This window comes from Grampus griseus, assembly GCF_964374135.1.
Source record: "Grampus griseus genome assembly, chromosome: 9".
Classification (NCBI taxonomy): domain Eukaryota; kingdom Metazoa; phylum Chordata; class Mammalia; order Artiodactyla; family Delphinidae; genus Grampus; species Grampus griseus.
In genome coordinates this window covers 17,807,392-17,951,570 of record NC_139003.1, presented here as the reverse complement: position 1 = coordinate 17,951,570, position 144,179 = coordinate 17,807,392, and the positions used below count along the sequence as shown (strand labels likewise).

Genomic DNA, 144,179 nt, shown 5'->3' with positions numbered 1-144,179 from the left:
ATCCTACCTTTCCCCAAGTGTCCTCTAAGAGATGAGCAAAGGCAATTACCCAGAAACAAAGCATAATACTCCAGAGTAAACCTGCTGACACCCAGCCTGGGTGGGAAAGTCGATTGAACATTTTATTTAATAAAAGGTGCTTTACATTATCATTTGGGATTACTCATTTTTTAAGTAAAATGCATTTGATTAAAACTCTAATCAACATAGTTTAATCTTTCTCAGATGATTCCGAGGAACTTCGAGTCCTCTGCTGCTTCTGAATCATCTGGGAACATCAGTTGTCTTTATAGTGTACAATACAGTAGACTGGTTACTGCCAGCATCTGCTGAAGTTTCACAGAAAGAACAAATGGATTGTTATGCTTTTGTTACAACCCAGTGGGTGGTTAGGTATGATTTTTACTAGTCAGCAGCACTTCAAATACATTTAAATCTGGTGTGTGAAAAGTTAGAATGTTAACATTTTGTCTTTAACTGAAGCCTAAAGCAGAGTTGTTGTGCTATCATGTGGACATATTAAGGATGTGGTGTTCTCATCTGTCTTTTTGGATAAATTCTTGTTATGGTGAAATTAGCACTCATACGTTGCTGATGTTACATACCTTTCTGGAGGGCAGTTTGTCCATGTGTAACAAGAGCCTTTAAATGAGCATATCTTAAACTCAGGAATTCTAACTTTTGAGAATTTTTCCTAGATAAGTAATTGAACAAGTGGTAAAAGTATATCTATAGTGATGTCCTTTACAGCCTTGTTTATAAGAACATAAATTTGGAAAAACCTTAACTGCCCATCAGTAGAAGTCTGGTTAAATAGATTATAGTACATCCCTATACATACATCCACTAGGTACATCTAGTCATAGAATACTGTGTTGCTGTTGGAAATTATATTTTGCTACTGTGTTAAAATAGTCATAAATAAGGTAAATTAAAGAAGCTGTTTCTACAGTAGTATATATAACATGATCTCACTTTGTTAAAAATTAAAATATCTATGCATGCAAAGGAAAAGTTCTGGTAGAATACATTGTTAATCATGTTCATATCTGAGTAGTGGATTAGGGAACTGACTTTTGCTTTCTCTTTTGTACATTTTTTAATGTCTGGTTTAAGAAAATAATAAGTGCATGTTACCTTTAGAATCAGAAAAAATTTAACAACTAAGGTTTTTCCATTTTGAAAGAAAAGTAATAAACCTCTGGTAGTAGTATGAAAGGTAGTTGCCGTGGGAGAGGCCTGAAAGCTAAGCAACCGCTGTGTGCTCTGCCCTCTGAGGACTGAAGTAGGGAGGCTCACATCTGAAGAATTTCTACACATATCAAGTCATTTGGCATGGGCACAATTTCACTTACAAAGTCAACTGATATGTTATTGAGCCAGCAGCCGGGCACATTCTGATTCAAAATGCCATGAAAACATTTTGGCTCCTTTTTTGTTTTTAACTATGAAAAACAATTTTAACATGTTTCTTTATTAGTAGCAACAAAAGGTCCTCAAAAATCTAGCTCTGGCAACTGTGTATCCTAGGTAAGAGTCTACTGATGCAAAGTGATGATAAATTTTAAGTAGTATGAAGCAAGAAGAGTTAGCAGAGACAGGGGCAGTGATCTGAATGTGGAAGGCCATGCCTCCAATGAGAAACCAAAGATGAAGGAAGACTGAGCGTGACCTGGCTGAGACAGATGGCATATCTAGGTCGTGTCAGAACTAAAAGCCAACAGCATCCACCATGAAGCACATTGGGTGGGTGGGAGGAGGGAGAGGAACACCTCTGAGAGGTTCAAGTATAGTGGGAAATTAAGGGCTTCAAATGAGATTCCATCTAGGAGCGGGGAGGGTTTTGTTGTTGCCATAGGGTGTCCCATATGGAGCTTTTATGTGTCTTTTGCTTGTCTTGGAAAAGCAAGGCCCCAAGTAATAGCCAAGACCTCACGGCTGATCCAGAGACGTAGAAGGGCAAATTAAGACTTTCTGTTTGATTAGCTTGGGAAGCAGTCATTAAGGACTCATTCTCCCTGCTGTGGTTAAAGCTATCTACTGAGAAATAAGCCAAAGGAATATGAGGCCAAGAATCTGAAGACTGAAGCCAAACCACTGGGAAGGGCTTTCAACTGCAAACTACAATGTGATTGAATTAGAAAGGAACATTCAAAGCATGTCATGCTGTCACCTCAAATTCAACAAGTCTAAAATTGAACTCATCTTTCCTCACAAAGCAGCTCCTCCACTGCACTTTCCTAATAACAACAGAACACTACACTGTAGTATGCCTTACCACAATACACCGATGATTTCATTTGATTGTCACCCACTTACAGACAAGGCAGTTTAATGCAGGTTAATCAAAGGGCTGCAAGCTGGGGAGAGACCAGTTCTAGAAACTCGGTTTTCTGAGTATTAACCTAGTTATCCTTTAACTGTATCACACCGCCCTTCTCTCCGTATTTGTGGAAATAAAACAGTCAGCTTTATAGAATTACTAAGTGACAGTTTATTTATATTGGCATTTGAATATCGCGCACTAGCACATTTTAGCAAGTATGAAGTCAGAGTTTCTTAAGTAGCAAAGAACAAACCAACCAACCTTCAGAACTGTTCATCTTGTTTTTGTAAGGTCAGAAACATTCCTAGCATTTGTATTATTGAAGTCAAAAGACAGGTAAAGTAAAGTACTGGATCTAAAAATACCTGGTTTGTAAATCGAACATGAGCAAACCATCAGTCATATTAGGTTCGTTTTGTTGGTATAAATTATGTGATTCTGCTGTTTTGTTTTCTTTCATTTGTAAATTATTTTAGCTTAGTCATTATTGATAAGTATGAAACGTTTACGTACCTGAATTTCTATTGGTAGATATGTAAGTAACACTGTAAAAAAGCATGTTAACTCTCCAAGGTAAAAAGCAGTCTGCTGCACAATGCAGCTCCATTGCATCCCATGTATCCATCAGGCCAGCTTGTCCCTGGGCCAGCCAGCACTGCCATGCCTTCTCAGCACTCTGTATGTCAGTACACAGTCCTCCTTCCAAAACAGCCAGGTTGACCACGCAGGCTATCTCCTCACGAGTCTGAGCATCTGGAGTTCCCCAGCTCCGATTCTTTACTTGGGAATAAATATTAGGGGAAACGTATCTAACTAGTGATATTGATTGTATAATCTCCCTAAATAGTTCTTTGCTTCTGATAAACTAGGAAAGCTAAATACCATATATGCATGTGAAACCCTCTGCGCCTCTTCTACTGGCCTTAGCCCTTAGGTTTCTATCTAAATACACACCTGTGGGCTCCCAAGATGTGCCCAGCGTGTGGGTAGTGGGACACTAAAGCAGTTTTAGAACAAAACAGGCGGCCTTAGAGGGCACTGCACTGACTGTGAAGCCTCCTATCAGTTGTCAATAACACTTTCCTTCAGTGAAAGTGAACAAAAAGGAAAAAAATTAAATCCAAGCAAAAAGGATATCCTGCTCTGGAGTTTAGTTGGCTATTTGGCTTATTAATGCCAAAGTCCTGGTTTGTTAACATAACTTGATTCTTTTCTGACCTTTGTGACAACATATCCACAAATAATTCATACAACATGCTGAATCTTTTCAATAAGTGTTTTCAGTACTTTCAGTTCAGTTCTTTGGATTTTTGCTTCTAAATCTTAACATGCTAATCATCAGCTGAGTAAAGAAATCTAAACATGCTAACCCACAGTCTCCAAAGGCAGTTGCTTTTGTGTAAACTTTTTAGTTTAAGCTGTTATTTGGTCATTGTAAATTATCCTCTGTAGCTATTGGACTAATGCTTTTCAGATACTTAAAAGTTTAAAAACTAGTCAGATCGGGTCTCTAAACTTAAGGAACAGAACCATCCTTTTAGAACTCTATGGCTCAGTAAGTAGTCAAGCTCAGTGTCGGTCCTTCCAAGAAGTTGGTGAAGATCGTGGGCAGTTGGCAAGCTCAAGAAGTTGTCTTTGTGATGTTACAGAATCGCCTACCAGCGGAACGACGATGATGAGGAAGAGGCCGCCCGGGAACGGCGCCGCCGTGCCCGGCAGGAAAGGCTGCGGCAGAAGCAAGAGGAAGAATCCTTGGGACAGGTGACTGACCAAGTGGAGGTCAATACCCAGAACAGGTACTGTCCTCTTCAGAAGGGAGAATTTTTCCAGGTGCTTCTTAGCCTGTCTGATGAAAGGAATGTGTTGGGCAAAGCATCCCCTTCTCAGCCCAATTCAACTCTTTCCGTTTTTCTAGCTTGTTTAATTCTTCTGTGGACGTTTTAGGCAACTAACCAGATTGGACAGTCGATCTGATTTAGACATTAGGACACCAGTACTCCTTTCTCCCCACCCCCCCGCATCCCATCCCCTAAACACACCCCAGTTGAAGGATTTTATTTTCTTTTGTAATCTAGTAAATTTTTTATTTACTAAAAATCGTGGGTTATATGCTTAAATAAGGAAAACTATTTACCTTCATTCTTTAGGGTATTGTTATCTGTTTTGAACTGAAGATGTATTCGTTTAATAGTCCTCTGTACCTACCAGTAGCAGATAATACTTGAATTTTAGAAGTAGGCATGAATTGCAAATGTCTTACTTTTCCTGATATACACCCTAAACCAGTATCCTTTGATCTCTACAATATTCAACAAGGTGCAGAATCCTGTTTAATTTAATGTAATTATTCAAACAAGCTCATGAGTTTAGTACTACATTTTTTCCTATACCAGTCCTGGTAGAAATCAGGAAAGTCGAGAATACTTAATAAGTTCAACTTTTTCAAAAGGGGCCTTTACAAGTTCACACATACAAGGTCACACAGTGCATTACGCTAATAGTTAGTATATATCATTTATATGCCCCGAAGGTATAGAAAAGATGGGGAGGGGGAATGGAGAAAAAAATAATTTTATTTTTAAATTGTGGACTGGTTAAATATAATGCAGTCACCATGTAAGACCTTTTGTGTGGCTTTGGTTTTAGATTCTTTCATTTTGTGTGTGGTGGGAGGGCACTGTATTTGATAATCCCCTTCATTCAATCTGTGTAGAAAATTCTGAAGGGAAAGAGTTCTGGCCTCTTTAACGTGAATTTGAGTGGGTACACAGAGGGTTTCTGAAGGCAGTAGTGAACATGCTGGCAGGCAGGATGATTCAATCAGGAAGCTTCTTGGTTAGGTGGAAAAACAGACTTTGTCCCTCGGTAAGGAGCTCCTGATTAGGGAGAGAGTATAGCAAAGAGGTTCTCTGGGGTTCACTACCTGGCTTTGAATCCCAGCTTGACCCTTTCTTCACTAACTGTATTTCTTCAGTCCAATGGAAGTAAAAATCATACCTTTCTTTTAGGAATGTTGTTAAATTTAAATGAGATGATAATACCTGTAAAATGCACAGTGCTTGCGCATAGTAATTTTGACCATTATTAGGAAGATGGTAGCAGAGTCTTACAGATCAGGGCTACATAGGCTTCACTGCCTTTTCTATTTCTGAGTTGAAGGGGATGGGAAAGAAAGAGTTTAATAATGACATTTTAAGGCCTTTTGTGAATCTGGTTATTAGTCAGTAATCAACAATGCCTTAAGAAATTACTAGTGCCTATAGTTTTCTAGCTTTTAAAATCTTGCTTCTACTTGTGTTTCTCTTCTTTTTTCACATTGTACTATTATTAGTTATTTCATGCATTGATTGAGTACAAAATTCCTTTTTTTAGCAGCGCGTATTCAGATCTGATAACATATGATTTACCTCTGACATACTAATTAGCCCCAAGAAGAGTAAGTATTCTTGGGGCTAAACAACTGACTGGTACTCAACTTCTCCTGTTGATTGCTGTCCTGATTTATAAATAGCAAAGAAAGGTTCAGTAGAGTCTGTTGTTTCTTAACTCGAGTTCTTTAAGCCAGCTAGCATTGTGGAATTTGGGGTACCTCTTAAAAATTATTTGAATTCAGTTGATCCAAATGCCTTATGTATATAGATTTTCCCCCTTAAATCCTAAACTATTTGCATTTTCAGAGAAATTTAATCCTTATGTGTCTAATTCATGGAGACAGTGTCTTACAACAACAGCTGAGGCCAAGAAAGTTTAGAATCTAGCCTTTAGTCTGCCATTTCTTGTTGTTAAATGTGAAATATGTTTTTCCAAAATTAAGTGAACTTGAACTTCAAAAGGGCCGAGATTGGTATGAACCATGAAATTTGATGGAGTTTCTAAACATTGCAAGACATGTTCTTCCAACTCTGGTCACAGCCCTAGTATCACATGACTGGCTGTTTCCTGCAGTGAAGACCAACACCCCTGGCATGGGCAGTGTCCAGCATCCTGCAATAGTGAGCACAGTGGTGGACGTGCTACAGTTTGGATTTTAGAGATTTTTTCTTTTTTTATAAACATCAAATTTAACTGTCCTTTGGTCTACTGCAGAAAAGAAGGGCAAGAGCCCCTTTATTCATGGAAATCTTGACAAAGAATGGAGATGGTATATTTATTAGTTAGGGCAACATCAGCTGCTTTAACAATGAGTCCCCAAATTTTAGTAGTTTGATGCAGTAACGCATACTAGTCCAGCGTGGGTATTTCTGACTGGTAGAACTGGTTCCCTATCTTCTTTCCTCCTGTGACTCTGTCAGCTTCAGGGCCTTTGGAGTCCTCTGATCTAGCCAGTAGGCAGAGATAGAAAGGGAAGAGAAGGTACCTCTGCTTCTTGCTTGTCCTGGTCTGGACATCGCACTTCTGCTCACATTTCATTGGGATTATTGGTCACGGGGCCCCACCTAGGTGCGAGGAAGAGGGGAGGGTGGGAAATATAATCCTTGACAGGCAATCACTTCCCTGCGACTAAGGAAAGAGGAGCATAAGTTGTGGTGGACAGTTAGATGTCTCCACCAGGGGGGTCACTGGCCTGAGTATAGCATCTCCACACTATAACGTACACTCCCATACTCTCAAAGTGTTTAGTGTTCCAGCAATCCAGATCAGGAATTCCAGATGACTTGGCAACACGTGGGGACACTACTTGATACAAGAGGAATTTGTTTCTTCAGTTTGCTTCTTGACTTAGTTTGAGTTCCCTGAAAGTCAGATTCTGAAACAAAGATTTGAGCACAGTTTACTTGTAACATGATCCCAGGAAAAAATGGTAGCGGTGTGGGGAAGTGAGACAGAGAAGGGAAGGCAACCCAATAAAGGTTTCACTACCCAGCAAGGTAATTACCAAGGTAATTTACCAAGCAAATTACCACTGTGGGTATCAGGAGCTTAATTCCACCAGGGAACTCTAAGATCCACTGTGGTACAGGCACCTCAGCGCTATCTGATACCACAGGTGAGGGGAGCTGAGGTATTTACACATTAATGCTCATCAATTGTTGCTTGAGGCAAAATGCCCAGGTGGCATTAATACTCAGAGCACTTCTAGTATGCAGAATAGATTCCCCATGGCCAGACAGAGACCATGGGCAAAGATTTGCATATGCTGCCTATTGAAAGCCAGGCAGGAATGTACTAATATGGGGTTGTATATGGGGAGATGTATATATCTGCATGTTCCCATGTGGCACAGCACATGAGTCCAGCTGACTGATTAATCAGCAAGCTGCCCTTGCTGTTGTTTCTGTTGTCCAGTGTGCCCGACGAGGAGGTCAAGACGACCACCACAGACACTCAGGTGGAGGCCGACGATGAGGCTGCACTCCTGGAGCGCCTGGCCCGGCGGGAGGAAAGACGCCAGAAACGCCTCCAGGAAGCACTGGAGCGCCAAAAGGATTCTGACCCAACAATAGCAGATGCAAGTTTGTTGCTACCCAGCAGAAGAATGCAAAACAACACAGCAGAAAATGAAATGGCAGAGAAGGAAGAAAAAAGCGAAAGTCGCCGGGAAAGATACGAGATAGAGGAAACAGAAACAGTCACCAAGTCCCACCAGAAGAATGATTGGATGGATGCTGAAGAGAAAAAGGAAGAAGAAAAAGAAAAGGAGGAAGAAGAAGAGGAAGAGGAGAAGCCAAAGCAAGGGAGCATTGAAGAAAATCAGGTAGAGGTGGTGGCAGAAGAGAAAGCAGCAGAAACCCAGGAGGAAACAGTAATGTCATTGAAAAATGGGCAGATCGGTACAGATGAGCCTAAGACAGAAGAGGAGAGGGAAAAAGGCTCACATGAGATTCCCCATAATGAAAAGATGGAACAGGAAGCAAGGGAAAGAGCTGAGGCAGAAAGGGCCAGGTTGGAAGCAGAAGAAAGAGAGAGAATTAAAATCGAGCAAGAACAAAAAATAGCAGAGGAGAAAGCGAGAAAGGAAGCAGAAGAAAAAGCAGCTGCACAAGAGAGAGAAAGACAGGAGGCAAAGGAGAGGGAAAGGATTAAGGAGGAGGAGAGAAGGGCAGCAGAGGAGAGGCAGAGGGCAAAGGAGAGGGAAAGGATTAAGGAGGAGGAGAGAAGGGCAGCAGAGGAGAGGCAGAGGGCAAAGGCAGAGGAAGAAGAGAGAGCTAAGATAGAAGAGCAAAAACGTAAGCAGCAACTAGAAGAGAAAAAAAGGGAAATGCAAGAGAAAAAGATAAAAGGGGAAAAGGTAGAGGAGAAAACAGAAGGGAAGTGGGTCAATGAAAAGAAAGTACAAGAAGATAAACTTCAGACAGCTGTCCAAAAGAAACAGGTACAGTAAACATTTTGCACCAAATGTGTGATGCCTGCAACTTACGAGAAATGGAATGCACATCAAATTTGGGACTGAGCCCACATTCCTACAGCCCCACGTGCTTGATCATTTGGCAAGCTGCTCATTTTTTTAGGTCACAGCAATGTGCAAGCATAAAGCAATCAATTGATAGCTAACTATTCCACCAATCAAATTTACTGGTACAACCAGAGAAAAGTGAATTGCTCTGTGCTTGGTTGCTATGAATACCAGAAAAAATGAATTAACCCAAAGATGACAAATGTGGTGGTGCTGCATTGACTTATGATTCTGCACTGCATCTAAACTTATTCCTTTTTAACAACTTATCTCTATGCACAGGTCTACATGAGGCAGGGGGACCATAACTCCTCACTTTATCTGTGTGTTTGGCATTTAATAAAATATGCTAAAAGTTGGGGTGGGAAACTGACATGATGAATCATGGTCAGAAATATCATCTTAAGGAGGCAAAATAACCCCCTTGGAATTAACTGATAATAAGGGAGGGAAAGGAGGCAGTTTGGACCTTTTATAAGTGTCAAAACCCTGATTTGCCATCATGTAGACCTGAGCTTAATGTAAACTTGCAGAAAGCCATTCATCTGGGGTAGCATCAACTTAAAACTGACTGGCAATTAAGAGCACACATTTTGCGTCTTTTACCATCTGGGTGACACAAATTTATGTAGCACAAGGAAGTGTGGAAATAGGGGGTGGGGGAATATTTGTAAGCTAAGAAATATTTTTTCATCTGTCTGCAAGGCTGCATTAAGAGCACTATACCTAACCACCACCACCGTACCACCACCATCTACCCCGCAAAAAAAAAAGAAAAAGAAAAAAGAAATGCTTGTGTATCCACCTTTCCATAGAGAACTCTCTATCGCTAAGTCTGCCTTGCACTGCAGTTGTCTTTCACTCCTGCTTCTTACAAGGGGCTCATAAACACAGCTTCCATTGAGATGATCAGGAACAAGATGCACCAGACCACACACAAGATTTGTCCACACTTACTAGATGCACCACATCACGCTAGATTTCAGTGAGCACGATGGCAGGCTCATGAGAAAAGATTCTGCGGGGAGGAAACTATCCCACGTTGCTGTTTAGAACCACTGGCACGGGGGGGAATGTGAGCACTGGGACAGCCAAAGAGAAGTCACTTCACACCACATGCAGAGTGACCTGAGCACCCTCTCACTCTTGTAAGCTAGCAAGGGCTTCTTTTAAATGAGTGACCTTACCATTCTTGAAAATAAAAAGGAAGAAGAAAGGGGGGCTAAAATGCAAGCTAAAAGAGGAAAGTCCCAAGAAGACAAGCCTACCTTCAAAAAAGAAGAGGTAAATATCATTGAGAAAGAACCTAGCCATAAAGCAACAGAGAGCAGTGTTCCACGACATTTCAGGTCTGATGAAAATTGTAACCTCTAATCCAGTGTTTTTCAAGCCATGACTCATGATCCATTGAATGGTGAAATCAACCTAAAGCATCCCAAAATTAGCTAAATGTGTCAATCTGCATTTTTAAAATGAAATAGATAGAAAATATCAGACGGCATCATGGCCAGTAAGTATTTCACTGTGATATAAATTGTCCTTATTTACTGTGGGTCACAGTCAGAAAGCTTGAAAAACACTCCTCTGATCAATCTTACCCACTTTCTACTCTCTCAAGTGCTATTTTGTTTTCCTTGAGCCATCCTACTTTTGTTTCAATCATGAAATATTTCCAACTGGCTTTGATTAATGATTTAACTTTTCAAAGGAAAAATACTCCCACACATCTCAGTAAAAAATTTGATGAACTGAAGATGATATTTGGTTTTCAAAAGAAAAGTTTGGCACAATGTTCTGCATTGCATTTCTGAGGCACACACAGGAGCTGGTGCCAGGGTGTTTGACTGTAGGTAAGTAAACAAGTCAGTGGACCAGAGCTGCAGAGAGAATGTCATTATGCCCCCGACATAATTAAAATGCTACATCAGAAAGCCTGACCTTGCTTTAACCATCATGCTTATGTCAGTTCCAAGCAATCCTAAAAACTGTGACAGTATTTAACAAGTTCAAAGTACTTAAACATGGTAAAATTAAAGTATCAAAGGTAAAAAGACTTGAATTACTCTGCCTGTGGGACTGAATTGTAGCTATTGAGCTCCAACTCAAACGGACTCCTGCTGCATTTCTCTGCCCATTATGGCATAGAGTAAGACACAGAAAAATCCATATTTAGCAAATAGATGAGATTAAGCAGGGGGATGGTTATTTTCTTAAACTTTTTTTCCTAACATTCATGTAAAAAGTAAGAACTCCTAGTTCATGTTATGTTTATTTTGTTTACGGTATGTGTTCCTCCCTGTTTCTAATAGAACTTGTGGTGGCTTGGGAGTGAAAACTGAATGTGAACACTGCCCAGTTAAAAGCAGGAGAAAGAGTAAATACTAATAACTAGAAAATTGAATTTGGCTCTAATGAAGCAGCTAAAGAAATTGTTAAACGTGTTGGGAACCATAGTTCTCATTTTGTAACAGAAGAACACCTACAAATTCATCTCCAAAAAATGAAAATTACCTTGGGACTAAACTCAAACAGAAATATCCCACATGGGTTCATCTCTAAAGCTAGTGTTTTGTGGGGAGTATCTTTCAGTCCAGAAGGAAGAGGGCATGAAATCATAATTCAGGGATTAAGTTTATGTGGAGCAGGAGAGGCTGAATAACTGTTTGAATTCATCCTGATTTAACTCAGTTCACCAAGACGTGATTTGTTTTTAATGACCAAGGCATTCTGTGTTCATGTATTATGTCCGTGAGCTAGAAGGGGCTCATCAGCAATCATCCAATCATCCTTTTGCCTCTTTTCAGATAAGGCCCCAGTTCAATAATGGCCATGGTATGATGATTTCAGACCTGCCTCTTTCCCTGTTTGCCCTCCAGCACATTCCAGTGTCCCAAAACTTGGCCTCTTTTTGACGCGAGGACAGATTAGCTCCTCAACCCAAGCTTAAAAAAATCTGCTATTCCTGTTTTAACATTGCATACATAAATTACTAGTTGAAGGACTAGATTTTCCCCCTCTCCAGCTATTTGTGTAGTTGCTTCATGTAGATAACTTTAAATCATATTTTACATGATTTAGCCATTTTAAACGCCCTCCTCCATCCCTGCCCCGCATCCCACCTTTTTGTTCCCCCCCCTCAAAAAAAGTCTTTCTTTTGAATTCAAGGAGCTACGTAGGATAGGTAAACACAAACGTCAGGTGAGCAACATTTCCAGAACTCACTCCAATACCTTACAAAAAACCTTCTTTCTCCCACTGCAGTTTAACTCTTTGTGGTGATGGATCGCTGGTGACCAGCAACCTGGAAACCTAATTTAGCTTTTTCTCTTCCCCAACTATAAAATGCCTCCTTTTAATTTAAAAAAAAAATTTTTATTGAAGTATAGTCGAAGTGCAGTGTTGTGTTAATTTCTGCTGTACAGCAAAGTGATTCAGTTATGCATATATATACATTCTTTTTTTTTGATATTCTTTTCCAGTTTATCATAGGATACTGAATATAGTTCCCTGTGCTATAAAATGCCTCCTTTTAGTTCTTGACCCCAGAGCTCTTTTTTTGTTCTGCCCTCTAATAGGAAAACAGTTCCCAGCAGAGCTATTCATATAACATTGAAACTGATATTAATATCACGTAGGCCAAAGCCTCTGACTAAACATCAGTGTGCATGCTGATCACCTGGGAGCTTGTGAAACACAGACTCTGACTCAGTGGATCTGGGTAGAGCCTCAGCTCCCTGGTGAAATCCATGCTGTCCATGGACCAGTAGCAAGCAGCAAGGATATATATCCATGGGGTAGACGTTGGACTTGGAAAAGGAACTGAGGCTTCTGAATCTAGCAAAAGTATATTCAACTTAGTCTGAAAAACTGTAACTTGCAACAGTTCTTATCACTATTCTGGAATCAAATGATGCAAAGCGATACAGCACAGAGACTGGCGTCTCGGTCCTTTCCGACTTGCTCACAACCTTCTGAGTGTCTCTCTGGCACAAGGGCATGTCACTGGAATTCCAACCCCACACACATACACCCATGTGTTATCCCACTGAATATCCCAGATACCCATAGTGTTATCCCAATGATCACATTTGACCAGAGCCTTTCATATGAGCATGCTGGTGTTATCTGTGTAGGAAGCACTTTAGCTCCTTCAGGATATGTAACCCCGTATTAATCCATCAGCACAGATTCTCTTCACGGTAACATTTTGATCTAGAGGCTCTAATGCTTTTCCGAGTGGGCTCAGAATATCCCATTAGCTTAGATTGAATTTGCTATAGAATCCAACCCACTGTGCTTCTTAAAGTGTTATGGAATTACTTTATTCATTTCCCGGAAAGAAAAAATAATTTGCAGTCAGCATCATTATCATTATTTCATTGGGAATTTTTCTAAGAAAGTCTTCCAAAGAGAATATAAGCATACCATCTACCATAACTTTGCCAATAAAGGCAGAGCTTGAAAAAAAGGGATTTTTCTTCTGTTAGACATGTATTGTTTTACAAATCTATTTTATACACATCTTTGGATGGTAAATTAGGTAGTACATTTTGGGAGGTATCTGGGAAATATCTCAGACTCCAAGATAGGAGAAACCAGTTAAAGGGAATTTCTCTCTGTATAGTGCTCCACAAACTATGAGATTTGACTCACAATTTCTTTCAAGGGTTCCCTGAAATGGGACCCCCTCACCCTTAAACGTGTATCCCCAGATACTTCTTAACCAGGATATAAACTCCAGTCCATAGTTTCTGGAACTATACCCAACAAGGTAGGTCAAAATGAGAAGAGACTTTGCTTGCTCCCGCCTGCCCAATGAATACTGATTTACCATCAGGCAAGGATAGTCACCAAGGAGCCTTATTAAAGCTGTAGGACAGACTAGGAGCTTCCTTCTCTTCTCTGTCGCCTCTCAGGACAAATCTGGAGCCAAGAGGGAAATGACAGGATGAAAGATTAGGAAGGGATCGTCTAGTGCACCCCCCTCTTTTTATGTACATGGAGCCAGCATTCCAGAAAAGCTAGGTGACTTAAAGCAACAGCTAGTTTGTTGACAGCAATAGAACTAAAACTCGCATTACAAAGCTCTCAGAGAGAATGGCAAAATAACAGCCCCCCTCTTCAGCATGTCCAAGGGATGTCCTAGATAAATGCCCCTCGGAGAAAGATTAAAGTCTTAACTGATTAGGGCAACATGGTAGTGAATAGTCCATCGATAGTAATTTAATCAAATAATACTCAACAAAGGCAGTCAGGCAAAGGACTACCGAAGGTTCATCAGTAAATAGCAAAAAAAGGTCCTCTGCTTAGTAAAACATGCACTTTGGCGGGGGTTAGGTATCTGAACTATAACAGCTGCGAAGAGGTGAGTGATGAGGTAAGGGGAGACCATCCTGGGCAGTCCCTGAAGCCCTGAGTTCTTACGCCCAAACCCTCCTCCTTAGGTTTCTTTATAATGTTAGTGCTTTGTCACTGTTTGTCTTGAAATGAGAAATAATGAGCCTCACCTGTTTTCACACTCATTTTTTAAGAATGGGAGAGATGATAAAGTAATTTGAACTCCTTTACCCCCCCCCCAAAGCTATGTAAATTCAGTATACTTTGAAATAATCTGTCTCACTTACTGTGAGGAACTTGTAACACAAAACCCACAAAAAAAAAATTAAAGCTAACACCTGCTCTCCATGTCTCACCTTCCTCTGTCTTCCACAACAATCATAAAGCCACTTCCAGAGACTAAATTATTACCTTCAATGGAAGTCAAAGTCAACCCTGGAATTTTTCCTGTTCCATTCTATCTTTGGTGGTTGAGATGACTACAAACATGGCCCCACAGGTCTCTGAGTCATCCCGCTAAAAGTAGGGTTATTATGTCTTCTATCCTGGGGACCCTAGTTATTCATTTGATTAAAATATTTAATCAAAAATATTTGATTAAAATAAAATCAAATTCATTTGATTAAAATTCATTTGATTAAAATGTCTTCCTCTGACACCTGCCAAAATTGGCTTGACAGATCTGGCTCAGTAGGTTTCTTATTCCCTCCTCAACACATCTGTGTCCTTCTCAAAGAAGTGCCCTTCATCCAAGCAACCTGGCCATTCTCCCATCAAGGCCACACTAATAATTGCTCCTCCCAGTGGGAACTGAACACAACCACTCTTATGTGGAGTTCCCAGAACACAATAGTTTCTAAATGGTAACACCTCCACTACTTTCGAAAATAAAACCTCAGTGCAATAAGGGATGATCCTGACCTCCTAAAATTGTGGTCAAGGTCATTGCTCAGAGGCTAGAGGACCACAGCTTATGCTCTAAGAATTTCCTCTGATTCCAGCTCTACCACATCATTCTCCAGTAGTTTGTTTTACTTCTGAGTTTTCTGGCTTCCTAACGATGTTGGGTCTTATTTGGTGATACCAACCAAAACCTAATTAAGATTATTATCATTATGTTTCTTCCTGATATGTACCGTTGGTTAGATCAAAGATGAGAAGACTAAAAGGGACAAAGAAAGCAAAGAAGTTAAGAGCTTCTTGGATGGAAAGAAGGGATTTACAGAAATGAAGTCGCAGAATGGAGAATTCATGACCCACAAACTTAAACACACTGAGAATACTTTCAGGTAAGAAGTTGTGGCTAGTTAACAGTGACTGTGTTCATATGTGAAAAAATAATAGTAATAATCAGTCTCCCTACCCTGTGCTTCCAGACAGAAATGTGCTAACAGGCAACCTACTTTTGTTGTGAGGTCATTGGCCATTGTCTTACAGATACTCAGTCAGCCGGTCTGGCTATCAGTCACTAACAGGAGACCAGCAGGCATTGCTCAGACAAGGTTTGATCTGCTTTTCCCATTATTTGGCAAGGCAGATCATGCTTGGCAGCCATGTTTTTGTTCACTGATCTAATATGTTCATGTAAGATCAGTTTATTAGAAAACATGACTGGAGTTGTCATTGACTCATTCTCTGTATGGTCCACCCAACTTCCTAAGAGACCCTTCTCAGTACCATTTTAAAGAATGTATTTTCTAAAGATTGTAAATAAATTGCTGCATAAAACTTAGATTTCCCTGTGGCCAAATACTTTGGAAACATTGGGTTAAACTAAATGAGTCAGCTCTCTTTACCACTTTGAGAGCCCTTGCTGTTAATTTGCCTTGGGAATCTCTCAGAGGGAGGAAGAGGGCATGCAACTAATGCTCCAGTTTTGGGAAACCCTCTTGCAGAGCTTCAGCTTCCCCTCCTTATCCCCTCCCCCATTACGGCGATTGATTTTAGGACAGATAGACAAGTATATGCAGGCAAATCCTCACTTCTAGGTACGTTGACTATGGAGGGCCCCCCATCAGCTTTGTAGAAGGACTCAAGTTGCAGAAGCCTGCCGTGGACACCTGGCTACCTAACTCTCTGTGCCCCATTCCTACACACACACTCCCTCCAACCGCTAGTGCCAAATTCCAATCTCTGTTACGTCCCTGGCTGCTGTGCCAGGTGTTCTGGAAAAGTCTTGGGTCCCCGTAACATGGATTCCCATGGGGCTGTTCTTTGGCAGCCGCCTTGCCTGTAGACCCTGTTTTCCGGAACACTTCAAAGAAGAAAGTTCCCAGTAGGTATTGTATGGAAGTCAGACTGTTCCTTACACCAAAGCCTGTGTAACATCCAGAAGCAGACGGAACTACTAAGGATGGACATTTCCAGCCGCTCTAAGATGTTATGTAAATATAGTTGTTCCCAAACAATTTTTCTACACAAAAATTTGAGCAGAAACCTAGTCACAATTATCCAAAAGAGAGCCGAAAGCACATGGAAGAAAAGGTGTGTATTCAAAGACTAAATAAAGTGTGAAGGAGTGAGAAGCGTAGAACCTATAGATGTTTCTTGGGATTGGCAAGAAAGTAGATGTAAAAATGAAGTTTATTAGCAACTCATAGAAAATCTAGAAATCAGGTTTGATTCAGGCTGATAAGCTGAGTGCAGAGCTTGCTGAAGTGCCAGTAGTTTAATGTGTTAAAGCCCTAGAACAGTGTCAGGTTCATAAAAAGCATTCAAAGAATATTACCTAATAATATTAGTGTTTAATTACTTGATAGTTTAAAACATGTGTTGTAGATAAGAGTACAATTTTGTTAAGAGAAATAACATTTAAAAAAATCTGTCAGTAGAAAGAAGTTTGGTTAACAATCGGCAAACTTGTCAACCAGCTTCAGTCAAAGCTCAAATTAATAATTAACATGCCCATCGTTTGAAAATCCAGATAACGGGGTAACTCAAAGAGAGGAGTCACAAGGGATGGCAACAGATTAAGCAGTGAGAACCCGTAAATGGGACTCTTGCTTTAATTTTTCTATGTCTGGGCAGAAAAAAAATGAAACAAGCTGCCACCATATTGTTAGTTTTTGTTTAGCTGCCAACATACCTTAGTTTTAGTTTCAGCTAGAAGTTGACGCTGATAGAAGCAGAGACGCCTCATTTTGCTCCATATAGTAATAAGGTGAGGAGCCAGGAAGGGAGTAAGAGCTTCTGTTTACCTTAGCTTAGTGCCTAATAGTCTAACTGAAAACAAGCTGTGTTCACGGTGAAAGGTCTGATGTTCATCTCAACTTTCACCTAGCGAAGCCAAGGATAGAGGAAAGAACCTTCTGGAAGAAATTTCCATATTGGTGCTACCCTAATGCTGAGGGCATGCCTGCATGTCTGAGCAGAGGTGATGTGGACAGAACTCTTGTTCCTGTTTTGAGCATAGCTCCTTTCGTTGGATTTAATTACTGTTCCCTTTGATAGACCCGTTTTCTTATAGCTAAATTGTTTTCTCTAAAACGTGACATGAAAAATCTCAATTCAAGGAGCAAGTTAAGTACCCATCACCCAAGGAAACCACCAGTAACATTTTTTCCAGATGCTCTCTATGTATATACATTCAAAACACACACACATATACATATAGTATGTATATGTGTATATAATTATAAATCTCTATTTTAAAGTGATTCTTGCTTTGTGCACAGCAATGTATCTTAGCTAGCCTTCTGTACCAGTGAATATAAGCCTACAGTTAATGTTAGAGTGTCCCACTGGGTGGATGGGTCATGATTTATTTAACCAGTCCCTAATGATGGGCATTTGAATGCCCAATATAAAGACTGAGTGACACCTAGTGGAATCCAGAGAAGTTTCTCTAGGCATGTGTTTTTCAGTCCTACCAAACACTAACACGATGAACACAGAGAGTAAACTCATCTCTGAAGATGGAGAGACTTTAACTGAAAGGGGAGAGTTCCTCTCTGGAGTCACAGGCCTATGGGCCTTTAAGACTGAAAAAGCAATACCAAGTTTTAAGGGACGCTCTAACCTTGAATGAGTTAAAAATAAAAGTTCATCTTTAACCATCAAGAACGTAGCACAATATTTTTTTAACTTTTTAACCTCAACTTCTAGTAAGAAATTTTACATCATAACCCATTACACATCTACATATATATTTATAACTGAAACAAGCACATCAAGAAATGATCTTGGGCTTCCCTGGTGGCGCAGTGGTTGAGAGTCCGCCTGCCGATGCAGGGGACACAGGTTCGTGCCCCGGTCCGGGAAAATCCCACATGCCGCGGAGCGGCTGGGCCCGTGAGCCATGGCCGCTGAGCCTGTTCCTCCGGAGCCTGTGCTCCGCAACGGGAGAGGCCACGACAGTGAGAGGCCCGCGTACCGCAAAAAAAAAAGAAAAGAAAAAAAAGAAATGGTCTTTTCCCTTGTTCCATGCAATGCCCTCTGATGTTTTCTAGTTCATTTTTTAAAGGCTAATTACAGTCCACTAAATAGATTTTCCAAGCTGCAGCTTGACAAGCATAGTCCTAAAGGACATAGTTTATTCAGAGCTACCTCATTATTTTAAAAGCATGAGACGTACAGATAAGATCAATATTGGTAACTGTGTAATCTTGAACTCATTTTCTGTTTTATTCTTCTTGCTTCATAGCTAGAAACACTGTGCCATTCTCTACATGGAATAAATGATACTAGACCGTAGTAATTCATCTGTTACAAAAGCATCAGAAATGGGCTATCTATGGTCAGATACAGTTAAGAATGCCCTCACTACTTGTTAATGAGTATTTAAACAAGATTTCTTCTTTTTGTGGCTGAATGATATTCCATTGTATGTATTTTTACCACGTTTTCTTTATACATTCATCCATCAATGGACACTTGGGTTGTTTCCATACCTTGGCTACTGTAAATTACGCTGCACGACCATGGGGGTGCATGTATCTTTTTGAGTCACTGTTTTTATTTTCTTTGAATAAATACCCAGAAGTGGAATTGCTGGGTCATATGGCAGTTCTACTTTTAGTTTTTTGAGGAGCCTCCACAGTGGCGGCATCAATTTACAATCCCACCAACAGTGCCTATTTGCCCCCATCGTACAGTCAAGGAAACCCAGGGTAAGTGGCAGAGCAGGGACTCAAATTCAGACCTGGAGATTCCAGGTGGACCCCAACTTACCCCTCGGACAGGTGGGAGGATCCACTGTCCAGTGAGGGCAGTGGAGATTTCGGTGTGGGATGCAAAGCCTGCAGACCGACATCCCCTCCCTAAGGCGGGAGGAGGGGAGCTGGAAGGCAGACGTGTGTCCAACTCCTTTGCAGCCGCCCTGGAGGGAGGGCCAGCGAGGCCAAGGAGGCTGAAGGTGCTTCCCAAGTGGAAGCCGGCAAGCGGCTGGAGGAGCTGCGCCGCCGCCGCGGGGAAACTGAAAGCGAGGAGTTCGAGAAGCTCAAGCAGAAGCAGCAGGAGGCGGCCTTGGAGCTGGAGGAGCTGAAGAAGAAGAGGGAGGAGCGAAGGAAGGTCCTGGAGGAGGAGGGGCAGAGGAGGAAGCAGGAGGAAGCCGAGCGGAGAGTCAGAGAGGAGGTAAGGCGGGTGCGGCGTGGCCCGTCAGGGGTCTTACGTTACCCGAGCCCCTGAGGATGTGTCTCTGGTGACCCTTCCAGCCCTGGAAATAGTTTCTTCCCAGGTGAACTGCTGCTGCTCTTTTGAACATGAATTCTTACAAATACATTTGAAGATTAATCAGCTTGCTGTGTGCTAGGCATGGTTCTAAAACTTTTATCCACATTAGTTTATGCAATTCTAAGAACTCTCTGATATGGGTCGTCTTCTCATCCCCATTTCACAGATCAGGAAACTGAGGCACAGAGAGGTTTTTGTAATTTTCCCCAGGTCCCACTTGTCTTAATCCATGACCCTGTAATGTCCGTCAATAAAGAACAGTTAGCAGAGAAGGATGAAAAAGTCTGCAGATTGGTTACAAGAACCGAGTCACATGATCATGATAGTTGTTTTTTGATATTTGAAGAGGTTTTATAGAGAAGATTCTCAAAAATAGCTTTTGGGGTGTTTTAAGTGGAAGAGTCAGTAACTAGATTTTCACAGGCAGTGACAGTATTGTTCGTTACTGTATACCCAGGACCCAGCCCAGTGCCAGGCATGTAGCAGCAACCCCGTAATTATGAACAGATGAATTTGTTCCATCTTTTTAAACAGAACTGAAAACAGATAAAGTTACAAGAAGGCAAATTTTGAAAACTGAACAAGTGCTTAACCAACTACTGTAAGCATTGCTACAGTTTACAAGGTGCATTTTTTCCTTTCATCCTGAGGTACATTATTCTCATTTTATAGACAAAGAAGTGGGAATCAAATAGTTTGAGTAACCTGTGTGAAGTTACTTGACTAAAAAGTGATAGAATTGGTACTGAGACCCAGCTTCTCCAACTCAGCCTAGAGCTTTTCCCACAAATCTTTGGAGATAGTGATCTCCCATCATTAAAAAATATGTAAAAAGACTTTAGATGACTTTCCGACGTGGATCCTATACAAACATTCCCTGAACTGTGCAAAGTTTGGATAAATTATTTCAAGGTCTCTTTCAACTCCAGCTCTAAATGAGCCAATGATCTTTGGTTAGGAAGTAATTGGGATGATAGAGCTTTAGAATCAGACACTCTGCCACTGGCAAGCTGGGACCTTAGGAGAGTCACTGGACTACTCTGAGACCTCTTTTCCTTAACTGTGAAATATCTACTTTCAGGATTGTGGCGATGATTAAATCATGGTATTCACGGTGCCTTGTACATAATAGGCACTCAGGAAGTCATAGTTATCATTATTGTTATTATTATTATCTAGAGGAGCAGAATCTCAATGAAAGCAGAAGAGAAACGTGAACTCTGAGAAGTGGATTGGACCTAGGAGATGATTCGGTCTAACCTCCCACCAAGCACAGGTGTCTTAGTTCTGGCTGCTGTAACAGCCATAGACTGGGTGGCTGATAAGCAATAGAAATTTATTTCTCATAGTTGTGAGGCTAGGAATCCAAGATCAAAGTCCAGCACATTCTCTGTCTAGTGAGACCTCGCTTCCCAGTTCCCAGACGGCAGTCTTCTCACTGTGTCCTCACAGAGCAGAAGGGGTAAGAGAGCTCCCTGGGGCCTCTTTCGCAAGGGCACTATCCATTCATAAAGGTCACTCTCATGATCTAATCACCTCCCCAAAGCCCCACCTCCTAATACCATCACTTTGGGGGGCTAGGATTTCAACATATGGATTTTGGGGGGACACAAATATTCAGTCCACAACACACAGGATCTTTCTGCAACATCCTCTGAGAGATGAACATCCGGTCCCTGCTTGAGAACATCCAGTTTGAAAACTACAAAGACTACATAAATCTCTCAAAAAATTGTTCATAGAGTTTATGCAGCTTGATGAGAAGGCAGGGGAGAGTATTTTAGGCCAGGAGTGAAGGCACAGAGGGGTTAATGAGACAGATTGTAAACATCTGTGATTTCACCACTAGGGTGCAATATCTACACCATTTCAGGTTTGTCAAACCATCTAAAATAATCTACTCAGCTGAGGTGTGGACAACCATGAAATCGTCTCTTGTACAATTTAGTAAATATAGTAACATACATTTATATAACTTTGCACATAAATCATCTCATTTGTCTTTGCAACTCTCCTAGGAAGCAGGCGGAAGGGATACTTTACATGCACAAAGTGGAAGGTCAGTCCTAGATGACTTGACAGGATGATGATGACAATGATGATGGTCATTCTGAGCACTAGTCTAAGCATTTTACATGGGCTTTCTCATTTAGTCCTTGTTGAAGCCCTAGTCAGTGGATATTATTATTACCCCATTTTACAGATGAGGAAACCTAGGCACAGAGCAGGTAAGTAACATGGCCAAGGTCACACAGTTGAGAAGGGGCAGCCCAGAGTGCTTGTCGACAGTTAGACTCACAAGCTCAGGCTTAACCTCTGGTGCCACCCTTGAGGAAGGGATAGCATCCTTTCTAGAACCTGGGTCTTTTTCCTCTGGGACTATGCTTTCCCCTACAGCACTCTTTCCTTTTGGCTTGAAGCTGATCTTGACGTCCTTGTTATTTGTTCTTTCTCTCTTAGGAAGAGAAGAGGAGGCTAAAGGAAGAGATTGAAAGGCGAAGGGCAGAAGCTGCTGAGAAACGCCAAAAGATGCCAGAAGATGGCTTATCAGATGACAAGAAGCCCTTCAAGTGTTTCACTCCTAAAGGTTCATCTCTCAAGGTACTTTTTCCCCAGAAAACCTTCTTATAATATGTCTATTAAAATATAATAGAAATGTGATTTTAGCCCCTGGTTTAGTTATTGATTATTCAAAGTTTTGCTTCATTTATCTTTTTGCTTCTTCTTTCAGCAATTTCACAGCTTCTTTTTGTTTTCAAGATATGGAAAGGAGAGAAATAAAGTGGAGAAATTTTTGTCTGTTGTTTATTAGATCTTTGGTATACATTAAAAAGACCTTTGGTGATTATCTCTGGATCTCACTGACCCACGCCCTCCACATGCCTTATTACTTTGAGCAAATAAAAATGGAAACATTTAAACTTTATAAAGTGGGCAAATATATTTTAAAGGTTTAAGCTGCTTTTCATGCTAATGTTCATTTTTTTCCCTTGTCATTATTAAGAGCAGCACAACTGGAAATGGTACATGTCAAATTTTAAAGCTGTTATCATGGGAGGAGATGAAATGTGACTCGGATAGGCTCCTTTGCCAGGATGAGTTTGGTCCGACTACTGCCTTCATAGAGCACAATTCCTAGTGACTTGGAAGTGCTGCTGAAAGAAAAGAGAATGAGCAGGAAGGAGCCGACTCAGGGAGATGATGGGATGGTTGCCATGGAGGAACAAGAACGCACACTCAAATACACGTTTTTGCTTATACAGTTAGCGTGTTTTGAGTACCTGACACAGTGAAAATACTCAACAAGTATTTATTGAATGAATGCATGAATGAATGAATCTTCAGGGATTGGAACTTTGAGCAGTTTTTATTTTATCCTCATTTTCCATCAACCTAGCTAGGTTACAAAGCACTGACAACAGGTAAAGCCAGTATAGAATCATAGCCAGGCTCCAGCTGGTTAATGTGTGCATGTGTGTATCTGTCATTGTGTGTGAGGTCTAATGTCCACACTAACATGATCAAAAGCCAGTTACTTACGTTTTACAGTTATTACCTGTTTCACATGAAAAACAGTACGTTTTATCCCTAGATAACTTCACTTAGTCTTTAGAATGGTCTGGGTCCCAGTCCACCATAGTTCTAACTCCTCCCAAATAAACTCCTTATACTTGAACCCTCGTCTTAAGAGCGGCTTCAGGGGGGATCCAAACTAAACCACAGGGGCATTTTCTTATTTAATGTTTGATATTTATAACAAATCTAATGTGCGCTATGTGCTGTGAAGGCGAGAAGCACAAAGCGAGGTCACTGCCCCTAGGGCACTAATATAATTGACTGCCTCAGGAGAATTCAAGAATTACAAAGGTAATGAAGTGCAGACGACCAGCTCAGTGAGGTCTCTAAGTGGGGCACAAGGAGGAGAGAGAGGCTTTGTTGAGTAGGTGAGCCTCATGTATGGATCTGAAATTTGAATTTCGTAAAATCTTCCTATGTCACAAAATATTCTTTTGACTTTTTTCCAACCATTTAACAATGGAAAATGTTCTTAGCTTTTGGGTGGGTGGAGGACATGGGCCAGTGGACCATAGTTTGCATGCACCTACTGTAGGAGAAAGAGCTGAAAGGCAAACCCTGCTCAGTGCAGACCGTCTCTGTGCAGGCACCAGGTGCCTCCTCAGTCAGGGTCCTTGTATTCCTGGCTCATCAATAATTAAAGAAAACCATGTTCTCTCTCCTTCAACCTTCCGTCAAATGCCACTCAAGCTAAGCTTTCCTTGAACTGTCTTGGGAACATGAGGAAAGTAGTAGTCAGTAGTAGGAGGATGGATGCAACCCATCCTCCTCCAAACATCTCTCTACCTAGTTTCCAACTTAACTTCTCTAGTGTTTCCATCAACCAGACTCCTGGGTTCCCAGAAAGCTTTTGTCTACTCACTCTGGTAGAGAGGCACGTGTGAGCAATCAAAGTTGATATGTAAAAAAGAAAAAACACATTTTTAATTTCTGTGTAACAGAGACATGGTTTCAAGAACAGGCAGTCTAGTGCTTTTCTCCATAGTATGTGCCTTGAAGAACCTGCTGTGGTTCTTGTTTTAGAACTTAATTTCATGTCCTACAATTGAATTCCTGCAACTATTGATACTCTTGGCCCTGCAACTTTTATAAATGGTCACAAGCTAACATTGTCAAGTGCCAGTGGGAGGAGAAACATTTGCTATTTGACCTCAAGATATCATCAACTGATGTATTTTGTTCATTTCTCATGACTTATATTCCTTGTCTCAGAAGCTCAGAACCTGGTTACTCATAGTTAAATTATGCTAGCAGTGAATGATTTTTCTTACATAAGACATGCAAAGAATAAGCTTTAAGTAAATTAAATTTAGAATTTTGTTTTTATTATTATTGTTTTCATATACTGATGGTGGAAGGAGTGTGGAGTAAGGAGAGCGCCAGTTTGCTGAAATGTGTGGGGTTTTCCCTTGAGTTTTACGGGGACAACACTGCCACCTCTTGGTCTTCAGAAGAACCAATTTCCCCCTTTAAACTCCTTACGCAGGAGATTTAATTTACAAATTTAGTACAAATTGTTACATTACCCAGAGTCACTAAGGGCAGGAATTTTCCAACAAGAGTACATCAGCAATGGATGGTAAATCCTGATATAATGTGATAATGAAGTCAAGCTATATTGAATATTGTAGATACAAAAGGAGAAGGTAGGGTCTGAGAGCCTCTGTAGTGTGAATAAATGTGATGGCCAAGGTTAAGAAGATGATCCCCGAGTCAGAACGATGCTAGAGGTGCTACAAAGAGCAAGTCTCATCTCTGCCTCCCCTCTCCACCGGCCTTTCCCCACGCTGAATTGTTCTCCATTATTCAGTCCCACCACTCTACATGCCTCTTGGTTCCCCAAATCTTTGTATATGTGTTTGTTCTGCTAGAAATGTCCTCTCCCCTCTAACTCATGCACTCCCACCCTCACTTTCATGAACTCATTTATAAAGCTGTGTAAACTATAAACTACAAATCTCAGCTCAAATACCAGAACATCTGAAAAGCCTTCTCGAACTCCCCCATTTTCTTATCTTTAATATGGTACCTACCACTGAATTTAAAATTTTTCATTTATGTGTTCTACTAGTCTCCCCTACTGACTCCTTAAATAATTGGAACGCTGTCTCATACATCGTTGGGTGTTCAACTTTATATAATAGTACTCACATATAATTTATTGGTTGGTTGGTTGTTTGACTGACAGGTTGACACGGTTAAATCAGAATGGATAGATGGGTGAATAATATTAAAGGTGCCAGTGCATTGCATGGTTCTAATGTGTTTTACCTCATTCAACTGGGAACTTTTTCTCCAGAAATGCACTTCTAAGTTTATGTTAAAATCAGAAAAATAAGATTTAAGACCCTTTACATCTCATAAACTCAGGGATACCTATAGCATTCTTTTGCATAAAGTTTTATGTTTAATGAGTTTGATTTTATCTTTGTAAGAAATCATTGGAAAGGATGAAGTGCTTAACTAACATCTTTAAAAGTATTATTCGACTGATATTAGGAGTGAAACATGTTTTCCAAAAAGCTTAAGGGTATTTATTAATAATCCATGAGTCCCAGGCCAACAGTCCAGAAAAAGCCATGACATCTTAAAGATTGTAGGGGACGGTCAACCACACCAGCCTAGGGTAACTGTAGCCTAGTAGATTCCTTGGCTGCCCTGAACAGGGCAGAAAATGGACCTGTGTGCTTTGCACATGCAGTCATATGCAAAGAAGCTGTTACTATTTGCTGATGATAGGTGATGCGTGGCAGAGGATATTTCTAGCCTGGAGTTGGGTATCATGAGGAGTCAACAGATGTTTGCTGACTTATAAAGAACATCTGGATTTGAGTGATGCAGTTTCAGTAAAATATAATGTTTGATTTAGCAGCTTTAGTTGTAGCAAAATTTCTGGCTTTTAAAAAAAGAATTTATTAAAAATGACTAAACTGCCCATTGGTGTATATCCATAGCGGTTTCTCTGGGCTTATTTCCTTATTTCCCACTTGGACTAATAGGGCCTTCATGAGAGGCCTCAGCATTCCTGATGAGCTGTGCCCCAGTTTCACTCATCCCCACCCCCATCTCCTATATTCAGGGCAAATTAAGTTCAGCAATCGGTTTGACAGCTGTCAAATTAGAAAATCAGGCTAAGCAGTAAGTGAATAGTTCACAGTTCCTGGTTGTCTTTCTTATATATATAAATATCAAATTGTTACGTTGTATACCTAAAACTAGTGTAATGTAATATGTCATTTATACCTCAATAAAAAATAATGGAAAAAAATTTAAAGTACATCAGAAAGCAAAAAAAAAAATTGTTTTAGTCTTGGAATGTAATTATTTTGCCCTTGACTTATATTATTTCAGAGGCATTTTAATTCCACTTTGTCTCCAGAACTTCACATTTCTCTATTTTCTTCCAGTCCTACCTTCGTCTCCCAAACCTCATTATCAAATACCTTGTACGTAGTTTTCCTCTCTAGCAGAGGTGCTGTGCACAGCACCCTCATACTCTTTGACACTCGTTGGTACTTTTATTCCCCGTGTTCAGGGAAGATAGTAGTATGGGCTGAGAAACACTTTATAAACTGAAAATATTAACTGGTTTTATTTTTTTCCAATTCCTAGATAGAAGAGCGAGCAGAATTTTTGAATAAATCTGTGCAGAAAAGGTAATATCGTTGATTGTTGAATTGAGAACCATCAGCCATTATATGTATGGAAAAATTCTCTCATTTTTATGTATGTATGTGTGTGTTTATTTACTTAGCAGTGGTGTTAAACCAACTCATCAAGCAGCAGTAGTCTCCAAGATTGACAGCAGACTGGAGCAATACACCAGTGCAATTGAGGTGAGAGATGTCCTCAGAGTTATGGTCAAACAAATCAACTCTGATTATATAAATAATCATAGAAACACTTAGGACAATAATCAAGTCCAGTGGTGTTAGAATGTTAATGATGTTTTATAACTAGTTAGAGAGAAAACAATAATAAATACACATTATAGAAGAGTTTTAAATAAATTATTGTTTACTACTTTCCACCTGTATTCTTTAGTGAAGGTGTTACTTTTTTTAATGAATGAGTTTATTGTTATTTAAATATATTATTTATGTGTTCACAAGTATATCTTCAATATTCTTAATTCCTTATAAAAGGCGTTCCCATATATAGTTTTAAACAGGCCCCTTACAACCATGATTAGTCCTCTTTTATCTATAAGAACTTTTATTATCAAATAAATTGGTAGTATAAGTTAATATAAAGATGATAGCCAGCTGGAATTTAATGAATTTCAAATGGATTGTTTTATATATGAAGGATCATAGTTTTATGCTTCTGTCTAATCCAACATTTTTTCCGCCCAGTTGACCTAGGGGTGTTACTCTATTCAGAAATAATGTACTATATTTCCAAGTACCAAAACACTAAGAGGGTAGGGTGCCATTGATCAAGATGTGATCCTGGTTTTTTTCTCCTTTGTGTAGACTTTAGTCAGTGGTTTTAGTTGCCTGCTCTGAAGTAATTGGATCAGTTTCATTTGATTTCTCCTCTCCTTTGTACTGCAGAGTGGAGATACCTATAAAATAGTTCATAACAAATGATAAGAGGGAATAAGAAAGAGAGAGGTCTGGATGATTTATCAAGTGAATAATCAAGTCTTAACATTCAAGAGGAGATTTTCAGAAGATTAAATGGCCGCTAAATTATAAGACAAATTGCAGATAGTTATTTTCTGTGGTTGAATTGATCACAGCTCTAACAGGGTTAATGAAGCCAAAACTGTGGCTCCAGGCTTCACATAGTCCAGCAATGGTGCCACTCACCCTGGCTGCCCACCTTGATGACACATGCCACAGGCCCCAAAGCAGGGCCAGGAGAGAAACTGCATGATTTGGGGTACGCCCATCACTACTGCTGGAAAAGTATCTTGAATGCACACCTTTCTGTTTACACCCGTTCATTCCTCCTTCCAGTCTCCATGCAGTGGTCTCTCAGTCTTTCAGTCTTTTAGCACACCCCCGTCTCTGGTCCTTGGCATGTACTCTTAGCTCTGCGTGGAGCGGTGTTTTCTCCTTCGTTCACCAGCCTCTTTCAAGTCTTCCATCAGATCTGGGTCTGAATGTCACATCCTCAGAGTAGCCTTCTTTGCCCCCCTAAACTAAGTACCACTGTCCTATCGTGTGCTCTCTTGGCATGCTTACGGCACCACACTCATCTTTCATAGCACTTATTACAATGTGAAATAATAGTGTATAACTAATTACTGTCTCTCCTATTAATGTCAGTCCACTGCAGCTTACAGAGTGGACTGTCTTGCGTACCACCACGTCCCCAGAGCCTAGCACAGTGCCCTGCACACAGCAGGCACTCAAGAAGTGTCTGTTGTAGCAATGAAGTAGCATATCACCTTAACAAGAAATGGAGTCCCAATGAAAAGCATATTTCACTTTTGAAAGATCCTCTGAAGTAGATATAATGGTTTATTTGGAGGTAGAGATGTCATCAGAATGTACTTTCACAACAGAAATTATGACTCTCATTTTTGGTGAAGGCATTTACACAGTGAATTTGTTAAGTGATAGTGTTGAAGAAGACAAGCTTACTATAGTTTTACGAGCGCAAACTTACCAGCACCAATCCTAAAAATAATTCACATACTTCAGGGAACAAAAACTGCAAAACCTACGAAGCCAGCAGCCTCGGACCTTCCTGTTCCTGCCGAAGGTGTCCGCAACATCAAGAGCATGTGGGAGAAAGGCAATGTGTTCTCATCACCCACTGCATCAGGCACGCCAAATAAGGTGAGCAGAGGATTGCCGTCGTTTAATTTTGGAGGTTGGGTTTTTCTTTTTTCTTTTTCTTTTTCTTTTTTTTTTTTTTTAGGAATCACATAGTTAATTACAAAAGCAGTGAAAAAGGTATAATTCTTACTTACTTTTGCAATGACCAAAAAGCAAGCTCAGGAAGAGGCTAATAGACTATGCACTGTGTTCTGGCCACAGGCCTCTAAATGCAGTACCCAGAGTTAATCACTGACCTTGGGGTTGGGGGTAGGAGAAGTGCAGGGGGAAGAACACCAGATAACATACTCTTTAAATATCAGGTTTAAGGTTTATTTTTGTCAAAATATTCAATATAATGATCAATAATTGATCAGTGTTATGTGAAATAATACTGGATATTATTTTGAGGTTGCTTTGAAATTTTCTTTCCAGGTAGGTTTTTTTTTTCTTTAATATGAGATGCTTGGCCTTTTGTAGGAAACAGCTGGCTTAAAGGTGGGGGTCTCCAGCCGCATCAATGAATGGCTTACCAAAACCCCAGATGGAAACAAGTCACCTGCTCCCAAACCTTCTGTAAGTAGCTCCAGGTTCTTCTGAATTTGTCTCATAGCTCAGCTTCCAGCAACAGAAGAAAACAGGCTGTTGGTCTATTTGCGTGGGAAAAACAAGGCCGTGACTGCTGAATAACAAACAAGGAGGGCTTCAGATTGAGGGAGAACAGTCCCGAGCACTATAATTACCCAGAAGGTAAAATGGGACCATCACCTCTCCACCCAGAGCGTTGAGGCAGTTCAAATTTACACTCTTAACTGGTCTGCATGTTTAGCTTCTATTCTATAAATTACAGATAGGAATTTGAAAATGAAAATGTCAAATTATCTTGGCCATTTCTCTGTCAAGAGCACCCCTAGACTTATTCCCAAAAGAATGTGTATGTTGGCTATTTGAACCCATGTTTTCTAATTTGCCTAATTTCTGTAACTTAACACAAAAATACAGTTACTGGGTATTTGTTGAAATAATTGCTGTAATTTTCTTGTCAACACCTCCAAAGAAAAGCCATTTTTAAAAAAAAACAACCGTAAAAGTAGAAACTATAAAAACTGGTTATGAATGTTATTTTTGGAAAGTTAAAATTTTCTTATTAAGTGCGGCTATCTTACTATAAAAATATACTTTTAACCTTTTCATTGAATGTATTTGGTCATTGCCTTGCATTTATCGTTATAATCAAAAACCTTATTAAGCTCCCTACTGTATACTGGTGAACTTTCTCTGTTAAGTTGGCTTTTATACCTTTGTTGGTGCCCAAGGCAGCAAAGGCTCAACTGTCACAACCCCCCCATTCCAGAGGTAGAAGAAGAGCTTTCCAAATCCTAGGCCTCTGCACTGTTGAGCATTTAGTTGCATCCCTTTGCTCTATATTTAATCTCCAAATTCACTAAAGTTTTATCACTTTTCCAATTTAAAAAGAAAAGAATGGAAATATGTCCATACTTTTCTTGGGTACAGTTCCTTGTAGTCAATTAATATTCAGCTTGAGCTTCTCTGCATATGGGCCTCACAAGAGGTATAAAACTAATGTAAACCCAATTTACAATTGGACAGTCTTAATATATTGAAAAGAAAATCTTTTTCCTCTCCCAGTAGATATGGGAAAGGGGCCCTATAAAAGGAGACAGTCGAGGTGAGGGGTCATACCCACAAGGTATGTGATCTTTAGTGCCTCGAGTTTCCCCAACACCCCAGGTGACATAAAGAGTGGAAATTATTTTTTAAATGGCAGTTTATATAAAGTTTTGTGGTTCCAGATCAGTGATTATTAACCTTTTTGAATTATGGACACCTTTGAAAACCTAATGAAATGTAAAGACCCTCTCCCCCAAAACACTGCATATAATACAAGTTCAGCAAGTTCGTGGACACACTGAAGGTTTCTCATTACAGCAAAGATAAAGAGAAAAGGGTATATGTTTTTCTTCTTTGATGAGTATGGTACATTGCTAAAGGAGATGGTCACTTTTACACATGTATTTGCAACCTGTTTCATTTCTATCCCAGATTATACTCATGTATTTGGTTCAGGACTTGACCCATACTCTTCTATCAACACTTTAACCGATAAGCCTATCATCTATGTCACCCTAATGGGAGGGTTAAAAAGATTCAATACAGTTATTATTACAACAGGTATAAATGAGTCAAGGTTTCCACAGAAAGCCCCATTTTCTGGAGTTATTGACGGCCTCCTAAAAATGGCAGGACAAAAAGGCATTACAGGGAAATTACAAAATCATTGCCTGCTTTATCTAGTATTTAGTAAGTAATTTGCTAGACTGTCTACTAGAGGATAGAGGAGAAAAGGCAGGAAGAATGTGGCAAGTAGTATACATCATAATGATCTCTTCTTCCCCAGGTCCCATTGGATTTGGTACGTTAGTGTGGCTTCCTGAATAAAGGCCAGGTGGAAACAAAGCAAGGTGTAATTGATGTTGCAAATAAAAGAGCAGTTTGAGTAGATCGTACTTAATATATAACTTTGAGCTTTGTGCACATCCCAAGAGTAGTAGGCCCAGCAATGTGCCACGTCATGAATAGCAGTATGGCAGTCTCTTTGGGGAAAGATATAACTTGGAATTTAGTAAGGCAGGAGGGTAACTCACAGACACTACGGATCCAGCAGAAAAGAAATGAAAATGTCCAAACTGCTGGAAAGGGCTGGACGGATCCTGCAGATACATAAAACTTGTCAGGCAAAAGGTTAAGTCCCGGAAGGCAGCTTAGAAAGACAGGTCAAGCAAAGAAATTTGTCTAGGTCTTTCCCGGGGGTGTGTGACACTGGCGGCCTGCAGCTAAGATCTGTGTAGTCAGGGCCATTTTGCTTTATATTCCTTCTTTTTTTTTTTTTTTTTTTTTGCAGTACGCGGGCCCCTCACCGCCGCGGCCCCTCCCGCCGCGGAGCACAGGCTCCGGACGCGCAGGCCCAGAGGCCATGGCCCACGGGCCCAGCCGCTCCGCGGCTGCGGAGTCCTGCCGGACCGGGGCACGAACCCGCGTCCCCTGCATCGGCAGGCAGACTCCCAACCACTGCGCCACCAGGGAAGCCCTATATTCCTTCTTTTAAATTATAATTTGAACATGTTTTTAAGGTGTGGAGGCATGCATTCTTTAACTTGATTCCTTCTTTTTTAAAATTTTCTTACACCAGCCTCTTCAGGCATGTGTTTCCAGCCTGGCCCTTCATGTCAGGCCTGTGAGTTTGACACCCTTGGGATTCTGGTCAGACTGACCCTGAACCCAGGATGTCAGAGGATTACCTAAAGACAGCAGCAAATAGGAGGCTCCCAAAGGCTCCCTTCTAATTTGCGACCAGAGGTGATTTATTCTCAACCCCTTGTTTATATTCCTTGGCGTGTATGGGTGAAAGGGAAGCCTGGGTTTGCGTTTGCAGACATATGGCATGTGGCCATTAAGGAAAAATCAGAGAGAAATTCTTTTACCAAAAGAGTGCTCACCCAGTGAAACCTCAAGAACCAGGAAAAGAGTAATCCATGGGATTAGTGTCCGGTTCTAAAGTTCACTGAAGAGAAAAAGCATCCTCTGCTACTAGTTATGCATTAATTTTCATATAATTAAAAGTGCTCAAAAGCTTGTCAAATCAATATTATTTGGGTCTCTGAAAACTAGTAACTTATTTAAACATTGATCTACACCTGATTCTTTACTGAGACGTCTATTGCTATTTGTGGGTAGAATTTATAGGACTTCAGTGTAACTTTGTAACTGGAATTCAGTTCTAAGTGTGTCTGTTGTATCTGGTTAGTCTGTTCTTTGTGTCTAAACTACATGTTATATGCAGCAATTAAAATGCTAATTTGTCTTTCTTTTTGTTTAAAAAAAACCCCAACATTGTCTTTCTCAGCTGAATTTTCTTCTTCATTCTTTGATCTCTGGTTGACTGGAAACCTGCTTCCCTGCCTTCATTTCTCCCTCTTCTTCTGGAGTGGGTCTTTCTCTAAAATGTAGGCTGGTCAGGTAATTTCATTTATATTTCCCATTTGAGTTAAAATGCCAATTTACTGCTCAGATGTTCATATTTTCTTAAAATGGACTCTTTAACTCTTTAAGTGATCTCAAATGATTCATAGGTAGGATTCAAGGAAAATACAATTCATTTTCTTTAGTGGAAGGGTATTCATGTGAAAGAAAAATATTTTTCTTATATGAATCAAATAAATAAAGTAGTAATAGCCACTTTCCAGAGCTTCCATTAGCATGTTCCTAATTATAGTTTCCAAATTTTTAAAACAGTCTTCCAGACAATTTGGCAGCTTCGACTTCCATTGGCGTACGTAGTGGAATTCTTCAAAAACAACCTGATTTGTTGCTTACTGGTTCCAAGTTAAATAGGTGTAACTCTCTAATAGAATATCAGGAATCCATGTCACAGTGAAAATCCAGAAATTCAGTAAGATTAAGGCAAATCTGAACTGCTTCACACGGTAATGTTTTTAACCAGTGCATTTCTAGTGTTGCAATCTCAATAGTATCTACTAAGAAAAATACATGTCCATTTAGACTGGTGTCCATGGATAAACGTAGTTGCTATTAGCTTTGCCTTCCTAATGAGAAAAGGGTTTGCCAAAATCAACATTACTATTTCAGTAAAACACATTTATTTTCTACAGACTACCTTTGCCAAGTATTCATATAAGCAAACGCTGGAAGAAGAGTAAATGGAAACAGAAATTTGGATCCTTATCCAAACCAAATTAATTATGAGGTAGTAAATAAAGATTCAAAGATATATAGCTGTCATCGATCATATTTTAGTGTTTTCTTCCCAAGATCTTTACATGTTCTCATATATGTCATCAACTGTCACTTTCTCTTATGGGTACACTTTGTAGTAAATGTTTAATTTCACGGGGCTAGGTGCTCCTGATACACTTCTGAATTACCCCTTGCTCCTCAGGAAACACAAAATGATTCTAATCTGAGGAAAGTGCAATTAGAAAAATGTCTTAGATTGGGCTGCCCAGAAGCAAACCCTAAAATAGTGGTTCATGTGCAAGTAGTTTACTTGAGACATGAAGAAAACACTACAGGAAGTGAGGCAGGAAAAGAAGTCAGCCAATAAAGAATGTTTATTAAGCAAGTCACTACGTGGGCTGTTAAACATAATCCTGCTGGGAAAGCCTGAAAGCCACCACAAAACACATGCTTCCGAGGTATCCTACCTGAGGCGTGAGCGAGTCTGAGAAATATTCTTGCACCAAATCTCATGAGTGAGTGGCTGAAGACTGCTCCTGGGGGTGTTAACTCTCTGGATGTCCAGCCTGCCTCCTGGGAGCAAAGTGAGCATCTGCAGCCAGAGGAAGTCCTCATGCAAAGAGATGCAGTGTTGGCCATTGGAAGTCCAGCTGGTACACATTAAAGTCATAAGGGCTGGGGGCCATGGGCAAGGCACCAAAGAAAAGTTAATTGGCAAGGGGTGAGGTCCTTTTCCAACCCCCTCAAAATTATTTAAAACTAACCTATGCTCGATTCACTTCTAAGGACATAGAAAGTTAAAAATTGGCTATCTCATTTTAAATATGCTTATATTCCAATTTTACTGGTCAATAAACAGTTAAGTCCTTGGTGAATGACAGGACCTAAATGCTGGATAGTTTCAGCCCATTCTCCTGTCACAGCATAGGTCAGGGTCCATATAAAATAGCTAGTGGGAAGCAGCCACATGGCACAGGGATATCGGCTCGGTGCTTTGTGACCACCTGGAGGGGTGGGATAGGGAGGGTGGGAGGGAGGGAGACACAAGAGGGAAGACATATGGGAACATATGTATATGCATAACTGAGTCACTTTGTTATAAAGTAGAAACTAACACACCATTGTAACGCAATTATACCCCAAGAAAGATGTTAAAACAAACAAACAAACAAACAACGGCTAACGATCCTTTTGATTCAACCCATTTCAGATGACTAGGATAAAGTGTATTACACACATAAACAAACAGCAGATGTGGTGATTTATTTAGACCTGGCCAGAAAATATGAAGAGCCACCCATCATTTTTTTCTGCTTTCTCTTCATTAGGATTTGAGGCCAGGAGACGTATCTGGCAAGCGGAACCTCTGGGAAAAGCAATCTGTGGACAAGGTCACTTCCCCCACTAAGGTAATCTACTGGAAGATTTGTTTTCCACAGGTTCTCTTCCTGCTGTATCCTGCAGTATGCTGTCCCAGGGTCAAAAAAGAAATAATGCTGATCCAGAGAGTCTTGTCTGGGTAACCATCAGTTTCTAAAGACTTGTGTATGGTACCGTGAAAGGCAATGTCACGGAGCCTTCAGCATGGTAGGTTTGTCAGTCATACAAGGTAAATAGTCTAGATCTGTGGGATGGCTCCCAGTAAGACATTCTAGAAACACCATCGTGGTAGGGGTGTTGAAAACAGAAGGCTGTGTGGTATAACCATGGTCTACATTTCCTTACAAGGTCCAGGCTTGGAAATCAGAATTTGCAGATCACCTAGGAAAGAATGTCTGTCTCCTTGAGTAGTTTCAAATCGGCTTTCTGGAACCATTCTAAGGGGTTACATTGCCAGCAGCCTAGGACTCAAGGCTGTTATGGCAAAAAAATTGAAATAATATTCAAAAGTTAGCAAAATTTGCTACCCTATGAAAACTAATGGCTAAGAATGCTTGGATTTGTCTTTCTTTGGCCTTCTGCTCATCCTTCACAAAGTGGCCTGTGGTCAATATCTAAATGATGCACAAACTAAAAATAGGACCCCTTGTTGTACAAGGAGCTAATTCAACTCCTAATTCCCCATTCAAGTAATAATTCCACTCTTCTCCCTTGGTAGAGGGAAAATTGAAAAGAGAAAAATCAGAGAGCGACAATAAGTAAGATTAGAATAGACTGCTTATGGGCTGATGTAGAACTCTATACCCAGAAGCACTTTTTAAGCAAACTCAGGACTGAAGAACATCTCAAAGGCAACTGAAGAATCTCTACAACTCACCGAAGGGAGAGAATTGCTTCCTCTTTCCTACTTTCTACGACGTGCTGATAAGTCTGGTGCAGCTTCCTGAGTGTGTTGCATCTTCTCTATTAGTTAAGTTTTCTAAATAACTGCTAAATATATTCAAAGTACCGGTAATAATTTTCACCATTACAAACCACTAAAATGTAATGAGCATCCACTATATGCCTTCTCAACCTACATTATCTCATTTGACTCTCCAATCACCATTATTATTACCCCCATTTAGAGTTAAGGAGAATGAGGCACAGAGAGATTAAGTACCTCTCTCAAAGTCACACAGCAAATTAGGAGCAAAGCCTGGATTAAACTCAGGCAGTCTCTTCTGAGCCTGCATTCTTAACCCTTATACATGCTGCTTTTTTTTAGGATTGCATATTCAGCAGAAAATGTAAAGTTCTAAAGTTCCTTGCACAATTTTCTTCTGGTGGAATGGAGGGGAATCATTTTGTAGTTTTTTTTTTTTTAAACAAAGAATGAACTTTTGTTGGCCTAAGCCATTATGACCCTTCTTGAAATGACCTTTCAGAAATGATAGTCTAAATGTTTATGTAGTCTCCTTTCTGAGTAGGGGGTGTCGGCTGTCCATAGACCATCGTCACAGGTTTAATAGATCCCCTCTGGACAACATTCCTCTGAACCAGGGTTCTAGGAAGTAGAGTAAAGATATGATCTGGAATGGTAGGTCTCAGAGAACACCACTCACATACAACATGAATGGTACTCCCTGGAATTATGCAATAATGTGTGTGGTACAAGGTGGGACGGTGACAGGGTGAGACTTCAAACACATACATACTGCCCCCTCCTCCTTGGTCTATACCACAAAACTCTTTCTACAGTAATAATAATAACATAACCAGCAGGCCCAGAGCTGAGTTTGTGAGGTAGCAAAGTAGGTAGCTCCTTTGGTCCAAAATGTCAAATTCATTAGTATCACGCAGTAATCCCTTTGAAATGAAACTGTACAACACATTTGAAATTGCAGATTCACGACACTTTAACATTTGTGACTACCTCAGCAAGAATTTTTAGCAGCTAGCTGAGGGAAAGAAATGGTGTACAATAAGACCATTGGTCAGATAAGTTTCAAGGGTAGGGGCATAAGAATAGGAGGTAGGAAATGAAAAAATAGGAGAACACTAAAGATAAGCATAGTCCAGTTTACTATCATGCCTTGATGCGGCTGAGACAGCCATTCAGTCATGTGTGCCTGTCCTGGAACACACAGTATAGAGTCCTGGCCCTTGTAGTAAGTAGTGTTTAAAAAAAACCTCCTTGACCCTGAATGCTATGAGCAAGGCTCAAGATCAAGATATGAAAAGGGGAATATAAAGAAGAAAGAAAGAGGAAAGCAAAAAAACCAACAGAAGAAAGGATAGACTGAAAGAAGAGGAGCATATTTGAAGAGAATGCCAAAAATAATCCTCCCTTTCATAGACATTTATTCCTGCCATATTATCTTTTTTTTTTTTTTTTTAATTCTGACACAAAATGTCTGGCTGAAAGACCATGGCCTGACGACTTAAAGCTCTCTTCTCTTAGCAGGTCTGAGACAGTTCAAGAAAGAACCCAAAGTAGCCGCTCAAGATGCCGGACCAGCTCAGTTGAAGAGGGCTCATTTGCTCTGTGTTATATTTATGTTGATTTACTAAATTGGGTTCATTTCCTTTTGTTTTGTTTTTCATTATCCCAGTAAACCCATGTATATTATCACTATATTTAATAATCACGGTCTAGAGATGTTCATGGTAAAAGTATTGCCTTTGCACAGGAGCCTGTTTCTAAAGAAACCCATGCTGTGAAATAGAGACTTTTCTACTGATCATCATAACTCTGTGTCTGAACAGTGATAGTAACCACATCGGAAGTCAACAAAAGGAGATTCAAGTTGAAAGTTGCCTGAGGAATGTGTGCAGTATCCAGAAAAATGAACCATAGTGTTTTTTTTGTTTTTTTGTTTTTTAAATACAGAAATCATGTTGTTTCTGCACTTTAGAATAAAGCATGGAAGAAATTATCTTAGTAGGCAATTATAACACTTTGTGAAAGTCACCCACTTCAGATTTTAGATACTACAATAATGATTGTCTTTAAAAAAAAAAAAAGATGTACTGTTAAGGTATTACTTTTTTCATGCTGATGAATATCTAAATTGGATTTTGATGTTAGCTGACAGTGGTACTGATTTCTTTAGGTTGGTTGCTTTGTGGATTTCTTTGGTAGTGATAGTGAACCACATTTTAGATGACGTGATCATGTATGTATGTGCATACACATATACAAACACACTAATGGTAGAAAGCTTTTTTATGTGCTAGGCTATTATATTTAGCAGTATGTCCCTGTACCTAGCCAATATCACTGCTTTTTAAAAATTAAAAATCACAATATTATATTAATATTTCATATTTGCCAATAGAAACATGGCAGAATAGGTATCGATATGTTTCCAATGCCCAATAACCTATAAGAAAGAGATTAGAAATGTCAAAATGAATTGACATTTTCTATAAAGCATAGTATTTAGTTTATAATTAAAAGCAGTCTTGAAGTCCAGTGTGAATTGTACTAAATCTCAAAGCTTGCTCCAAACTTCATTCTTAAGAATCAAGTTCACAATCGGTTGGCTTAGATGATGTCTGAGGTCTCTTCCTTCTCTAAAATTTAAACACGAGAATTTTAGTGACAAAGTTGTACAGATTGGAATTCCATGAATAGGTGTACTACGACCAACTTTGGGTAATCTCTGGAAGCAGAAAAGTAAGCAAAAGCCAATATTTAGGAGTCATGACAGTACTTCCATCTTTAACTTACCGAAACATCTTTTTAGTTTACTTTTCTACCTTTATTAGTCATTGGCACTTGCCATAAGTTGATAATGTGTTGAACTTTCAAAAAATATATGTAATTTTTATTAGTTTTACCTTTTTCCCTAAGAGTCTATCAACTCGTCATTTGTACACACCCAATCCAGGTATCAGATCTTATTTTAGCTAATAAGCGTTCATCTATTCTTCACAATAGATGATAAAAGAGTACTCCAGTGTCTTGGCAATATGGTCTAGCATAGAGATATACATATAGTGTAGTTCTATAAACGTATACCTCATGACTTACCAAAATTGTCTCAGTCTCAATTCCTACACAACGAGGGAGCCTCCCAAATGACTCTTTTCTAATCCACAGTGTTCCCCTGGGAGAGCTAGCCAGGGTAGGGCTGGCATGAGGAGTGACCAGTGCCTTCCAAAGTCCATTTTCCTCATAAATCAGTAGAGTTGTTGAATCCTCTAGCTTTTAGCACATCTGGGCCAAAGAAAGTAAAGCCAGCAATATTGCATAAGTCACCCATCCATGACAGAGTAGACATGAGTCTATGATAAGATGAACTAGAATTCACATGCAGTGCCTGAGTTGGCATTGCCTCCCAGCATTCGAGTGAAATGGATCAAAGTTTGAATTAAGTCCTATGGCAAGATAACATTTCTTTGTTGTACTTTTGAATAAGAGCCTCTCCTGATCACTATTATATGTTTTTTTCTAGAAAGTCTAAATTTAAGAAGAGAATATATCGATCGATCCTGACTTTTATTCCAATATTTGGATGGAATAAGTTTTAGGGTAGAATTTTGTTCAGTTTGGATTTAATTTCTTGAAAAATTCCTTGTTTACTTGTTTGATTACAATTCTCTCTGTTATCTTTTTAAGAAGTAAAACTGCAAGGTGACTAGCATGTTCTGTGAATCTGCCATTCCTAAAAATTTTATAAACACGATATTTTTCACTGATAATTGATCGCTGCAATAAATATATATTGTGAAAATGCATCCACAATAAATGGAATTCCTCCAAATGTCTTTGCCTCACTTACTTTTATGTACTATATTGATTACAAGAGTTCTATCTGATGTAATAAAGATGATGGTATAGCAAAATGCATATTTCAGATTGAGTCTTGGTTTCATTCTTTAAAGAGGAAAGCCATTTCATATATATATATATATATATATATTTTTTTGCGCCCGGCGGGCCTCTCACTGTTGTGGCCTCTCCCGTTGCGGAGCGCAGGCTCCGGACACGCATGCTCAGCGGCCATGGCTCACGGGCTCAGCTGCTCCGCGGCATGTGGGATTTTCCCGGACCGGGGCACGAACCCGTGTCCCCTGCATCGGCAGGCGGACTCTCAACCACTGCGCCACCAGGGAAGCCCGCCATTTCATATTTCTAAATACTTATTACAGAAAATTTTCCAACAAAATATTAAAAATTGCTCTGGTAGGGACTTCTCTGGTGGCGCTGTTGTTAAGAATCCGCCTGCCAATGCAGGGGACACGGGTTCGAGCCCTGGTCCAGGAAGATCCCACATGCCGCGAGGCAACTAAGCCTGTGTGCCACAGCTACTGAGTCTGCGCTCTAGAGCCCGTGAGCCACAACTACTGAGCCCATGCGCCACAACTACTGTAACCCGCGCGCCTAGAGCCCGTGCTCCACAACAAGAGAAGCCACTGCAATGAGAAGCCTGTGCACCGCAAGGAAGAGTAGCCCCCGCTTGCCGAAACTAGAGAAAGCCCGCGTGCAGCAGCAAAGACCCAACGCAACCAAAAATAAATAAAATAAATAAATTTATTAAAAAATAAAAATTGCTCTGGTAGAGACAACTGACCAAACATATATAGAAAAGGTTGAAAAGAGGGATTGAAAACCTTCTTCAAAAAAACACATTATCAAATGTTCCTTCATCCTCCTCATTCCCAGTGTAGTCACATGTCACCCCTCTGGCACCTACGGTGGCAGTACTGTTTTCCCAAAGACATTGTCTTTTACAGTAGAAATACCCATTTAATATATACTGTTTGTTTGTAGAATACTTACTATTTGCAAGGCACTGGCGATTACCTTTAAATCCAAAGATATTTTTTCATAGTATTTTTTTTAATATTTATTTATTTATTTGGCTGCGCTAGGTTTTAGATGCGGCATGTGGGATCTTTAGTTGCAGCATGCAGGCTCTTTTACTTACGGCATGCGGGCTCTTAGTTGAGGCATGCGGGATCTAGTTCCCTGACCAGGGATCAAACCCGGTCCCCCTGCACTGGGAGTGTGGAGTGTTAACCACTAGACCACCAGGGAAGTCCCAGTAATTTTATATATTTATGTAGCCCTACTTGAAATCTGAGGCTTTTCTCACAAAGGTTTTAAATTGTGAGTCGGGAGGCCCTGAACAGTCCGCTAAGTCTTGTTCATAAAATTGACGAGTTAACAAAATTACGGTAACTTAAAAAATACCGTAAGATGTTACGGAAAAACCCGAACGAACTTTTTGGCCAACCCAATAATTAATACTTTTGACTTCTACATTCTAACAAGAAGGGGTCTAAGTTTAGACAATGTTATCATCAAAGTCAATCACAAAATTAAGAAATGAAAATAATACAATCTGTAGTACTAATACCAAACTGATAGGATTAGGGCTGGATGAATGTTTATCTTGTGCGTCTTCAGGGTTTGAGCTCAAAGATGTTACAGTCTTCTGCGTGATGTGGAAACTGGTCTGTATTGTAGGGGTTTTTTCTACTCTTGCTTGCATGTGTGCTCCAAATGGAAGGATGGTTAAGAAATGAAAATCTCATGACCCTAAATATGTGTTCTTCCACGGGAGTGAGGAGATGGCCTAACAAGGTCTTTATCTGGGTGCTGTGTCTATTTGTATTCAAGCTTATTAATCATGTTGTCCAAACATTCTATATCATTACTGGATTTTTTTTGTTCCTTTGTTCTAGCTGTTACTGAATTGGAAATGTGAAAATCTCCCTCTATAATTATGGATTAGTCTATTTCTCCTTGTAATTCTGTTAAATTTGCTTTCATATTTAAAGTCATGTTTTTGGTGCATACACAAATCTAGAATCATTTTATCTTCCAAGTGAATTGAATATTTTTAATATTATGAAGTGACCTTCTATTTGTAACAAAGATTTTTGCCTTAAGGTTTATTTTTTCTGTTCTTAACATTGCTACCATGGCTTTCTTTTGGTTAGCACTTGTATAACTTTACTTTCCCCTTTTACTTTCAATCTGTGTGTGTGTGTGTGTGTGTGCGTGTGTACTTGTATATATGATATAACTTTCTCCACCCCTTCACTTTCAACCTTTGTATATCTTTAGTTTTAGATGCATGTCCATTTAGACAAGAGTCCATGGATAAATGCAATGGCTATTAGCTTTGCCTTCCTAATGAGAAAAGTGTTTGCCAAAATCAACATTACTATTTCAGTAAAACATTTATTTTCTACAAACTACCTTTGCCAAGTACTAACATAAGCAAATGCTGGAAGAAAAGTAAATGGAAACAGAAATTTGGATCCTTATCCAAACCAAATTAATTATGAGGTAGTAAATAAAGAATCAAAGATTCTAACTTCTGTTCCCCATAATTCCTCACAAGAGATTGCTATTTCCTAGGAGCATGCCTTGAAGAAAGCCCCTTGTCAGGGGGCAGGTTGGGGCCACCATGCTCCTCTTGAAGCACACGGACAAGGACCAATAACAGCCCTGGAGACCAACGATGCAGACCGCAATCTGGCCCAGTTAAGGAGATATCTGCCCTTTTCCCCCCAGCCCTTACTCCTCCTAACACAACAAGGAACTAGCACTCAGAAGAAATAGGGGATGAATGTAAATAGCAAAACACCAATTCCCTCCCACTTCCTCAGTCACCAGAGCTAGGGACAGATCTAGAGGGTAACGAGGAGGAGGGCATTGAATCGAGTTGGACATTGAAGTTTAAAGTGTACTTAATACCAAATACCAGAACGAAATCTTAAATACCAAAATGAAAGGAAGTGGCTGAAAAGTTGTGGGATCTGGCCAACACGTCCTTAATGAGAAGGGGGATTTCACCATTGCACAGTTCAGGTGCACTTACTGGTGGCAGTGGCGGGGGTACCATTTCATGTTTTTTATCATGAAACTTCACCCTGAGCCTGGGAGCCAGCTTTCTCTTTTGAGGTGATTTATCCTATCTGTTCATTGTTGAACAGGCTGGGGGCATTCTTACTGCCTCATTTCCAAGTGTTCAGAAGAATAATACTTCACTATAGTCCCCCAATTTAGGCACAGTACATAAACTAACAGTGTAAGTATTCTACCAATGATAGAGGGATCAGGAGAGACTTCACTTAGGGGATGGCCTTTGAGCTAAGTCTTGGTTAGTTGACTGGCTGGGACAGATCTTAAGATCTGGAAACTGTTGGGGTGGTTTGGCCCTACACTGGAACATCCTAGACCCTGATAGTCTGAGGAAGGCCTGACGGGTACTAGATGACCCCAAGGCTCCCGGGATCCAGTATGGCTTCCTCAGCCTCTACAGCCACGTAACCACTAACTTCTGTGATGTCATAAATAACTTTGACTTCCCTAGTCACCTCATATGCTCATGTAAGCCTCTGCTCAACAAATTCAAAATGATATAATCACACAAAATAAATCACATTCCTAACACAATTTACATTTGGCCATGTTGCTAACATGACCTTTTTCCTCCTGATTCCCACACCAATAATTGTGCCTTTTGGAGTACTGTTTTGGTTTTTCTTTTCCTCTTTCCTTACTCTTACTATATTGCCTTTTATACTGCAGGCTTAGAGGTGATGAATGCATCAAAAAATTGGAGGAGGAAAGGTTGCTGCACAGGCAAAGCTGCCTTCCCAGGAAGCAGAAGCTGGCTCCATAAGGAGTATGTCCCATAACCTTCTCTGATAAGATCAGAGAAAAGGAGAACAAAAACTCAGACCGACATCAAAGTCCTTGGTTGAAGTTTACTGCAGGTCTTCCTTCCACTTGCACTTAAAGGCAAAGAATTTATTTCCACTGTATTCTACTGTCTAGAATAGGAGAGTAAGTTTTAAAAAAAAAAGTTAAAAAGGAACAGGTGCTTAAGAAAATCATTTTAAATTTATCTGGGGAAGAAAGAGGTCCTAATGAAATCTCTTTTCTTAAAATGTACTGACTCCAGCTAAGCTTCAACTAAACAGTGCTGCCTAGTATAATTCATAACATGATTTTCTCTCAGAGCCTTTGTACTTGCTGTTTCCCCTGCCTGCCAAGGTCTTCCCGTAGGCATCCACGTAGCTCATCCCTTTACTTGCTTCAGGTCTCTGCTCAAAAGCCTGGTCAGAAAGACTTTCCTGGACACTCCATCAACAGAGCCACCCCTGCCAAGGCCCACCCACTAGAGCACTCCCTATGCTCTTTATTTTTCCCTTATTTCTCGCCACAGCAATTTTCATCACCTGAGAGCTTTTTTCAAGTATTGGTCTTTCTTCTCTCAGTAGTACATAACCTCCACAAGGGATGTCCATTTTATTACACTGGGAACAGTCCCTGGCAATTAGTAGGCATTGAATAAATATTTGTTGAATTAATGAAAGAATGAATAAATACAATTTTCAAAGGTTTTTTTGAATTCCTGTTTTTATTATGCACTAATTTTTCTCTGTAGGATTACTTGAAATATGATCATGTAGATATCTGGACTAAAAATCTTGAGATTTAAGTCCCAGCTCTGCCATTAATTTCTTGTGTAACTTGTTTAGATCATTTCTTGGAGTTTCACCTTGTGTGTCTGACACTATGGCTTGCAATCATGACTCTAAAATCCAACAGAAAAATAGATTCCATATACAGAAATTCTCTATGCATGTCACCTTTAGTAACATATGTGTTACATAAAACAAGGTACAATTATAAAGGGTAATTGATTTTCAAGAAAGTGTGATCTAATACCTGCTCTATTTCTTTTTCTGGAAGGTCCAATCTTCTAAATCACTGACCTCAAAGAACATGTTATTTTTTGGAAACTAACAAAATTTAAGCAGAGGCTATTAACCTCATGTTTAAGCTATTGCTTTGCCCTTTATTTTACTTTTGCATTATCTCCATTTCTACAGTATTACAAATCTCATGACACATAATGCCTCGTGCAGGCACCAAACATTTAAAGACTTTTATTTTTAGCTCTACTTGGAAAAGTATTCTAAATAAATTATCCACTAAGCTACAGACCAGGGGGAAATCAAGGTGGGATGTACAGGAATAATGGCTAAATTTGTTACGGAATGATCATATTTAATTAGATGAGACAATACATGTAAAATGATTTGCATAGTGTCCCCGAAGATGTTCTTGATACGTTAGCTAACGATTATTATACTTAAAGAATCTCTGAGCTAATAATAATCTTGCAAGCTCACCCAAGAAAATCTAGGACTCTTCCATCAAATATTTAAAAAGTCTCTTTTTCCGAATCCAATAAAGATCATTAGTCACACAACCGTGCAAAACGCAACTCGGTGCGGATACAACTAAAGATCAACAAAGCAAAAGTCTTAACCAGTCTGCTCTAGTGTCTGCTCGAAGAAGGGACAGACATGGCAAACAACCGATGTGCAGAACCGTAGGGACAAATAGCTGCCCTGCCTCCACCCCTAAAATTTCCCGCCAGCCCCCTGCTCTCTACCTTCCCGCCCCTCGGGATGCCCTTTGACGCCCACTCCTCTGCTGCTAGTCCGCCACATCCTGCGGGCTTTTCCTTTCCTTCAGCCGAAATCCCGCGTAGCTGACCAGTCTGAGATCTCGCGAGGTTGAGCCCGTTGCCCTGGTAACGAGTGCTGCGCTACGTGATGAAGGGCGTGGCTGCGGCTACTAAACGGCCGCGGCAGCGTTCCTTCCAGTCGCTGGGCTGTCGGTATCACTGGCAGAACGCCTGCTCCCGGCGCACGGAAGGGACTACTGGCCTGACCGTGGGACTCGAGGCGAGGGTGAGGAGGCCGAGGCGGGACAGTGAAGTGCCGAGAAGGAAAGTCCCTGCGCGAAACGAGCGCGCCCAGAAAAGGCGCCCCTCCCTCCACTGCCGTGTCGCCGAGTGTGGGAGGAAAACTTCGCCACCAGGAATTGTGGCTTCATCGTCCTTCCCGCCAAGAAGGGAAGTCATCGTTGCTGCCCCGAGACTGCCGCGGCGCCGCTGGGCGAGGCCGCGCCTGCTGTGGCCTCTCTCGCTTCTGACGTGGAAGGTACGCACGGAGCGCTTATTGGATCCATCTGTGTGTGTGCGGCTCCTGAAGCTCAGGTTTTACTCCGCAGCAGGTCAGCACGTTGGTGCGCCTCATACGCTCATGTAAGGAAACAGAATCAAGATTTATGCCAGTCCAGTTTTCCAAATTCGGAGTTGTGATCCCCAGACGGAAACTTCAGTCTCTTACTACTGAAGGTGTCACCCGTAAGACAGACTTCTCTGTGGCATTCGTAAAGTTATTCGCTGTGGAGCTTGGGCTGTATTGTTTGTGGTCCACGCTCGAAAACCCACTTTTTGTAGAGAGGAGCATAAACTAGTAGATTCGAAATTAGTAAATTCCTTTGGTCTCTCAAAAATAGTAGACTCTTGACAAGGAATTTCTGTTATTTCATTGTCTTAATTACCACTTAAGAGGTCTTAATTACCACTTAATTACCACTTAAGAATTACCACTTCTGATAACTATTGCAGTAAGTTAACTATTCCAGTAAGACTAATGTGATCGAATATTAGAACAGTCTACAGAATATTAACCAAAATATAGAGAAAAAAACCTACTGTCATTTGAACTTTTGGTCAAATGAAAATTAAGCCGAAAAAAAAAATTAACTGTATTGCTACAACTCACTACCTGAATAAGTAACTGTAATTTTTCTCTGATGCATGAGCTTTTCAGTGCCTCAGAATCATTCTGAACTCGCTATCGCTGTGTCTAGACTTGTCTATGATAAGTCTAGGATTTGGTTATGTACCCTGGAAATTCCTTTTTCAACTGAATTATTTACGTGATTTGTCTTATTCTGACTTGTCTCTATCTTATAAAAATGGAGAATTTCTTCAAATCTTTGAAATTAAAGGTTTAATTAGCTGTGTCTTAATTTACTTTTTAGAGAAGCCTGTTGTCACTGTTAATTAAATAAAATTGAATATATTTGGGGGTACACATTTAATGTGTACTTAAAAAGAAAACTGTCAAATAAGTTCCTTACAAATTGTTTTACAGCCTACCTACATAATAAAAGAAATTTCGAGCCAAATATTGGAGGAGATGTCAGAAGATTCAGAAAAGGAAGACTATTCAGACAGAACAATCAGTGAAGATGAATCAGTATGTTTTTCTCAACTTAATCCTACTTAGAAATAAAACTTGTTATAAAATATAAATTCCCAGTAAAAATACTATAAATTCAGTTGGCTGTAAAAATCCGTTGGATATTTAAATCACTTTTCACTGAAGTTGGGAAATAAATTGATTGAAAGCAAAGCTATTAATGTGTGCAGTATGCCCTATCTAGAAAGAGAATCTATATTGATTTGGGGGGTTTTTTGAGAAAATATTTTGGCTGAGATTCTTCTGAGTTTTATTAAAATGTGTGTAATAAGTAATTATTAGGGTTTTATTTTTATAATTCATGTCCACTTATTTTCTTATATGTACTAATTCTATGTTACATTATAATGTGTATCATAATAGTGAAACCTATTTCTAAACCTACTGTGTGTCACCATCATAGATTTCATGTGGCACTGTTGTAACAAAGGAAAGTACATGGAGGAAGAAGGGGGTAGTGGAGAAACAAAATGCAGTAGTTACAAATATTTTGTCTGGTCCCAGCACATATTTCTAAGAAATTTCCTTCACATTTTAGTAATGTATAAATTATCTATGTAAGTTAAGGTCCCAAAATAAACTCCCCAAATGATGTATAACCCTTTAAGTCAATGGCTTTCTCCCCTCCCCGCATAAATTTATTTATTTATTTATTTTTGGCTGCATTCCTTGCTGCGCGCACGCGGGCTTTCTCTAGTTGCGGCGAGCGCGGGCTACTCTTCGTTGCGGTGCGCGGGCTTCTCATTGCGGTGGCTTCTCTTTGCCGGGGGGGGGGGGCACAGGCTCTAGGTGCGAGGGCTTCAGTAGTTGTGGCACTCGGGCTGAGTAGTTGTGGCTCGCGGGCTCTGGAGTGCAGGCTCAGTAGTTGTGGCGCACAGGCTTATTTGCTCCGCGGCATGTGGGATCTTCCCGGACCAGGGCTCAAACCCATGTCCCCTGCATTGGCAGGCGAATTCTTCACCACTGGGTCACTAGGGAAGTCCCGGCAATGGCTTTCTGTGTTTCTTTTTTCTTCTTTTTTTGGTTAATTTTAGTCGTAATTTAACCTGTTTTGCCAGGTTTACCAAGAATCTTTAAACTGTTCCTTCTCTATAATCATTAATATGACCTTACCTTGTGGAAGAAGAGAAATGAAAGATGAAAACATTGTTTCAGGATATTTGAAGTGTTGGGTGCTTGGAGATCAATAGCCAGTAATAACCTTGAATTTTTTCATTTATTAAAGATTAAAGACACACTCAATTCTAAGTACTAAGGTAGATGTAAAAAATTTCTGGATTGGGAAACCGCTGGTTTTTAAAAGATAAATAATTTAAAACTCTTGTTTTAGGATGAGGATAACTTTATGAAGTTTGTAAATGAAGACATCCATCAGTGTGCACTTTTAACAGGTTTGACATTATTCATATATTCCCCCTTCTCTTTCTGATAATACCTTAAGTGGATGAAAAATGAGAGAGAGCTAGAAAAAAAAAGTCAGTGAATAATATAGGGAATTATTATTCTGTTATTGGTAAGGAGATATGTATTTACTTTTATAATAGTATTTTGGACTTCAAACTTTTTTTTTAATTGAAGTATAGGTGATTTACACTATTCTGTTAGTTTTGGGTATACAGAAAAGTGACTCAGTTGTGTATATATATTTTTCAGATTATTTCCCATTATAGGTTATTTCAAGGTAACATAATTCCCTGTTCTATTCAGTAAATCCTTGTTCTTATCTATTTTATATGTAGTAGATTGTTAATCCCGTACTCCTAATTTATCCCTCCCCCTTCCTTTCCCCTCTGATAACCGTTTGTTTTCTGTTTCTGTGAGTCTGTTTCTGTTTTGTATATAGATTCATTTGTATTATTTTTTAGATTCTATATATAAGTGATATAATATTTGTCTTCCTCTGTCTAACTTATTTCACTAAGTATAATACTCTCGAGGTCCATCTATGTTGTTGCAAATGGCAATATTTCATTCTTTTTTATGGCTGAGTAATATTCCATTTTATATATATATATATATATATATATACACACACACACACACACACACACACACACACACACACACACACCCCACATCTTCTTAAGCCAGTCATCTGTTGATAGGCACATGGGTTGCTTCCATGTCTTGGCTATTGTAAATACTGCTGCTATGAACACTGGGGTCTTTGTATCTCTTTTTTTTTTTTTTTTTTTTTTGTGGTACACGGGCCTCTCACTGTTATGACCTCCCCCATTGTGGAGCACAGGCTCCGGACACGCAGGCTCAGCGGCCATGGCTCACGGGCCTAGCCGCTCTGCGGCATGTGGGATATTCCCGGACCAGGGCACGAGCCCGTGTCCCCTGCATCGGCAGGCGGACTCTCAACCACTGCGCCACCAGGGAAGCCCTGGGGTGTATTTATCTTTTTAAATTAGAGTTTTAGTTATTTCTGGATATATACCCAGGAATGGGATTGCTGGATCATATGGTAGCTCTACTTTTAGCTTTTTAAGGAACCTCCGTATTGTTTTCCATAGTGGCTGCACCAATTTACGTTCCCACCAACAGTGTAGGAGGGTTCCCTTCTCTCCACACCCTCTCCAGCTTTATTATTTGTAGACTTTTTGATGATAGTCATTCTGACCTGTTTGAGTGATACCTCATTGTGCTTTTGATTTACATTTCTCTAATAATTAGTGATGTTGAACATCTTTTTGTGGGCCTGTTGTTCATCTGTATGTCTTCTCTGGAAAAATATCTAAATAAGTCTTCTGCTCATTTTTTGACTGGGTTGTTATTTGTTTGTTGGTTGGTTTTTAAATTTTATTGGCGTATAGTTGATTCACAATGTTGTTTTAGTTTCAGGTGTACAGCAAAGTGATTCAGTTATACATATACATATATTCATTCTTTTTCAGATTCTTTCCTCATATAGGTTATCACAGAATACTGAGTAGAGTTCCCTGTGCTATACTGTAGGTCCTTTCTGGTTATCTATCTTATATATAGTGGTGTCTGTATGTAATCCCAAGCTTCTGATTTATTCCTCCCTGCCCGACGTTTCCCCTTTGGTAACCATAAGTTTGTTTTTGAAATCTATTAAGTCGGTTTCTGTTTTGTAAATAAGTTCATGTGTATCATTTTTTTAAATTAGATTCCACATATGAGTGATTTCATGTGATATTTGTCTTTCTCTGTCTGACTTATTAGTATGATAAGCTCTAGGTTCATCCATGTTGCTGCAGATGGCATTATTTCACTATTTTTATGGCTGAGTAATATTCCATTGTATATATGTGCCACATCTTCTTTATCCATTCCTCTGTCAGTGGACAGTTAGGTTGCTTCCATGTCTTGGCTGTTGTAAATAGTGCTGAACATTGGGGTGCATGTAGCTTTTCAGTTATGGTTTTCTCTGGATATGTGCCCAGAAGTGGGATTGCTGGATCATTGTAGTTCTATTTTTAGTTTTCTAAGGAACCTTCATACTATTCTCCATAGTGGCTGTACCAGTTTACATCCCCACCAACAGTGCAAGAGGGTTCCCTTTTCTCCACACCCTCTCCAGCATTTATTGTTTGTAGACTTGTTGATGATGGCCATTCTGACTGGTGTATGGTGATACCTCATTGTAGTTTTGAATTGCATTTCTCTGATAATTAGCGATGTTGAGCATCTTTTCATGTGCCTGTTGGCCATCTGTATGTCTCCTTTGGAGGCATGTCTATTTAGATCTTCTGCCCATTTTTTGATTGGGTTTTTTGTTTTTTTGTTTTTGTTTGTATAATTTGAGATTAATCCCTTGTTGGTCACTTCGTTTGCAAATGTTTTCTCCCATTCTGTGGGTCTGTTCGTTTTGGTTATGTTTTCCTTTGCTGTGCAGAAACTTTTAAGTTTAAATACATCCCATTTGTTTATTTTTGCTTTATTTTCATTACTCTAAGAGGTGGATCAAAGAACATAATTGTTGCAATTTATGTCAAAGATTGTTCTCCCTGTGTTTTCCTCTAGGAAGTTTTTAGCATCTGGCCTTACATTTAGGTCTTTGATCCATTTTGACTTTATGTATCTATATGGTGTTAGAGAATGTTCTAATTTCATTCTTTTGCATGTAGCTGTCCAGTTTTCCTAGCACCACTTATTGAAGAGACTGTCTTTTCTACATTGTATATTCTTGCCTCCTTTGTCATAGATTAATTGACCATAGGTGTGTGGGTTTATTTCTGGGCTTTCTATCCTGTTCCATTGATCTATGTGTTTATTTTTGTGCCAGTACCACACTGTTTTGTAGTATAGTCTGAAGTCAGGGAGCCTGATTCTTCCAGCTCTGTTTTTCTTTCTCAGGATTGATTTGGCTATTCAGGGTCTTTTGTGTTTCCATACAAATTTAAAATTTTTTGTTCTAGTCCTGTGAAAAATGCCATTGGTAATTTGATAAGGATTGCACTGAATCTGTAGATTGCCTTGGGTAGTATAGTCATTTTGACAGTATTGATTCTTCCGATCCAGGAACATGGTATATCTTTCCATCTGTTTGTATCATCTTCGATTTCTTGCATCAGTGTCTTATAGTTTTCAGAGTACAAGTCTTTTGTCTCCTTAGTAGGTTATATTTTTTGATGCAATGGTGAATGGGATTGTTTCCTTAATTTCTCTTTCTGATCTTTTGTTGTTAGCATATAGGAATGCAAGAGATTTCTGTGTATTAATTTTGTATCCTGCAACTTTACCTAATTCATTGATGAGCTCTAGTACTTTTCTGGTAGCATCTGTAGGATTTTCTGTGTATAATATCATGTCATCTGCAAACAGTGGTAATTTTACTTCTTCTTTTCCAATTTCGATTCCTTTTATTTCTTTCTCTTCTCTCATTGCTGTAGCTAGGACTTCCAAAACTATGTTGAATGAAAGTGGTGACAGTGGGTGTCCTTGTCTTCTTCCTGATATTAGAAGGAATGCTTTTAGCTTTTCACCATTGAAAATGATGTTAGCTGTGGGTTTGTCATATATGGCCTTTATTATGTTGAGGTAAGTTCCCTCTATGCCCACTTCTGGAGAGTTTTTATCATAAATGGGTGTTGAATTTTGTCAAATGCTTTTTCTGCATCTATTGAGATGATTATATGGTTTTTATTCTTCAGTTTGTTAATGTGGTATATCACACTGATTGATTTGCAGTTGTTGAAGAATCCTTGCATCCCTGGGATAAATCATGGTGTATGATCCTTTTAATGTAGAATATGCTTGGGAGTGTTCCTTCCTCTGCAATTTTTTGGAAGAGTTTGAGAAGGATGGGTGTTAGCTCTTCTCTAAATGTTTGATAGAATTTGCCTCTGAAGCCATCTGGTCCTGGACTTTTGTTTGTTGGAAGGTTTTCAATCACTGTTTCAATTTCAGTACTTCTGATTGGTCTGTTCATATTTTCTGTTTCTTCCTGGTTCAGTCTTGGAAGGTTGTACCCTTCTAAGAATTTGTCCGTTTCTTCTAGGTTGTCCATTTTATTGGCATATAGTTGTTTGTAGTAGTCTCTTATGTTCCTTTGTGTTTCTGTGGTGTCCATTGTAACTTCTCCTTTTTCATTTCTAATTTTATTGATTTGAACCCTCTCCCTTTTTTTCTTGATGAGTCTGGCTAAAGATCTATCAATTTTGTTTATCTTTTCAAAGATCCAGCTTTCAGTTTCATTGATCTTTTCTATTGTTTTCTTTGTCTCTATTTCATTATTTCTCCTCTGATCTTTATGATTTCTTTCCTTCTACTAACATTGAGTTTTGTTTGTTCTTCTTTCTCTAGTTGCTTTAGGTGTAAGATTTAGGTTGTTTGAGATTTTTATTGTTTTCTGAGGTAAGATTTTATTGCTATAAACTTCCCTCTTAGAACTGCTTTTGCTGCATCCCATAGGTTTTGGATCATCGTGTTTTCACTGTCATTTGTCTCTAGGTATTTTTTGATTTCCTTTTTGATTTCTTCTGTGATCCATTGTTCTTTTAGTAACATATTGTTTAGCCTCCATGTGTTTGTGTTTTTTTTACTGTTTTTTTCCTGTAACTGATTTCTAATCTCATAACATTGTGGTTGGAAAGGATGCTTGATATGATTTCAGTTTTCTTAAATTTACTGAGGCTTGATTTGTGGCCCAACATGTGATCTGTCCTGGAGAATGTTCCAGGTGCACTTAAGAAGGAAGTCTATTCTGCTGCTTTTGGATGGAATGTTCTGTAAATATCAATTAAGTCCATCTGGTGAATGTGTCATTTAAGGCCTGTGTTTCCTTAGTGATTTTCTGTCTAGATGATCCAAGCATTTCTGTGCCTATTTAAATGATCATGTGGTTTTTGCTTTCCTCTTGGTAATGTGGTGTATCACATTGATTGATTTCCGTATGATGAACTATCCTTGCAAACCTGGAATGAATCCAACTTGACCATAGTGTATGATCCTTTTTATGTATTTGGCTTACTAATATTTTGTTAAGGATTTTTTGCATCTGTTTTTATCACAGATATTGGCCTGTAATTTTCTTTCTTTGTAGTCCCTTTTTGGTTTTGTTATCAGGGCGATGGTAGCTTAATAGAATAAGTTTGGAAGTGTTCCCTCGTCTTCAGTTTTTTGGAATAGTTTGAGAAAGATCAGTGTAAGTTCTTCTTTGTACGTTCCGTAGAATTCCCCAGTGAAGCCATCTGGTCCTGGACTTTTGTTTGCAGGAGGTTTTTTTATTGCTGATTCTATTTCACTTGTAGTGATTGGTCTGCACAAGTTATCTGTTTCTTCTTGACTCAGTTTTGGCAGGCTGTGTGTTTCTAGAAACTATTTGTTGGCATATAATTCCTCATAGTATTCTCTTAACAGTTTTTTGTATTTCTGCAATATTGGCTGTTATTTCTCCTCTTTCATTTCCTATTTTGTTTATTTGGGTCCTCTCTCTTTTCTTCTTGGCAGGCCTGGCTAGAGGTGTGTTGATTTTGTTTATCTTTTCAAAAAAATCAGCTCTTGGGTTTTTTATCCTTTCTATTGTTTTTTGGATCTCTAATTTATTTATTTCCTCTTTTAACTTTATTATTTCCTTCCTTTTGCTGACATTGGTTTTTTTCTTCTTCTTTTTTTAGGTGGTAGGTTAGGTTGTTTTTTTTGAGTTTTTTTTTTTTTCCTTCTTGAGGAAAGCCTATATCACTATGATCTTCTGTCTTAGAACTGCTTTTGCTGTGTCCCATAGATTTTGGAAGTTTGTGTTTTCATTTTCCTTTGTGCTCAGGTATTTTCCAATTTCTTCTTTGATTTCATCACTTACCCATTGGTTTTTTCAGTAGCATGTTGCTTAGTCTCCATGTGTTCATTCTTCTCCCATTTTTCTTTCTGTGGTTGATTTCTAGTATCATACCATTGTGGTCAGAAAAGATATTGAGATAATTTCTATCCTCTTAAATTTGTTGAGACTTGTTTTGTAACCTAATATGTGGTCTATCCTAGAGAACGTTCCATGTGCACTTGAAAAGAATGCGTATTAAGGGGCGGGGGGCTTGATGTAGTGTCCTGTATGTATCAAGTCCAGCTGGTTGTGTCATTTGGGATCTCCGTTGCCTTACTGATTTTCTGCCTGGAAGATCTGTTCATTGATGTCAGTGGGGTGTTAAAGTTTCCTACTATTATTGTATTCCTGTCAAATCTCTCTCTTTATGTCTGTTAGTATTTGTTTTATATATTTAGGTGTTCCTATATTGGGGGCATATATGTTAATGAGTATAATATCCTCTTCTTGTATTGCTCCCTTTATCATTATATACTGTCCTTCTTTGTCTTTCTTTATGGCCTTTGTTTAAAGTCTATTTTGTCTGATATGAGTACTGCTATTCCTACTTTCTTATTGTTTCCATTTGCATGAAATATCCTTTTCCATCGCCTCACTTTCAATCTGTGTGTGTCTTTTGCCCTAAAGTGAGTCTCCTGTAGGCAGCATACTGTTGGTGTTTGTTTTTTAATCCAGTCTGTCACTCTTTCTTTTGATTTGAGTATTTAGTCCACTGACATTTAAAGTAATTATTGATAGGTATGTACTTATTGCCATCTTATTTATTTTTCTTCTATTTTATTTTATTATTTAGTTATTTATTTTAACATCTTTATTGGAGTATAACTGCTTTACAATGGTGTGTTAGTTTCTGCTTTATAACAAAGTGAATCAGCTATACATATACATATATCCCCATATCTCCTCTCTCTTGTGTCTCCCTCCCACCCTCCCTATCCCACCCCACTAGGTGGTCACAAAGCACCAGGCTGATCTCCCTGTGCTATGCGGCTGCTTCCCACTAGCTATCTGTTTTACATTTGGTAGTGTATATATGTCCATGCCACTCTCTCACTTCGTCCCAGCTTACCCTTCCCACTCCCCATGTCCTCAAGCCCATTCTCTACCGTCTGCGTCTTTATTCCTGTCCTGCACCTAAGGTTCTTCAGAACCCTTTTTTTTTTTAGATTCCATATATATGTGTTAGCATACAGTATTTGTTTTCCTCTTTCAGACTTACTTCACTCTGTATGACAGATTCTAGGTCCATCCACCTCACTGCAAATAACTCAATTTTGTTTCTTTTTATGGCTGAGTAATATTCCATTGTATATATGTGCCATATCTTCTTTATCCATTCATCTGTCAATGGACACTTAGGTTGCATCCATGTCCTGGCTGTTGTAAATAGAGCTGCACTTAATTTCCATTTTAAACCTTGTTTTCTAGTTGTTTTTGTAGTTCTTTCTTGTTCATTTCTTCTTTTTGTTTTCCCTTTTGTGGTTTAATCATTTTCTTTTGTATTCTTGAGTTCCTTTCTTTTTGGTTTCTGTGAATCTATTGTATCTTTTTGATGTGTGGTTACCCTGGTTTTCAAGTATGTTAACCCATAACTATATCTACTTGCTTTAAACTGATAGTCATACAAGTTTAAACACATTCTAAAAGATATTCATTTTTGTACTCCCCTCCCCTACATTTTGTGATTTTGATGTCCTATTTTACATCCTCATGCATATCCTTTTACCATTAATAGTAGATATAATCACTTTTACAATTTTTTTGGATTTTTAAAAATTTATGTACTGACTTATTAAAGTGATCTTCAATCCTTTTATATATTTGCCTTTCCAATAGATACTTGCTTCTTTTCTATTTAGAGAAGACCTTTCAATATTTCTTTTAGGTTAGGTTTAATATTGCTGTATTCTTTCAGTTTTTGCTTGTCTGAGAAATTCTTTATCTCTTCTCCTATTCTAAATGATAATCTTGCTGGGTAGAGTATCCCAGGTTGCAGGGTTTTCCCTTTCAGGACTTTGAATATATCATGCCACTCCCTTCTGATCTGCACAGTTTCTGCAGAGAAATCAGCTGATAGCCTTATGGGAGTTCCCTTGTAACTGACTCTGTTTTTCTCTTCCAGCCTTTAGAATCATCTCTTTAACTTTTGCCATTTTAATGCTAATAATGTCTTGGTGTGGGTCTGTTTGTGTTCACCTTGTTTGGGACCCTCTGTGCTTCCTGTACCTGGATATCGGTTTCCTTCTTTAGATTTTAGGAAGTGTTCAGCCATAGTTTCTTCAAGTACATTTTCAATCCCCTTTTCTCTCTCTTCTCCTTCTGGAACCCCTATTATGCATAGGTTTGCACTCTTTATATTATCCTGTAAACCTCATGTGTTGCTTTCATTTTGTTTTCTTTCTGTCTGCTATTCTGATTGGGTGATTTCCATTATTCTATCTTCCAGATCACTTATTTATTCTTCTGCAGCACTTAGTCTGCTATTCATTGCTTCTAGATTGGTTTACTTGGCAATTGAATTAGCTAATTTTGACTGTTTCATTTATATAGTCTAGTTCCTTGTTACAGTGATCTGCATTTCTACTGATAATCTTTCTTAATTCCTTTAGCATTTTTATTACTTCCTTTTTGAAGTTGGGGCTTAGAAGACCAGTGAAGTCTGTTTCATTAGTTGTTCTTTCAGGGGAGTTCTCTTGTTTTTTTAATGGGGAGTAGTAGTAGTTCCTCTGCTTTTTCATTTTACTTAACTTTCTCTGTCTCTGAATTTAGGAGAAACAGTTATCTACTGTGGTCCTAAGGGGTGTTTTTATGTGGGAGCACCCCTGGGTAGACTGTGTGAGTTGAATATTTTTGGTGCGAGGGCTGGTTTTGGTATGGATACCAGCCACATCTTTCTTCAGAGTTTGCTGGCCATTATCCCCTTGATAAGGGGTGTGATTTGTTTTGTAGTGTCTAGAGTCTGTGCTTGATGTGAGGTGGGGTTTCCTCTTTCTCCGTGGTTGTCATTGCCTCGTTGGGTTCTGGGTCTGCTCCCAGGTTTTGGAGTAGAAGTCCTGAGGGTTGGGTTCAGTAAGGTTCCATTGCACTTGAGTGCGTGCCCTTCCCCAAAGGAGATGATTGCTGAAGCAAGTGAGGCTCTTGTGGTCACAGCAAACCTGTGCACTGCCTGTGTAGGTCTCTGCGCTTCCTCTCAGATGCAGCCCAAGGTCGTATCCCTTTCTCCATTGTGTTTGTCCCAGGTCTAGTACAAGGCTGTGGTGTGGAGTAGGCTGAGGCTGAGGATGTGGGCATTGTGGCTGCAGAAATTGAGGTGGCTGTGCTGCTGCCTGGGGTCTGGGCTGCCTCTGTGGCACACTTCTCCCTGGACCTGTCTGCCACATATCTGGTGCTGAGCTGCAGCACGGAGTGGGCGGAGCCAGTGTGCTCTCACTGGGGAACAGATTGCTTCACACTCCTCACCAGGACCTGTCTGCCCAAGATTCAGCACGTAGCTGCTGCATATTGTGGCACTGCCTTGTGTGTGTGCTGACAGTGGTCACCACAGCTATGCCTGGATCACACCGCATGCACCCTGGTCTGATCCTGTGCAGTTAGACCAAATCTTTGCCCTGATCTCGCACCAGGCTGTGGTGTGGTTTGAGCAGAGACAGGGCGTTCACCCCTTCCAATTGGGAAGTGTAGGAAGTCAGCAGCTGCCGGTGCAAGGCTCTCTCCACCTTGATTATTAGCAAGCCAGCTCACGAGCACTCCTCACAAGTAGAGTCTAGGCTTCTCCAGCTCTTCTCTCTGTCTCAGTGGATTTCCCAGCAGGCAAGAAGGCTTGTCTCCTTTGTGCAGGACCCCAAGACATGGATGCCCAGATTGTGAGTCTGTCTGTTCCCTCCCCAGGGTAAGGGTCTGCCCGTATGGACCTTCTCTTCCTTATAGATCCCTCTCAGAGGCACAGGTCCTGACCTGATGCCTTTTTTCCTGTCCTACCCAGTTACATGGAGATCTTTCTTGCAGCTTTAGTTGTATAGGACATCTTCTGCCAGTTTCCAGGTAGTTTTCTCTGAGAATTGTGCCACATGTAGATTTTTTTTTTTTAATGTATTTGTTGAGGAAGGTGAGCTCCACGTCCTCCTACTCTGTCTTCTTTTTTTTTTTTTTTAAAGAAGATGTTGGGGGTAGGAGTTTATTTATTTATTAATTTTTGCTGTGTTGTGTCTTCGTTTCTGTGCGAGGGCTTCCTCTAGTTGTGGCAAGCGGGGGCCACTCTTCATTGCGGTGCACGGGCCTCTCACTATGGTGGCCTCTCTTGTTGTGGAGCACAGGCTCCAGATGCGCAGGCTCAGTAGTTGTGGTGCACGGGCCTAGTTGCTCTGCGCCATGTGGGATCCTCCCAGACCAGGGCTCGAACCCGTGTCCCCTGCATTAGCAGGTAGATTCTCAACCACTGTGCCACCAGGGAAGCCCTACTCTGTCTTCGTGGTCCTCCCATGAAGTTCAAACTTTTAAGGTTTGTTTAAGGTTTGATTTTTAATTAAACTAAATGAAAGTGGTCATTGGAAAGGACTTCACTTAACAAAAGAATTTACCTTGACATTTCTTTAAATAATTAGCTCTTTAAATGCATTTACAGTATGATTCAAATTTTTATGGACACAATGTTTTGGAAGTACATCTTTATTTAAATGAAGTATGCCTGTGTGAAGAGTTTCCTTAATAAAGTCATTCATTTGCAAATGTATATGGCCATTTTGATGTATACTTGATTTTTTAAATTTTATACATTTAGAGTACTTTCAAATACACATGAAAATATTTCTTCTAAATATTCACATATCTATCTGAAGATATTCTGAAATTGAAGATAAGGTTTTTATCCTTTTTTTTTGATAATTTTCACTGCCATCCTATAACAAATCTTCCTTTTTGAGAAAACAATTATTCTCAGTTTGGTATGTATCCTTCTAGACCTTTTTCTTTGCATTTATACACATACCTATACCCATATTCATAGAAAGTTTATAGTACTATTTTGCAGACTTCTTCACCCACTTTTTTGTCTTTAAAATTTTGCCTGTCTGTTGGAAGAAAGAAGGTACCTCACTATTTTAAGTAACATTTCCTTGATTGCTACAGAAATTGAGAATTATTTCATATGCTTGACTATTTATATTCCACCTTGTTATGAATTGCCCATTCATAGTAATCCTTTGTTAACTTTGTTTTTGTTGCTTCTGTTGTTTAGAATTATTTTGATGTTAAGTTTATCATTCATTTGTGGCTTTTTATTTTTATATCTATTTAAGCTACAAAGACCTTCCCTACACCAAGGTCATGAATATAATCATCTAAATTTCCTTTAAGTACTTTTATCTACTTGTTTGAATTTTGGTATTTAATTTCTCTATGATTTACAAATAGTAAGAGGTATGGATCTAATTTTATTTTCCAACTCATAAATAGCTACCTTGCCTTTTTTTTTTTTTTTTGCGGTACGCGGGCCTCTCACTGTTGTGGCCTCTCCCGTTGCGGAGCACAGGCTACGGACGCTCAGGCTCAGCGGTCACGGCTCACGGGCCCAAGCCACTCCGCAGCATGTGCGATCTTCCCAGACCGGGTCACGAACCCGTGTCCCCTGCATCGACAGGCGGACTCTCAACCACTGCACCACCAGGGAAGCCCTAGCTTTTATATTTTGAAAGGTTTTGTTATAAACGTTTCTCAAAGTCCTTTCCCTATGTTCTAGAACAATTTGAATAATACTGCAATTAACTGTTCTTTTAAGTTTGATAGAATTTCCTTAAAGCTATCTGGACATAATTGTTGTTGTTGTTTTAGAGTTACAAAGAATATTTTTATTATACAACTTATGTTTCTTCTTTGTTAGTTTAGGTTTTCTATCTATTCTAGGGACAGTTTTGGTTGTTTGTATATTCCTAGAAAAATAATGCTTTTCATGGAGTGTTTTTAATTTATTTACATAGTTTTAGGCAAAGAATTCTTTTGTAATTGTTATAATTTCCTTTGAACCTGAGATTTTTTCTCTGTTCTCATATTTTATGTTAAGTATTTGTGCATTCTTATTTTCTTCTCCCTGATTATATTAGTGGGATTTATCTTGTTTTGTCAAAGAGTCAATGTTTGAATACATTTATTCTGTTGTGCTGTTTTCTAATTCATTAATTTATGATTATTATAATTATCTCAGAATTATTGATAATATAGTAATAAATTATGTTGATGTATCTAATTGTGGCATACCGTTAAGGGAAGTTTTAACTCCTAGTCTTTAACTTAAAAGGTTAATGCTATTTAGCTTCTTAATGAATTTATAGTACTGGTGCGGATCATTTTTCTAAGTATTTTAGTGGTACTAGTTCAAAGACAATAGGTATAAAACTATAATTTGACCCACAAATTTTCTGAACATTGTCTGTAGTACAGACCTGGTCGTGTTGATATGAGAGTTATTTGATTTAGGCATCCTGGGGTTGCATCTGTCTTTAGGCCTAGTGAAGGCATGGCTCATGAGTATAAAAATCTTCTGAGGAGATTAGTATTTGGATTGTTATTTCTATGGGTAATACTACTTGGTTATTTACTTCTAATAGTCATAATTCTCCTGTCTTTAGGTCTGATGTTGGGATTATGTAGGAGTCAAAGTTTAAATCCTCACAGTCTGTATATTCTTAGATTCAGTATCACTGATGTGCTATAGTTCTTACGGTAAGGGAAGGATTATTAATTTCATCTATCATGTAAAGAATTCTTAATGATGGCAGGGCAGTTAGAATTAGGATAATGGCTGGTAAGTTTGTCGGGATAGTTTCTACTTATCGTGCTTCTGTTGTACTTGTATGTGTTAGTTTAGTTGTTAATATTAGTGAAATAATATAGAGGACCAAGGAGCTGATTAAAAACACAATTATCAATGTGTGATCATGAAAATGTAGTAATTCTTCTATAATGGGTGATGTTGCATCTTGAAAACCTAATTGTAGAGGATATGCCATGGAGATATATAGGACTTTCACCTATAATTTAACTCTGATAAAGTTATGGAAAATTTTACTAATATCTCATTTATTGAGAAAGACATAATGATTATGATGTTGGCTTGAAACCAGTAGAAGAGGATTTGATTCCTTCCTTTCTTAGCTATTTTGAGTTAACATAAGTGGGCTCTTCGAATGTGTGATATGGTAGACATCCGTTTAGTCATTCTAGTTAGCTCTACTGTTAAGACTTCTCATTTTGATGCAAATGCCTCTCAAATTATGAAAATTATTAATATTACTGCTGTTAGTGAAATGAATGAGCTTATTGATGAGATAGTGTTTCATGTTGTGTATGCATCTAGGTATATCATTGTGGTATTCCAGATAGACCTAGGAAATGTTGTGGGAAGAAGGTTATATTTACACCTACAACAAATATAGTTACAAAGTGAATTTTTGCTCATGTTGAGTTGAGTGTATAGCCTAAGAATAGTGGGAATCAATGTACAAAGCCTCCCATAATAGCTAATACAGCTCCAATTGATAATACTTAGTGGAAGTGTGCAACCATGTAATCTATATCATGAAGGACAATGTGTAGTGATGAGTCAGCTAGGACAATTCCTGTTAGTTCACCTACTGTAAAAAGGAAGATGAAGCCTAGGGCTCATATTATGGCTGGAGATCATTTGATATTACCTCCATGAAGCGTTGCTAGTCAACTAAATACTTTTGCTCCTGTTGGAATAGCAATAATTATAGTGGCTGATATAAAATATGCTCATGTTTCAACATCTGTATTTACTGTAAACGTGGTGAGCTCATACGATGAATCCTAAAAGTCCAATTGATATTATAGCTCATAGTATACCTATGTACCCAGAAAGCTCTTTTTTCCTGAGCAATAAGTTACAATATGTGAGATTATTCCAAATCCAAGTAAAATTAGAATATAGACCTCAGGATGTCTGAAGAATCAGAATAGGTGCTGATATAAGGTTTGATCTCCCCCTCCCGCAGGGTCAAAAATGGTTGTGTTTAGGTTTCGTTTCTGTTAATAGCATAGTAATTCCAGCTACTAGTACAGGTGATGATAGTAGCAGTAGCACAGCTGTAATTAAAACTGATCATACAAATAATGGTGTTTGATACTGGGGTATAGCATATGGTTTTATGTTAATAATTGTAATAAAATTAATAGCATCTAAAATTGAGGCAACAGCTGCTAAATGCAGGGAAAAGATAGTAAGGTCTACTGAAGCTCCAGCATGGGCTAAGTTTCTGGCTAAAGCCTGTACCAGCACTGGCTTCAACAATAGATGATGAAAGAAGTAGTAGGAAAGAGGGTGGAAGTAATCAGAAGCTTATATGATTTATATGGGGAAAGGCTATATCGGGTGCCCCGATCATTAGTGGAACTAGTCAGTTCCTGAAGCCTCCAATTATAATGGGCATAACTATAAAGAAAATTATTACAAATGTGTGGGCTGTTACAACTACGTTGTAAATCTGATAGTCTTCAAGCAGTGTTCCAGGTTGACCTAGTTCAGCATGAATTAGTAGGCTTAAGGTAGTGCCCACTATCCCAGCCCAAGCACCAAGTAGTAGATATAAAGTACCAATGTCTTTATGGTTAGTTGAGAATAGTCTGTGCTTTATGAACATAGGTTAAATGGCTGAGTAAGTATTAGACTGTAAATGTAAAGACGGGGGTTGAGTCCTCTTTTTGCCAAGTCCTGTGGTGAATTTTACATATTGAATTGCAAATTCAAAGAAGCAGCTTCAATTCTGCCAGGGCTTCTTCCACCTTTTTTTTTTCCTGGTGGTAGGAGAAGTAGATTGAAGCAAGTTGACCAGGGTATTTAGCTGTTAACTAAAAGTTTCTTGGGAAGTGTAATCCCACCAATCTAGTGAGGATTTAGCTTAAAGTGTTCAATTTGCATTCAATTGATGTAAGATATAGTCTTGCAGTCCTTATTAAGCAGGAATTAAGTAAACTTGCTTAGGGCTTTGAAGGCTCTTGGTCTGTGTAACCTAAATTCCTAATCCATTACTCAGAGTATTGGTGTAAGGGATAGGAGTATTATGGATATTACAATTATTGTTGGTAGGAAAATTGTTTTGCAAAATCAAATTGTCATTTTATTTTTATATTATTTATGGAGGGAAATATAGTTAGTGCTGTAGAGTATGTGAGTCATATGTAGAAGTATAGGTTGAGTAGTGCTGTAATAGCTATTAGTTTAGGTAAAATAATGTTGTTGTTTTTTGTTATTTCTTAAATGATTATTCACTTTGGCATAAATCCTGATAGTGGTGGAAGGCCTCCCACTGAGAATAGGGTGATGGGGATGAGGGTTGTAATAATGGATATTTTGTTTCATGTGTGTGATAGCGATAGTATAGCCGTAGCTGAGCTGTAATATGTTATTGTAATATAAATTAGAAGGTTTAGGGTTGTTATAGTTGGGTTTTACAGTATAATGGCTGATAGTCATCCTATGTGAGCAATTGATGAGTAAGCTATAATTTTTTATAGTTGGGTTTGGTTTAATCCACCTCACCCCCCAATTATGATGGATAGTATGGTTATGGATAATACTTGGTTTAGGCTGATGGATGGTGAGATTTGGTACAATACTGACAGGGGTGCAAGTTTTTGTCATGTTAGTAAGATGAAGCCTGCTATTAACGAGATGCCTTGTGTAACTTCAGGTACTCAGAAGTGGAATGGAGATAGTCCTAGTTTTATCGTTAGGGCTATGGTTATTACTGTCGATGCTGTTGGATTAAAGATTTTTGTAATGGTTCATTGGCCGGAATATAACAGGTTAATAATAACGGCTATTATAAGTAATATTGATGTGGTAACTTGTGTTAGGAAATATTTAGTGGATGCTTCTAGAGCTCGTGAGTTAAATTTTTTTATTAAAATGGGAATAATGGCTAGTATATTTATTTCAAAATCGATTCAGATTAATAGTCAGTGGGAGCTGGTTATTACAATTATGGTTCCTGAGATAATGGTTGTTAGGATGATGATAAAGATGATGGGATTTATTAGTACGGGAAGGGTATAAACCAACATTTTTTGGGTAAGCGTCCAATAGCTTATTTAGCTGATCTTACTATAGAATATGGTGTAATGTGGTAGCACGAATTTTGAATTCTTAATCAATTCCTGTGATTCTAGAAATAAGATGATTTAAACCTCTATTATTTACTCTGTCAAAGTAACTCTTTTATCAGACATATTTCTTGATGGATGCTTGATATTGTAATAGGTAATGAGGCGTGTCATATGCATAGGGCTGGCGTTAGTGCTAGGAAGTTTTTTCAAAGTAAATATATTAATTCATCGTATCAACATCAAGGACAGGATGCTCAAATTCATAGGAAAGAGATTGTTAGTAATAGTGTTTCGATGATAAAGTTGGTTGTGTATAACTCTGACATATAGGGGTTATAGAATGCTCCTAGAAATAGTATTGTTGGGAAAATGTTTATTATGATAATGTTGGCGTATTCTGCTAAGAAATGGAGGATGTAGCTGGTCGTAGTGATTCTTTACTGAGTAACTTGACTGCATCAGCAATGGGTTGTATTAGACCACGTGGTCCTGTGATATTTGGCCCTTTTCGAAGTTGCATATAACCTAAAATTTTTTGTTCAATTAATGTTAGGAATGCTACAGCTAAAAGAATGGGGATAATAAGTGTTAAGATATTAATTATAAACATTTTGTTGGGGAGAGGATTTGAACCTTTGGTTGTAAAGGTTTAAGTTTTACTCAATTTCCGGGCTCTGCCACCTTAACAAACCCTAGTCTTGGGTAGATGTTTTGTATCTATTAATTAAGTTGAGATTATATCATTATTTAGTTTTAAGGCACTTTTTAAAGTGGGCCTTATTTCTCTTGTCCTTTCGTACTGGGAGAAATGTATAATAGATAGAAACCGACCTGGATTACTCTGGTCTGAACTCAGATCATATAGGACTTTAATCGTTGAACAAATGAACCTTTAATAGCAGTTACATCATTGGGGTGTCCTGATCCAACATCGAGGTCGTAAACCCTATTGTCAGTTTGAACTCTAGAATAGGATTGTGCTGTTATCCCTAGGGTAACTTGGTCCATTGATCAGCTTTTTAGATCAATAAGTGATAATATGTTTTGACTGGTAAGTCTAGACTTTAATCACTCGGAGGCTTTTTTGTTCTCCGAGGTCACCCCAACCAAGTTGTCAACCAATATAAATTTTTGTTATCACTTGATGGTTTAGTTATTTTTTGGGGGGGTTGATAAATTAAAGCTCCATTGGGTCTTATTTTGTTATTCCCGCCTCTTCATGGGAAGGTCACGTTCACTGATTGAAACTAAGAGACAGTAAAACCCTTGTGTGGCCATTCATACAAGTCCTTATTTAGAGAACAAAGGTTTGTGCTACCTTTGGTCAGGATACTGTGGCTATTTAACAGTTGTCACTGGGCAGGCAGTGCCTCTAATACTTGTTATGCTAGAGGTGATGTTTTTGGTAAATAGGTGGGGTTTATGTTTGCTGAGTCCCTTTTACTTTTTTTAATTTTTCTTTGGGTGCATGGCTGTTGGATTAATAGTGTGTTTGATAAATAGTTTAACGCTGAGTTGTATTTATTTACTGTTAATTATTCATATATTATTAGTTACTGATGTAAACTTATGCAAGGAGAAATACTTCTTGTTACTCATATTAACATTATCGCCTCTATTGGTCAATAGATTAGTCCAGTATAAAACTATGAGTTGATTTGCTTGTTATTGGTATTAAGGTAAAATTATTGTTGAGCTTGAACGCTTTCTTAATTGGTGGCTGCTTTTAAGCCAGCTATGGTGTTGCTTATTTTTACTCTCTACATAAGGTTGTACCCATTTCTAAAAGGCTGTACCTTTTTAGACTAACGTTTAAAAATACATTAAAATTTATAAAAGGTTTCTGGTGATTTTTAAAGTTGAACTGAAATTCTTTTCCTGGACAACCAGCTATCACTAGGCTCGTTAGGCTTCTCACCTCTACTTATGAATCTCCTCACTATTTTGCTACACAGATGAGTTTGTTCTAATAAACTGTTCATAAGTAGTTCGTCTGGTTTGGGGATATTTAACTTAAGTTCTCTTTGTTGAATATTAGTTAAATCATTATGTGAAAGGTACAGAGGGTAAACTTAGCTTTTTGTTACTTTTAATGCTTCTTTCATCATTCCCTTACGGTACTTTCTCTGTAGCGCCAGGGATACTTTAAATTTCTATCTCCTATAATTTGAATGTTGAGTGAATGTTTTATTTAGTTTGCTTGTACTAGTAGAATGGAAAGGGGTGTTGGCCTAGATTTATTTCAAAGTATTCATAAATTATGAAATCTACTAGGTGAAAACTAGGTATTTTGTTTTTTTTTTACATCTTTATTGGAGTATAATTGCTTTACAATGGTGTGTTAGTTTCTGCTTTATAACAAAGTGAATCAGTTATACATATACATATGTTCCCATATCTCTTCCCTCTTGCGTCTCCCTCCCTCCCATCCTCCCTATCCCACCCCTCTAGGTGGTCACAAAACACCGCGCTGATCTCCCTGTGCTATGCAGCTGCTTCCCACTATCTATTTTATGTTTGGTAGTGTATATATGTCCATGCCACTCTCTTACTTTGTCACAGCTTACCCTTCCCCCTCCCCATATCCTCAAGTCCATTCTCTAGTAGGTCTGTGTCTTTATTCCTGTCTTACCCCTAGGTTCTTCATGACATTTTTTTTTCTTAGATTCCATTTATAAGTGTTAGCATATGGTATTTGTCTTTCTTTTTCTGACTTACTTCACTCTGTATGACAGACTCTAGGTCCATCTACCTCACTACAAATAACTCAATTTCGTTTCTTTTTATGGCTTAGTAATATTCCATTGTATATATGTGCCACATCTTCTTTATCCATTCATCCGATGATGGACACTTAGATTCTTTCCATCTCCTGGCTATTGTAAATAGAGCTGCAATGAACATTTTGGTACATGACTCTTTTTGACTTATGGTTTTCTCAGGGTATATGCCCAGTAGTGGGATTGCTGGGTCATATGGTAGTTCTATTTGTAGTTTTTTAAGGAACCTCCATACTGTTCTCCATAGTGGCTGTACCAATTCACTTCCCACCAGCAGTGCAAGAGTGTTCCCTTTCCTCCACACCCTCTCCAGCATTTATTGTTTCTAGATTTTTTGATGGTAGCCATTCTGACCGGTGTGAGATGATACCACATTATAGTTTTGATTTGCATTTCTCTAATGATTAATGATGTTGAGCATTCTTTCATGTGTTTGTTGGCAATCTGTATATCTTCTTTGGAGAAATGTCTGTTTAGGTCTTCTGCCCATTTTTGGATTGGGTTGTTTGTTTTTTTGTTATTGAGCTGCATGAGCTGCTTGTACATTTTGGTGATTAATCCTTTGTCAGTTGCTTCCTTTGCAAATATTTTCTCCCATTCTGAGGTTTGTCTTTTGGTCTTGTTTATGGTTTCCTTTGCTGTGCAAAAGCTTTGAAGTTTCATTAGGTCCCATTTGTTTATTTTTTTTTATTTCCATTTCTATAGGAGGTGGGTCAAAAAGGATCTTGCTGTGATTTATGTCATAGAGTGTTCTGCCTATGTTTTCCTCTAAGAGTTTGATAGTTTCAGGCCTTACATTTAGCTCTTTAATCCATTTTGAGCTTATTTTTGTGTATGGTGTTAGGGAGTGTTCTAATCTCATACTTTACATGTACCTGTCCAGTTTTCCCAGCACCACTTATTGAAGAGGCTGTCCTTTCTCCCCTGTACAGTCCTGCCTCCTTTATCAAAGATAAGGTGACCATATGTGCATGAGTTTATCTCTGGGCTTTCTATCCTGTTCCATTGATCTATATTTCTGTTTTTGTGCCAGTACCATACTGTCTTGATCACTGTAGCTTTGTAATATAGCCTGAAGTCAAGGAGCCTGATTCCTCCAGCTCTGTTTTTCGTTCTCAAGATTGCGTTGGCTTTGGGGTCTTTTGTGTTTCCATACAAATTGTGAAATTTTTTGTTCTAGTTCTGTGAAAAATGCCATTGGTAGTTTGATAGGGATTGCATTGAATCTGTAGATTGCTTTGGGTAGTAGAGTCATTTTCACAATGTTGATTCTTCCAATCCAAGAACATGGTATATCTCTCCATCTATTTGTATCATCTTTAATTTCTTTCATCAGTGTCTTATAATTTTCTGCATACAGGTCTTTTGTCTCCTTAGGTAGGTTTATTCCTAGATATTTTATTCTTTTTGTTGCAGTGGTAAATGGGAGTGTTTTCTTGATTTCACTTTCAGATTTTTCATCATTAGTGTATAGGAATGCCAGAGATTTCTGTGCATTAATTTTGTATCCTGCTACTTTACCAAATTCATTGATAGCTCTAGTAGTTTTCTGGAGGCATATTTAGGATTCTCTATGTATAGTATCATGTCATCTGCAAATAGTGACAGCTATATTTCTTATTTTCTGATTTGGATTCCTTTTATTTCCTTTTCTTCTCTGATTGCTGTGGCTAAAACTTCCAAAACAATGTTGAATAAGAGTGGTGAGAGTGGGCAACCTTGTCTTCTTCCTGATCTTAGTGGAAATGCTTTCAGTTTTTCACCATTGAGGACGATGTTGGCTGTGGGTTTGTAATATATGGCCTTTATTATGTTGAGGAAAGTTCCCTCTATGCCTACTTTCTGGAGGGTTTTTATCATAAATGGGTGTTGAATTTTGTTGAAAGCTTTCTCTGCATCTATTGAGATGATCATATGGTTTTTCTCTTTCATCTTGTTAATATGGTGTATCACGTTGATTGATTTGCGTATATTGAAGAATCCTTGTATTCCTGGAATAAACCCCACTTGATCATGGTGTATGATCCTTTTAATGTGCTGTTGGATTCTGTTTGCTAGTATATTGTTGAGGATTTTTGCATCTATATTCATCAGTGATATTGGCCTGTAGTTTTCTTTCTTTGTGACATCCTTGTCTGGTTTTGGTATCAAGGTGATGGTGACCTCGTAGAATGAGTTTGGGAGTATTCCTCCCTCTGCTATATTTTGGAAGAGTTTGAGAAGGATAGGTGTTAGCTCTTATCTAAATGTTTGATAGAATTCACCTGTGAAGCCATCTGGTCCTGGGCTTTTGTTTGTTGGAAGATTTTTAATCACAGTTTCAATTTCAGTGCTTGTGATTGGTCTGTTCATATTTTCTATTTCTTCCTGATTCAGTCTTGGCAGGCTATGCATTTCTAAGAATTTGTCCATTTCTTCCAGGTTGTCCATTTTATTGGCATAGAGTTGCTTGTAGTACTCTCTCATGATCTTTTGTATTTCTGCAGTGTTAGTTGTTACTTCTTTTTCATTTCTAATTCTATTGATTTGAGTCTTCTCCCTTTTTTTCTTGATGAGTCTGGCTAATGGTTTATCAATTTTGTTTATCTTCTCAAAGAACCAGCTTTTAGTTTTATTGATCTTTGCTATCATTTCCTTCATTTCTTTTTCATTTATTTCTTATCTGATCTTTATGATTTCTTTCCTTCTGCTATCTTCGGGGGTTTTTTGTTCTTCTTTCTCTAATTGCTTTAGTCGCAAGTTTAGGTTGTTTATTCGAGATGTTTCATGTTTCTTAAGGTAGGATTGTATTGCTATAAACTTCCCTCTTAGAACTGCTTTTGCTGCATCCCATAGGTTTTGGGTCGTCGTGTCTCCATTGTCATTTGTTTCTAGGTGTTTTTTAATTTCCTCTTTGATTTCTTCAGTGATCACTTCGTTACTAAGTAGTGTATTGTTTAGCCTCCATATGTTTGTATTTTTTACAGATCTTTTCCTGTAATTGATATCTAGTCCTATAGTGTTGTGGTCGGAAAAGATACTTGATAGAATTTCAGTTTTTTAAAATTTACCAAGGCTTGATTTGTGACCCAAGGTATGATCTATCCTGGAGAGTGTTCCATGAGCACTTGAGAAAAATGTGTATTCTGTTGTTTTTGGTTGGAATGTCCTATAAATATCAATTAAGTCCATCTTGTTTAAGGTATCATTTAAAGCTTGTGTTTCCTTATTTATTTTCATTTTGGATGATCTGTCCATTGGTGAAAGTGGGGTGTTAAAGTACCCTACTATGAATGTGTTACTGTCGATTTCCCCTTTTATGGCTGGTAGTATTTGCTTTATGTTTTGAGGTGCTCCTATGTTGTGTGCATAAATATTTACAATTGTTATAACTTCTTCTTGGATCGATCCCTTGATCATTATGTAGTGTCCTTCTTTGTCTCTTCTAATAGTCTTTATTTTAAAGTCTATTTTGTCTGATATGAGAATTGCTACTCCAGCTTTCTTTTGGTTTCCATTTGCATGGAATATCTTTTTCCATCCCCTCACTTTCAGTCTGTATGTGTCTCTAGGTCTCTTGTAGACAGCATTATATGGGTCTTGTTTTTGTATCCATTCAGCCAGTCTGTGTCTTTTGGTGGGAGCATTTAATCCATTTACATTTAAGGTAATTATCGATATGTATGTTCCTATTCCCATTTTCTTAATTGTTTTGGGTTTGTTATTTTAGGTCTTTTCCTTCTCTTGTGTTTCTTGCCTAGGGAAGATCCTTTAGCATTTGTTGTAAAGCTGGTTTGGTGGTGCTGAACTCTCTCAGCTTTTGCTTGTCTGTAAAGGTTTTAATTTCTCCATCAAATCTGAATGAGATCCTTGCTGGGTAGAGTAATCTTGGTTGTAGTTTTTCTTCATCACTTTAAATATGTCCTGCTAGTCCCTTCTGTCTTGCAGAGTTTCTGCTGAAAGATCAGTTGTTAACCTTATGGGGATTCCCTTGTGTGTTATTTGTTGTTTTTCCCTTGCTGCTTTTAATATGTTTTCTTTGTATTTAATTTCTGACAGTTTGGTTAATATGTGTCTTGGCGTGTTTCTCCATGGATTTATCCTGTATGGGACTCTGTGTGCTTCCTGGACTTGATTAACTGTTTCCTTTCCCATATTAGGGAAGTTTTCAACTATAATCACTTCAAATATTTTCTCAGTCCCTTTCTTTTTCTCTTCTTCTGGAACCCCTATAATTCGAATGTTGGTGCATTTAATATTGTCCCAGAGGTCTCTGAGACTGCCCTCAGTTCTTTTCTTTCTTTTTTCTTTATTCTGCTCTGCAGTAGTTATTTCCACTATTTCATCTTCCAGGTCACTTATCCGTTCTTCTGCCTCAGTTATTCTGCTATTGATCCCTTTTATTTTTAATTTCATTTATTGTGTTGTTCATCATTGCTTGTTTCATCTTTAGTTCCTCTGAATCCTTGTTAAATGTTTCTTGCATTTTCTCTATTCTATTTCCAAGATTTTGGATCATCTTTACTATTATTATTCTGAATTCTTTTTCAGGTAGACTGCCTATTTCCTCTTCATTTGTTAGGTCTGGTGGGTTTTTATCTTGCTCCTTCATCTGCTGTGTGTTTTTCTGTCTTCTCATTTTGCTTAACTTACTGTGTTTGGGGTTGTCTTTTTGCAGGCTGCAGGTTCGTAGTTCCCGTTGTTTTTGGTGTCTGTCCCCAGTGGCTAAAGTTGGTTCAGTGGGTTGTGTAGGCTTCCTGGTGGAGGGGACTAGTGCCTGTGTTCTGGTGGATGAGGCTGGATCTTGTCTTTCTGGTTGGCAGGTCCACGTCTGGTGGTGTGTTTTGGGGTGTCTGTGGACTTATTATGATTTTAGGCTGCCTCTCTGCTAATGGGTGGGGTTGTGTTCCTGTCTTGCTAGTTGTTTGGCATAGGATGTCCAGCACTGTAGCTTGCTGGTCGTTGAGTGAAGCTGGGTGTTGGTGTTGAGACGGAGATCTCTGGGAGATTTTCGCCATTTTATATTACGTGGAGCTGGGAGGTCTCCTGTGGACCAGTGTCCTGAAGTTGGCTCTCCCGCCTCAGAGGCACAGCACTGGCTCTTGGCTGCAGCACCAAGAGCCTTTCATCCACATGGCTCAGAATAAAAGGGAGAAAAAGTAGAAAGGAAGGAAGGAAGGGAGGGAGGGAGGAAGGAAGGAAGGAGATAAAAGAAAGATAAAATAAAATAAAGTTATTAAAATAAAAAATAATTATTAAGAAAAAAAATTTTTTTAAGAAAAAACAATAGACGGATAGAACCCTAGGACAAATGGTGAAAGCAAAGCTATACAGACAAAATCTCACACAGAAGCAAACACATACACACTCACAAAAAGAGGAAAAGGGAAAAAATAATAAATCTTGCTCTCAAAGTCCACCTCCTCTATTTGGGATGATTCGTTGTCTATTCAGGTATTCCACAGATGCAGGGTACATGGAGTTGATTGTGGAGATTTAATCCACTGCTCCTGAGGCTGCTGGGAGAGATTTCCCTTTCTCTTCTTTGTTGCACAGCTCCCGCGGTTCAGCTTTGGATTTGGCCCCGCCTCTGCGTGTAGGTCCTGGGAGGGCATCTGTTCTTTGCTCAGACAGGACGGGGTTAAAGGAGCAGCTGATTCGGGGCCTCTGGCTCACTCAGGCCGGGGGGAGGGAGGGGCACGATGCTGGGTGAGCCTGCGGCGGCAGAGGCCGGCAGGACGTTGCACCAGCCTGAGGTGCGCCGTGCGTTTTCCCGGGGAAGTTTTCCCTGGATCCCGGGACCCTGGCAGTGGCGGGCTGCACAGGCTCCCAGAAGGGGGTGTGGATAGTGACCTGTGCTCGCACACAGGTTTCTTGGTGGCGGCAGCAACAGCCTTAGCGTCTTGTGCCCATCTCTGGGGTCCGCACTGTTAGCCGCAGCTCGTGCCTGTCTCTGGAGCTCCTTTAAGCAGCACTCTTTTTTTTTTTTTTTTTCTGCGGTATGCGGGCCTCTCACTGTTGTGGCCTCTCCCATTGTGGAGCACAGGCTCCGGACGCGCAGGCCCAGCGGCCATGGCTCACGGGCCCAGCTGCTCCGCAGCATGTGGGATCCTCCCAGACCGGGGCACGAACCCGTGTCCCCTGCATCGGCAGGCGGACTCTCAACCACTGCGCCACCAGGGAAGCCCTAAGCAGCACTCTTAATCCCCTCCAGGTACGTGGGGAGTTTCTTGCCTTTTGGGAGGTCTGAGGTCTTCTGCCAGCGTTCAGTAGGTGTTCTGTAGGAATTGTTCCACGTGTAGATGTATTTCTGATGTATCTGTGGGGAGGAAGGTGGTCTCCGCGTCTTACTCTTCCACCATCTTCCCCCTCTCCTACTCCCTAGGTGCTTTTTTGAAGCTATGCTTTGATTTATTCAAGCACACTTTCCAGTATGCTTACCTTGTTACGACTTGTCTCCTCTCATATGATTAGTATTTGCTAATAGATTATAGAAAATTATTATAATACTTGAGGAGGGTGACGGGCAGTGTGTGCGTGCTTCATGGTCTTAATCAGTTAAGCACTCTATTCTTAATTTACTACTAAATCCTCCTTTGGTTTTTAGTTTTCATAAACTAAAACTAAAATGTGGTGAAAATATATTCTTGAATATATTTTGAAGTAGAAAATGTAGCCCATTTCTTCCCATCCCATAGGTTACACCTTGACCTAACGTGTTTATGTATAATAATTATGTTTACTTTTACTTCTTTTAAGGGTTTGCTGAAGATGGCGGTATATAGACTCAATTAGCAAGAGTTGGTGAGGTTTATCAGGGTTTATCGATTATAGAACAGGCTCCTCTAGAGGGGTGTGAAGGACCTCCAAGTCCTTTGAGTTTTAAGCTGCTGCTAGTAGTATTCTGACGAATAATTTTGTTCTTGTAATTATTTGGGTTTAGGGCTAAGCATAGTGGGGTATCTAATCCCAGTTTGGGTCAGGAAATACTAAAGTCACTTTCATAGTCTACTTTTATTTTAGTTACGGCTTTTTATGACTTAATTAAAACTTTATTTTATGTAACTCTTTAACACGCCTTACACCATATTTTTATTAATTTGGGTTAATCGTATGACTGAGGTGGCTGGCACGAAATTTACCAACCCTTGTTGGTATAACTTAGTCGAACTTTTGTTTATGGCTTACTTTTTATCACTGCTGCTTCCCGTGGGGGTGTGGTTAAGCAAGGCGTTATGAGCTGCTAATGCTAATGTGCTTGATGCCTTCTCCTTTTAATCTTAATGATTTAGAGGGTATTCTCACTGGGGTGTGGATGCTTACATGTGTAATTTTATTAAAAACTAATAGGCTGGGACCAAACCTACGTGTTTGTGGAGTTAGTAAACTCATCTAGGCATTTTCAGTGCCTTGCTTTAAGGTTTTAAGCTACATTAACAAGTTGTTTTCACATATTGAAGTAACATGTATATAGTTGTTTTATGTGATTTATGTTAGATTTAGTGTTAAAATTTTGATTAAAATGGTCGGTAGATCTAGGGAGATGTCTGTCTATATAAATGGTGAATAAGTAGTTTATTGGTATGATTGGGGTTTATTTTCTAGGTCTGTCTAATCTTGGGCATTAAGTTGTCCATGTTATTGCGTAGGTGGCTAAGTTCTACGTACTTACGTGTTTTTGCCTTGTTTTGGGGGCTTGACAGGGCATTATAGGGATGCAGAGCATGGGATTTAGTGGGGGGTAAAGGGGGTTTGTTAAACAGGTCCTTTACCTGTTCATATGCATATGTGTGTACATGTATGTGTGTCTGCAGTTATCCTTATGTCCTGTAACCACTGACTGAATAACACCTTATGGTCGATGATGTTGGTAAATAATATTCAATTAAAGTCCAGCTACAATTTATTTGACTGTGTTAAGGCCTCAGACGGCCATAGCTGAGTCATAGCATCCCTTAAAAATTAAAAAATACTGAATGCATGAAATCACAGTTATGTGTGAGCATGGGCTGATTAGTCATTAGTCCATCAAGATGTCTTATTTAAGAGGAAAGAGTGAGTGATTTTAGGTGAGATGGTCTTGAAGTAAGAACCAGATGTCTGATAAAGTTCATTAACAGAAACTCCCACAAATTATGGGCCCAGAGCAAGAAGAGGGACACCTCTTTCAATTTATTTCAAAGTAAATTGTAGACATTCTTACATTTCTCCTCTAAAGTTCAGTCTTTGTGATTCTTTTTCTGTTTTGAGGTAATTTCTACATTAAATGAAATGCACAAATCTAAGTGTATCAATCAGTGAATTTTAGCAAACGCATGTACATCTGTGTGATCCAAACCCCTACCACAATATACAGCATAATCACTCAGAAAACTTAAATACTTAGGTGTAAATTTCACAAAACATCTACAAGACTTGAATGCTTAAAACTACACAATGCCAATGAAAGGAATCAAAGAAGATCTAAATAAATCAAGAAATATACCATGTTCATTGATTGGAAAACTCAGTCTAGTAAAGGTGTCAGTTCTTCCCAAATTGATATACGGGTTCCAGGCAATTCCTATCAAGACTTTTTTTTAAGATATAGACACGTTTACCTGAAAAGGTAAAATGACTAGGATAGCTAAAATAATTTTGAAAAGAAGCATAAAGTGGGAGCATTAAGCTTATCTGATTTCAAGAACTTTTATATAGCTACAGTGGTCAAGGCCCTGTGGTATTAGTGGAGGGATATATACATAGATAAGTGGAACAGAATAGAGAGCCCAAAAGCAGAGCTACACAAATATGCCCAAGTAATTTTTGACAAAAGTGCAAAAGCAATTCAATGGCAGAAAGTGCCAGTCCTCTGACCTCCGAAGTCCGAGCCTCAGCTCCCAGCCCCGCCCGTCCCAGCCGGGGAGCAGACAAGCCTCTCAGGCTGGTGAGTGCTGGTGGGCACCGATCCTCTGTGCGGAAATCTCTCTGCTTTGCCCTCCGCACCCCTGTTGCTGCGCTGCTCCATGGCTCCGAAGCTTCCCCCCTCCGCCACCCGCAGTCTCCACCTGCGAAGGGCCTTCCTAGTGTGTGGAAGTCTTTCCTCCTTCACAGCTCCCTCCCACTGGTGCAGGTCCCGTCCCTATTCTTTTGTCTCTATTTTTCCTTTTTTCTTTTACCCTACCCAGGTATGTGGGGAGTTTCTTGCCTTTTGGGAGGTCTGAGGTCTTCTGCCAGCGTTCAGTAGGTGTTCTGTAGGGGTTGCTCCACATGTAGATGTATTTCTGATGTATTTGTGGGGAGGAAGGTGATCTCCACGTCTTACTCTTCTGCCATCTTTAAGCTCCCCCAGGAACACCTTTTATAATCAATGCCCAAAGAATTTCTATTAAGAAAATACTGTTGTTACAGGAAGTTGTCATCAGGGTTTCTGAAGCAGTCTTGAAGTTTACAGGGACAGCAAATCATACTCCATTTGAACACAGACATTAGGTTAATTCCTCTGTGAGCCAAATAGGCTCCTCTTGCTTTTAAGAGAGAGAGATGAAAATGCAATAACTTTGTAACCTAAGTAAGAAAAGGTATCCTCAAACAAATTGCACAAAGATATAAAATGAGATGGCTGTACTCTTTTTTTTTTTTTTTTTTAAAGGGGAAAGATGTAGTGCTAGGAGTGGAAACAGATGCTTTTGTATCTGGGAGGAAAGAAGTGCTGTGGAGGCCAAGTTGAGGAAGGTATTTCTTTCTTTTTTAAATAATTTATTATTTATTTTTGGCTGCATTGGGTCTTTGTTGCGGTGCACGGGCTTCTCATTGCCATGGCCTCTCCTGCTGTGGAGCACAGGCCCTAGGCACGCAGGCTTCAGTAGTTGTGGCTTGCTGGCCCAGTTGCTCCACGGCCTGTGGGATCCTCCCAGACCAGGGGTCAAACCCGTATCCCCTGTGTTGGCAGGCGAGTTCTTAAGCACTGTGCAACCAGAGAAGCCCCGCTGAACTCTTTTTAAAGGGCAGATATATAGCTTTATATATCAAGGTGTTAAAAAAAAAAAAAAAGGCAAATGGCTGAAATTCCCAAAAATTTCAGAACAGATGCTATATTATCAGTTAATGATTAATTTTGGTTTGAGGTGATTAAGTTTTCAACTAATGAGAATCTCACTTTTAAATTTTAGTTTGCTTTATTGTTAATTGTCAGTTTATTTGGTTGTGTGTTGTTCAGTTAACGCTACAATGTACACTGATGAATCTTTGCATCAATATTCTAGTCCATGCTTTTTCTGTAGCTAGACTTGACCCCTATTCATTGTGTCAAACACACTTCTGTTGCTAAAGCAGTTGTACATATTATCCCAAAAACATGTTTGCCCAGTGATACTTGTTTCATGTCACCAAGTTCTTTTGTTCATTGTTTCAGTGAATATATTTGGGATCATAGAGGCTGGCTTCCTCTATTGGAGCATATTTATTCCCAGAGCCAAGCAGAGTCTGACACATAACAGCCAATAATAAACGAGAAGTAGGAGAATGAGTCATCACCAATTCTTGTTCACTAAAAAGTGGGAAAAATGAGGGTAGTTGGGCCATAAAGTCATTTTTTTCCAATCAGATAGATCATGGTAAAAAATTTGGTCCTAAAAATAACGAAGAGGGCTTCCCTGGTGGCGCAGTGGTTGAGGGTCCACCTGCCGATGCAGGGAACACGGGTTTGTGCCCCGGTCTGGGAAGATACCACATGCCGCGGAGCGGCTGGGCCCATGAGCCATGGCCGCTGAGCCTGCGCATCCGGAGCCTGTGCTCCGCAACGGGAGAGGCCACAACAGTGAGAGGCCCACGTACCGCAAAAAAAATAAGTAACGAACAGTACGAAAGCTGGTATAGATAAGGAAAATGGTGGGGCTCCAAGGATAGCCTTCCTGTGGAGAGACAAAAGAAACTTGAACCATGTGTATAAGCTTAGGGGACAACCATTATCAAGCAATAAGCTGAAGATGCAGGGAAAGGGAGAATAAAATGTGGAGCAAGATTCCCAGAGGTAGGTTAGAAAGGCATCAAGCACCCAGGAGAAATGAAACTTTAGTATAAAATCTGTGATGACACAAAATAATCATGAACTATATAATAACTTAGAACCAAGGTGCAAATGAAATGTTATGGGTTTTGTTAAAGTGTGACCATGCTCATTGTTACCTTCAATGAACCCCTGGTAAAATCCAGCTTTGCATAAAACACTAAATTTGAGCCTAGATCTACCAATGAATAATTTGAAAATATACAATAAAATTTTCCTCTTTTCTTTTGAAGTCATATTCAATTAATGTTTTTCCTTTTTTTATTTTTTAACATCTTTATTGGAGTATAATTGCTTTACAATGGTGTGTTAGTTTCTGCTGTATAACAAGGTGAATCAGCTATACATTTAAATATATCCCCATTTTTCCTCCCTCTTGCGTCTCCCTCCCAGCCTTCCTATCCCACCCCTCTAGGTGGTCACAAAGCACCAAGCTGATTTCCCTGTGCTATGTGGCTGCTTCGCACTAGCTATTTTACATTTGGTAGTGTATATCCATGCCACTCTCTCACTTCGTCCCAGCATACCCTTCACCTTCCCCGTGTCCTCAAGTCCATTCTCTACGTCTGCATCTTTTTCCTGTCCTGCCCTCAGTTCTTCAGAACCACTTTTTTTTTAATATTCCATATATATGTGTTAGCATATGGTATTTGTTTTTTTCTTTCTGACTTCACTCTGTATGACAGTCTCTAGGTCCATCTACCTGACTACAAATAACTCAATTTCGTTTCTTTTTATGGCTGAGTAATATTCCATTGTATATACGTGCCACATCTTCTTTATCCATTCATCTGTTGATGGACACTTAGGTTGCTTCCATGTCCTGGCTATTGTAAATAGTGGTGCCATGAACACTGTGGTACGTGACTCTTTTTGAATTACAGTTTTCTCAGGGTATATGCCCAGTAGTGGGATTCCTGGGGCGTAGGGTAGTTCTATTTTTAGTTTTTTAAGGAACCTCCCTACTGTTCTCCATAGTGGCTGTATCAATTTAAAGTCCCACCAACAGTGCAAGAGGGTTCTCTTTTCTCCACACCCTCCCCAGCATTTATTGTTTGTTGCTGTTTTGATGATGACCATTCTGACCCATGTGAGGTGATACCTTATTGTAGTTCTCATTTGCATTTCTCTGATGATTAGTGATGTGGAGTATCCTTTCATGTGTTTGTTGGTAATCTGTATATCTTCTTTGGAGAAATGTCCATTTAGGTCTACTGCCCATTTTTAGGTTGGGTGGTTTGTTTTTTTGATATTGAGCTGCATGACCTGCTTGTATATTTTGGAAATTAGTTCTTTGTCAGTTGCTTCATTTGCAAATATTTTCTCCCATTCTGAGGGTTGTCTTTACATCTTCTTTATGGTTTCCTTTGCTGTGCAAAAGCTTTTAAGTTTCATTAGGTCCCATTTGTTTATTTTTTTTAATTTCCATTTCTCTAGGAGCTGGGTCAAAAAGGATCTTACTGTGATTTATTTCATAGAGTGTTCAGCCTGTGTTTTCCTCTAAGAGTTTGATAGTGTCTGGCCTTACATTTAGCTCTTTAATTTTGAGTTTATTTTTGTGTATGGTGTTAGGAAATGTTCTGATTTCATTCTTTTACATGTAGCTGTCCAGTGTTCCCAGCACCAAATATTGAGGAGGCTGTCTTTTCTCCATTGTATACTCCTGTCTCCTTTATCGAAGATAAGGTGACCATATGTGTGTGGGTTTATCTCTGGGCTTTCTGTCCAGTTCCATTAATCTATATTTCTGTTTCTGTGCCAATACCATACTGTCTTGATTATTTTAGCTTTGGAGTATAGTCTGAGGTCAAGGAGCCTGATTCCTCCAGCTCCATTTTTCTTTCTCAAGATTGCTTTGGCTATTCGGGGTCTTTTGTGTTTCCATACAAATTGTGAAATTTTTTGTTCTAGTTCCGTGAAAAATGCCATTGGTAGTTTGATAGGGATTGCACTGAATCTGTAGATTGCTTTGGATAGTATAGTCATTTTCACAATGTTGATTCTTCCAATCCAAGAACATGGTATATCTCTCCATCTGTCTGTATCATCTTTAATTTCTTTCATCGCTGTCTTATAGTTTTCTGAATAGCGGTCCTTTGTCTCCTTAGGTAGGTTTATTCCTAGGTATTTTACTCTTTTTCTTGCAGTGGTAAATGGGAGTGTTTCCTTAATTTCTCTTTCAGATTTTTCATTATTAGTGTACAGGAATGCCAGAGATTTCTGTGCATTAATTTTGTATCCTGCTACTTTACCAAATTCATTGATTAGCTCTAGTAGTTTTCTGGAGGCATATTTAGGATTCTCTATGTATAGTATCATGTCATCTGCAAATAGTGACAGCTTTACTTCTTCTTTTCCGATTTGGATTCCTTTTATTTCCTTTTCTTCTCTGATTGCTGTGGCTAAAACTTCCAAAACTATGTTGAATAACAGTGGTGAGAGTGGGCAACCTTGTCTTCTTCCTGATCTTAGTGGAAATGGTTTCAGTTTTTCACCATTGAGGACGATGTTGGCTGTGGGTTTGTCATATATGGCCTTTATTATGTTGGGGAAAGTTCCCTCTATGCCTACTTTCTGGAGGGTTTTATCATAAATGGGTGTTGAATTTTCTCGAAAGCTTTCTCTGCATCTGTTGAGATGATCATGTTTTTTCTCTTTCAATTTTTTAATATGGTGTATCACATTGATTGATTTGCATATATTGAAGAATCCTTGCATTCCTGGGATAAACCCCACTTGATCATGGTGTATGATCCTTTTAATGTGCTGTTGGATTCTGTTTGCTAGTATTTTGTGGAGGATTTTTGCATCTATGTTCATCAGCAGTATTGGCCTGTAGTTTTCTTTCTTTGTGACACCTTTGTCTGGTTTTGGTATCAGGGTGATGGTGGCCTCGTAGAATGAGTTTGGGAGTGTTCCTCCCTCTGCTATATTTTGGGAGAGTTTGAGAAGGATAGGTGTTAGCTCTTCTCTAAATGTTTGATAGAATTCGGCTGTGAAGCCATCTGGTCCTGGGCTTTTGTTTGTTGGAAGATTTTTTTTTTTTTTTTTTTTTTTTTTTTTTGTGGTACACGGGGCTCTCACTGTTGTGGCCTCTCCCGTTGCGGAGCACAGGCTCCAGACACGCAAGCTCAGCGGCCATGGCTCACGGGCCCAGCCGCTCTGCGGCATGTGGGATCTTCCCGGACCGGGGCACGAACCCGTGTCCCCTGCATCGGCAGGCGGACTCTCAACCACTGCACCACCAGGGAAGCCCTGTTGGAAGATTTTAAATCACAGTTTCAATTTCAGTGCTTCTGATTGGTCTGTTCATATTTTCTATTTCTTCCTGGTTCAGTGTCGGAAGGTTGTGCTTTTCTAAGAATTTGTCCATTTCTTCCAGGTTGTCCATTTTATTGGCATATAGTTGCTTGTAGTGATCTCTCATGATCCTTTGTATTTCTACAGTGTCAGTTGTTACTTCTCCTTTTTCATTTCTAATTCTATTGATTTGAGTCTTCTCCCTTTTTTTCTTGATGAGTCTGGTTAATGGTTTATCAATCTTGTTTATCTTCTCAGAGAACCAGCTTTTAGTTTTATTGATCTTTGCTATCGTTTCCTTCATTTCTTTTTCATTTATTTCTCATCTGATCTTTATGATTTCTTTCCTTCAGCTAACTTCGGGGTCTTTTTGTTCTTCTTTCTCTAACTGCTTTAGGTGTAAGGTTAGGTTGTTTATTTGGAATGTTTCTTGTTTCTTGAGGTAGGATTGTATTGCTATAAACTTCCCTCTTAGAACTGCTTTTGCTGCATCCCTATTTTGGGTCATCGTGTTTTCATTGTCATTTGTTTCTAGGCATTTTTTGATTTCCTCTTTGATTTCTGCAGTGATCTCTTGGTTATTTAGTAGTGTATTGTTTAGCCCCCATGTGTTTGTATTTTTTACAGATTTTTTCCTGTAATTGATATCTAGTCTCATAGCATTGTGGTCAGAAAACATACTTGATACAATTTAACTATTCTTAAATTGACCAGGGCTTGATTTGTGACCCAAGATATGATCTATCCTAGGGAAAGTTCCATAAGCACTTGAGAGGAAATTGTATTCTGTTGTTTTGGGATGGAATGTCCTATATACACCACTTAAGTCCATCTTGTTTAATATGTCATTTAAAGCTTGTGTTTCCTTATTTATTTTAATTTTGGATGCTCTGCCCATCGGTGAAAGTGGGGTGTTAAAGTCCCCTACTATGAATGTGTTACTGTTGATTTCCCCTTTTATGGCTGTTAGTATTTGCCTTATGTCTTGAAGTGCTCCTATGTTTGGTGCATAAATATTTACAATTGTTATATCTTCTTCTTGGACTGATCCCTTGATCATTATGTAGTGTCCTTTTTTGTCTCTTGTAATAGTCTTTAATGTCTGTTTTGTCTGATATGAGAATTGCTACTCCAGCTTTCTTTTGATTTCCATTTGCATGGAATATCTTTTTCCATCCCCTCACTTTCAGTCTGTATGTGTCCCTAGGTCTGAAGTGAGTCTCTTGTAGACAGCATATATACGGGTCTTGTTTTTGTATCCATTCAGCGTCTGTGTCTTTTGGTTGGAGCATTTACTCCATTTACATTTAAGGTAATTATCGATATGTATGTTCCTATTCCCATTTTCTTACCTGTTTTGGGTTTGTTTTTGTAGGTCTTTTCCTTCTCTTGTGTTCCTGTTTAGAGAACTTCCTTTAGCATTTGTTGTAAAGCTGATTTGGTGGTGCAGAATTCTCTTAAAGAGCTTTTGCTTTTCTGTAAAGGTTTTTTAACTTTTATTTTTGGCTGCGTTGGGTCTTCATTGCTGTACACAGGCTATCTCTAGTTGTGGCGAGCCAGGGGTACTCTTCGTTGTGGTGCATGGGCTTCTCATTGCAGTGGCTTCTCTTGTTGCAGAGTACGGGCTCTAGGTGCGTGGGCTTCCGTAGTTGTGGCTCGCGGGCTCAAGAGCACAGGCTCAATAGTTGTGGCGCATGGGCTTAGTTGCTCCGTGGCATGTGGGATCTTCCTGGACCAGGGCTCGAACCCACGTGTCCTGCATTGGCAGGTGGATTCTTATCCACTGCCCCACCAGGGAAGACCTCTGTAAAGGTTTTAATTTCTCCGTCAAATGTGAATGAGATCCTTGCTGGGTAGAGTATTCTTGTTTGTAGATTTTTCCCTTTCATCACTTTAAATATGTCCTGCCACTCCTTTCTGGCTTGCAGAGTCTGCTGAAAGATCAGCTGTTAACCTTATGGGGATTCCCTTGTATGTTATTTGTTGCTTTTGGCTTGCTGCTTTTAATATTTTTTTCTTTGTATTTAATTTTTGATAGTTTGATTAATAATGTGTTTTGGCGTGTTTCTCCTTGGATTTATCCTCACTGGGACTCTCTGTGCTTCCTGGAGTTGATTATTTCCATTCCCACATTAGGGAAGTTTTGAACTATAATCTCTTCAAATATTTTCTTAGTTCATTTTTTTTTCTTTTCTCTTCTGGGACCCCCTATAATTCAAAGGTTCATGCATTTAATGTTGTCCCAGAGGTCTCTGAGACTGTCCTCAATACTTTTCGTTCTTTTTTCTTTATTCTGCTCTGCAGTAGTTATTTCCACTGTTTTATCTTCCAGGTCACTTATCCATTCTTCTGCCTCAGTTATTCTGCTATTGATTCCTTCTAGAGAATTTTTAATATCATTTATTGTGTTGTTCATCATTGTTTGCTTTCTCTTTAGTTCTTTTAGTTCCTTGTTAAACGTTTCTTGTATTTTCTCCATCTATTTCCAAGATTTTGGATCATCTTTACTATCATTACTCGGAATTCTTTTTCAGGTAAACTGCCTATTTCCTCTTCATTTGTTTGGCCTGGTGGGTTTTTGCCTTGCTCCTTCATCTGCTGTGTGTTTCTCTGTCTTCTCATTTTGCTTAACTTACTGTGTTTGGGGTCTTCTTTTTGCAGGCTGCAGGTTCCTAGTTCCCGTTGTTTTTGGTTTCTAACCCCAGTGGGTAAGGCTGGTTCAGTTGGGTTGTGTAGGTTTTGTGGTGGAAGGGACTGGTGCCTGTATTCTGGTGGATGAGGCTGGATCTTACCTGTCTGGTGGGCAGGACCACGTCTGGTCGTGTGCTTTAGGGTGTCTATGAACTTATTATGATTTTAGGCAGCCTCTCTGCTAATGGGTGGGATTGTGTTCCTGTCTTGCTAGTTGTTTGGCATGGGGTGTCCAGCACTGTAGCTTGCTGGTCGTTGAGTGGAGCAGGGTCTTTGCGTTGAGATGGAGATCTCTGGGAGAGCTTTCACCATTTCATATTATGTCGGGCAGGGAGGTCTCTGGTAGGCCAGTATCCTGAACTCAGCTCAGGTCTGACACCCAGCCAGAGCACCAAGACCCTGTCAGTCACTTGGCTCAGATGAAAAGGGAGGAAAGGGAGGGGAAAAAAAAAGAAAGTAAAACAAAGTAAAGTTACTAAAATAAAAAATAAATATTAAAAACGAAAGTAATAAAAATAAAGAAGGGAGCAAGCAAACCGAAAAACAAATCCACCAATGATAACAAGCGCTAAAAACTACCAAGAAAAAAAAACAGACAACCCTAGGAAAAATGGTAAAAGCAAAGCTATACAGACAAAATCACACAAAGAAGCATACACATACACAGTCACAAAAAGAAAAAAAGGAAAAAATATTATATAAATTTTAAAAAAGGAAGAGTGCAACCAAATCAATAAACACATCTACCAACGACAATAAGCTCTAAATATTAAACTAAGATAAACATAAAACCAGAAACAAATTAGATGCAGAAAGCAAACCCCAAGTCTACAGTTGCTCTCAAAGTCCACTGCCTCAATTTTGGGATGATTTGTTGTCTATTCAGGTATTCCACAAATGCAGGTACATCAGGTTGATTGTGGAGATTTTATCCGCTGCTCCTGAGGCTGCTGGGAGAGATTTCCCTTTCTCTTCTTTGTTCGCACAGCTCCTGGGGTTCAGCTTTGGATTTGGCCCCACCTCTGTGTGTAGGTCGCCAGAGGGCATCTGTTTCCGCTCAGACAGGACAGGGTTTAAGTAGCAGCTGATTAGGGGGCTCTGGCTCACTCAGGCCAGGGGGCAGGGAGGGGTTTGGAATACGGGGCGAGCCTGTGGCAGCAGAGGCCAGCATGACGTTTTAAGAGGCTGAGGTGCGCCGTGTGTTCTCTCGGGGAAGTTGCCCCTGGATCACGGGACCCTGGCAGTGGCGGGCTGCACAGGCTCCTGGGAGGGAGGTGTGGATAGTGACCTGTGCTCGCACACAGGCTTCTTGGTGGCTGCAGCAGCAGCCTTAGCGTCTCATGCCCGTCTCTGGGGTCTGCGCTGATAGCCCTGGCTCGCACCCGTCTCTGGAGCTCCTTTAAGCGGCACTCTTAATCCCCTCTCCTCACGCACCAGGAAACAAAGAGGCAAGAAAAAGTCTCTTGCCTCTTCAGCAGCTCCAGACCTTTTCCCGGACTCCCTCCTGGCTAGCTGTGGTGCACTAGCCCCCTTCAGGCTGTGTTCATGCAGCCAACCCCAGTCCTGTCCCTGGGATCCAACCTCCGAAGCCTGAGCCTCAGCTCCAAGCCCCCACCCGCCCTGGCAGATGAGCAGACAAGCCTCTCAGACTGGTGAGTGCTGGTCGGCACCAATCCTCTGTGCAGGAATCTCTCTGCTTTGCCCTCTGCACCCCTGTTGCTGCGCTCTCCTCCGTGGCTCTGAAGCTTCTCGCCACCCCCAGTCTCCACCAGTTAAGGGGCTTCCTAGTGTGTGGAAACCTTTTCTCCTTCACAGCTCCCTCCCAGAGGTGCAGGTCCCATCCCTATTTTTTGTCTCTCTTTTTTCTTTTGCCCTACTCAGGTACATGGGGAGTTTCTTGCCTTTTGGGAGGTCTGAGGTCTTCTGCCAGTGTTCAGTAGGTGTTCTGTAGGAGTTGTTCCACGTGTGGATGTGTTTGTGGGGAGGAAGATGATCTCCACATCTTACTCCTCTGCCATCTTGAAGGTCCCTCTGTTTTCTCTTTTTCTCCAGATTGGACCCCTTCTAATCCTGAGCGAATGTACATCCCAACAGGCCTGGAGATAGAACCCCTTTATCCAAGCTCCAAGGAGGATCCTGTGGTTTACCTAGCTGAAGATGGTGGGTATATGAGACATGTTGCTATAAAAAATAACTTGGTACCTGGGCTAATCTCTTAGTTATATTTGTTCTGCTGTTTATAGTGGAAATTGTAAATTAACAGGAAGTCCCTGACTCCACAAACACGTCTGGTTACATATTAATCCAAATGTTGATTCAGTGCTAATTATGTTCTTGAAGGTGCATATTGCAGCTTATGCATACTTACTTTAAGATAAAGCATCATGTTGACCATGAGAATGAAGAGTCTTATTGCGATGGAATTAAGCTTCGCATCAGTTTTCAAAGGTAAATCCAGCAGAGTGCTCTGCAACTATCATCCCCTTTCCATCTATAGGTCATTTTCATGCAGTCTTTCAGGTGATTTATTTTCATATTATGCCAGTTTGATGCATTTCTTGGGACTGCATTCTTGAAAAGAGGAAAATATCCCACATTGCAAATAACATCTAAGATTACATCTCAGGAAAGTGTTCTTAACACTCAGGATTAATAAGTGCATCTTGAGAGCTCTGGTAATGCAGAATCTCTGCTTCATGTTAGAGTATGCTAATAATCAAACATAGAAGTCTCAACCTACATTCTAAACTGCGCTGCTCCTGAAGCACCAATGTAAGGAAGTATGGGACTCCTGTACAGTTTCACCACATCTTATGGAAAAACCGGAATGAACTTTTTGGCCAACCCAGTATCTTAGACTATATATTAAAGATGACTTCCAGGAAGCAAATGTATTTTATTTAAAGAGCTGGCAAAACAGAGAAATTCACGGGAATTCCTTCTTACACAGTAAGCAGTTACAGAAATCATATACTCGTGCATTTTTAAGCAACTGGGGTGAGAAAAGCACCTCTGATTTTTTATATTTGATTTCAAATATTTACATAGCTAATGCACCTCCTAACTTTCACACATAAATGAGATCTAATATGAAATTAAAGTAGATGAGGTGAGTTGGTCAGGCTCTTGTCAGGAAGTGGATGGCTTACATAGAGTAATTTAAGAAACTTTAATGAAAGGATAACTTACAAAAGGGTGGACAGAATTAAGGGAGACTAATAAGGGATGGTGAAGCAACAGAGAATTGTCAATAGAGCAGAACCATTATTCCTCCTAGGCCTGAAGGGGTAAGAGAACAGAGTGGTTTCCAAACCTGTAGCTGTAGAAGGAAGTCCCCAAACAACTGAGTATATAGAATTCTGGGTTTACATTTTTTTCTTTTAAATATTTTTCTTTCTTTAAAGATATTGTTCCATTGTCTCATGACATCTGTTCTCTTTAGTAAAAAGTCAGCCATAATTTATATCATTGTTCCTTATATGTGATGTGTCTTTTTCTGTTTGGCTGTTTTCAGCAATTTGACTGTGACCTGCCTAGATTTGGTTATCTTTATATTTATCCGGTTTGGAGTTTGCTGAACCTCTTAGATCCATAATTTAATAGAGTTCTTTGTTTTTTTTCCAAATTTGAGAAATTTTCAGCCATTATTTCTTCACGTATTTTCTCCATAATATTCTTTCTCTTCTGTCCCTTGGAATTCCAACTCCAATCCATATGGTAGATTTCTAGCTATCTCGCACATGTCACTGGGTCTTTGTTCTTTTTTTCTCCTCTGGCCTTGGGTTTGGATAATTGTATTCATTTGTTTTTAAGTTCACTGAGTCTTTCCTTTGCAATATTCAGTTTCTCTTAAGCCCATCTGGTAAATCTTTCATTTCCATTATTGTACTTTTTATTTCTAGAATTTTCATTTCATTCTTTTTACAGTTAACATTTCTTCTTTTTTTGAATTACTTGATCTGTTTATTCACTATCTCTATCTTTTCCTTTAAGTATTTTAACATATATTCAAAGTCCTTCTCTGTTAATCGTACCATCTGAGTTATCTTTGGGTCTGTTAAATATTTATTGGATCACATTTCCTTCTTTGTGTGCTTCATAGTTTTTTTTTATCATATGTGGGAAATTGTGAAAGATATGTTGTAGGAGTTTGTATTATGTTCTTTTTAAACATTATGCTGAATTTTTTTCTGGTAGGCAGCTAAATTGCTGGCAAATCATTTTGCTTCCTTTGGAATTGGTTTATTTTTTTATAAAAGCAGGTCTGTTTTCATTTTGTCCTTAGTCCTAGGTCATGGCCCTTACTCCTGAATGCGGTTCTTATGCCTAATATACAACCTTTTTAGAGTCACGATTGAATGCCTGAGGTGCTCAGTGAAGTCCTTGTATTCTGGATAGGTTGAATTTCGATATATCCTAGAATGTTTATCCTCTGGTATCTCAGTCCTACAGTAGCACTCTGTCCTATCTTCCCTAGTCTTATCCTGTGCTTGTAGAGCCAAGCCTTCAGTCAAGGACTGGGGAACCACCATGTAGACTATTGAAGCCCTCCCTCTACATAGCGTTCTTCTCTCTGGTACCCAGGGTACCAATTTCAGCAGCCCCAGGCAACAATCTCGCCTCCTCAGCTCAACATGACTGTTATGCTATCCTTAAGTGCCATCTTCCTAAGAGGTAAAAAGTACCCCCAGGAAGAAAACAAGAATTAAACATGGGCTTATTTCATGTATTTACCTTCTTTCAAGAACCATATGTAGTTCTGGTATTTGTGTTGTCCAAATGCATGAAAACAGTTAATTCGTATTTTTTGTCCAGTTTTATAGTTATTTACAGTGAAAAGATGACTTCAGGACCAATTACTTCATTATAACCAGAAGTAGAGTATTTTTACTGTGAGAAATATATGAATTTATTTCAGGCATTGCTTTTCTAAATACTTAGACTTACTTATTTCAACATAAACCTATATATGCTAGTGTCAAATTATGTTAAAATTTATAATCCTTAGTGACACTTCAGTTATACTGTAGTTCCAAACTCTATGCAGAATAGCCTATATACTTTAGCTATGGCTTGATATCTTTATGGTTTCTCATCAGCCTACAAAGAGCCTTGTTTTGTGTATTCCCAAGTTGGGGGCAACCGAACACCCTTGAAGCAGCCTGTGAATAACTGTGATGATACTTTGATGTTTGAAGCAAGGTTTGAGAGTGGTAATCTACGGAAGGTAGTCAAAGTGTAGGTTTTAATTATTTTTATTTGAGGAGGTAGACTATCAACTATTTATTATTTCCTGTATTAGATACATTACTTTTAGTATCCATTACTGAACTATAATTCCTTGAAGTATAGATGCTACTTAGAGATTATTTTAAGGGGGTAGGTATGGAAGGTTCTGGGTTCAAACAATTTTGAGAACTATGAATTAAACAGGTTTCTGTAATGTACATTTTCAGTATGCCAATATGAATTGTCACACACACACACACACACACCCCGCTTCTCAGACTTTTTAATGGAGTAGTTCTTCAGATGAGTGTTCTGTAAAACGTGCTTGGGAACATGCCTGCGATCCAAGGATATTTTTAAAAAAAATTTTTAATGAAAAATTTTAAACATACACTTAAGTACAGAGCATAATACAGTTCTACATTAACTATCATATACCCATCACCTAGATTCAATGGCTCTCAAGGTTTTACAACATTCATTTCCTAGTTCACTGTTTATAACTACACACACAAACACATATACATACACAATAAGTGCATAATGCTGATAGAATAGGAAGTACTTGGTAAAAAAAGTCACAACTAACCAGGTAAAATTGTTAGATATATAAGTAATGTACTAATGAAATTATTTTTGCCTTTAAGTATCTTCAATGATTAAGTATGGGGGATGCAAACAGTTATGAAATACAGTTCCTGTCCTCTCAGAGTTTACAGTTTTATAATCCATATGCTTATAGTAATTTATATAGGTTTTTAACCTTTCTTAGTGATAGGTATTTCAGATTCTTAGAGCTAGAATCTAATATAAAACAGGAATATATGTCTGAAGTAAAAAAAGAAACATTGGACTTGAATTCTTAAAAACTTAAGAACTCTTTAATCACTTCTTTTATAGGAAACATAACCGGGTTGACATATATAATTTTTGTCAAATGCCCATTTTTTTATGTGCTCTCTTGAATTACAAAGGAGTAAAAAGACTTTAGAATTCACATAGAAGCAGTTTTGCATCCAATAAAAGAGAAGCTTCAAAACTTTGATTTTTTACAATTACTTGCTTATTGGACATTGCCTAAATAAATGTTGTTTCCCAAATAAAAAGCTTTCTGTGAATAGGTAGTTTATTATTTGTATATTTATTATTACTTTTATTATTTAATTTAAACTTGAATGTCATTTTTACATTTTTATGTGCTTTTTTTCCCCTTCCTTTTTTTGTGTCTTAGGGCAGAATATGAATACCAGCTGACTGTGCCCTGACCTGTTCACAAATAAACACACCCAGTGGTACTACTTCCAAGTCACTAATACCCAAGCAGGAATAGACTACAGATTCACTATTATCCATTTCACCAAGCCTGCTAGTCTTTATAATCGGGGTATGCACCCACTGTTTTATTCTGAAAACGAGGCCAACGCTCATAATATTGGCTGGCAGAGAATAGGAGACCAAGTGAAGTATTATAGAAGCAACCAGGGGCAAGACGGGTGCCATTATTTCTCTTACATGGACATTTCAATTTCCACACAGTAAAGATACCTGCTATCCATACACTTACACAAACCTGCAAGAATACCTTTCTAGCATCAGTAATGACCCAGTACAGTCAAAGCTTTGTAAAATACGTGTCTTGTGCCACACAATTACTAGGAACATGGTGTATGTTTTAACGATTACTACCCCCTTGAAGAACAGTGAGTCAAGAAAGCGAAAGGCCATGATTTTGACTGCAAGGGTACATCCAGGAGAAACCACAGCTTTTGGATCATGAAGGGCTTCCTAGATTATATTTTAGGAGACTCAAGTGATACACAGTTGCTCCGGGACACTTTCATCTTCAAGGTGGTACTCATGCTGAATCCAGATGGTGTGATTGTGGGAAATTATCGGTGTTCCTTAGCTGGATGGGATTTAAACCTTAACTATACATCTCTCCTGAAGGAGTCATTTCCTTCTGTTCGGTATACCCGGAACATGATCTGTAGGTAAAATAAGCATCAAATTACCCTATGCTTATTTAGTAAACTTGGTAGTAAGAATTTTGCTCCCACAATCCCACTCATTTTACTCTAGATTTTCTTAAGATAGTTTAACTATAGCTACTTAATTTTTTTCCTTATTCTTCCCAACTCTGCTTCTGTACCTTTCTGGCATTATGCCACTACGTTCACTAGCTTTCTTTTAAGTAATGAAATAGACTCTAGAACATTTTAATGGCTTAGTGAAAATGTACAGTTACATTTGCCTATCCTAAAATTTGGTTTCTTCCTAAAGTTAATGGTAGCACTGATGTTTATTTTGGGATCCTTGAATCCCTTATATGTGAAAATTAGTTACATCTACAGAGCCTTCTGGCACTATGTTGACCATACATTGCTCTATGATGAGTCTTTTGATGATAGGTTACATACTTATTTAAACTTTCATGAATAGTCTTATTTGCCCCTGGAAAAAATGAACAGCTTTAAATTTTCTAAAGAATCAGAACAGTAAAATGCATATAGTATTTAAAGCTTTGTTGAATTACTGGGTGAATTATTTAATTATTTAATAATTATTAATATTAAATAATTATTTAATATTCAAGTAATAACAATCAGGAATAGGCATTGCTAGAGTAGAGAGATTTATTGGAGTCAAAGAACACCCAAATCCTCTTAACCTTTTTGGTTAAGAATGTGGAGACTACAGTGAAAACATATCAGATTGGAATCCCTGCTATATCATTTGCTAACTGTGTGATTTTGAGCAATTTTAAAAACAAACCCAAACCTCAGTTTTCTCATCTATAAAGTGGGAATAATAACGCTTACCTCACAGACAAGAGGATTAAATGAGAATATTACTACTAAAGTGCCCAGAATAAAGTGCCCAATATTACTGGAACACTGGAAACTCTAAATGTATTCAGTGTTTCCGCAAATGTAAAAAGAAGTTAATGAATTAGATATAGATGTAATAACTCTTCGTAAACTATTTAGGATTGTTCAAATGTTACAATAATAAGTACTATTATAGAGAGTGTTTATATCCTCATCCAGCTCTGTCATCAGGGCCCCTAATAAAAGCATACGAGCCCTGTTTCAAGGAGGAGGACCTCAAAGATACCTCCAGTCCCTCAGGAGCTGACAGGCTTCAGGAGCACCCAGCATGGCTCTAGTTACTTAGTTCAGCCTCAACTTTCATGTTAATCCTTTTATCTTTATAGACACATGGGGAGTGAAGCGCAGATCTCCACAAAAATGAGTAAAAACTCTTGTTTTATACCCCTCACAAATGTGGACTTCAGGATTCTCTGAAATTATTTGGGAAATATTTAAGTCATAAAGAGGAACCCATAACTAATTTTCCTGGGGATGGCACACAATGGAGAGAGCTGAGTAAATGCAATGTGGTATCCTAGATTGGATTCTGGGACAGAAAAAGGACATTATTGGGAAAACTAGTGAAATCCAAATAAGGTTGGGAGTTTAATAGTGATGTACCAACGTTGGTTCCTTAGTTTTTGACAATGTGCCATGGTTATGTAATATGTTAACATTAGGGGAAACTGGATGAGGGGTAGATATATGGAAACTCTCTCTACTATTTTGCCAGTTTTGTGTAAATCTAAAGTTATTCCAAAATTTAAAGTTTATTTTTTAATAGAAAGGGAGCTGATGGGATGCCCATTAGAGTATTTATAATGTCTACTTAATGCTCTTTGACATTAAGGGTGCCTGGCCCAACACAAGGTGGATTACAGGCCAAGGCCCTTTGGCTTGTCTCTGTGGAAGACATTTTATATGTCTCTGTTCTTCTTAAATTGCCTCTTAAGAAGGTTAAGGCAGGAATCTATTCAATAAGTTTCAGAAAGACTTCCAAGAAAGAGAACTACTTTAATGCAATTGATTAATCATAGGCAGATAAATGGAATAAAAGTCAGTCACATACGTGTGGAAAGGTGAGAGGCTGTAAGTATGTCTAAAACTAAATATATTTAAAGTATTTGAGGATAACAGAGAGTAGCTTTTAATATAGGCTACTTAGTGTAAGGTACTTAGAATATCTTAACTGGCTAAGAAAGAAATCCCAACTGTTTCTAAAGTGATTTAAATTAGTGTTAAGATGAGAGACCCTATTACGCTGTTTGACTTCAAAAGTAGTAACATTTCTTTGGGATTTAATTACTTAGAGGTTTCTTTTGACTCACTTATAAGAAACCAAATGTTCATTAAAACTGGGGAAATGGTTTAAAAATGTACAGCATATCTTATTTAAGGAGCTAACTTGATAGTCTTCCTTTATAATGTAGTCCTTTTCCTAAAAACTTGTAATGATCATTTGGTGACTTTATGTCAATTTTATGTTATCAGTTAGAATTTACTGGTCATCAAATGAAAAAGGGCAATAAATTAATACGTGTAACAGATTTCAACTTGGGATTTCGCTATAGTTTAAAGAAGTATTGTTTTGGATAGAAGCTACACTTTGAATATTTAGATTTTAGGATTTAATATTTTGTTATAAAAGTATTACATTTCATGTTACTATAAATTATTAACATTTGGTATTTATTCTTCCAGATATAAGCAGTATATGTAATTTTAGTTATTTAAGTAATATAATAATGCTATATGAAGTTTGGAAATATGATATGAAAATAAAGGCAAAAATGTCGGTAATCCTACCACCTTAACACCACCACTTTTTCACCTTTTGAAAGCCTCTCTACTAGTTATTTTCATCAACCAGTTTGGGGGACTTATTTTTTATCACTTTAATATTCATTGAATGCCTAAATTATGCAGGCTAAGAATTGTGCTCTTGAGAAATGATTTCTTTAAATTATTTATTAGAAATTTACCAGAAAAACAATCAATTCAAACTTTGGTACTATTTTTCTCAAAATGATATTTACTCACCACATTACTCAAAGGTTAAATATTAATTGGCTTCAGCACTAAGTCGTCAGGCACTCAATTTTTAACACATATTTTGGTACTTGTGTGCATAGCACTGTTTTAGATGTTTTGAAGCATTCCCTATCCATGTTTGATTAAATATCAAAAATATGAAAACTTACCTAGGCAAGTGCCAAGTAAATGGTACCAACATTAAGTGCTACAGGAGTTCAAAAAAGAAAAGTCTGTGGGCTTGACTAGTCAGAGAGGAAGTGAGACGTGAGGTTGGTGTTGAGGGATAAGGGGTAGTATTTGCATTTACAAATATGAAGAAAGAAGATACTTCAGTCAGAAAGAATCTATGTGAGAGCTAAAAGGCAAAGATAAGAGTGAGCTGTTTTCTGTGTACAACAAAAAACACAATCAAAAAAGCAGAGAGATCCTCTTGGAGAAAGTCTTGGGAGTAAGGTAAAAATTTTGTCCTTATACTGGAAGGCTAAAACATTCATATTTTATATACAATTAATAGGAACTTATTGTAGGTGTTTAAAAAATTATGTTAATAATCATAAGAGGTAAGAAAAGAAACTGAAAAGTAGGAATATAAGAAATTCTGTTTATTTGGATATTAGACTTGTTAATCCATAATTACAGCCATAGAAGAAAAATGCAGAGGTAAAATGTAGTAACTTGTTCTTTTTCTTCTTTGTAGATTGATGGAGAAACGAGAGGTTATTTTGTATTGTGACCTTCATGGCCATAGTAAGAAAGAGAACATCTTCATGTATGGCTGTGATGATAGTGACAGATGTAAAGCATTATACTTACAGCAACGAATCTTGCAACTTAGGCTGAGCAAAAATTGTCCAGATAAAGTAAGCACCTTTAATATTTTGACTTTTCCTTTACTACATGTTGCCCATGCAAGACAGCAAAATGGATAATTTTAGTTAGTAAACTGCTTTTTTATTTAGTTATTCTGATTGGTTTATACAATTGACCATAAGAAAGCAACTGTGTGAAATGTTTAATGACCAGTAATTTGAGATATGAAAAAAAATGCCCAATATCCTACCACCATACTTAATGATAAAAGACTGATTGTTTTCCTCCTGAGGTCAGGAACAAGGCAAGGATATCCACTTTTACCCCTTCAATTCAGCCTTATACTGGAGGTTCTAACAAGTGCAATAAGGGAAGAAAAAGAAATAAAAGGCAGACAGATTGGAAAGGCAGGCGTGATTGTGTTCATAGAAAACCCATGCAATCCACAAAAACTCCTAGAACTAATAACTGAGTTTAGCAGTGTCATAGGATACAAGGTCGACCCACAAAAACCAACTGCAGTTCTATATACTCACAGTGAACAACTGGAAACCAAAATTTAAAAGAATATCATTTACCATCACTCCAAAATAAGTGAAATACTTGTGACTGCAAAGGGATGGCACAAGGGAGTTTTTAAGAGGTGATGGAATTGTCCTATATCCTGATTTGTGGTAGTGTTTACACAAACCTATACATGTGTTAAAATTCACAGAATGGAACACAAAGTAAATTTTTTTAATTGTAATTAAATTACAAAAACTCATTGTAGATACTGATGTTATAACAGTTCTTGAGGGCGACTTTCAAATTATCTTTCATGTGATGATAAAGCATCATATTCGATTCTGAAAATCTACAACACTGATCTTCATTCCTAAACATGTTTAGGCTCCTTCCTATAGCCTTTTAAAGTCAACACTATCAAGAATTCATCAGCTGGTTTTGAATGCATATGTTATCTATAGATAAAAAATAAAATTTATTTCAGAATTTAAGTCTATAATTCTCAGAAATGTAAATATGTCATCCTTAAAATGAGTTATTTTCATTGGTCAGGATATAAAAGCTCCCAAAGCTTTAGAGAGAATTATTGCTTTTGCACAACTACTTTTTCATTTCCAACCGTACTTCCTATGAAAGACATTGTGATTAGAAACGCAATGGGTCTCATTTTTATTTGCGTCTTTTCAGTTTTCATTCTCAGCTTGCAAGTTTAATATTCAGAAGAGCAAAGAGGGAATAGGAACGGTGGTAACGTGGAAAGTGGGAATCAGGAACAGCTTTACCATGGAGACCACTTTTTGTGAATCTACTCTGGGTAAGATCAAGTGTCCTCATTCATGACTGTCAGAGCTTTAAACCAAAGAGACGTTTTTAATGTAAGATTAATAGTGTAGGCAACTGGATCGTGAGCACTTTCTTCCTGCTTAGATACATACTGATATCTAATCAATTCTATAGATAGGATGAATAAACAGACTCCCACTATATATCTCTATCATCATTTTCCTTTGTTTAGAAAAGGAAGTTTTAGCACATACATAGAATACCTAATTGGTTGTTTCATGAACTAATCTTTAATTGCTTGTTTGGGGTTTTTGTTTTTGTTTTAGAAGGGGTTCCTACAGATGACTCTAATGATTTCAAGAAAAAGCAATGCTCATAATTAAAATATCAGAATAGAAATATCTTTAGTAGATTTGCCATTTTTAAGGCAAACTTAGACTGGACTTTGTTTTTGTTTTTTGTCAATTTGTATTTTAATTGGTTCCTTGAACTAAAAAAATGTACCCTAGTTCCATTTAAGAAAGCTTTCAGTCACATTTAACATTATCCTTAGAATGCCCCATATTAAGGTAATTGTCACATTATTAGAAAATGTATCAACTCAAAGGAAAGTGCTGGAAATCCACACTTGTAACTTCTGGCTAGTTTTTAAAGCACCTTGAAATTCTTATAACACTATTAATGATGATGAAAACATTAAAATATTTACCCAGGTTTTTCTCTAAGTGATAACTAGGGTGCTTATAACTGGTAACCAAGTATTCTATAACTTTCTTACTGAATTTTCTTCTGCTTTGCAACACAGACTAATCTGTATTAAGTCACCTTTGGTCCAGGTGGTGGAGAAGGAACAAGGGAAAGCAATAAGCTGTTAAATGACCTGTCCCAGTGTAGAAAAGCCAAAGGACAGAATACGGAATCATATCAGATGTTTTGTTTACACTTTGTTGGGCAACTTAGGCCTACCTGCTAAGAAAATATGTTTAAGTCACCTTCAAGGGTGGCTAAACTTATTGATGTTTTAGGTAATAAAAGAGGCATTCATTTCAACACAAAAGACTTGGAGTCGATGGGGTATCATTTTTGTGATTCTCTCGGACTACTGTGATCCAGACCGAGCCAAGGTAAGTAAAGTCCATTTGATGATACATCAGACTCCAGTCTCTCAGATAACATAACCTGCCTATGGGCCTACAGCAGTTTGTTCCTTTTAATATCCTAACAGTGTTCAGTGTTTTTTGTACTTGATGTTCCAGGTATCTATAAATATTCAGTTTAATTAGGAAATAGTTATTTTATAATTAACTCATCTATCATTTTCCCCTAGTATTATCAGTGCCTGAAAGAATTAGAAGAAATGGAAAAACATATAAACTTGGAAGAAGTCCTTGATGATTCAGATACTTCTCTGAAAGAAATTACATTGGATCTAGAGTCTAGGTAAGTCAGGATGGTGGTAGTAATGTAATTTGCTGTGCTGTTCTACTGATACTATGCTCTTTATAATAATATGAGTATGTAATTTTCAGTCTGTACTGAAAATCCTGGCTATAGGTGGAGGAAAATTTTTCCCATGCACATTACTTTAGCCAGACCCCATCAAGACTTCATTTATTCATTTATTTAGATGATATTAATTGAGCACCCACTACGTACTGTATATGAAAGACATATTCAAATTGTTTTTAATGCTGTCATTACCCACAGAGAACTGACACACTTATAGAGATGCCATATAAATAATCTAAGTTAGTGAATAATAAGTGCAAAATTTAATGCCAAGGGAATGTTATTGGAAGAAGGAAGGTGCTAATTTTGGTGCAGTTCCTATAGGAAAAGCAGAACAAATGTTTGATTCTTCCAATTTATTTATAAATTTTCAGACTTTGAGTTAGTGCCCCTGTATTGTTTGCAGATAGAGAGTATCATTTTGAACTCAGATTTGTTTATATTTGACGTGTTCCAATCAGTTTCAGTCATCATTCTTCTAATACTCTTATAATGCCTAGAACTACCAAACATCTATACCACCTTTGTAAACATTCTTCTTATAATTAGAACTATTTCTACCATTCCAATAAGATAATAAAGTAAAAGTAACAGTTGAAATCTTAAAATACCACCAAAACATTCTGTAAATTAAAATAATTTATTATTTTTTGTAGTAGCCATGGCTCTGACAGTTCAGAATCCAGTGACTCTCAGACTGAGCTTCTCAAGTTAAGTTCTCAGGTACGACTGAAAATTTCTGCCTATGATATGGATATGCCAAATAAGTACTCTTCTTATTATGACTAACAATCAGGCAAAAAAAAAGTTTGCAGTTGTATAATTATTGTATATCATAATTGTTATTTTCTTACTATGTACCATATCCTTAAATCATAGAATTTTCTAACCTTAGGGCTTTTTAATACTCTTGCTTATTGATGAGAACAGTTAAAATCCAGAGAGATTAAATTACATTTCAAAAGCCACACCGCTTGTTAATGAGAGTTGGTAGCATAACATACATCACCTGACTGCTAGTCCTATATTCATTCATTCATTCATTCATTCATTTAACAACTATGTACTGAGCTCCAACTATGTGCTTGGGAATAGAGCAGTGAACAAAACAAGACAAAAATCCCTCCCTCTGTAACTTATATTCTAGTTAGTAAGTAAAATATCTGATGTGTTAGATGATCAGAAGTGCCCAAGGAGGAGATAAGAGCAGGAGGATTAGGGAGTTCAGGTGGTATTAGTACTGAATGTTTGTGCCCCCGCCCCAACCCTGACCTCCAATGTGACGGTGTTAGGAGGTGACCAAGACAAGCTTAGACAGTATTCTATTGGTACCTGTTAGAAAATGCTGATATTGCCATGAAAGGACTTCTGCAGGTGATTGTGGAGAAAGCTCAGAAAGGAAGAGAGTGGGAGAGTAAGTGTCCATCTTTTTAGACAATACAAGTAATCATGTACAGATAAGGTCTCAGAAATGAAGAACACGTTACTGGACAATGGACAAAAAGCAGTCCTTGCTATAAAATGGTAAAGAACTTGGCTGAACTGTGTTTGTGTTCTAGTGTTTTGTGCAAGGTAGAACTTGTGAGTGATAAAATTGTATATTTAGCTGAGGAGATATCTAAGCAAAGTGTTGAAGGAGTGGCTTGGTTCCTCCTGATTGCATACAGTTAAATGCAAGAAGAGATAAGTGAACTGAAGAAGGAATTGTCAAGCAAAAAGGACCCAGAACATTGAAATCTGGAAAATTCTCAGCCCATCCATAATCCAAAGAATGAGAATGTGTGTTCAGAATAGAACAGTTAAGTGTGTGGAGAACCAACCATTTGATAAGGAGATGAGTGTGGGTATGAAGCATGGAACTAATCAGCCACCCCAGCAGGAAAACTGCCAGTTTGAACTGAAGGGGAGAGCCACAATTTTTAAATGTTACACTCCATTTATAGTTATTATAAAATATTGGCTATATTCCCCATGTTGTACAATTATCCTTGTAGCTTATTTTATACATAATAGTTTGTACCTCTTAATTCCCCACCCCTGTAATGCCCCTCCCCCCTTCCCTCTTCCCTCTGGTAACCACTAGTTGTCTATACCTGTGAGTGTGCTGCTTTTTTGTTATATTCACTAGTTTGTTGTATTTTTTAGATTTCACATATAAGTGATATCATTCAGTATTTGTTTTTCTGACTTATTTCACTTATCATAATACCCCTCAAGTCCATCCATGTTGCTGCAAATGGCAAAATTTCATTCTTTTTTTTGGCTGAGTAGTATTCCAGTGTGTGTGTGTGTGTGTGTGTGTGTACACACACACACACACACACACTTACATACACGTCATCTTTATCCATTCATCTGTTAACGGACACTTCCTTAGGTTGCTTCCATATCTTGGCAATTGTAAATAATGCTGCTGTGAACATTGGGATGGATGTATCTTTTCAAATGAGGGGTCTTGTTTTTTTCAGATATATACCCAGGAGTGGAATTGCTGGGTCATATGGTAGTTCTGTTTTTGAGAAACCTCCATACTGTTTTCCATAGTGGATCCACCAATTTACATTCTCATCAATAGTGTATGAGGGTTCCTTTTTTTTTTCTTCTTGTGGTATGCAGGCCTCTCACTGTTGTGGCCTCTCCCGTTGCTGAGCGCAGGCTCAGCGGCCATGGCTCATGGGCCTAGCCGCTCCACGGCATGTGGGATCTTCCCAGACTGGGGTACGAACTCATGTCCCCTGCATCAGCAGGCAGACTCTCAACCACTGCGCCACCAGGAAAGCCCTATTTGTGTTCTTTTTGATGATAGCCATTCTGAGAGGTGTGAGGTGATATCTCATTGTGGTTTTGATTTGCATTTCCCTAATGATTAGCAGTGTTGAGCATCTTTTCATGTACCTGTTGGCCATCTGCATTTTCTCTTTGGAAAAATGTCTCTTTAGTTCTTCTGCCCATTTTTTAATTGGGTGGTATGGATTTTTGTTTGCTTGTTTGTTCTTTTTCTTTCTTTTTTGGTTGTGTGGCATGTGGGATCTTAGTTCCCTGACCAGGGATCAAGCCCGTGCCCGCTGTGGTAGAAGTGTGGAGTCTTAACCACTGGGCCACCAGGGAAGTCCTGGGTTGTTTTTTTGATGTTGAGTCATATGAGCGGTTTATATATGTTGGATGTTAACCCCTTATCAATCATATCATTTGCAAATAGTTTCTCCCATTCAGTAGGCTTTTTGTTTTGTTTATGGTTTCCTTTGCTGTGCAAAAGATTTTAAGTTTAAATAGGTCCCATTTGTTTATTTTTGCTTTTATTTCCTTTGCTTTAAAAGATAGATCCAAAAAAATATTGCTACAATTCATGTCAGTGTTCTGCCTATGTTTTCCTCTACGAGTTTTATGGTTTCCAGTCTTACATTTAGGTCTGTAATCCATTTTGACTTTATTTTTGTATATGGTATTAGTGAATGTTCTAATTTCATTCTTTTACATGTAGCTGTACAGTTTTCCCACCCCCACTTGGTGAAGAGATTCTTTTCTCCATTGTATATTCTTGCCTCCTTTGTCATAGATTAATTGAGCATAAGTGTGTGGGTTTATTTCTGGGCTCTCTATTCTGTTCCATTGATGTTTGTTTATTTTTGTGCTAGTACCATACTGTTTTGATTAATGTGGCTTTGTAGTATAGTCTGAAGTCAGGGAGTGTGATTCCTCCAGCTCTGTTCTTTCTCAAGATTGTTTTGGCTGTTGGGTTTTTCATGTTTCCATATAAATTTTTAAAATATTTGTTCTAGTTCTGTGAAAAATGCCATTGGTATTTTGATAGGGATTGCATTGAATCTGTAGATTGCCTTGATCTTTCCATCTGTTTGTATCATGAAGACAAATTTTCAAAAGCCCTGAAGGTGACTAAGAGATCATCAGGGCCATTAACACTAGGTTTTAACAGGGCAGACGGCTTCCAATAGAGGCCATGGAGGTGAGCCGCCTGGAGCTGTGCACTGTGGTGTGGGCAGAGTCCGGACAGAGAGCCAGGCATGAGTAGCACCCTGCCAAGCTGTTGGCGTGCTGTTGCCACCCTAGTGGGTCCAGAAGGCAGAGCACTGGGACAAGAGGATTATTCTTGACCATTAAAATCTCATTGAATCTGCTTTACTAGGTTTTGAGCTTGCTTGGGACCCATTCCCCATCCTTCTTTCCTTTTTCTCCCTTTTGCAATGGGAATGTCTTAGCCTATGCCTGTCCCACAGTTGTATTTTGGAAGCACATAACTTGATTGGTTTCATGGGTTCACAACTGGACAGGAAATTTACCTCAGGATGAATCATATTTTGAGTCTCATCCATATCTGATTTAGATGTTATTGAGATAAGACTTTGGAGTTTAGAGTTGATGCTGGAATTAGTTAAGACGTTAGGGGTTGCTGGGATGGGATGAATGAATTTTGCATGTGAGAATGACATGAATCTGAGGGGATTAAGGGTGGAATGCTATGGTCTAGATATTTCTGTCCCCCAAAGTCATATGTTGAAATTATAATGCCCCATATTATGGTACAAGAAGGTGGGGCCTTTGGGAGGTGATTATGTCATGAGGGCAGAGCCCTCTGAATGGGATTAGTGCCTTATAAAAGAGGCTCCAGAGAGATCCCTAGCCCCTTCTGCCTTGTGAGGATACAACAAGCAGTCTGCAACCCAAAAGAAAGCTCTCATCTGACCATACTGGCACCCTCATCTCAACCTTCCAGCCTCCAGAACTATGAGAAATATATGTCCCTTATTTATTAGCCACACAGTTGGAGGTATTTTGTTATAACAGGTGAATGGACCAAGACAGATGTTGTATTCATTTTCTATTGCTGAGTAACTAATTACCCCAAATTTTAGCAGCTTTAAACAAAAAACGTTTATTATCACATAGTTCCTGTGGGTCCGGAATCCAGGAGTGGCTTATCTGGGTTCCTTTATCTAAGGTCTCTGAAAAGACTGCAGTGAAGGTAGCCTAATCTCAGAAGCAGAATCCCATTACTTTTGCCATATACCATTCAGTAGAAGTAAGTCACTAGGTTTAGCCCAGTGACCTAGGATTACAGAAGGGTATGAATACTAAAAGATGGGGAACATCAGAGGTCATCTTAGAGATTGTCTACCACAGATGTAAAAGCCATTACTTTGATTTGACATTTGCCTCAAGGCTATGTTGAAGCCAACCTACAAATTCTAGAATTTGGGGCTGTTTTCCCTCTCAATTCAGTTTTTTTATCCACATTTTTTGAGCTGATTTCTTTCTTGTAGCACACCTTATCAAATAAAGCTAGCAACAACCAACTCATAGTCTAAACTTCCTGCCTCAAAATCTCTTTGCCCAATGACTCAGTTCTGTTATGTACATTTTCTGTCTTTCACACTGTCACAGAAGATAGTTTTACTAAATGTATCACCTCTACATAACTTGTGTCACTATTTTTCTAGGTTCCTATAACCACCTGTTGTTATTCAGTCACAAAGCCAATGACTGCCACATAATTTAGGTTTTTATTAGGACAGCATTCTATTTCTAGGTATCAGTTTCAACACTATTCATATTTTATTCATTAAAACAAAATTCTCAGAATCTCAGTAGCTTATAATAGCAAATACCTATTTTCCTGTTCATGGATCATCTATGGCTCTCCTGGGCTAATAGGAGGTCAGTTGAACTTATATCCAGACTGTGGGTTGTTTCAGATCTATTCTACATTTCTTCCTCCCCCCACCCCAAGACCAGCAGCCAGTTAGGGTACGTTCTGCTCATGGTAAATCACAAGAGTTCAGGAGGGCACGCCAAACCATGAAAGTATGTTTAAAGTCCCTGTTTCTCATTCCACTGGCTAAATCAAGTCATATATCCAAATCTAACATAATGGAATAGGAAGGGTAAAAATTTGGGAACAATCCAGGGGGATCTATTCCCGGGGTAGGTACTAGAAGTGCAAAGGCCATGAGAAAGGAGCATGTCTGTCATCTTCTAGGAAGACCAAGGAGGCTAATTTGGGTAGAGAAGACTGAAAAAGGAGAACAGTGGTAAGAGATAAAGTGAGATAGGTGTTGGAAGTTGAGGGGGACAAATCATGTAAAACCTGGCTTAGGACTTCACTTTTTACTCTAAGTGAGTCTGGAGAGTTTTGGTCAGAGGAGTGACATGATGTGCTTTAAGTGTCAGCAAGGTCACTTTGGGTGTTGTTTTGAGAGTAGAATGATGAACCACAAGGGGAGACCATTTAAGGGGCTACTGCAGTTATCCAGGCAAGAAAAAGTGGTGGCTGGACCAAGGTGGTAGCCGTAGAGAGGATGAGAAGTGATCAGATTTTAGATATATCTGACAGAGTCTAGAGAATTTGCTGATGGCTTGGGTGTGAGTTTGAACAATAAAAAGGAGAGCTAGAGGTCTCCAGAATTCTAGGCCTGAGCAACTGAAGATGGAGCTTCCACTTACTGACATGGGGACTGTTTTCTTCTCTTCCTACTAAATCATGTTCTGAAGGTATGTATCAGGACTCCATCCATTGCAAGGAACAAAAAACTCTTCAAAAAAAATGGCTTAGCTGGGGTCTCCTGGTGGCGCAGTGGTTGAGAGTCCACCTGCCGATGCAGGGGACACGGGTTCATGCCCCGGTCCGGGAAGATCCCACATGCCGCGGAGCGGCTGGGCCTGTGAGCCATGGCTGCTGAGCCTGCACATCCGGAGCCTGTGCTCCGCAACGGGAGAGGCCACAACAGTGAGAGGCCCACGTACCGCAAATTTAAAAAAAAAAAAAGGCTTAGCTGAAAGGGGAATTGGTTGGCTTAGTAAGGGAAAAAGTCTAGGGATGACACTGGCTTTAGCCATGGCTTAAATAAGGGGCTCAAAGGATATCACTAGGATTCGAAGTTTTTTCCCCATTTTAATGTCATTTCTGCCTCTTCTGGGTTGGTTCCATTCTCAAACTCTCCTCTCTTGCTGGCGAAATGGAATTCCAGCCTCACATTCTCACAACTGTAAGTCTGGTAGATACCCTCTTTTCCAGTAGCCCCCTCAAAAACATAGAGTTTGATTCTTTTATTGTAGTAAAAATACACATAACATTTACCATCTTAGCCATTTTTAAGTGTACACTTCAGTGGTATTAAGTACATTCACATTGTTGTACAACCATCACCACCATCCCATAACTCTTGTCATCTTCAAAAACTGAAATTCTATACCCATTAATAACTCCCCATTCTCTGCCCCCCTGGCCCTTGGAAACCACTGTATACTTTCTTTCTTCATGATTTTGACTACACTAAGTACCTCATGTAAGTAGAGTCATACAGTATTTGTCTTTTTGTGATTGGTTTATTTCATCTAGCATAATGTCCTCAAGGTTCATCCATGTTGTAGCATATTTCAGAATTTCTTTCCTTTATGAGGCTGAATAATATTCTATTGTACGTCTATACCACATTTTGCTAATCCATTCTTCCATCAATGGACACCAGGGTTGCTTTCACATTTTAGCTATTGAATTGAATAATGCTGCCATGTACATGATTGTACAGATGTCTCTTCAAGACGTTGCTTTTCATTCTCTTGCTTTTCATTCTCTTCTAAAATGAAATTGCTGGATCATATGGTAATTCTACTTTTAATTTTTTGAGGAACCTCCATACTGTTTTTCACAGCAGCTATACCATTTTACATTCCCATCAACAGTGCACACAGGCTCTGATTTTTCTACATGCTTGACAGCACTTGTTATTTTCTGGGTTTTTTTTTTTTTTTTTTTAAATAATGGCCATTCTAACAGGTGTGAGGTGATATCTCACTGTGGCTTTGATTTGCATTGCCCTAATGGTTAGTGATATTGAGCATCTATTTATATGCCTATTGGCCATTCATATATTTTCTTTGGAGAAATGTCTATTCAAGTCCTTGGCCCATTTCTGAATTGGTTTGTTTATTGTTGTTGTTGAGTTTTAGGAGTTCTTTATATATTCTGGACATTAATCCCTTATCAGGTATGTGATTTGCAAATATTTCTCCCATTCTGTATTTTGCCATTTTACTCTCTGAATACTGTCTGTGATGCACAAAATTTTTAAATTGTCATTAAGTTCAGTTTGTCTATTTTTCTTTTTTAAACCTTTGCCTTTAGTGTCATATCCAATATATCATTGACAAATCCAATGTCATGAAGCTTTTGCTCTATGTTTTCTTCTAAGATATTTATTGTTTTAAGTATTACATTTAGGCCCTTGATCAATTTTGAGTTAATTTTTGTATAAGGTGCTAGGTAAGGGTCCAACTTCATTCTTTTGCAACTCGATATCCAGTTTTCCCAGCACGATTTGATGAAAGACTGTTCTTTCCCTGTTGAATATTTTAGCACCCTTGTCAAAAATCACTTGACCATATATGCAAAGATTTATTCATGGGCTCTCTATTCTGTCCATTAGTCTATATGTCTGTCTTCATACCAGTACCACATTGTCTTGATTACTGTAGAAATGTAGTAAGTTTTGAAATCAGGAAGTGTGAACCCTCTAATTTCCTTCTCCCTTTTCAAGATTATTTTGGCATTCAGAGTTCCTTGAGATTCCATATAAATTTTAGAATCAATTTTTCTATTTCTGCAAAAAATATCATTGGGATTTTGCTAGGGATTGCATTGAATACATAGATTGCTTTGGGCAGTATTGGCATTTTAATAATATTAATAAGTCTTCTAATCCATGAACAAGGGATGTGTTTATATTTATTTATGTCTTCTTTAATTTCTTTCAGCAATGTTTTGTAGTTTCCGTTACACAGTTCTTTCACCTCCTTGGTTAATTCCTAACTATTCTATTCTTTTTGATGTTCTTATACATGGAATTGTTTTTGTAATTTCCTTTCTTATCTTTCATTATTTGTTTATAGAAATGCAACTGTTTTTGTGTGTTGAGTTTGTATCCTGATACTTTGCTGAATTAATGTATCAGTTCAAACAGGTTTTTTGTGGACTCTAGGGTTTTTAAATATATCATCTGCAAACAGATCATTTTACTTCTTCCTTTCCAATTTGGATGCCTTTTATTTCTTCTTCTTGCTTAATTGCTAGGGCTTGAACTTCCAATACTATGTTGAATGGAAGTGATGAAAGCAGACACCCTAGCCTTGTTCCTGATCTTAGAGGAGGTGCTTTTTGGTCTTTCACCATTGAGTGTGATGTTTGCTGTAGGTTTTTTATAGATGGCTTTTATTATGGTGAGATAGTTTCCTTCTATGCCTAGTTTGTTGAGTTTTTTTAAATCATGAAAGGGTGTTGAGTTTTGTCAGATGCCTTTTCTGCATTAATTGAGATGGTCATGTGTTTTTTTCCTCCATTCTATTGATTTGGTGTATTACATTGATCAATTTTCATATGTTAAAACTATCCTTGCATTCCAGATATAAATCCTATTTGGTCATGGTGTAAATCCTTTTAATATGCTGCTGAATTTGGTTTGCTATTATTTTGTTGAGGATTTTTGCATCAGTGTTCATAAGGGATATTGGTCTATAATTTTCTTGTAGTGTCTTTTTCTGGCTTTTGTATCACAGTAATGCTGGCCTTACAGAGTGAGTTAGGAAATGTTCCTTCCTCTTCAGTTTTTTGGAAAAGTTTGAGAAAGATCAGCATTAGTTTTTTAAATATTTGGTGGAATTCACCCAAGAAACTGTCAGGTCCAGGGCTTTATTTTTGGTTGGGAGAATTTTCATTACTGATTCAATCTCCTCAACTAGTTATATATAGGTCTACTCATATTTTCTATTTCTGCATGAGATAGTCTTGGTAAATTCTGTGTTTCTAGTAATTTGTCCATTTCATCTAGGTTATCTAATTTATTGGCATACACTTGTTTGCAATACTCTTATAATCCTTTCTATTTCTGTAGAATTGGTAGTAATATCTCTACTTTCATTTCTGATTTTAGTAATTTAACTTTTTTTCTTAGCCCATTTAGCTAAAGGTTTGTCAATTTTGTTGATCTTTTCAAAGAATTAACTTTTGGTTTCATTGATTTTCTCTAGTTTTTCTATTTCATTTATCTCTGCTCTAATCCTTATTACTTCCTTCCTCTTCTGTCTGTGGATTTAATTTTTTCTTCTTTTTCTAGTTCCTTAAGTTTAAAGTTAGGTTACTGACTTGAGATCTTTAGTTTTTGAATGTGTTTATAGTTATAAATTTCCCCCTTAGCATTACTTTCACTGTGTCCCATAAATTTTGCTCTGTTGTGTTTTCATTTTCATTCAACTCTCTTAAGTATTTCCTAGTTTCTCTTGTTTCTCTTGTGACTTCTTTGATTCATTGACTGTTTAAAAGTGTGTGTATAATTTCCACAATTTTTTGAACATTTTATTTTTCCTTTTGTTATTTCTAACTTTATTCCATTGTGGTAAGAAAAGATACTTTGTATGATATCTATCTTTTAAAATCTATTAAAACTTAATTGGTGGTCTAACATATGTTCTGTCCTGGAAAATGTCCTATATATGCACTTGAGAAGAATGTGTGTTCTATTTTTGGGTGGTGTTCTGTATATGTCTGTTAAGTTTCAATGGCTCATTGTGTTAAGTCCTTTTTCCTTATATACCTTCTGTCTGACTGGTCTCCCTATTGTAAGTGGCGTATTGAAGTCTCCTGTTATATTGTAGAACTGTCTATTTCTCCCTTCAATTCGGTCAGTTTTTGCTTCATACATTTTGATGGTCTGTCATTAGGTATGTAAATGTTTATAATTAATTGTTATGTCTTCTTGCTGTATTGAATCTTTTAACATATCCTTTTTAAAGTAGTTTCTAGTAACATTTTTAAATTTAAAGTCTATTTTGTCTAATAGAGCCACTCCTGCCCTCTTTTGGTTACTATTTGCATAGAATATCTCTTTCCTTCCTTTCACTTTCAACCAGTTTGTGTCTTTGGATCTCAGTGAGTCTTTTATAGACTGAATATAGTTGGATCGTGTGTTTTTTATCCATTCTGACAGTGTCTGTCTTCTGATTGGAAAGTTTAATCCATTTACAATGAAAATAATTACTGATAAAAAGAGACTCCTGTCTCTGTGCTGTTTTCTATATGCCTTAGAGTATTTTTGTCCGTCATTTCCTGCATTCCTGTCTTCTTTTGTGTTTAGTTGATTTTTTGTGGTGAAATGTTTAAATTCCTTTCTTACTTCCTTTTGTGTATATTCTATAGGCGTTTCTTTGTTGTCACCAGGGGGATTACATTTAATATCCTGAAGTTATAACACTCTAATTTGATACAGCTTAACTTCAAAACATACAAAAACTCTGTTCCTTTACAGCTGCACTCCCAGGCTTTCAGTTGTATATGTCACCAAATTACGTAGTTATATGTTGTGGGCCCAAAAACATAAACTAATAATTCTTTAAGTGTATTAGTCTCTTAAATTATGTAATAAATAAGGTTTAGAGTTACAGACCAAAGTGACAGTAGTCTAATACTAATTTTACACTAATAAATGCTATTTTTTCTTTAAATGTTTTTCTCTTAAATCATGTAGACAACAAAAAATTCAGTTTGAAACTATTGTTACAATAGTACTTACTAGCTTTTATAATTTCCCGTGTATTTAACTTCACTGAGACCTTTATTTTTCTCTACAGCTTCAATTTACTATCATTTCACCTTGCAGAAATCCCTTGGGCATTTCTTTCAAGGCATGTCAAATGGTCACAAACTCCCTCAGCTTTTGTTCATCTGGAAATGTCTTTAATTCCTACCTAACTTTTGAAGGACAGTTCTGCTGTTTTTTGGGTTTCTTCCCTATTTTGCACTGTGTTCTGGCTTCCAAAGTTTCTGATGAGAAATCTGGTAATGATCTTATTGAGGATCCCTTGCATGTAATAATTTGCTTCTCTCTTAATGCTGTCAAAAGTCTCTCTTTGACTTTGAAAGTTTATGTGACTTACTGTGGGTTTTTAAATTTCATCTTACTTGGAGTTCACTGAGCTTCTTTGATATTTACCTTCCTGTCTTTCATCAAATTTGGGACGTTTTCAGGCATTATTTCTTTACTCCTTGGCATTTGTGGGTTGCTGACTTCTCCAGCTCTAAGGCTGGTATGCATGAGGCAAAAAGAAAACACATGAAACTACTCACTATCATGCTCCTCTTCCGCTGCTGAAGTCCCTCATCATCTGCCTTCTTCTTTCCACCTTTTAGAGCCTCTTGTGTGTATTTGGTCTGTAATACCCAGGGTATTAGTTGTACTTAGTGGAAAGAAGAGGACGAGTACTTCATCTTCCTAGAAGTGGAAGTCTTAAGATAGTTTTATGTCTGCATACATACATACTATCTTTGATATATTGATTAAATAATGATTTTAAATATGATTCTCTTACCTAGATAAAAAACAAGAAAAAACATCTGAAAACAAAGAAGGAAAGAAACTCTACCACAGCAAGCCATCAGAGAAGAGCAAGAGGTAAATGTTCATTGATATGGTTGTTAACAGTCGTTGGAAAAAAAACAAAAATGGCAAATTATTTCCTCTTATACCCAGGAAGACGTCATGATTTTTCCCCAGGTAAAATTAATGATTAAAATTTTGCTCATATTATTTACTGTTTATAAAAATACAAAAGAATCTTGACAGATGAGAGGTGGGTCTTATTACGGTGCTATATTTAAATTTCACTTATACTTACCTTACTTGGAAAAGTATTTGAGGCATCTTACAAAGATGTATCCAGGAGAGCAAGAAGAAATAAATTAAAACTAAGAAAAATTAATGGGAAAACAAGAGTATAAAATAGATGGTACTGAGAGATTGCCTTCCATCATGATAGCATGAGGATCTCTGCAAACCCACTCACCAGCAAAAATCAGAGAAAATTATTTTTTTAAAAAAACAAAAATTTAAAGTTTCTGGAAATGGTCCTAAGGGCATACAGCAAATGAAAAATCATCTGTTCGGGAAAATCTACTAAAATTGGGTACAAACAAAAAAACAACCAAAAGGAAACCAGTGAGAGCCTGGGGTATTTGAATCAAGACTCTGCACACCCTGCCCCCCAGATTCCAGCTCAATGATACTCTACTCCAGGAGAGTGCAGCCAAGGACACAGGGTCCGCTTTCCCCACAGATGCCAGCCAGAGGGCTATCTTCCCAGGAAGGGCAGGGCTTGCACATTTCTTATCCTGTCTCCAGCTGCCTGCTGTTGAAGTGAAGTTCCAGGTAAGTGCAGTCAGGAGGTGGGGGCTCCCTTCTTTCTACGCAGACCCCACTCTTGAAAAGAAGGCTCCACACTTTGTGTGCTACATCACTGAAAATATTTTGGTCCTAATCACCCGTCTTGGATTGTGAGGTGTTGGTTCCACACTGGAAGAGGCAAATAGAGAAGACCTGAGGCTCCTGCCCTCCTTCCACCTACATCTTAGCTCCTAAAGTGGGGTACCACTGAGAGAAGAGTGCCACTGTCCCCACTCTCAGCTCCAGAGACACATCAGAAATTTTGCATAAGTGCATTAAGATGGCAGAGTAGGAGGATGTGGAGCTCACTTTCCCTCAAAAACACATCTACATGTGGCACAGTTCTCACAGCAAACTAACTGGAAACTGGCAAAAGATCTCTCATACAACCAAAGCTGCAAGAAACATCCCCATGTCATTGGGTACGATGGGAAAAAAAAGGCATCAAGACACAAGACGCCCCTGGGAGGTATCTGTGAAGGAGGGAGGGTCCACACAGGCAGGCCCTCACCCTGGGAACCCCATGACTGCTAGGAACTCCACCAGGACATACAGAGGGACTGGAGGGGCCTGGACTCTGATCTCAAGCCGTGTACATGTGCTGGCTTGCTATCAGTCAGGGCAGAAAGAGACTAGAGCTGATGGCTGCCACTTCATCACACTTCCCAGCCTGAAGCACATGCCAGGTGGGGCAGCTAGTATGTGCAGTGGCTAGGCACTGAATCTCGGGTTTGTGTGCCCTGGGAGTGAACTCAATCTAGCTGCACAGAGACAGCCCAGAGCGTCTGGGGTGTGGCCCAGGCCAAACCTCAGAGCCCATTGTCAGTACCTGCACTGCAGAGCACAAGTCTGCCATTGGAGCCCATCATCAGCACATGCACGGTGGGACACAGGTACGGTGGCAGCGGACTTCATTGGCATACATACCACGTGGCATCACAGAATCGCATGTCTCTGGCAGACAGCCCCTGGGGAGGAATACACAGTGGTTCCTTTCCCTGTGAGAGTGCTCTGGTTCTTCCCACCTCACACCCCAGCTTGGAGCTGGATTGTGGGTGGACAGGTCCTGGGAGAGCAGCCCCAGGCAGCAGCACAATGACCTCAATTCCTGCAGCCACAACACCCCAGCTCCCAGCACCAGCCTAGCACTAGGTCTGGGATAAACACAACAGAGAAACGGACAAGACCTTGGGCTGCTTCTGGGAAGAACTGTGGATGCCTTCAGTGGTGGCACATAGGTCTGCTATGACTACATGGGCCTCACTTGCTTCGGCACTCACCTTTTGCAACAGAGCACATACTTAAGGGCAACAGAGTCTTACTGAGCCCAACTTTCAGGGCTTCTACTCCAACAACCGGGGAGCAGACCCCACCCCCAGCAAGGCTCTGACAGCCACAGAGCAAAGAGGAGGCCCCACCCAAAATCCAGTGCAGGCTCTGGACAACACACCACCAATCCCATCCCCTATCAAGGGGATAATGGCCAGCATACTCTGAGGAAAGATGTGGCTAGCATCCATACCAAAACTAGCCCTCACACCAAAAATATTGAACTCACACATTCTATACAGGGACACTCTCACATAAAAGCACCCCTTCAAGACAACAGTAGCTGTTTCTCCTAAATTCAGAGACAGAGAAAGTTAAGTAAAATGAAAAAGAAGGAGAGGAACTGTTCCCAATTAAAAAAATAAGAGATATCCCCTGAATAAACAAATCATGAAACAGACCTCAGTGGTCTATTACACCCTGAGTTCAAACAGGAGTTAATAAAAATGCTAAAGGAAATAAGAAGGATTATCAACAGAAAGGCAGATCACTGTAACAAGGATCTAGAAACTATAAAAAGGAACCCATCAAAATTAGACAAGTCAATTGCCAAGATAAAAACCAATCTACAAGCAATGAATAGCAAACTAAGTGCCACAGAAGAATGAACAACTGATCTGGAAGACACAATAATGGAAATCAGTCAGAACAGCAGACAGAAAGACAAATGAAAACAGAAAAGTGAAAGCCATATACGAGATCTATGGGATAACATAAAGCATGCCAACCTACACATGATATTGGTTCCAGAAGGAGAAGAAAGAGAGAAGGGGATCGAAAATGTAATCTAAAGAAGGAAACGGATATCCAGGTACAGGAAGCACAGATGGTCCCAAAGAAGATGAACACAAACAGACCCACACCAAGACATATTGGAATTAAAATGGCAAAAGATAAAGAGAGGATTCTAAAGGCAGATAGAGAAAAGCAGTCAGTTACAAGGCAACCCCCATAAGACTATCAGCGTATTTCTCCGCAGAAACTGTGCAGGTCAGAAGGCAGTGGCATGATATATTCAAAGTCCTGAAAGAGAAAACCCTGCCCCCTGGGATACTCTACCCAGCAAGATTATAATTTAGACCAGGAGGAGAGAGAAAGAATTTCTCAGACAAGCAAAAACTAAAAGAATACAGCAATGCTAAGCCTAACCTAAAAGAAATATTGAAAGGTCTTCTCTAGATAGAAAAGAAGCAAGTATCTATAGGAAAGGGAAAATCACAATAGGAAAGGCAAATACATAAAAGGATTGAAGATCACTTAAGTCAGTACATAGATTAAAAAACAATCCAAAAAATTGTAAAAATGATTAAAACTACAATTAACAGTAAAAGGATAAGGATGTAAAATAGGACATCAAAATCACAAAATGTAGGGAATGGGAGTATAATAATGAAGATCTTTTAGAATGTGTTTGAACTTGTATGACTATCAGTCTAAAGCAAGTAGATATGGTTAACATACTTGAAAACCAGGGTAACCAAACATCAAAAAGGTACAGTAGAGTCACAGAAACCCAAAAGAAAGGAACTCAAGCATAATACAAAAGAAATCCATCAAACCACAAAAGGGAAAACAAAAAAGAAATGAACGGAGAAGTACAAAAACTGGAAAAAAAGGCTTAAAATGGCAATAAGTACATACCTATCAATAATTACTTTAAATGTCAATGGACTAAATTCTCATCAAAAGACACAGAGTGGCAGATTGGATAAAAAAATCAAGAACCTACAATATGCGGCCCACAAGTACAATATGCTGCCTACAAGACTCACTTTAGGGCAAAAGACACACAGGTTGAAAGTGAGGGGATGGAAAAGGATATTTCATGCAAATGAAAACAATAAGAAAGCAGGGGTAGCAATACTCGTATCTGACAAAGTAGACTTTAAAACAAAGTAGTCTTTAAAACATAAAGACAGAGAAGGACATTATATAATGATAAAAGGAGCAATACAAGAGGATATTACACTTGATAACATAAATGTACCCAATATAGGAGCACCTAAATACATAAATAGCAGCAGACATAAAGGAAGAGATTGACAGGAATACAATAATAGTAGGAGACTTTAACACCCCACTGACATCAATGGACAGATCTTCTAGACAGAAAATCAGTAAGGCAGCAGAGATGCTAAATGACACAACAGACCAAATATTTTTCCTTGGTCAGGGGAACCAGGTAAAACAGGTAGCTCCTAATGTCTTCCCAAAATAAATGACTTAATTTGCAACAGATCCTGGAGAAATTCAAGCTTAACAGCATTCTCAGAAACAGTAGAAGTAGAGTAAAAGGCAATTCGGAGAAGATTGGTAGATCCATTGGAGAAACAGGCTAAACTTGTAGGCTGGCTAGTTCACCAGAGAGAACTGTAGGGAGGGGAACAGCTGGGAGGAGTCTGAGGTGGCATCAGAACAAATCTGAAACCCTGACCTAGGAAACTGTTCCTTTGGAGCCCAAATTTGATTGGATTAGTCTGTAGGGCAATTTATGCCCCAGGGCACTGTTGAAAACAATAGATCTATTAGCCAGAAATTAGTGGAATTTAACAGCGGGGTGTGTGATCAGGGAAGGTGTCAAAGACAACCCTGCCAAAACCACTGCCTTCCCAGAGAGAGTGGGGCACAACCAAGTCTGCACCCGTCAGGGAGCAAATTAGAGGTTTAACACTTCAGGGGGTAATGGACTTCGCTAAAATACACCAGCCAGTCACTAAAGAAACAAATACATACATAACAATAAATAGCTCCAGAAGGTATGGAAGGGGTAGCAGGGAAAGATTAGTACCCAGAGTTCAACAGAATTGTCTAGTTGGAAAATAAGCCTGACAAACACAGACGAAGGACAACATCCCTAGTTGATGCGATCCAAAAAATCATCCTTGGAGCCAATCAATCAATCTTTCAAGCATCTGTTACCTGCAGAGAGCCCAGAAGTTGAAGACCTGAGTACCAGACTTAGAAGATTTCTACTCAGATGTTTCTGGAGTTTAATAACAGTGATCCAGTGGGAAATTTAAAGTTAGCAGTCACAAGTTCATTCAGCAGATACTGAGCACCAAATACACTGTCATCTGCTAAATGTGGATTGAATTAACGGAATCTAATTTCCCAAGAACTTCTGAAATTTTTTCTCTTTTCCTCCTTTATTATTTACTAATAATCTTTGGCAGAAAGAGTGAACAGTATCATCTTAACTGAGGTTAATGCCTGAGGTCAACTTAAGTTCATGCTCTTGAACTATTTCTTACTTTAAATGATTGCTTGTTATCAGTATATCCCTAAAAAAATATTAGAGTATTTTAGTTAACTTTATTTCCTACCAGGACACTTTCAATAATTCATTTTGCAGACTTTAAGCAAAAACAAATAATTATAGATTACTGTGATTAGAATTTATAGATCACATTCATAAGGACACTGGCCTGGTGATTTTCTATGAGATAAATATAATAGTTTATTATGGTTCATAGCATTATTTCAATCAAAGGAAGAGGGCTAAAAAATGACATCAAGAGTTCGTTGAATGGGCTTCCCTGGTGGCGCAGTGGTTGAGGGTCTGCCTGCCGATGAAGGGGACATGGGTTCGTGCCCTGGTCCGGGAGGATCCCGCATGCTGCGGAGCGGCTGGGCCCGTGAGCCATGGCCGCTGAGCCTGTGCTCCGCAACGGGAGGGGGCCACGGCAGTGGGAGGCCCGCGTACCGCAGGAAAAAAAAAAAAAAAAGAGTTCATTGAATCAAGTCTTATTACAAGTGAATTTTTTTCAGCCTAATTTCACCCCTTGTCTCTCCAAATTCTTTATAATGATTATATAATATTGCTACTTTTAACTTTGTGTAATTTTTTCTAGAATATTTCCTTTGCTCTCTCCCTTTAACAATCAAGTTTTGATTTTTACAGTTTCCTCCCATTTTTATCCTGATTATGTCAATTTTTTTTTTTTTTGCTGCCATTCAATTTTATCTAAAAAGGATTTTAGCTTTTAACTATTTCATAGTCTACTTTTTATCATGAGTTGGTATGCATTACATCTTGGCAAAATGTTTTCAGTTCTTTTCTCAGGCCCTTTTGGTAAATTCTTTCTAATATCCACATAGCACAGATGCAGAAACAAAAGCTGGGAATCATTTAAAATGTTTTCACAATCACATAATGATTTGTAGACTACTCAAGATTAGCAGTCATAATTCTGCGGTGTTTTGTGTCTCTTTTAATCCAACTGGGTCACATTGGCAAGTATCTCCTCTCAAGGTAGACAGCAATGTCATGTGTATGATCTTTCTTACTCTGAACTTTTTTACAAGCTACAAGACAATACTTTTTCAACTTTTCTATATAAACATAGTTTTGTAATTGCTTATTCCTTTTCATACAGTTTTATATAGTCTCACTCATTTCACACTTATCTTGCTACATCTTTATTCTTCTCATTAAGTGAGATTATAAGCATATATTTTTGTCCCTTTCTCATCATAAATAAGTTCTATATGAAGTAAAAAATTTTTTAAACTCCCTTTAATGCCAAAATACAATATTAATACTTTCTTCTATCATTGTTGTAGAAGAAAAGTAGTGTTGGCGAAAGACAGTAAAAGGCTCTGATTTAAAAGATTATTTTTGTCCATTCTAAATCTATGAGGATAAAATGAGAAATGTTGAAAATTACGATAAATCATATAAAATATACGTCATTTGCATGTTTATAATATAGTACTGCCTTCCTTCTGGTTCTGTGTTCCATTAGGTTTGTGAAAAAGGAAATTTAGTTCAAAGACACAAGAATCAAATTCTGATGTGACAGGGAATGTTCTGCTTTTACCCTCTGACAAACAATTAATTCATTTCCTCAACAAACACTTTTTTGTGCTACAGCTTTGAGGTTATCACCGTGCTTTGTGCTAGGGATGTTAAGACTATATACTTTACCATTTCTTATTCCCAGGAACTCATCTTTTAATAGGAGGAGACAAACAAGTTAAGCGCGGTGTTACAGGTGCAATGCCTATAGTCTGCACAGGGTAAGGGAGCACAGAGAAGGGAGTGGTCAGTTAGACTGGAGGGTTGGATTGAGTGGTCCCTGTACTTGAGAGATATCGCCGATTTGAAAGATTTTTCCCAAAACAGAATATAGGGATTTTATGTTTTAAAAAACATCTTGGTCCTTTTGTGATGAGCCAGGAGAGAAATTAAATTTTGGATTATTCATTTGCTTCTGTAGGAATCTGCTAAGTCTAACATAAATCTCTGAATCTCTAACATTTCTGGTATATTTTTTTCTTAATTTTTATCTCATTATCTTTACTTGAGGTCCTTTGAAACATATTCATAAAATTTAAACAATATTTTAATTTTGTCTAAAATACTTCTTTGATTTTATGTGTGTATATATTAATTTTTATACATTTATACCACACTTATTTTCAAAGAGAATTTCAGGTAACTTAATTAAAAGTATATATACAAGTACATAAATCCACTTAGTTTATGATACAGCAGGCTAATTAAAAATAGAAATGGAAGTAAGAACCACACCTAGGAAACGAGAGAATTTTATTATAATTAAGATGGTTACTTCATTGAACTTTAAATTATTCTTTCTCATAGTGATCAGCCAAGCAAATCAGTCACTTTTTATATGTAACTTTTATATATTCTTCTGTTAAATTTAATGTCAGAAATTAAAGAACACATTTTAGAATCCTTATTTTAGACTTTTTTCTATATATGTGTATAGAAATTAATTGTGTATAGAAATTAATTAATGTTAATTAATCACAGGTTATTAATTAATCTTCAGGGTTTTTGGCAACCTACGTTTTCATTTAAAAGTACAGGATATTATTAACTTCTTTACATGTTAGTAAATGGTGGCAAAGTATTCCATTGTATTAGTGAACCTTTATTTAGCCACCCCCATTGTTAAACATTTTTTTCTGTTGTAAACAACAATGAAGATGTTTAACTCCCTATTTGTGTATATTCTTAATTATTTATTTATAATAGATTCCTAAAAAGGAACTGCTGACCCAAAGAGTATGAACATTTTTTAGACCTTACTATAAATAGCAAAAATGCAACAAAAATCATATAAGATTTGAGAACTGTTTGTATTAATTTCATTGAGCTAAACTACTATTTACATATTATCTGCTAGCATTTTTCATTTAGAAAAAGATAAAAATATGAAATGTAAAAGAGTCAATGAACTATTTTCATGCTTACACTAATGAACTTTTACCATCTTTTCTAGATACAAGGCCAGATATATCAGATGACTGTACATTTGATTATTTCAGAAGACAGTTCCCTAATCAAGGTTTGTGAATAAGATGGGAATATAGACAGTAATGTGTGGTCACCTATCATCTGAATGTAAGCTAGTTAATATGTATCTGGTCAAGATTTACACATAAGAAACTAGAAGATTATCTTCAAATCGGACAGCCAAAGAACAATTCACCTTCCCAGAAATTCTGAATCTCAAATTTTTATTTTTCTCTCTAACTCTAGAAATATAAAAGACAGTAGAACTTCCTTATATGTCAACTTGATGTCTTGTAATTTTACCGAGTCGAAAAAAAAATATTTTGAAAAATATTATTTTCAAAAAAATATTATTCATCTCATTGTCTAATCTTTTCATTCCCATCTCATTGAATCTCAAAGCAGAGAGAAACCCTGAGAGCACCCTACTCTCACCTCCTACTGATGACAGGACCCAGGCGCATCCAACTTTTGATTGACTACACTTGGTGACAAGTAGTTTACCAAATTGTAGTCACTTCGTTCCATTGTTAGAGAGCAATGTTCTTTTTATGTTGAGTTAAAAACATATGTCCCTGTAAATTTAATTCACCTCTTTAATAATACAAAGCAAAAAAGAATGAAAAGACCTTAAAGGTAAACATTTCTCATTTTCCCTAATTCTCCTTGAAATAATAAGAACAAATATAATGCCTCTTCCACATGACAGACCATAAATATTTTTTTAAAGCTATCATTTCCCTGACACTTTCCTTCCATTTCTTTCAGCCATCCATAATATGATTCCCTTTACTATTATATTTTACTGTTTTCTATCACTATTCAAGCTTGAATGAAACTGAACACAGTATTGCAGATGTCATCTAACTAGGACAGCCATTCCTTGGTATCTGTGGGGGACTGGTTCCAGGAACCCCACGGATAGCAAAATCTGAGGATGCTCAAGTCCCTTATATAAAATGGCGCAGTATTTGCATATAACCTATGCATATCCTTCAGTATCGCTAGATTACTTATAATACCTGTACAATGTAAATGCTATGTAAATAGTTGCCAGGGCACAGAAAATTCAAGATTTGCTTTTTGGAACTTCTTGGAATTTTTTTCCTACTATTTTTGATCCACAGTTGGTTGAATCCACAGATGCAGAACCCATTGATATGGAAGCCTGACTGTATACAATAAATTATCATTCTCATTTGCTTCTTTCTAGATACCAGATTTCCATTAATGCAGTCTAAGATTACATATGTTTTTTTGAAAATTATCCTAAAATATTGACATATTGGATTTACAAATACTCAAACCTATAAAGTTTTATTTTCATAGTGCCACTGCTAACTTATGTCTCCTCCATTCTCTACTTCTTCAATTTTGGTTTGATATCTTGGTCCAGTGTACTGAGCCTTAAATTTATTCTTGTTAAACTAAGTCTTCTTAGATTCAGCCTTTCATGAACTTGATCTTGATTAGGTCATATTGTTGTACTATATACACGTGTATATACCTTATACATATATACAATATATAAATACATATCCTATATCTGACCTCTTGTCAAAGCTTCAGCTTCTTTATCTGTTTATGTCTTCACTTAAATGTCCCTTATAGCCAAATTCAAATTCATCTAATCCCACATTGAATGCTGTTCCTTCTGTATTCACTGTAACTTTGGTAGCAGTACTATCTACATAACTACCCAAGCTAGAAACCTAATAGTTATCTTTTTTCTTCTTTCACTTCCACCATTCATATCTAGATAGCCACTGAATCCAACTGATTTTACCACGTAATCCCTTTTGTCTCCACCTTAACTACCATCATTCTTTTCAGTGCTTATTTATCAGAAGCACTTGAGATTTCTAAGTGGTCTCCTTGCCACCAATATTGTCATCCTAATTCCACCTCTCATACTACCATAAAAGCAATCTATCAAAAACAGAAATCTGATTAATGCCACTACCTGAAGCCTTTCAGTATTTCCCAGTTTTCTAAAGTAATTCCCAGTTTTCTAACAGTGGTTGAAGTTGGCACAGTCCTGAGACTTCAATTTGTTCTAGGCTTTCTCTTTTCAATTTTTTTTCAACTTTTAATTTTTAAATAATTTCAAGAATAGTACAAAGAGCTATATCTATCTACCTACCTAGCTATATTTTCCCCCCAATCCATTTTTTGTAGACATAATGCTCCTTTATTCCTAAAGGGCTTCAGCATATATTTTCCAAGAACAAGAACATTCTCTTACATTAAAATAAGTAAATTCAACTTTGATACAATACTACTTTGTATCATACTGTAGTGAAATTTTGCCAAATGTACCAATGATGTCCTTTAGGGCACAACTTCTCCCTGATTGAGGCTCATGGATTGCATTTAATTGCCATATCCCTTTATTCTCTTTTAATTTGGAACATCTGCTCAGCCCTTCTTTGTCATTCACAGCACTGGCACTGTGAAGATTATGGGCCAGCAGTCTTATAGAATGTCTGGTTTTAAAATTTTAGAATTATCTGGGGAGTTTATGATAATCCCAGCTTTGAATTCTGGGTTGGCCTTTGCTGTCAACCCCCAAATCTGCATTTTTAATAAGGTACCATAGATAATTCTGATGTTGATGATCTGCTCTTTTCGACTCACCACATTGGGAACTATAGTGAGAGTCGGTGGGAGGCCAAGCATTTGGGACCTAGCCCATCCAACCCTTATTCATCCTGAGTAGCTTTCATGTACAATTTTTCTTCCAATACTGGTCTGTTACTTTAAAAACAACAAAAAAAATTTTTTGACAACCACTTGCTGCATCAGAGAAACCAATGCCCTAACATGACGTACAAGACTTCCAGTGAACTGGCCCCTGACTGCCTCTCCAGTTTTACCTCTTGCCATTTTCTGCCTTCTCCTTTACACTGCAGCAATGATGATCCTCTTGTGGCCTCAAAATACATCCGTCTTCTCACCTCCTTGCCTTTGCTCATTCTGTCTTCTCTGCCTGAAACATAATTCTCCCTCTTCAACTAGATAAGCTACTTCATCATTTAAGGAGTAGGTATCAAAGTGTAATAAGACTCATATACAGTTCATTACAATAAGAGTGAGATAGACTGAGTGATGATGATATGCACAAATTGCTCAGAGAAGGGCATGTAATCCAGCCTGGAAATCTCAGGGAATGTTTTCCTGAAGGAACTGATCCTTAAATTATGATCATGATTATGATGGAGTCTTAAGTGATAAGTTAGGCATTTAGCAGCAAGAGGAGAGTCACTTCCTTGAATTCTTAAAAGATTAATGTCAATGGTTTTGTGATCTTATTTATATGAAAATTCTTTCCTTACTTGAGATAAACTATGTCTGGGACTGAAGATAAGGCATTCAGAGCCTTTTGACTCCTGACGTCTCTCACCAATATTTATTCTCCCCTGTCTAAACAGAAGAAAACTCTATTCAATAGAAAAGACAGGTGCAACAGAGGAGCTGAGGGATTCTGCTCTTTGTCATCCATCAGTATTTTAAAATAATCCCAGCAGAACAAATCTAAACATTATTTGATATATTTTCATTCTGAATATAGCTAAGTAAAATTTACTTCTTTTTCTCAATACTTCTTCATATCTGAGTTCATCTGGTATTTTAATCTTCCTGATACTATTCTCCTGTGGCTCAGTCACTCTCCTATAATCCTCCTTTGTTACATAATCTCCTTTCCATCTTTGTTCATGTTCTTTTAAAAATCTGATGTTTATCTGCTTCGCAGAGGTCTCAATATACTAGCTGATGACTGTGCTAGATACTGGGCTACAATGGAAAAAAATATAGTCTGTTCTCAAGAAGCAGAGAGAGTGACAAGTAGACAGTAGAAACATAACGGGATAAATGCTATTTACTGTGCTGTGATATTATACAGGAGTTGTTTGGGGATAAGGGAGTATCAGAGAAAGTTTCTCAGAAAAGGTAACTGTTACGGTTCCAGGGCCCAAATAAATAAATACTATTTTTTCTTTACCAAGTTTTGAATCTATTAAAAATTAAGACAAAAGAGTAGGGCAAAATACTAGCAAACTGAATCCAGCAACATATAAAAAGGATTATACACAGTGACCAAGTAGGATTTATCCCAGAAATGCAAGGTTGGTTTAACATATAAAAATTATCCACCTCCAAGAGTAATGAAAGTAAAAACAAAAATAAACAAGTGGAACCTAATTAAGCTTAAAAGCTTTTGCACAGCAAAGGAAACCATAAACAAAACGAAAAGAAAACCCACAGAATGGGAGAAAATATCTGCAAACAAAGCGACCAACAGGGATTAATCTCCAAAATATACAAACAGCTCATGCAGCTCAATATTAAAAAAACAAACAACCCAATCCAAAAATGGGCATAAGATCTAAACAGACATTTCTCCAAAGAAGACATACAGATGGCCAAAAGGCAAATGAAAAGATACTCAACATCACTAATTATTAGAGAGATACAAATCAAAACTTACAATGAGGTATCACCTCACACCGGTTAGAATGGCCATCATCAAAAAAATCTATAAACAATAAATGCTGGAGAGGGTGTTGAGAAAAGGGAACCCTCCTATACACTGTTGGTGGGAATGTAAGTTGGTACAGCCACTATGGAGAACAGTAGGGAGGTTCCTTAAAAAACTAAAAAAAGCTACCATATGATCCAGCAATTCCACTCCTGGGCATATATCCAGAGAAAACCATAATTTGAAAGGATACATGCACCACAATGTTCATTGCAGCACTACTTACAATAGCCAGGACATGGAAGCAACCTAAATGTCCATCAGCAGAGGAATGGAAAAAGAAGATGTGGTACATATATGCAATGGAATATTACTGAGCCATTAAAAAGAATGAAATCATGCCATTTGCAGCAACAAAGATGGACCTAGAGATTGTCATACTGAGTGAATAAGTCAGACAGAGAAAGACAAATATCATGATATCACTTATACATGGAATCTTAAAAAATGGTACAAATGAACCTATTTACAAAACGGAAATAGGGTCACAGATGTAGAAAACAATCTTATGGTTACAAAGGGGGAAAGGTGGAGGAGGGGTAAATCGGGAGATTGGGATTGACATACACACACTACTATATATAAAATAGATAACCAACAAGGACCTATTGTATACCACAGGGAACTCTATTCAGTACTCTGTAATGACCTATATGAGAATAGAATCTATAAAAAGAGTGGATATATGCATAACTGATTCACTTTTGCTGTACAGCAGAAACTAACACAACATTGTAAATCAACTATACTCCAATAAAAATTAATTTAAAAAGAAATAAATTTAAACAACGTAATACACATTAATTGAAAAAAGAACAAAATGCACATGATCATCTCAGTACATGCAGGAATAATGTTTGGCAAAATCCAACATCCTTTCATGATTTAAAAAAAAATATGCAACAAAGTAGGAGTAGATGGAAGTTCCTCAACCTGATAAAGGCTATCTATAAAAATCCCACAGCTAGGGCTTCCCTGGTGGCACAGTGGTTGAGAATCTGCCTGCCAATGCAGGGGACATGGGTTCGAGCCCTGGTCTGGGAAGATCCCACATGCCGCGGAGCGACTGGGCCCGTGAGCCACAACTACTGAGCCTGTGCGTCTGGAGCCTGTGCTCCGCAACAAGAGAGGCCACGACAGTGAGAGGCCCACGCACCGCGATGAAGAGTGGCCCCCGCTCGCCGCAACTAGAGAAAGCCCTTGCACAGAAATGAAGACCCAACACGGCCAAAAGTAAATAAATAAATAAATTTAAAAAAAAATCCCACAGCTAATATCATAGTTGATGGTACAAGACAATGCTTTCCCCCTAAGATCAGGACCAAGACAATGGAGGTTTAGGCAGGGCAGTTTGGAAAGAAGAATAAATACAATGCATCCAGACTGGAAAGAAGTAAAATTACCTCTATTTGCAGAACACATGATCTTGTATGTAGAAAATCCTAAGGAACATACATACATACACACACACAACCTACCAGAGCTAATAATCAGTTCAGCAAGGTTGCAAGATAGAAAATCAACATGCAAAACTCAGTTGTAATGGGTGAATTGTATGGTATGTGAATTAGATCTCAATAAATCTGTTGTAAAAATCAATTGTATTTCTATATACTAGCAATGAACATTCTGAAAATGAAATTAAGAAAATTCCATTTACAAAGCATCAGAAAGAATAAAATACTTAGAAATAAATTTAACAAAAATAGTGTAATACTTGCACGCTGAAAAGCACAAAACACTGTTGAAATATATTAAAGAAGTTTTAAATAAATGGAAAGATTCCCCCACATTCAGGAATCAGAAGACTTGTTGAGATGGCAATACTCACCAAATTGATACGCAGATTCAATGCAATCCTATCAAAATCTCTGCCGAAACAGAAATTACAAGCTAAACCTAAAATGCATAGGAAATGTAAAGGACGAGAATAACCAAGGCAATTTTGAAAAAGAACAAAGTTCAAAGAGTCATACTTTCCAATTTCAAAACTTACCACCAAGCTGCAGTAATCGTAACAGTGTGGTACTGGCATAATGGCAGATACAGAGATCAATGAAATAGAATTGAGAATACAGAAATGAACCCTTATATTTTTTGTCAATTAAGTTTCAACAAAGGTACCAAGACAATTCAATGAAGAAAATAAGAGCATTTACAACAAATGGTACTGAGACAACTAGATATTCACATGCAAAAGAATGAAGTTGGACTCATTCCTTACACCAATTCATTAATTCAAAATGGGTGACAGACCTAAATGTAAGACCTGAAACTACTCTTAGAAGAAAAGATAGACATATAATGTAAGCATAGTAAGGGGACTACTAGCTTTAAGCTCCAACATGTAAAGGGCCGGATTTGGAGAGTAGACCTTTGTTAGGGAGAACGTTCTGGATAGTTTGCAATGCTTACTCTTCCCCCCTCCAGCCACAGCCAGCCCCTTCTAGCCGCCTTGTCTCATTGAAAGGTAGGGGGAAGAAAAGCTAAGAAATGCCTATTAAGGTCACAGCCCAGGGACACAGACCCACTAAAAGACTAAGATTTAATAAGATTATAGGATGTTCCCTTTCCCCATACCTTACCACCACACCAACATGACTCCAGTATAAGAACAATGATTTACAGGTAAAAGAGCTGCAAGCCAGACATGTATTCTATCTGATAAGTGGTGCATAGGGAACCCCAAAGACAACAGGATAGACAAAAACAAGGCTATTATAGGAATTCCTATAATGTATACACACACACACACACACACACACACACACACCACATACCTAGCACATCATATTCAAACTTCAGAAAACCAAAGACAAAGACAAAAATCTTTGAATTTATCTTTCTCTGTCTGACTTATTTCACCTAGCCTAATGCTCTCAAGGTCCTGTTGTCCCAAATGGCAGGATCTCCTTCTTTCTCATGGCTGAATAATATTCCATTGTGTGTGTGTATGTGTGCGAGTGTGTGTGTGTATATATACACACACACACATACACACACCGTAACTTCTTTATCCATTCGACCACTGACTGACCCTTATGTTGTTTCTGTGTCTTGGCTATTGTAAATAATGCTCCAATAAATGGACAGACACCTCTTCAAGATCTTTTTTTTTTTTTTTCATTTCTTTGGATATATCCCCAGAAGTGGAATTGCTGGATCATAGTGTAGTTCTATTTTTAATTTTTTGAGCAACCTTCATAGACACATACAACTAGTTAAGGAGATAAATAACCAAAACAGAGCACAATGTACATTTAGAGAAAAGAATTTGGAATTGATCGTCATAAAGGAGATTGAATCTCACAAGTCCAGATGAGAGAAGCAAGAAGTACTTCTAAATCAATTGAAAGTTTTTTCACCTCTCAAAAAGACACCAATGCTCAGTCAAAAATAATAGCTGGTGGATTCGCTTGGGCATATGACATGAATGAACACTGATTATCAGATAATTCCCTTGACTGCTTGATGAAACTGAGTAAAATTACATTTCCTAACTCAGAGTTTGCCACTAAAATGCCCTGTGGGTTAACCAAAGGGGAAATTTTGATGACAGATATGTTGGACTCTTATAGTGTAAAGCTCATTTTGTCAGATCTTACCAACAATAATGTTTTCTACAGTTATCACATGATACATTGAATAAAAAAGAAAAAACATTTCCTCTGGCTATTAGGTACTTTACTTTGAAAAATGGGGTTTCAAAGAATCTTGATTTCTATGAAGATTTTAATGAAACCACAGAAAACATCAAACCAAATATTGTCAATATGTTGTCCAAAGACAAACTAGACTTTGCTCATCTATCTGCATGGTTGGCTGACAATGAAAATATAAAATGTATATTTTGGCAAATTTCATTCAGTCTATTAACTTCTTACCAAAGAAAAAGATCTGATCTCTTAAATGTCTTGCACACCTTGTACTTAAAAAAGAGTGTGGGGGCTTCCCTGGTGGCTCAGTGGTTGAGAGTCCACCTGCCGAAGCAGGGGACACGGGTTCGTGCCCCGGCCTGGGAAGACCCCACATGCCGCGGAGCGGCTGGGCCCGTGAGCCATGGCTGTTGAGCCTGCGCGTCCAGAGCCTGTGCTCCGCAACGGGAGAGGCCACAACAGTGAGAGGCCCACATACCGCAAAAAAAAAAAAGAGTGTGATTTGCTATCCTGTGATAATGAGGCTTTCATAATGAAATTTTTTGGTCACGTTTTAGTTTCCTCAAAAAATACAGAAGCACTTAATGAGATTTTCGACTTTACAGAAATGAAAGAGGCCAGTTTCCTTAGACCTGTGCCAATAAGGTGGCTATCATTGTTGCCAGCCATAGAAAAGACATTAAAATGTTAGTCTGCCATTAAATCACATTTTTTCAACATGTGGGACAAGAATGGCTTTCTCTAATTTGCAAATAGTTTGAGATGGGAATAGAGGAAAGGGCTACAGTAAAACAATTTATATGCTGTTTCTCTAATTCTGTTTGATGATCTTTGAAGAGGTCATATGGAGCATAGAAAAGGATGAACTGCACCTCAGTTGTTTGACATTATATGTAGGTTATGACAGAAACTCATACAGTGAAAAAAAATGACATTTAGGAGGAAATAAGACTGACTCAGAAGTCAAAAATATGTCACCAGAAAGGGCAGCCAAGTTAAACAGCACTAAAAACTGTAATTTATTTGAAATCCACCTTCAGTTTAAGTTCGAATTACCTCTGTGCTTTAAAAACCTATTCTCTGAGAAAGAAAAGTTTACTTACAGTGATATCCAGTGTGCTTCAGAGTATCTAAAAACAGTGGACATTTTAGACATGGCAAACACTACATGATGAATTTAAGGATGCAAAGGGCCAAATGCCCTAAAGCCACCCTACTAAATTAAGCCTGTAGATATAAAGTGGATGGACATTTTTGTACAGCTGGAAACTAACTCCTTACAAGTCTAGAAACCTGCTATTAATAAGTACGGTCATATTCCATGATCAAATTCCCTTGTTGACAGGATATCTCATTGGCCTGCCACCAGGGGTCAGCATAATGTGGGGCTTCATAAGAGCAGACCTCAGAGGCCTTGACTTTGAATGTATTCAGTTTTACCACTACATAAAAGAAAAGAAGGATATCCTGAAGGCTGCAGGCAGTTCAGAGAAGTATTACTGGAAGAGGACACACAAAGAGCAAAAATATCCTACTTTATCATGGGACATAAAGAAATGTCAGTTTTTATTAATTATAAGTAATGTCTGTTTACTTAGCCCCATTGTATTTACATTCAACTTTTTAAAGGTCTTATATTTATGTATCTTAAAAAGACATAATATGGCCTATAAAATGTAAATATCCTATAAAGAGTTAAAATCTGTATCAGAGGAAAAAACTATTTATAATGTTATATTATTCTCACACATACTATTTGTTTAATTGGTTCCACTATTAATAACTACTAATTGCCACTGTTAACTAGTCCTACTGTTTTTCTTAAATAATGGCATTTATGTAACAAAAAAGCAAATACAGAATAATATATAATTTTAAATAAATGCCTAATTTATATTTTATGTTAAAATAATCATGTGTGTATAAGTATTTATTACATATTGTACTAATTTTTTGGTCTGTTGTAGCTGTGTCTTGAGTTGGCACTCTAAAAGTTAGTCACCCTACTACACATGTAGATGGCCTTCATAGAGCCTGACATGCAGAATTCAGTTCTGAAACGCTTGATAATTATTGGACAGGTATTTCTACTGTTTGCTCTTCTCTTGAAACAGTTTCATTTAAAAGCTTCCAGAGGAAGTATTCACTGATATATTTCATATGTCTGAATGAGATAATGTCAGATTAATTGAAGATAAACTCAAGCTAGCCATTAAATATATGAATGAGGTAATTGTGAAGAAAGTAAAAAAATTGTTTTGTTAACTTTAAAACCTAAGTTCAGAAATTTTATGGTATATTCTCTTTTTTAGCAAAAATACCTGGACAAGCCCCTTCTTGGCTTCTAAAAAGATATCTTGGCTTCTAAAAAGAGGTAGGAGAACTACACTTAATTTCTTCTACCAGGTTACCTTACTCCCTTTCCTCTGTCTTACAAGATTTTTATTTTGCATTAAAGTAACAGCTAAAAGTGACGTTTTAATAACAATTGCTAATTGTCTCCTTAGAGTCTACATAGTGTCTGTGGCTAGGTCAGTTTTATACACAGGAGTGCACATATGATGCATTTTGAATGGTTCTGAGATTTCAGTATCCCTAATGGATGCCTTAACATCTGCAGTTAGACAGTTATTTCTTCTAAGCAATTACCATTGCTGTATTTGAGTTTTTCTTTTTAAATAGAAATACTTCTGGCATAAGATAGTTACTTAGAATGAATACTATCAAATGTTTTACTATCTATAATAGCAATTGAAGCATTGGTCACGTAGGGATTATACTAGTACCTAAAAATTGGAAAAGGAATAGAAAGGGAAGTCAGGGATAACATAGATAAACTTTGTAGTTTTGTCTAAACCGGTAATTATTATACCACTAGCCCCCCTGGCAAGTTTCCCTATCTCTAGGAATAATGATATGAACAACCACCTGAACAGTGGATTTGTAAGTATTTGAGAATAGAATGAATTTGCACAACAGAGGAAACATGGTATGCCTGTTCTCCCTTCCTTGGCCTCTTTTCTAAGAACTTGGTTTCTGCTCAATAATGGTTCTGTTGAAATATGTAGGCTCTCTTGCCCCCAAAACCTAGAAAATTAGGTTAAGAAACCATCTTTGGCCATACCTGTACTTGGATCTAGAATTGATTAATTTAGACTTAACTTTTTAAAATATATTACTTATCTATGGAAAGAAATGAAATAATATATCAACATAAGAGAAGGTAATAAAGTAGTGGAGTTAGAAGATATGTATTCTAGACCTGCCCCTCCTTATTAGCTATGTTATCTTGAACAAATAGCTTAACCTCTCTGATTCCCTAACATTCCCTTACATTCCCTCTCTGATGTAAGATGGGGATAACACTGGCCATCCTGCCTGTATCACAGGACTGGTGAGAGCCCCAGGTAAGATAATATCTGTAACAATACTTTGCATACTGTGAGATGTAAAATACAGATATAACATGGCATTACATTACTCTTGATTAGATAGTTCATTGTTGACATTGAAATCAGAGTACCTAATTTCTTTCAGCTCCCAAACTATGATTCAGAGGCTTAGCAAAGACCAACAAAGATATTTTTTAGAAACCGATGAGAGGCTGGTCCAGGAAACAATTCAGCCCAGAATCAATGATTTGTATGGAAACTGTGTCAAAGTGACATCCTTGAAGTGTCCTATGAGCAAACAAACTCCCATCTGGACTGAGAAGACAAGGATACCAACAGAAGGTTTTTCTTTTTTGTTGTTGTTTAGGATTTTAATACTATATACAAAGGTGGCTTTCACTGTATCATCATTAATATTGATAAATCCTATGAAATTTGGATTATGGGAACTTTTTATAAACAGAGGACAGCCATTTTATTCCTGACTCTGTAAAGTATTTGTCTTATTTAATTTCTATATAAGTTGAATATAGAAGAAAACTGTTTGCTTAATATAGCCTTGAAAAATCAATTTAATTTCCTTATTCCCATCACTTCCTTGTTATTGATGCCCTTTCCATATCATAGAATAAAAAAGTAATGAGCTGATACACACAACATGGATGAATCTCAAAATCACTGTGCTGAGAAAAAGAAGCCAGACACAGAAAAGTAAATACTATATGAAATCACATTTATATGAAATGCAAGCTAATCTATAGAGACAAAAAGTAGATAAAGGTTTCCTAGAGTAGGAAGGGACAGAGTAGGGAGGAAGGAAAGAAAGGACTGTAAAGGAGCATCAGGAATCTTTCAGGGATGATCCTCTCTAGATCTTGTTTATGGTAATGGTTTCACAGGTATTTACAACTGTTGAAACTCCAGGGTGTTGGGCCAGACCAACTAGCTGGATTGAATTTTCATCCGCCAGATGGCAAAGATCGAGTGGAGGAGCAGCAATTCAGGTTAGACGTGTTGCTTTTTAAATGCCTTTTAGACACTGAAGTGGAGGTACTGAATAGGCAGTTGGATATATGAGTCCAGCATTCAGGGAAGAGATCTGGGCTGAAGATGCATTTGGGAATTTTCAGCCTATAGATAGTATTTTAAGGCATGGAGCTGGATGAGATTTAAGTGAGTGTAGATATAGAAGAGGGTTAAGGAGCAAGTCCTTGGGAACTCTAACACGGATGGATCAGGAAAAGAGTAAGAACCCAACAAAAGAAGACTAAGAAGCCCCCTCTGGGGTAGGAGGAAAAGCAAGAGAATGTGTTGTCCTGGAAGCTAAGTGAGAAAGTGTATCAAAGAGAAGGGAATAAGCAGCCAAGTCTAATGCTTCTGATTAAGTCAAGTGGATTTACTATTGGATTTTACAACATGGAGGTTTTATTTGGGATCTTGATCAGAGAAATTTCAGTAGAATGATAGAGGTGCAAGTCTAATTAAAGTGTATTTTAAAATAGGAGCAGAGAAATTGGAGACAGGTAGTATTTACAGAATTTTGCTGCAACAGGGAGATTTGTTTTTCAGTTTTTCCCACTGCTGCCACCACACTGCTTAATTTAAAATTTGTTTCTCATCTTTCCCATCTTCCCTGAGCTGAGATTCTCATGGCTTTTTTATTATATTATCTCTAAACATGTCCTGATGAATCTTGATGACATATGAATAAAAATTCTACAATCTTTTTTTTTACTGAAGTAAATCATTTCAGAGAGTTATCTTTTGTTATTTTTTGCTGTTGTCCCTTTCTTTATAATATATACATTTAGGGCTATAAATTTTCCTTCACCTCCTCACCTGTATAATTCTCCACCTACTACAATCTAGCTTCTCACCATAACAATGATATTATTTCCAAAGTCATCAGCTCCTATCATACTTGACTTCTCTACTGTTGGTTAATTCCAGAGCCTTAAAACTCTCTCCCTTCATTCACTTAGCAATTCCAACGGACGTATCTGTGGAACTTCTCTCTCTTTTAGTCCTGTTTCTCTGCCCATTCATGTCTGGTGTCCTACATGGGCTTCACTTCCTCTGCCTGAATTTTAAGTGGGCTATTCCCCAGTATTCCATCCTTTGGTCTCTCCTCTTCTCACCACATACTTTATTTCTGAGCGCTCTCATCTATACCTGTAGCTTCAACAAACAACTGCTGATCATGATCATATTTTTTTAATCATCAATATAGGCATCTCTTCTGAATTCCATACTGTGCCTACTGGAATTATCCTTGTTTTTCCTCACAGATATTTCTAATACAACTTGCCCACTGCAGATCTCTTTCTCCTGCTGCATTCCATTTCTCAATCAATAATACTGCTGTCCTCCTGTTATCTAAATAATAGCCCAAGACATATCCTAATCTTCTCCATCTCTTTGGTATCCAACAATGAGAAGCTCTATCAATCTGCCCTCAAAGATTCTCTTGACTCTGCATTTCTTCGTCATACTGCTGCTCCTTTAGTTCAGACTCCCTTTCTGCCTCCCTTGAATTACTGCATTAGCCTCCTAACTTGTCTCTCTGCCTCAACTCTCACTTTTCTTCAACCTGTCATCCTCCTGGTTGCCGGCGTGATCTTTCAAAAATGCACATCTAATTATATCACTTCCATGTATAGTTTTCAATGGCCTCCTAACAATTCCATTTTTAAAACATTAAGCATCTACCAGTCACAAATTATTCCTGTCTCAGGAAATCTCCCAAAAGTACTATTATTACAAGATCTCTAGTTTTGAACCACTTATTCACAGCTACCTGATTTCTAGTCATTCTAAACCATACTTGTGATTTCCTGAATGTGCCATGTTAGTCCCACTATCTAGATTACTACCCTTTTTTTTTTTTTACTTAGCTGACATAGCTATGCATCAAGACTCAGATTAATTAGGAATTAGGAATATTTCCTTTTCCAGCTCTAAGTATGGCTAGAAGTCCCTCTTCAGCAGTCCTTTAGTAGGTACCTTGCCTTATCTCTATAGATAAATATTCTAATTGATGCTTTACTTCTCTCTCTCTAGTCCCAACTGTTGGCATATTAAAGGCAAGGACTATATTTTTCATACCTATTTACCAAACCAAACATAATGCCAGATACATAATAATGATTCAGTGAGTATTTGCTGAATGGCCTAGGAATGGCTTCTCAAGAGACTGTAGGTAAATTCAGTTTATTTGCCAGCACTGCCAGATATTGTAATCATACATACCCTCAATCATTGTCTTTCAAGACTAGCTTAATTCAGTGAGTGCTTTAGTCATCTGTTTCCTTTCTTTTTAGTAATGGATAATTCCTTTTTTAAAAGCATTATTGTGGATATTTCAAGCATAAACAAAAGTAGAATAAAATAATGAACCACTGGTGCCCGTCACCCACCCTTAATAGTTATCAGCATCCTGCTATTCTTGTTTCATCTATATTCCCACTGCTTTTTTTTTTTTGCTAAAGTAGTTAAAGCAAAGTCAGCAAATCATATTGTTTTGCCCATAAATAGTTCAGTGTATATCTCTAACTAGATAAAGCATAATGTATTTCTTGCTTTTATTCTAAGTGTATTCTACTTTTTCTTATGCTGTCTACATATCAATTTAGGCATCATAATGATAAGTAACACTGCTACATCCTTTAAAATGTCTACCTATTTTCCTTCAGGCTTTACTTAGGGTTCTTTTTTCCCCCCTCTCTCTATCTCTGTATATTGAATTATTTTTAATTGTGTTAAAATACACATGACATAAAATTTACCATCTTAACTATTTTTAAGTGTCAAGTTCAGCAGTGTTAAGTACATTCACACTGTTGTGCAATCTCCAGAACTCTTTTTGTCTTGCAAAACTGAAACGCCATACCCATTAAACAACAACTGCCCATTCCTCCCTCCTCCCAGCCCCTGGCAACTATCCTACTTTGACTGACTATTCTCGGGATCCCATATAAGTGGAATCAAATATTTGGAAGACAAATACAGTATTTGTCTTTTTGTGACTAGCTTATTTCACTTAACATAATGTCCTCAAGGTTCATCTATGTTGTAGCAGGTGTCAGAATTTCCTTCCTTTTTAAGGCTGAATGACATTCCATTGTACATACACCACATTTTGCTTATCCATTCATCCATCGATGGGCACTTGGGTTGCTTCCACCTTTTGGCTATTGTGAATAATGCTACTATGAACATGGATGTACAAATAACTCTTCAAGACGTTGCTATCAGTTCTTCGGGGAATATACCCAGAAGTGGAATTGCTGGATCATATGGTAATTCTATTTTCAATTTTTTAAGGAACCACCATACTGTTCTCCACATTGACTACACCATTTTACATTCCAACCAACACTGCACAAGGGTTTTAATCGCCCCACATCCTTGCCTACACTTATTATTTTCTGTTTTTTGACAATGGCCATCCTAATGGGTATGGGATGGAATAAACACTTTTAAAATGAACTTTATTTTTTAAAACAGTTTTCTACACATTTTAATGTTATTATACTCTTATTATCACAATTAACAAAATAATTCCTTCATATCATCTAATAAAGAAGGAATTTCTAACATGCTCTTACCATAGTTTTCACTGTATCTCCATCCTTCTGTTTCCTCAAACAGAAGCTTTGGAGCCACCGCTGATTTCACTCTTCTTTTCTCACCCCACATCTAAGTCATTAGAAAATCCCAAAATATATTCAGGATACTTCCCTCCCCCCTCACTTCTCACCGTTCCGGCAGCTGCCACCACCCTGGTCCAAGCTACCATCCTCTCTCCTAAATTATTTCAGTAGCCTTCTAAGAGATCTCTCTGCCTGTTTACCCTTACCCCTGTTCAATCTGTTCTCAACTCATCAACCAGCATGATCCTCTTAGAGCAAATCTCAGATGTGACACTCCTCAAAGCCTTCCAGTGGCTCCCTGTTTCACACTCAGTAAAAATCAAAATCCTTATAATGGCCTGTGAGGCCTTATGTGAACTAAGTCCAAGTTACCTATCTGAGCTCATATTACCTTATATCTTTCCCTTTGTTCATTCTGCTTTAGTCACTTGTCCCACCTTGGTGTTCCTTGAACACACTAACATGCTCCTAGCTCAGGGCCTTTGCACTTACTATTCCCCCTTGCCTAGAACGCTCTTCCCTCTGATTGACTGCTTGACTGCTTGTCTCGTTCCTTAACTCCTTTGACGTGGAAGCTTCACAGGGAGGCCTTCTCTGAACACCTTTTTAAGAACAGAAGTTGGCCCCTCCCCAAAGAATTCTCTATTCCCCTTCCCAGCTTTATTTTCTCCCGTAAATTTTTTATTATCTGACATAGATAGCTTATTTGTTTGCTTATTTTCTGCCTCATAATTAAAGTATAAGCTTCAGATGGATAAGAATTTTTAGATAGAATGTTTGGCAGATAATGCTCAATATGTAATTGCTTAATCAATTCAGTTTATATATCTATACATATTTTTATGGTTGCTCCCCAGATTTGCAGTACAACTTAGAAAGCAATATGAAAGAACGTCCATCTTTCCAAATCAAGAAGCCTGGAGTAAACTGGACAGATGATGAAAAAAGAATCTACAGTGATAAAAAAAAATAGCTGAAACTCAAGAAATATTGCAGTATTTGCTCCCCATCATGAAAAGCACTAAAAATGTGCAAACTACTCAGAGAAAACAGATACTCAATCCAAGAACCAACTTTCAAATCCAACATAAGTCAATACAATTTTGTCATTCTTAGCTATTTAATACATATGCTCTTTTATAAGGAAACAAGGCTTATTAAATTCATTATCCTAAGAAACAAACATAGGCTTTTAAAAATACTGGCAGCTACACCATGTTTGACAAAGGGAGAAAGGCCCAAAGCCTTAAGAAAACATTGGATATGTGAAGGGGAGTACGTTTTCAGGCCTTATTTGATTGTTTGTTTACATGAAACCACTCATTAATTTGGATCTATGAATCAAGTATGCATTAATAAAGTATGACCACAGCCTGACTTGAAATTTCTTAGGTGTGTTTAAACCTTATAATCCCAGGGGGCAACCGGAACTAGAAATAATTAACCGGAGCTACTTCAGCTTACTGATATTCAGAGGGAAGCAGGAAGGATAAGACCAGATTTCTTTTCAAGATTATTAAAAAGAACCATCACTAAGGCCAAAAGGAAACTCATATAAATAAAAGTAAGACAATGACAAGCTGAAAACGATAAATATAATACTAATAGTATCAACAAATTTTGATGAAGTATTTCTGTGTGCTACACACTATTCTGTGTTTACACACACAAACACATTTTACATTCTACACATAAGGAAATTGAAGTACAAAAGGTTAAGCAATTTGTTCAAGGTCACACAGACAATAGGCAGCAATCGGATTCAACCCTAACTAGACATTTTGACTGCAGAGTCCTTCATCAGCATGCTTTGAGATTTCTCTTCATAATATAAATGAAAAACAGAGGACCAATATATACTTAATATTCAAAGACTGCCTACAAATCAATGATAAAATTATGAATATTTTAATAGGAAAATGGGCAAAGGCTATGAACCAGAAATTCACAAAAGGAAAGAAGAAAAAAATGGCCAATGATCATTTTAAAATGTTCGATCTCACTTAAATCCAAGGAGTGAAAATTAAAACAATAATGAAATTCTCTTCATTTTTGTCTATCAATGGAAGAATTCATTCACTGATTGTTGGAATATAAATGGGTACAATTTCTGGAAGGCAATCCAACAATATATGAAAAATCCGTAATATCTACGTTCGTTTTGACTAAGAAATTCCACTTTTAGAAACTGATCCTAAGGAAAAAAACCTAGGAAAGGGCTCGAAGATTTCTGTAGTGATGTTCATTTCAGTATTGCTTATAAGAGCCAAAGAGAAAGAAAAATGAATCTAAATGTCCAACAATAGAAGATTGCTTAAATAAATTATAGTACATCCATAAAGTGAAAGATTATGTAACTATTAAATATATCAGTGTATATTTTAACATGAAACGATGTTCACAATATATAAGAGAATAAAAGCTGCAGACCAGTCTGATTTGGTATGGTTGCATTTATATATGATGTATATATATTTAATGTGTGCATACTGTACATACTCAAACGCATATATACCTAGAAAAAAACTTTGGAAGTACATATTCTCAACAGTGATTATTGTAACCATTGGAAGAGTATTGGCAGAGTATGATACTCCTCTTCCTGATTTTTTTCTAAATTTTTATTAATGCCTATTTCTTTGCTGTATAATCATCAAAGTAATAAAAACTACAAAAATAGGCAATTGGTGGCAGTTTCTAGTGGGATGGGGTAGCTATCATGCTGGAGAAGACAGTGCCTGAAAGAAATTGAATGTAATAGGTCAGCTAATATGAGAGAAGCAAACAGTACAGGCAAACAAGGGATCAAGTATGATAATATCAGCAAAATCAAAAATCAGAAAATGAATAACAAAATACAATGGACCTAGGCAAAGAAACTGAGGAGTTGAGAATCTGGATATAAGCAAGGGGTCTGAGAGGTGACAATTCGGCCATTGCTTGATTTTTAGGCATTATCTTCACAAGAGATTCCTTATATGCTTTGAACCTAGACATGTACTCATTGTGGTCTGGCCGGAACCTGAAGGTATAAATAAATGCTAGTCTTTATTAAGAACTCTTTGGTTACATGTAACAAAATAATTCAAGCTAGCTTAATCAAAAGCATAAATTAGGGTAGGGGGGAAGAATTGTAAGAAAATATAAGGCTATTCATGGAAACAAGGGAGAGAATGAATTCAGGCACGATTCAGGAAAGGCCTGGAACTGGGAATGGAAAGCTATCCGTCTTCAGTCTCTGCTTTTCTCTCTCTGCAGAAAAGTCTTCACACCCCTGACTCACAAATTTGTACCCTACAGCAGTTTCACTTAAAAGACTGACTCACTATCTGTCATTCCCAATTCTAAATTATAGGAAAGATAATCTGACTGGCAACTATTCCAGTGGGTAGAGGTCAAATAGTTGCAAACACGGCTGACTGAAGCCCTTACCCTTGTGGAGCTAGAGGCAGTTCCCAGGAAGGGAAAATTTTGCCTGGGCTGGACACTTTCCAGAAGTATCTAATATAGGTATAGGTGGAAATAAGAAAAATTAGGAAAGCCAAAAGCAAAACCATTCTTAACAGATGATCTCACTACATATTTAACATCATCAAAATTGATATTTTTTGCTCTTACAACTTATTTCTTTATGGCTGCCTTTTCTCTGTTTTCTATATCCTTTACCTGACTGGCTCAACACACTGACATACTATTACATGATTACAGGGTAGAGTAAGAATAAGCAAAGAATGAAAAGATCACACCTTTGCTAAACCATTTTAGGCATCAATCCAAGTTTCGACTAAAGAAAGACTACTTAACTTATTGAAACAGCCTGCAGAATTATCATGCTTAAGGATATAAAATCTGAATATAATTATAAGACTGGAACTTAAACTGTTTTGTTCTTATGTGAAAATTAATAGGGTATATATAGGTGGATTACTAATCAATAGCATATTAGCAAAATGATTTACATCTCTTAAATGTATCTCTGATCAAACATTGGTCAGACGTCAAACATGGAGGAATAAATCTCATGTTTGGTATTCCATCTGGGAATGATGAAAATTCTTGAGAATTTTCAGATTGGAGAGTTTTTTCACTTCCAGGAAGATGAAGTAAAATGTATTTTCCCTACTCTTTCACTAAAAACAATTAAAGACCCTAGACATTACATATAAAACAAACATAAGATAACTTTGAAAGGTAGAGAAAAGAAGGCAGACTAGCTAGGGACCTCAAGAGCCAAAGAATGGTAACACAGTGGTGAGTGGCCTGGGTTTTCTTTTTGCCTCATATATCCAAGAACTGGAGCTGAAGAAGCCACCAACATAGAAACACCAATGGACACAGACCAAGAAAAAAAGAAAGACAATAAAAGCCTGCATTATACCAAAAGACCTACCAGGAAAAGGATGACCTACCAAAATAGAAAACATTTAGATAAAAACTGCACTACTCCAGCCAAACACTACGGATAAACAGTGGCTCCACTCCCACCCACATAAGCAGAAGCAGAGGGAGAGGTCTAGACTTCCACTCTTATAAGATTATAATGAGGCCTCTCAACCCCCCTTGTAGGTAGTGTCAAAGAAGGGCAAGTACCAAGTCAGGACTTTCATCCCCACTGGCCTGTAAAGACCCCCGCCCCAGGGTGTCATTGGACACCATGTGGGGAGCTTAGACTTCCACACCCACTGGACAAAAATGAGGTGTCTTTCCCCCTCCCCACTATGGTGGTGTCAGAGTAGATCTAGTGGAGAGTCAGAACTTTTACCAATGCCCAGCAGTAATGAGACCACCTCTACCTCAGTATCAGTGGAGGCTACATGGGGAAATGAAACTCTCACACCTGTCCAGCAGGAATGAGAAGCTCCTCCCCTCTGGTGTCAGTGGAGTCCAAGTGGGGAATCTGGGCTTCTGCTTCCATCTGTCAGTAATGAGGTCTCACCCCTGCTACAGCAGAGTTACAAAAAGTCAGCTAAAACAGAAGGTTTAAATAAGATCCAGAGTCTCATAACATAATATGAGAATGTCTATGTTTTAATCAGAAATAAATCATCATACCAAGAACGAGGAAGATTAAAATTGATTAGAAAAAATAATCAGTAAATGCAAACAATGAGATGACAGTGACGACAGAATCTTCTGAAAAAGATTTTTACAACAGTCATGATAAAAAATGCTTCAACAAACACAAACACACTTGAAACAAATGAAAGAAAATATAAAGCCTCAGTGGGGGAAAAAAAAAGTGGGGGCGGGTAGACAGAGAAGGAAAGAAAGAAATAGAAGGTAATAACCAAACGGAAATTTTTGAATGGAAAAATACAATAACTGGAATGAAAAGCTCAGTGGCTGAACTCAACAGCACAATTGAGGGGACAGAGGAAAGAATCTATGAACTGGAAGAGATAGAACTACAGAAATAACCCAACCTGAACATCAGAGAGAAAACAGACTGGAAATAAAATGAACAGAGCCTCAGAGACCTGTGGGACTATAAAACAAGATCTAACATTCATATTATCAGAGTCCCAGGAAGAGAGGAGAAAACAGCAAGGCTGAGAAGGTACTCAAAGGTACTCCAAATTTGGCAAGAGACATAAACCTACAGATCAAAAAGCTGAGCAAACCACTAACAGGATAAACCCAAAGAAATCCATGCCAAGATATACCAGATAAAAAAAGTGTTTTTTTGGCTGTGTTGGTCTTTGTTGCTGCACACATCCTTTCTCTAGTTGCGGCGAGCGGGGGCTACTGTTTGTTGCCGTTCACGGGCTTCTTGTTGCAGAGCACAGGCTCTAGGCATGCGGGCTTCAGTAGTTGCAGCACCTGGGCTCAGCAGTTGTGGCTCATGGGCTCTAGAGCGCAGGCTCAGCAGTTGTGGTGCATGGGTTTAGCTGCTCTGCGGCACGTGGGATCTTCCCGGACCAGGGACTGAACCCATGTCCCCTGCATTGGCAGGCAGATCGTACCCACTGCACCACCAGGGAAGTCCAGATACACCAAAATTTAACTTCTGAAAACTAAAGAAAAAGAAAAACTCTTGGAGCAGCCAGAGAAAAATGGCACCTTATTTATAGGGAAAAACAATCTGTCTCATCATAAACTATGGAGGCTATGGAACTTCCCTGGTGGTCCAGTGGTTAAGACTCCACGCTCCCAATGCAAGGGGCCCAGGTTCAATCCCTGGTCAGGGAACTAGATCCCACATGCATGCCACAACTAAGAGTTCACATGCCGCAACTAAGAGTCTGCATGCTGCAATGAAGATCCTGCACATGGCAACAAAGATCCCACGTGCCACAACTAAAACCTGGCACAGCCAAGTACATAAATAAATAAATATTTTTAAAAAACTATGGAGGCTAGAAGAAGTGGCACGATGTTTTCAACTATTGAAAGAAAGAAACTGTCAACCCATAATCCTACACCCAGCAAAAATAAAGGAGAACTCAAGAAATGTTGAGATGAAGGAAAACTAAGAGAATTTTTCACTAAAAGACCTACACTAAAAGAATGGCTGATGGAATTTTTCTCAACAGATAGAAAATAATTAAAGGAGGAACATCAGGAAATAAATAACATACTGAGCAAATGTACAGGTAAATATAATGGGATTTCCTTCTCTTCTTCAGTTTTGTAAAATATTTTGATGGTTGAAGCAAAAATTATAACATTGATATGGTTCTAAATGTATGTAAAGGGAATATTTAAGACAAATATAAATATTAGAAGGTAAAGGGAGATAAAGGGAGGTAAGATATCTACACTTCACTCAAACTGGTAAAATTACACCATGAGATATAAGTTATCCATATGTAATATTTAGAGTAACCACTCAAAAACCTATTCAAAAAGATACACTCAAAAACACTATAGACAAATAAAAATGGAATTCCCTCGAATATTCACATTATTCACAGGAAGGCAGGAAAAAGAAAACAATGAGAAAAACCTGAGAACAAACAGAAACAAAACAAAAAGGCAGGCTAACGTCCTAAGATAACAATAACTACATTAAATGTAAATGGTCTAAATATAACAATTAAGAGACAGAGATTAGAAAAGTGAATTTAAAAATATTACCCAGTGATATGCAGTCCACAAGAAACTCATTTCAAATATGACAGTGTAGGCAGGCTGAAAGTATAAGGATAGAAGACAATATATCATGAAAACAATAAATGAAAGCAGGAGTGACTATGTTAATATAAGATGAAGTGGGTTTCAGAGCAAAGAAAATTACCAGAGACAGAGAGGGACATTATACAACGATAAAAAGGTCAACCAACTAAGAACACATAGTGATCTTATATGTGTATGCACAAAACTATAGAACTACAAAATATGTGAAGCAAAAATTGAAAGGAGAAATAGACAAATCCACAAATGATCAAATCACTAGATGGAAATGGAATAAGGATGTAAAAGAATTCAACACCACTGACCAACAAAATCTAATTTGCGTTTATAGTGTACTCCACTCAACAACAGATGAATATATATTCTTTTCAAGTATGCATGCAGCATATATCAAGATAGACTATATCCTGGCCGTAAAACAAGCCTCTACGTATTTAAAAGAATTTAAATCATATTTTTTTACCACAATGGCATCAAACTAGCAATCAATGCACAAAGATAACAGACAAACTCATGAACACTTGAAAATTATACAACATCCTTATGAACAATTCATGAGTCAATTCATGAGTCTCAAAGGAAATAAAAACATATACTGATACGAATGAAAATGAAGACAATATATCAAAATTTGTGGGATGCAGCTAAAGCAGGGCTGGGAAGGACATTTATAGAACTAAACACATACATTAAGAGGAAAAATCTCAAACCAATAAGCTCCAACTGTAAGAACCTATAAAAAGAAGAGCAAAATAAACCCAAAGCAAGTAAAAGGAAGGGAATAATAAAGAAATGAAATTCAAAACAGAAAAATGACACACACAGCATGTTCATGGATTAGAAAACCCAACTGAGTAAAGATGTCAGTTCTTCCCAAATTGATATACAAGTTTTATGTAATTCCTATCAAAATCCCAGCAAGATTTTTTGTAGATATAGAAAAGATTATCCTAAAATATATATACAAAGGCATTAAAATAGCAAAAACAATTTTGAAAAAGAAAGATAACATGGAAAGAATCAGTCTATCTGACTTAAAGACCTTTAATATAGCTACAATAATTAAGAGAATATAGTATGGGAAGAGGAACAGACATACACATCAATGGAACCAAATAAAGAACCAAGAAATAGACCCTATGCAAATATCCTTGACTAGTTTTGACAAAAAAGCAAAAGCAACTCAATGGAGCAGAAAAAGCCTGTTTAACCAATCTTGCTGCAGCAATTAAACATCCACAGGCCAAAAAAATGAACCTTGACCTAAACTCATACCTTAAACAAAAAAATAACTCAAAATAGATCATAGAACTTAACTGCACAACATGAACCTATAAAACTTTTAGAAAAAAAGAAAATCTTCAGAATCTAGAGCTGGACAAAAAGCATGATCCATAAAAGAAAACTTGATAAGTTGGAATTTATCAAAATAACAGCGTTTGCCCTTTGAAAGACCCATTAAGAGGAAAAAAAACAAGCTATAATATTGGAAAAAATTTTAAAACAGCCCTCAAACCTAAAATATTAGACTCATGCAAGCTACACAGGATGCTCCCACATAAAAACAGCCATTCAAGACCACAATAGATATTTGCTTCTTCTAAACTCACAGAGTCAGAGGACTATAAGTAAAATGAAGAAGCAGAGGAACCACTCCCAATTAAAATATCAAGAGAATTTACCCTGAAAGAACAATGAAATAGATCTATCTAGTCTATTAGATTCTGAGTTCAA

At 38.1% G+C, this 144,179-nt stretch overlaps 2 protein-coding genes across 11 annotated transcripts in view; both read left to right on the top strand.

Moving 5' to 3' along the window:
• CALD1 (caldesmon 1) overlaps nt 1–40,045 on the top strand; it is a 181,035-nt gene extending 140,990 nt beyond the window's left edge. For 6 of the 10 annotated variants that reach the window (XM_082661733.1, XM_082661730.1, XM_082661735.1 and 3 more), the window contains 11 exons: nt 3,976–4,122; nt 7,613–8,021; nt 15,204–15,346; nt 19,370–19,628; nt 22,188–22,328; nt 26,916–26,959; nt 27,058–27,139; nt 28,958–29,095; nt 29,555–29,650; nt 35,179–35,259; nt 37,674–40,045. In XM_082661733.1, the coding sequence (XP_082517859.1) occupies nt 3,976–4,122; nt 7,613–8,021; nt 15,204–15,346; nt 19,370–19,628; nt 22,188–22,328; nt 26,916–26,959; nt 27,058–27,139; nt 28,958–29,095; nt 29,555–29,650; nt 35,179–35,259; nt 37,674–37,682 (1,549 nt within the window). In that variant the 3' untranslated portion in view covers nt 37,683–40,045. Of the gene's footprint in view, nt 1–3,975; nt 4,123–7,612; nt 8,640–9,926; nt 10,005–15,203; nt 15,347–19,369; nt 19,629–22,187; nt 22,329–26,915; nt 26,960–27,057; nt 27,140–28,957; nt 29,096–29,554; nt 29,651–35,178; nt 35,260–37,673 lie in introns of all 10 variants that reach the window. The other 4 variants (XM_082661737.1, XM_082661739.1, XM_082661731.1 and 1 more) reach the window with 3 other exon arrangements.
• A 5,839-nt stretch (nt 40,046–45,884) lies between these two features.
• Nucleotides 45,885–136,675, top strand: AGBL3 (AGBL carboxypeptidase 3). The gene is given in 22 exon segments (XM_082661410.1): nt 45,885–46,198; nt 47,204–47,308; nt 48,642–48,702; nt 86,565–86,672; nt 89,612–89,750; nt 90,973–90,999; nt 91,001–91,246; nt 91,248–91,498; nt 91,501–91,732; nt 95,343–95,505; nt 96,650–96,776; nt 97,771–97,840; nt 97,842–97,869; nt 98,073–98,185; nt 98,911–98,977; nt 110,631–110,709; nt 119,058–119,123; nt 129,580–129,584; nt 129,616–129,641; nt 130,805–131,001; nt 136,169–136,272; nt 136,275–136,675. Coding segments are annotated over 21 exon segments (2,322 nt in total). The 5' UTR covers nt 45,885–46,198; nt 47,204–47,248; the 3' UTR covers nt 136,428–136,675.
• Nucleotides 136,676–144,179: the final 7,504 nt, after the last annotated feature.